Source organism: Hetaerina americana, unplaced genomic scaffold (genome assembly GCF_022747635.1).
Source record: "Hetaerina americana unplaced genomic scaffold, ioHetAmer1.1.p SCAF_7, whole genome shotgun sequence".
Taxonomy (NCBI): domain Eukaryota; kingdom Metazoa; phylum Arthropoda; class Insecta; order Odonata; family Calopterygidae; genus Hetaerina; species Hetaerina americana.
Genome location: NW_027287316.1, coordinates 1069801 through 1213979, shown reverse-complemented (window position 1 = coordinate 1213979; position 144179 = coordinate 1069801). Strand labels below are relative to the sequence as shown.

General features: G+C 40.3%; 1 protein-coding gene and 1 long non-coding RNA gene across 2 annotated transcripts; both read right to left on the bottom strand.

Moving 5' to 3' along the window:
* Positions 1-65400: 65400 nt before the first annotated feature.
* Positions 65401-66252, bottom strand: LOC139696735 (uncharacterized). The gene is made up of 3 exons (XR_011702647.1): positions 65759-66252; positions 65615-65684; positions 65401-65525 (listed from the first exon to the last, which is right to left on the bottom strand). It is a non-coding gene; the product is annotated as an uncharacterized lncRNA (long non-coding RNA).
* A 14166-nt stretch (positions 66253-80418) lies between these two features.
* Positions 80419-133766, bottom strand: LOC139696587 (cytoplasmic aconitate hydratase-like). Its single transcript, XM_071595391.1, has 19 exons — positions 133556-133766; positions 133012-133104; positions 125798-125961; positions 124769-124914; positions 119050-119119; positions 117830-118040; positions 113015-113145; positions 108747-108918; positions 108445-108545; positions 106064-106180; positions 102922-103081; positions 101625-101845; positions 99961-100117; positions 93440-93684; positions 92782-92918; positions 92410-92557; positions 91710-91832; positions 82942-83127; positions 80419-80902 (listed from the first exon to the last, which is right to left on the bottom strand). The coding sequence occupies exons 1-19, from the start codon at positions 133560-133562 to the stop codon at positions 80789-80791; spliced, it is 2703 nt and encodes a 900-aa protein (XP_071451492.1). The 5' UTR covers positions 133563-133766; the 3' UTR covers positions 80419-80788.
* Between the last annotated feature and the right edge of the window lie 10413 nt (positions 133767-144179).

Genomic DNA, 144179 nt, shown 5'->3' with positions numbered 1-144179 from the left:
TTCCCTCTCCAACTCCTCATCTGCTCGCTAACAAAACGCGCGCACGCCGTCCGCCTCCTCATTGCTTCCAGCCAGTCGCCACGGCTCGACTCGTCTCCGCACACGCGCGCACCGCTCAGAGCACTTCTTATCCATCCGGTGCAATGCCATCCAATTTTGGAACAGATAGCACGTAACGGTGAGAGGTGCCTATGCACTCTGCGGACCACAACTCAACGTGAAGCTCCACCATAAGTTGTGTTAACAATGGAACCGCACAAAGTATAAAAAATAAAATTGTGAAAAAAGTGGCACCAGAGATGAGATCAAGGACCACTTCAAACGTCAAAGAGAAGAATATGCATCTTTTGATGCGGACAGGAAAATGAGAGTCAAAACATTCCTTCGTTTAAATACGTACTATTGAATTAAAAAGTGATTTATTTTCGGACGAAATGATGTTTTCTATTCTCCCTTATCGCTACAATATGTTGGCAATAAAAACCGGTGTTTTATCGTCTCTGCCCAACTAAAACTCTTCCCCCTGCCCCCGCTGCCCCCTCCGACCCCCAATCACCTCCCTTTGCCCTCCCCGCCGCCACCGTCCTATCCCAACAGAGGGCGAGGGTAGTATGGATAGCCCCAAAATATGACCTCCATTCGCTGCCCTCCCCGTTCGCCCGCGGCTGGAGAAGATCCCGACGGAGAGAGAAGAGTGGTCACGTGCGTCCATTTGACGCGGGATGCGGGAGAAAAACGGAACGGGTTTTTTATTGCGTTGAAAGATTCACGCGGCAAAAGTCGTCCACCCCCTCCTCACCTCCGTTCCGCGAACCTAGCTCCACCCAGCCCCTCTCCTTCTCCCGACCAATTCTCCTGCTCAGCTATGGGAGGAAGTACTGCCATTCCTTAATTTCATACCCAAGTCAGTTAGATATATATATATATATATATATATATATATATATATATATATATATATTAAGGTAATCTACCGGTTAAGGTAGGTTTTTGGATGGACACAACTACCAAACAAACATTTTATTACTCCTAACAAAACGCAAATTCCATCATCCTACTCTGTATCAGGTCCCTCTTTATCTCTGAGTACTTTCTTCCTCCCTTCATCCCGTCCAACATCCCTATCCTGGTCCTTCCCTTTCCTCTCTTGCCCAACATTCTCCCCTCTATCACAGTCTTCAACATCCCACTGCCAGTCAACACCCCCTTCATCCACTTTTCCTGCCTCCATAGGATGGCTCCAAACAAACCCCTCTCTTCGCCCACCATACCAAGTACTTCCTCGTTTGTTTTCTTCTCTGTACATTTCACCTTCTCCATTCTTCTCCGCACCCACATTTCAAAAGCCTCCAATCTACGTCTATCCTCCTGCTTCAATGACCTCGTTTCCGCGCCGTACGTAGCTACGCTCCATATCAAACGTTTTTACGAGTCTTTTCTTAACATCCTTACTCAACGTCCCCGTCATCAACTCCCTCCTCCTTGTGAAAGCCTCGTTGCCTAGCGCAATTCTTCTCCTTACGTCCCTACTACTTTGACCGTATTGGTCCAAAACACTACCGAGATACGTAAACTGTTCTACCTGCTCTAGTTTTTGCCCTCCTATTCTAATGTTAAGCTTAGCCTTTTTCTTTCTGGTAAATCGCATAACCTTTGTTTTATTAATATTGATTCTCATCCCATACCTGTCGCACTGAATTTCCAATTCACTAAGCAATGCTTGCAACCCCTTGGCCGACCTCTTCTTCCTTACTGTTGCTCGGTGGCATGTATACCTGAATAATAACCAAGTTCGTCGGTTCTGCTTTTATCTCTATTAGTAATTATCTATCCGTTACCTGTTCTATGTCGACTACGCTTTTTCCTACCTCTTCATTTAATACTATGGCCACTCCGCGTTGGCTCTCGTCCCCACGGCTGTATATTATTCTATCTTCCTCATATATATGAGAAGGCATATATATATATATATATATATATATATATATATATATATATATATATATATATATATATATATAGATATATATATAGTACAATACACAGTAACACACAATATAGAAACCCAAAAGTCAGTCATTACTTCTATATCTTCAGAGGAAGACGGATTGTTTCCGTCGAAATATCAAGAAAATACGTGTGAGTGTTCTCTTTTTTTGTGTTTCTATATTGTGTGTTACTGTGTATTGTACTATTCGCACTTCCGTGTTACGTCGATGAAAATATATATATATATATATATATATATATATATATATATATATATATATATATATGTATAATATCTTCGAAATGGATCGCTCTTCGGCGTCACACAAATATATAAAAACACAGATGTAGATTTTTAGAATATAGAGACACAAAGAAAGGACACTCACAATTTGTTATTTTACGTTTCGACAGCACGGCTACGTGTGTGTATAACACTTAGCACTAGTGGACACAGACAAAAACAGACAGAAACACAAAAAAAAAGACTTACTCTCTTTCGAATTTTCGGTGGTCGTGGCCACCTTAATCAAGGAAAAGAGGATCTCTCTTCCTGTTTTTCTGTGTGTTTTTGTCTGTGTCCACTAGTGCTAACTGTTATACATTATGTATATATATATATATAATATATACATGATATATATATGTATATATATATATATTTATATAATATATATGTATATATGTATATATATATTATATTAAGTATAAGTATAGTATATTTATAGTATATATAACACTTTTGAAGTCTCACGAAAATTTAGCACTAGTGGATACAGACAAAAAAACAGAAACACAAAAAAAAAGACTCACTAAGTTTCGAATTTTCGGTGATCGCAGCCACCTTCATCAAGGAAGAGAGGGACAGAACTGCCAGTTCTGTCTCTCTCTTCCAGTTCTTTTTTCTGTGTTTCCGTTTCTTTGTCTGGGTCCACTACTGCTAAATTTTATTCTATATATATATATTAATTCGTGACTGCGATCAAAATTTTAGTAACTTGACAGCCTGCGGTGCCTCATGCCGGCCGGCCGTCGCGTCGCCGCCCTTCGCCGTCACCAAACGGGCGGCTTCCCGTGCTGAACTGGGAAGGAGGTAATCTAGGCACGGCTGGAGCGGTTAACCTCAACGATGCACTGGAGCGTGGGTGTTGAATCAGGAGTGCGCCCCCCCTGGGGCATTCGGATTGACCGTTCGGGGTGAGGAGCAAGTCACTCAGTGGATCCACTTAAATTCGGATGACATTGACCACAGTCGTTCGGTTTGTTTGCAAATGCGTTGTTCTCGCCGGCACTTATTGGAGCAAGTGGCCTGGGTAGAGATTAGCGGGTCGATCAATGGAGGTCACCTGCGAAGCAAACCAGTCGGTCGGTGCGAGGAACAAACAGCCGTCGCCAATGAACACTGGTGGACGGAGGGCAGGGAAACTCCAGGCAAGATGGTTAACAAATAACATGCTATTCTTGGAATATTCCGTGGTTCCACAAACACGCATCTGCCACCGAACAATAGGGCACGCAAACCTACGATGGCGGCGCTTTCGAATGTTGGAAGGCACTGGAGATGGAGAACACGGACGGATTGCTGCGGCCTGCTGGCTGTGTACCCCGCCGTAACCGCGGGCGTCCTGTCTGCAGGGGTCACAGTGCAGGCAGGACAAGGAGCACGCTTCTTCGGGGTTGAAGGAATTGTTTATATATACTTGAAGAATAATTAAATCATTTTGTGGCAATGAAAGAGCGCAAAGTTCATCCAAATTCCTACAACAGAGAGGCACCGGCGCGTGACATGTGACGCGGCCGGCGTCCATTGTTCCGCGTATATTCCGCCACTCCCTCGTCTGCAGCCTCCCTCCCCCCTCCTCCTCCACCCTCCTCACATCCCTCCCCTCCTCACCCACTGACACGTCAATTGGCAATCTAAGGACGAGAAAGTATTGGTTTGACGAGTCAGCGAAGACCGAAATCACGACAGCCCTCGCGAGGGAAGGTGTCAAGAGGCGAAGAGGGGAGTGGAATGCTGGAAAGGGGAGCAGGCAAGAGGGAAGCATTGGGGAGAAGATATGAAGCGCCCCATGGCACAGCCCTGCGAGAGAGGGAAGTTAAATGCAATGATAGAACTTGGACATGGCAGAAGAAATTTAAATATTAAGAAATTAAGCTATGGCTAAGTTATGGGTGTGAAATCTATGAGAAGACCTTTATGAAAAATAAGCTTTGACAATCGTGGTAAACGCAGGCCCACGAACCAAAGCTCTCCAGCTTACAATGAGGACATTTTGAATGAAGATAACCCGAAAATAGGAACAAGGTGTTCGGGACAGCTTTGCTACGACATGCAAGTACATGCTCGAAAGAGAAACTGTCTCTAAGGTTAAGAAAAGAACAGGAACAAAAACATCACTTCTAATGATAACTTCAGGAAATAAGGCTACTCTTACTTACTCATATCTTTGAAATTATTGCCAAGAACCAGAGAAGAAATCTATAGCGAATGCCTAAAAGATTTGGTTGTGAATTCTACCTAGAAGTACACGAATGTGAAAGCGACGAAAACTTAGCCCAATAAACGAATCGAACAATAATAACCCAAGAATGATTGACATTGGGGAAAATCAAAGGAGAAGCAAATAGTGGCAACAAGAAGGAGACTGGCAGAGGACACATTCTTGATCTGAGGTGCATCTTCAATAGGTGGGTACAAGCACCCAACCGAAGTTCAAGGAACAGAAGGAAGGTTTTGACGTGCACAGCATATATTGAGCGAAATTGAAATTAGCTAAAGCATCTGATTAATGAGTGCATTGAAATAAGAGCAAGGATCTAAGATCAAGTGTGGGAACCTTAAGAAAAAGAATGAAATGCCCGGCTGTATTAAGGAGGGAAGTAACGAAAGGAAATCAGATAAAGGAGAATATATATATATATATATATATATATATATATATATAGAAGTAAAAGCAATGGAATTTAAGTACGGCGGGGTTTGTAGATGACAGAGCTATTCTTTCAGAGAATTAAGAATACCTGGAAAGGAAGACTATATCTACAAGGATAGAGATGTTGGCCGGTAAGATATCCCTTCAAAATGAACAAGAGTAACATTGAAGTAAAGATATTCAACTAAAACATGGGAGATCATTTCAAAATGAAATGAGGGAGAGAGCAAAGAGGAAAGGAGTGTGCCTCTTGCGAAGCAGAGGGACCAGGCGATGCGATGAAGGCTTTTGCTGCCTTTGCCCTCCCTTGCTTCGATCCATTCACCGTAGTGCTGGTTGAAGAGTGAGTGGAAAGGGGCACCGGGGGGGGGGGAAGAAATTGCACGTGGTATATTGAGACGCAAGACGGCCTGCAGAAAACCCTAATGAAAGGCAAAGGGATGGCGGAAGAGGGGCAGGTGATGGAAGATTGCAGTCCAAAGAAAGGCGTGCGAGCGAATGCAAGGAACTCGATATGGTTGGACAATTGATGAAAACTAATCGCCAGATTAATGGTAATTGTATTTAGAGTTTTAAATACGGAATCTCATCCACCGCTGCTAGGACAACAAGATAAACGGTTTAGTTAAGTACTTACGCCCAAAGGCAGATTGTGGAGGATTAGAAAAATCGAGGGCAAACAGCCCGCACATTAATCATATATGAAATGGAAGGCAGCTAATTTCTCTTCGGCCAGATAAAACATTACAAGATAACAGGCATCCCATTCCTGAAGATTTTCTTTTTCCTTTCACTCAATATTCAAACGACGGGATGAAATTATTCGTTCGCATTCGTTTATACATATTAGAAATATTCCACAGCATATTTTTGAGACTAAATATAAATAAGTTGTGAACTAATTTTAGACATATCAGGGCAGTTTCGTGTTGAATTACACGGATTTGTTTTCAAAGGCACATAGTATGGTTGAAAAGTACATTTACCACCTGGATAATTAAGAAATAATTTCACGCACAAATTGCTCGAGGATTGTGATGATAAAATTCATTTTAAAGTTTAATTTGCTCTTTACTTTTGAAATTCCTGCAAACTTTCTACATTCAATTTCTATATAACTCGTGGATTTCCTGTCCCCAGAAAACTACAAGAGCCATTCATTCGTCTGCTGAATATGATTGCTAAATGAAATCTCGCGGCCCCACATTATTGGCTGGTTTCTATGAAACTCGAGTCTCTACAGAGCAAAGAATGTTCACATGACTATCAGAAAATATTTAATCCCAAATAATTGTACCCTATACATATTAATCATTTTGAAAGCACGCCATTATCTTTTCCATTAAAACTGAGATGGTTTAATTCGAAAAATTAGTCATCTGAAAAATGTTCTGGGTGTATCCAAGTGTCATATTCAAATATTTAATTTAATAACATTTCACGTTTCATTAATCCGTAATTTGGTTTCATTCATAAATGACAACGCTTGCGTGCCTAGAGGGATCACCCCTTGAGTGCTATCTTACAAAATAGTAAATGGAAAATCATTTTTTCCGTTCGTGATTAATGTACGATTCTGGATTGGTGGAAGTTCTTCTGGCCAGGGGAGTCGGGCGGAAGGTTTCCACGCGTAATTTATATATTTTGGCCATCAATCAGCTTCATGTATCACATAACACCATGTGTCCATTTCAATAAATCCTAGCACTGCCTCCATTTTCGAACTGCGGTAGAGGGAAAATCAGGCGGCCTTCTGATGGCCTCAGTTCAACCCTAATATGAGACTTCATTATATTACTTCCAATTTTTCATACTCCCCACTCCCTGCACGCCAATCTTCATCCACTATGATTATGCCCCTCCATTTCTTTTCCATTGGCCGCGCGGTTCCTTCTCCAATCCCATTAACTCTAATAACCCTCGCGTTCCGAAATCCGGAGGCGAAAAGGGAACCAGGCCATTAGTTTCTCTCGCGTCCCCCGTTTACCCTCCTTCGTGCTTCCCTTTGGTTTTTCGGATTGTCACCAGAAGAGAATCAAAGCCTTCTTTCAATACAAAATGATGGCCATCCATCATCGCTTCCATTTAAGGAAAGTAGCTGCGCATTAAAAATATACCGCATTTTGGACAATTTAAATAATACTATATTACCGCACAATAGAGGAACGTCAAAGTTGGGTGATAAAAATCAGCCTGTTCATTCAAAATATATCCGGAAATTTTGAGGGAGTAATGGGGCTCAATATATTCAGGCCATTCAAGTTGGAAGATTCAAATAGATCACATTACTGAGAAGAGTCTCTGAGGGAGAAGAAAGCAGCAAGTAGTTCCGTATGAGTCCCCCGCGGCCTGCGACGGTCTTCGCATCCAATTCGAGGGAGCTTCCTCTTGAGCATATTTTATCGTTAATATTTCCATTGTCATTTTTCTATTTAAATCCTATCCGCAGACTAAACAGAATTAGAATATTCCATCAAAAACAAAGTAAAACGGGCCATTTTCTCGGGATGTTAATCAACTGTGTCTTTAAACATCACGCATTATCTAAATAAACAATTAACAATGCATTTCTCTGCCTCTGGCAAGGTTTTTTTATTTTTTAAATATTTGACACTCGTCCTTGTCGAATAAAATGTCTCATTATTTTAAATTCATTTGGATATGTGTAGTCCAGGTAAAACCTTCATTATTTTTTTATATTTAAGAATTAATCCCAAGCATATGAGTTTCACGTTTGGAACACGTGTTGTGACATTTACATGTCATCTTCACCCTTATATCAGTTCAAATAATGTCTTCGTTTCACTTCCATCTGTAAACCCAAAAGGTAGGTACCTCCAAGAAAACCGTAAAAACTACACTATTTGTCTGATTCCTTTTACATTAGCATTGGAAATAATATCCACTTGAATATTGGCTCTATTTACGTATGCTAAAACCTTTTATACACTCCTTTATCAAATTAGAAGCAATAGCATAAATATTGTATGAAAATTTCAACGCTCATTCCGCTGGTACCAAAGTGGTTAATTGCTTCTTTTAACAATAATTGGTTACTAATAAGGGATAATAAATATTAAATCGGAAAATATATCATCGGAAAATTTTATCTTATTAAACATCGCTATATTAGTGCGCAATAAGCCCGTAGTAAAGGCTTTATTTATATGGCAGACACATTTCGTCAGAGGCTGCAGTTGCAATTTGAAACGCGGTCATTTCGCCAACGGCAACGATTGAGGGAACACGCAACGCTGAATTGATATTTTGTTTTTCTTCCAGAAAAATGTTTATCCGAGGTTTATTTAACACTAAGCTATCCTGTGAAGAGACTGTTCTTCCCTAAAGCACAGTTGAAGGGTTATATTTGAAAGAGGACAGTTTCAAAGGAAGCAGGGTGGACCCGTAGGGGCTCCAGTCTCGGGAGAAGCCATCAATAGCACCACTGCTATCTTTGTGAGAGGAGATCGACAGTAGGAGGAGTACCATCATGAATATCGGCAATGTCAACGCGAGCCACCCCACTCGCCGAGTGTTCGCTTCAGATCACCCCCGAGCAAGAAGTCTTTCGCGTGCCGGTTGGTTCACCGTTGAAGAGATGACACTGGTGAATTGGGAGATGCCATTGACGCGAATGAAACTTGGCTGTATCCTGAGAGCAAGCGGCAGGGCGCCGTGTGGAAATATCCGGGATCACAAGCACCGAAAAAATGTACAGTGGGAATATTATGGTCATATCGTGGGATGTTGAAGACTGTAATAGAGGGGAGAATGTTAGGCGAACGAGGAAAGGGCAGGAACATGATAGGGATGTTGGACGGGATGAAGGGAGGAAGAAAGTACTCAGAGATGAAGAGGGACCTGATGTAGAGTAGGATGTTTTGTTTTGTGTTTTGTTAGGAATCACAAAATATTTATCTGGAAGTTGTGTCCATCTAAAAACCTACCTTAACCGGTAGATTACCTAATAATAATAATCATTTGTCGCTCGATATTCAGGATACGGCGTATTAGCATATCGTACCGGCACTGAAAATATTCCAGGGCCATATCAATGGCGGAAGGCCACATTTTAATACACCATATTCCGAATGGTGCGGCACAGAGAAGCGCGGCGGCGGCACGCGGCGAATGTTGCAGCCGCTCAATGCCACGGGAAAAGCAAAGTGAAATGTGTGTTCATCATCCTCCCCTGGTCCAGCCACGAGTGACTTCTTCCTGTTCACCGATGAGAAGAAACTCCCGTGGAAAGCCTTTTTATCATAAAAATTAATAGCGAAGGCTTCCGAGGCGAATTGGAAGGGCCCACGAAAACGACTTCCACAATGTCTTCCAAGACAGGAGCAAAAGACATTGGACGGAGGTATTGCTTTCAAATAAGAACTCATTTGAGGAGGACTATAAAAGCTTGGAGAATGAGTTGCTGAAAAATATTATTCTTCTTTATTGAATAGCCCGGTTAAGTACATTGGAAACATATCCCAGCAAACCCATTAGCAAGAAGTTCTAGTCAACTACATCATTCCATTAATATTAGGCATTGGAGCTAACCATTATCAGAACTCACTAAATCGCTTCCCTGTTATATAACAGAGGTAACTCTGGAACACCAAAATCTGAAAGAGAGAAAATTTCCAGCATAACACGTACACTTACTTGTTCCTGCCACTTCACATAAATAGGCCATTTCTTTATTTTCCTTTCCTGAGGTCAAGCATAGAAGGTTGCTCCCATATTTAGAATGACATATTTTTTGCCGGATAGGCGGAAGGTTTCCCTGGTTGGGTTCGAGGGAGGGGAGTCTCCGGAAAGGCTTGAGGCAGGCGGTAGTTGGCTCCGAGCCTTTGTGGAGTGCGATCGTTCGTTTACCTAACCTCTATAACGTAAACTCGCTACACTCCGTCACGAATCGGTTTTTGGAACGGCGCTGCGGAATCAAATTTTGCGTGAACCTGGGCAAAGCCGGGAAAGGGACTCATGACATGCTCGAGGCAGCTTATGGTGATACAGCCATGAGTAGATCGGCAGGGTGTTTATGGGTGGTTATAAGATGTTGACGACGCCAAACGGACGCCCTTCGACCTCAAAAAGCGACGAAAATCTTGCGAAAGTGAAGGCTTTGTTGGACAGGAATCGCAGATCAAGTGTTTGCATGGTTTCTGACCATCCATTGGAATCCCTAAAAGTAATGTGCGACCAAAAACATGGGCATGAGAAAGCTGTGACCGAAGTTGGCACCGCGAGTGCTCTCGGACGAACAAAAGGAAACTCGCACGCGAATCTGCCAAGAACTTCTCGACCAGGCATCAGCCACCCTACATTGCTCCAACGGACTTCTTTCTCTTCCCCCGCCTCAAATCCGTGCTGAAAGGACGTCACAATCGTGGAAGTGTTACACCGGGCCATTAGCTTAGCACAACTCCGGACGTTGCCTTCCAGAAGGGGTACGAGGCGTTAAAACCCGCTGGCAGCGGAGAGTGGACCCACAAGGTTCCACACTCCGCTCCCACAAGGGTAAACACTCAATTGAAATACTATGTAATAGTAGCTAGTCTAATAGTATGTTCACGACACTGGTTTGGCTCGAGTGTGAGCAAACGCGGCACCCATCTTGCACCCAACTTTCTCATGCCCAAATTTTCAGTAAATATGCGATGTACCGCACTTTTTGAAATGTCTACCATGTCTGCTAGCTTGGGCTAGCCAGTCGACGATCATCTAGTATCGCTTTGTGGATTTTCTTCACCATTTCTGGAGTCGTCACCTCATTTGGTCGACCAATGCGATGCTCTTCTTGACAGCCCGTACGGCCTCGTCTAAACTCTGCTTCCCAATATTTTGCTGTTGCAAACGAAGGAGCAGACTCACCCAGAGTAGAATCCAGTTCAGCTTTTATATGACTTGGGCTAAGGCCTTTCAAATAAAAGTATCGTATCACATAACGATGACCAATTTTCTCCGTTTTCACAAATTCACTGAAAACGTTCACTATTGATGTTGACTACCAAACAAATACTAAACAACGTGGCGTCTTCAAACTTGAAACATATGCTTTATGAATTGCGTACTTTCTATTAAGTGATATTTTTCAAACAACTACCGCCATCTCTAGGTCAGGCCGGGTGCTTATGGGACAACCCTCATAATGAATGCAGGCAGACACAGACTGCAATATACTTTACATCTTCAACTAAAACCTCTCATTTCTAATAATCAAAGTGCCCGATGGACGAATGAAATTCGCACCCACGTTGCTTTATGAAAGTTAAATAATAAAAATACACCATTCACCTCCAATGAATGGCTAGTGCATTCAAAACCATAGTCGTAATTCACAGGGGACTAAGATGAGTGCAAGAGAACTGTTAATTCCATTATTTTCGAATCTCTGCATCATGATAGACCGCAGGAGATCAACATTCGTTTACTTTCAATCCAATCTAATATTCCTCTGTTCAATTGTTTATGCTCGAACATTGCCTGTGAGAAAAGGAGCACTTTTGGCGGGGCCCTTTGGCGGAGCAGTTTTCCCCGCTGAGTAGCACACATTCGGGCCCGTGAAGTTCACCAAATATATCACGGCTGGCTTATTAAAGACATTTTATGTCTCCTCTGGAGCTTAAATTTTTTCATCGCACCGGCAATCAACCTATCGGCGAAAACGCAGAGGAACGATTTTTTTATTATTTGTGAGTGGGGGTCGTTTGAACTACTACCTTCGGCGACAGATCGGCAGCTAAGGAAATGAGTTGCCTTGTAAATCTGAATTGCGGCCAGCCGACATCGTAACGATTATTGTGCCCCTTACATTTATATTTCTATGATGCTGCTCACTAGGAGCGTAAAATATGCACCTACTTTTTCGGAGAACAGTATTTTTATAGCTATCGGAAGAGACAACATTTAGCTTTTGCGCTCTGTGCATACGCTAAAAGACACGTCAAGTAAACTGCCTTAAGTATTTGTATCAAGCGCGAATTTTCTTGTTTCATGACACGTTACATCGCATTGTGATTTCGATTCAAATATTGCTCGCGGCCAACTCGATTAAGACTATTCGGTGACGCATTGATTAACATTAATTACAAGTCCAACCAAGTTGACGTTGTGGAGAGTGTAATATATATTTTTCAAATAAAACTCTGTGATTTACCCCTCAGTTTTTTCATGATTACCGATTTATTTTTAATACGACAACATATTTCATTATTATAGTTAACTATTTCTTCAGAAGGGTATCGTTTATACCAAAGTTGTCATATGCCTCACGTTCAAATTATATTTCTTCCGATAATAACTTTACCCAGCTAAGGATCTTCCGTCCAACAGGGAGCCTTCAAGTCATGGAAAAACCACAAGGCAAAAGTGTGTCCACGCTCAAGGGATGCACTTTGAAGATTTTTGAGGCATCTTAGCCAGCATCAATCTGGAAAAAAATTAATTTTTTTGACACATTACCCGATACTTTTTATACAAACGTTGTACATGCCACAAATCAATCATCGAGAGGGAGAGGTTGATGGAAAATACGATCAGTTAAGGGACATAATCAAGGAGATTCTGGAGGAAAAAATTGATAGTGATCGGGGATTGGAATGCGACGGTAGGCGACGAAAGGGATGGTGATGAGGTGGGGGACTACGGTTTAGGGCCGAGAAATTATCGCGGGGAGAAAGCAATTGAGTTCTGCAGGAGACAGGGGTTAGTCATGATGAACACTCGGTTAAGACAAACACAAAAGTCATAATTATAAATCGATAATGCCTGGGGGCTCAGACATATATTATTTAGACTATTATGGTTATGCACAGATTTAGAGCGAGATTTATTGCAAAATTTTCCGGGAACGGATGTTGATTCGAAACATAATTTAATTGTAAACAAATGTAAAATTAGATTCTATAGGATAAACGGGAATGACGGTTGAGGAAATGGAATTTAGAAGAGTGAACCGGAAGGATAAGAAAGAAGTATCAGCGGTTTGTGGTGAAAATGATGAGTGAAGGAAGGGAGGTGGGTACAGTTTGGGAAGAAAGGGATCATGCGAAAAAGGGGAAAACGAAAGGCGTAACAGAAAGTATAAATGGACAAGGGAAAACATGGACGCGGACGATGGAAGAAAGGGAAACAATTTAAACTCATAATTGGGAAAAAGTACAAAATTTAAACACACGAGACACTAATTCAGCAAATAATAAATGAATAGTCAGGAAAAGTATTAATTTAATCAGGGAATATACCAGAGAGAAGAAAGGAAAATATAGAAGGAATGTATGGTCAAAACATGGCCAACAAGGTTATATATAGAAGGGGAATATGACGAATTTTTGAAGATATCTGAAGCTCAGGACCACTTCATGGCGGAATAGAAAGGGCATTTGGGGAGTTAAAATCGAATGAGGCCTCTGGGGCGGGCCACATTCCCGCGGAACTACTTAAAAGTTTAGAAAAATATGGGGAGAAGAGTTTTATGGGGTGGTTGGTAGCGTTTATGATGAGGAATTTGGCCATGAAAGCAGTGCTAGTTGCCATCACAATAAGAGAAAGGCAGCCATTTGAGAGGATTATAGAACAAGAAGTTTGATATACCATGCAGAACTATGATTGTGATTTCGGATACAGCTGAAGTTACTCTCAGGAGCATAAAAAAAAGGATAGAGAGTAGGGCAAATGATTACTTAGGGGATGATCAGTTTGGGTTTAGGAAGGGGAGAGGTACCCGTGATGCCATTGCAGTAATGAGATTATTAATCGAGAGGAATATAGAGCACAACCAGGAGGTATTTGCCTGTTTCGTAGATTTCGAAAAAGCGTTTGATAGAGTGAACTGGGAAAAACTAATGAGTATATTGCAGAAAATAGGAATAGATTGGAGGGAAAGGAGGCTAATCCGCAACCTGTACATGTCTCAGACTGCTCAGGTGCGGGTGGGAAACGGGGAGTCAGGATGGGCAGTGTTAGGAAGGGGTGTAAGGCAGGGTTGCCCATTATCACCGTTGCTGTTCAACCTGTATGCAGAGGAAATGATTAAAGAGGCATGGGAAGAACTGGAGGTAGGAATGAAGGTGGGCGGGGAATTCGTAAAATCAGTTAGGTTCCCTGATGACCACGCTTTAGTTTGCCAGTCAGCCAACAGAGGGGTTGCAAGCATTCATTAGATTGGAAAAGACTCGGAGGTGAGTGGGATAGGTATGGGAAGTGAATTAATCATAATAAAATGAAGGAAAAGGATGGGTAAGATAGTCATTGAATATTGGCCACACAACCTAATTCAGGTAGAACAGCTCACGTACGAGTGTTTAGCTAACCTCTTCCACCTGTTGAAGTTTTGGAAGAAGGGGCGAGAAATATTAAAAGGGACATTAAAAAAAGAATTTCACGAAATAAAAAAGCTTTAAAGTAGAGGCGGTATTTGACTGCAGGGGATCATAAATATATATTTAAAGAAAATACGGGTGAATTCTTTAATAAGGGCTGAAGTATTGTACGGCTCAGAAGCATGGTCGCTGAATCAAGTTGACAGAGGCCGATTTGAGGTTTTTGAAATGTATTTATGGGCAAAAATGGAAAAAGTGAAATTGTCAAAAGAAAAACTAAGAAAGACGTTTAAGGTATGGCGAAGGATAAGATTCTGTCGGGAGGAATTCGTAATCAATCGAATAATAATCAAAGCATGGGAACAATCGTATTTCAATTAGCCTTCTACAAAGTAGTGCATGTATGAGCCGTCTTAGGTATATTATCTGAGAGACATTTTTTTCATTCAATTAGATTTTGTATCTGCGTGCTCATGTCCAGTCACATTCTTCATAGTGACTCCAAGTCTAAGTGCCGAGTTGGAATTATCAATGTATGCATCTTGACAATGGCTTTGAAGGAGTAATTTACCAATGCAACATGAGCTGCCTATAATAATACGAGGCATGTTCTTAAAGTAGTTTGGTCACAAGTCACAAATATATACTCATATGAAACACATTTTATTGGCTACACTTTTAGTTAGCTACAAACCTACTTCACTTCTCTACATGATTGCCGGTCACTTCTAAGCATTTTCCCTACCGCTGCACCGGCATCTTTAACCCCTCTGCATAGAAGCTCGCCGCCTGAGAGTTGAACCTATTGAAAACGCCGTTCGTGAGTTCCTCTTCGGTTTCGAAACGTTGTCCCCCGAGCCACCGTTTCAAGTGCAAGAAGAGGAAGTAGTTGCTAGGTGCTAGGTCAGGACTGTATGGTGGGAGGTCAAAGTCAAAAAACCCTCGTCCACTGGACATTCTTTGGTCTTCGTGGTGGTCGATGAGCATTTTCGGTACCCACCTCGCACACAATTTGTGGTATCCGAGGTTTTACGTGACAATATTGTAGACAAATGTGCGTCCAAGTTGAGGAAATTGTTCAGCCAGGCCATTAACAGTCAATCGACGATCACTTCGCAGTTTTTGTTCCACTTGAAAAAACAATTTCATCGGTCAGAATACTGGGCCTGCCACTTCGCTCTTCGTCATGGACATTTGTTCGTCCATTTTGAAAATCACGGCACCATTGTCTAACCTTTCCTTCCCTCATTACTGTAGGTCCATAAAATAGGCATAACTCCCGAGGAATTTCAGCAGCCGAATATCCTTTTGCATACAAGAATCGTATGACAGAACAACGCACTTCACAGCTGGCGGGATCAACGATTGTCGCGGACATTGTTGTTTGCATGCACGGACAAGCAAACGACTTCTGAAACAAAACAAATGCTGCTATAGCTTCTCAATGAATCAGTAGATGGCGCTGCAGGAGTAAAACTGTGTTCTGAAGCGCCAATATTCAAATATAAACAAACGGCCCTTACTTTATGAATATGCCTAGTATATTTCAGTTCCCCTTGCACTGAGTTATAGCCGATTTGTCGAATCAGCATTGACATAGGTACCTGGGGAAGTAAAATGAACTCCCTAGTTTTAAAGAATCACTGAAGAGAGCGTAGGTAAATTAGCTGAGTGGGAGTAATAATGTTAGTTGGGAGAGACAACACCATTTTATAGTAGTTACCATGCAGTTATCTGGTGAGTTTCGACGCTTTGTCGTAAAAACGTTCTTTATGAACAATAATAGTGCGTTAGCGACACAGAGGGCACTGCGGTCTAGCGGTAAAAGGCATTTTCATCTTGCCGGCTCAGTAAAGAAGCTCAATTTATTTTTATTAATGAGCATCTGACAACCACCTCGAACTTCACCCAAGACCTCGTCAGAGCCCCAAAGTGACAGCTTGGTGCGCTGTGTCCCCCATAGGCGTTATTGGGCCTTGCTTCTCTGAAATTCGAGGCTCAACTGTTACTGTGAACTCTGTACGCTATTGTGAGATGCTGGAGAACTTTTGACGCCCCTAAATGGAAGAGCATAGTGAGGAATATGAAAACAAAAGCCTTTTGGTGTTGACAGGATTGTGCCATGGCTCATACCGCACTTCGCCCACGCCAAGTCCTACAAGAACAATGTCCCTACCGCCCGATCTCCTGACAAGGGGGTGCTCCATGGCTCCGTGAGCGAGGTGCCATGGAACTACCCTTCGTGAACTTTTCTACCGAATGCTTTGTATACAAACATATTTATAACGCAATAATAATTTTCAAAACCTAATAACAATAAAATGGCAGTGAATTTAGTTTTCAGACATAAAAACCTTTTTTAATTATCAATGTTGTTTTTTTTACAATTTAACATTACCAATTGATTCCATTCTACTTTATCCTTTACGTGTAGCTCGGACTACCTCGCATACTCAACCTTATTTTATGTTGGTTGTAGAGCAATGAATGGAAATTTGAAAATATGTCGGCAAAGAAGTGCTAATCGTGCAGCTAGTTTTCGTTTCAGAAAAATCTTCGATATTCAAGAACATGGTCCCAGTATTAAACTTCGTGAAAGCCCCCACGAGGCGGGCAGGGACAATCCTAAGTGCTTCCGTCGTTATGCTGTAAGCTGCTTTGTTGCGATGGGGTGGGGACGATTGACGCAAACCAGCTGGGAGCGGAGTACGGGCGATTTCACTTTCTGAGGCATCTCGTGAAGCAATAAGTCGAAGCTCAGACATAGCCAACTATAAATCACATCATTGCAAATGTTTAATTCATTCGTAACCATAGAATTTGACACATTTGTACAACCAAATACATTGTGTGTATTTATTTCTGAAGTTACTCTCAGGATCACAAACAAAAGGATAGAGAGTAGGGCAAATGATTACTTAGGGGATGATCAGTTTGGGTTTAGGAAGGGGAGAGGTGCGCGTGATGTCATTGCAGTAATGACATTTTTAATCGAGAGGAATATAGAGCACAACCAGGAGGTATTTGCCTGTTTCGTAGATTTCGAAAAAGCGTTTGATAGAGTGAATTGGGAAAAACTAATGAGTATTCTGCAGAAAATAGGAATATATTGGGAGGGAAAGGAGGCTAATCCGCAACCTGTACTTGTCCCAGACTGCTCAGGTGCGGGTGGGAAACGGGGAGTCAGGATGGGCAGTGTTAGGAAGGGGTGTAAGGCAGGGTTGCCCATTATCACCGTTGCTGTTCAACCTGTATGCAGAGGAAATGATTAAAGAGGCATGGGAAGAACTGGAGGCAGGAATGGAAGTGGGGGGGGGAATCGTAAAATCAGTTAGGTTCGCGGTTGACCAAGCTTTAGTTTGTCAGTCAGCCAAAGGTTTGCAAGCATTGCTGAGTGAATTGGAAATTCAGTGCGACAGGTATGGGATGAGAATCAATATTAATAAAGCAAAGGTTATGCGATTTTCTAGAAAGAAAAAGGCCAAGCTTAACATTAAAATAGGAGGGAAAAAACTAGAGCAGGTAGAACAGTTTACGTATCTCGGTAGTGTTTTGGACCAACACGGTCAAAGTAGTAGGGACGTAAGGAGGAGAATTACGCTGGGAAAAGAGGCTTTCACAAGGAGGAGGGAGTTGATGACGGGGACGTTGAGTAATGATGTTAAGAAAAGACTCGTAAAAACTTTGATATGGAGCGTAGCTATGTACGGTGAGGAAATGTGGTCATTGAAGCAGGAGTATAGACGTAGACTGGAGGCTTTTGAAATGTGGGTTTGGAGAAGAATGGAGAAGGTGAAATGGACAGAGAAAAAAACAAATTAGCAACTACTGGGCATGGTGGGCGAAGAGAGGGTTTTTTTGGCAGAAATCCTGTGGAGGCAGGAAAAGTGGATGAAGGGGGTATTGACCGGCAGCGGGATGTAGAAGACTGTAATTGAGGGGAGAATGTTAGGCAAACGAGCTGAAGAGGGACCTGATGTAAAGTAGGATGTTGTGTTTTGCCAGGGGTCACAAGTACTTTAATTAGTAATTATGTCCATCCAAAAACCTACCTTAACCGGTAGATTACCTAATAATAATAATAATAATTATATATATATATATCGATTATATAGAAACACTCACACGAGCAGTATAATATTTGGACGGCACAATAGAACACAAATAAAAGAGTAGCACATAAAAGGACACTCACATTGTAAATTGTTTAAGCTTTCGGTCTTCTCAGAGGCCTTCTTCTAGTAAGACTGCTCAGTTACAACATTTATAACTCGAGAACGGCTGGATCGATTTAATGATGTTTGGATTTTTCGATACGATTCAGCCCAGAATAGCAGAATAACCATTAACATACCGTAAAAGTATCGCATCGAAAAATATCGTATCGTCGATTGTATATATATTTAGTTTTTTGGATTCACATCAGCCAAGAATAGAAGGATAACCGTTAAAATATCGTAGACGTATCATATTGTGATATCTCATCGTATTGTCAACTTTCATTATATTTTGTTTTTTGGATTCTTCCCAGGCCAGAATAGCTGAATAACCATTAAAATATCTTATCAGTATCGTTCGTATCGTGGAATGTAATGATATTTGGTTTCCTGGATTCTTCTAGTAGTAGCACCTTCTAGGGGAGGCGACCGACAGCTGAGGTCATTTGCGCCATAGGGGATGGACAGGAAAGGATGGCGGGAGGAGAGCATCCCGGCGTCGGCATTAGCCTACTCTTTACGAAAGGTGCCAAGGGGTCCGCAGTTTAACGTCCCATCCGACGTACGGCGTACTCACTCAAAGCGCCCTCCACAAAGCACCTCAAGTAGGGATCGAGATACCTCTGAAAAATATTCAACACCGCCGGGATTTGAACCCGCGCCCTCAGGGTGGGACGCCAGTACGTTAGCCCCCGCACCATCTCGATCCCCCCTGGATTCTTCTCTACCCAGAATAGCAGAAAAACTATTGAAATATGCTAAAAGTATCACAAATACACAACAATATCCTTCATCACAAATGTCTCCATCCATAATTCCCTTTGCTCAAATGAACGGGCGTCTGAACTCGTTGAAGGAGCACTTGCGGTGCACTTACGTTCCTTCCTTCTTTGCGGGGGTTCGCTCATGGCACACCGCGAGGCCATTTCCGTCCCAGCCAAGGGAAAGGTGGCCACCCATGGCCCCGCGACCTCCACGGGTTCGCTCGCGGCCACTCCACGCCGGTGGGCCGTGAGGAAGGACGGCCCGCGCTGCAATGGGTGCGTTTCGGTGTCTGCGAAAGAGGTGCGGTGATTGCAGGAGTGGTGCCGGCCCTTCGCCTCTCTCTAGCCAAGGTCAGCACATGCTGCTGGACGGTTCGGTGCGGCCCCCCGAGGCGCTCGGCCCACGGCGCTTACGGGATGTCCACCAGTGCGCCTCTTCCCCTCCTTTGAGGCGGAGAGATACCTAGGCCCTCTAGGCTAGGTTGAGGTGAATCCGTCGATTTACTTAGCTAACTAGTGACAATGACGAGCTGAACATCAACTCTTATAGGATAGAAATATATGTAAAAATCAATTTATAGTGAAATAGAGGGATTGTTGAGAAATTGTTTTATCTTAGTCAGTATGCATGCTTAATTTTTACATTAAGTCTTTCGCAAAAATTGCATTTTATGTTAAATTTCAAATTATAACATTTTATTCAAAAGATGCTTCATGATATGTTTTCCTTAATTTTCGATGTCGATCTGGCAAACATTTACGTATGTTATATATATATATATATATATATATATATATATATATATATATATATATATATATATATATATACTACCTTGATCAAAAATTTCCCGGAATTTATTCAGAAAATTAAAAATACAAGTTTATTCATCTAAATCTATATTGTCCCCTTCAAAGTAATCCCCATCGACTGCAACACACTTATGCCAGCGCTTGATCCAATCCTCGAAACATTTTTTATATTCGGTTTTCGGTATGTCCATCAGTGCTTCCTGCGATTTTTCCATTACTTCCTCTCGGCCGCTAAAACGCGTTCCCCGTAATGGTTTTTTAACTCGATTGAACAGAAAGAAGTCACAGGGAGCCAAATCAGGTGAATTCGGTGGCTGTTGGATGGTATTTGTTGCATTTTTCGTCAAAAAATTACGAATAATGATAGCACTGTGCGACGGTGCGTATATATATCTTCTATCTATATATATCTATATGGAAGCGAATGACAAAGAAAAAACCTTACGCCAAGTACACGGACTCGGGCGACCCAAATGCCCAGACGTCATCTTATATATATATATATATATATATATATATATATATATATATATATATATATATATATATATATATATAAGATGACGTTTGGGCATTTGGGTCGCCCGAGTAGGTGTACTTGGCGTAAGATTTTATCTTTGTCATTCGCTTCCATAAAATGCACACGATATTTTGAAAGAATTAAGATTCGTGACATGAAAGGACGAAAATCAAAATTCCTAGGCTCTGGTCTTTTCCGAGCACGCACGCAATCTCATCCGTTGTTTAAATCATCACTTGGATCCATCCAAAAATATTCACGCGAAATCCCCGTCTTCGCCATTCTCTCGCCGGCGCCATCGCTCTCCCCGCTCGCCCCTTCCGCTCTCGAGTGCTGCCCTTCTCATTTCCGCCCCTTCCTCCTCCTTCCCCCCTCTCAAATTCACTCTCCGCGTAAACAACACCATTAAACCCTCTTATAATAACCCGCCAGGCCCCTGATCGATTCGGACGCGACGCCCCGTCCTTATCCTATCCCCCTTTAACAATGCTGAGCTTGAGAGCCGAGTTATTCCTTCAGGCTTTTGCGCTCTTATCAGCAGTATTTTTTTAACTTTTTCGCTTCCAACCGCCTCTCCTGCAAACCCCTCGACGTGCTCGGACTATGTCGACGCATTAAAGATTACCATCTGTGGCGTTCTCATTGTACGCTTCCTTTATTACTTCGTTTGACTGGTCGAATAGAGATCTTAAAGCTAACGAGGACAATCGGGATACATGTCATTAAAACATTGAAAGAGGAGAATTATCTGCACACTTAAGATTATTCTCCTTTAAGTTTTGATTCCCATAGTTTAATGTCATCTTTCGGAAATGTACCAGTACTGTGTGGCGTGTAACATGAATGTTATCTTACAGGATAGATCAAGGAGTTTTAGCCCGACGAAAGGTAGTCCACGCAGCGTCTGTTCCTCGGTGAGGCGGCTGCAATGGCGTCTGACCCCAGAGGGGCGGCCAGTAAGTAATGGTGTCACGTTATAAATACTATTGAGGGAGGCAACGGGAAACCACCTCAATTATCATTCCCAAGATAAATATGATGATGGTCACTAGAGAGATTTTGTGTCCTGGCAACTACTGGGCTCGGCCCAATCGGCCGTGTGTCGTGCCCGGTGGCGGGGGAGGCAAGGCTTCCGCGGTCGTCATCCCACGAAACCCTTGCAAGGGAAAACTTACAGTAGCTGCACAGAAGACGCAGGGAGAAAAAGACCAAAATAGTTGGAATAGGAACGTGTAACGTTAAGACAATGACGAGAACAGGGAAATTAGAGGATATTATGCGAGAGATGGAAAGGAGTATTATAGATATTTTAGGTCTACGCGAGGCGAGGTGGAAGGATAGCGGGGATTACTGGAGTGAAAATTATAGAATAATATACAGCGGCGGGGACGAGAGCCAACGAGGGATTGCCATAGTATTAAATGAAGAGGTAGGAAGAAGCGTAGTCAGCATAAACCAAGTAACGGACAGAATATAACTAGTAGAGATAAAAGCAAAACCGACGAACTTGGTTATTATTCAGGTATACATGCCACCGAGCAACCATCAGGAAGAAGAGGTCGATAGGATATACGATCAGTTAGGGGACATAATCGCGTGTGTTCCTCCACGGAAACATTTGATAGTGATGGGGGATTGGAATTCGACTGTAGGCGAAGGAAGAGATGGTTATGAGGTGGGGGACTACCGTTTAGGTAAAAGGAAGGACCGCAGGGAGAAAAACATGTTATTCTGAAGGAGACAGGAGTGGGTCATCACAAATACTTGGTTTAGACACCACAAAAGGCGTAGGTATACATGGAAAATGCCAGGTGACTCAGATAGGTATTATTTAGATTTAATTATAGTTAGGGCCAGATGAAGAAATATCGTGAACCATTCGCACAGTTTTCCGGGAGTGGATTCAGATAGATAGATATAAACGTTTTTATTGTGGCGAAATTGAGCCCATAAGGTCCCTTTCTAGACATATAAGGTGTCACAGACGCTGATCACAATCTAGTGGTTAGGAAGCGTTGTATTCATTACAAAAAGATAACATAGGGGGCATCGGTTACGAAATGTAATGTGGAAGCATTGACCGGATTGAAAAATGAGTATCAGCAGGCTGTGGCGAAAATCACTCATGAGCTGAGTACTATCGAAGAAAAATGGGAAGATATCAAGATAGGGATATCGAAAGCCGCAAAGGAAACTCCAGTAACTCTTAATGGGAAAAGAACATGGAAACCATGAATCACGGATGATATGATTTCAATTAAAAAGAAAAATGTAAACAAATAGCACAAACAGTTAAATAATAAATTGAGACTGGCAACAAATAAAGCAAAAGAAGCATGGTGGAAGACGCAGCGCGAGGATATGGATAAGCTTGCAGACAAAGGGTGAAAGGGGAGTGCTGTACAAGAAAAATTAAATGCTACTGGGAGGTCAGAAGGGAATATATGTGTTAACTATTATAGATAACTCTGGGAAAATACCAATTGAAACAGGAATGATCCATGAAAAACGGAGGGAATATAAACAAGAGCTGTACGGTAAATAACATAGCCCAACAAGCTTAAGCATATAAAGAGAGTATGACGTAGAGGAAATTTGCTTAGGTCCGAGCATACTCGACGATGAGATAGAAAGCGAATTATGGCAGACGAAATCAAATAAGGCCGTGAGGGTAGGCAATATTCCTGTGGAACTACTTTAAGGTTTCGGAAAATGTAGGAGGAATAGACTACATGGACTGATTCGTAGCATCTGTGAGGAAGGAAAACTTTGTGAGATCAGTGTTAGTCCCTATTCCAAAAAAGATACAGGCTAAATCATGTGAGAACTACAGAACAATAAGTTTGATATCCCACGCAGCTTAATTTGTTCTCAGGGTCATCAACAAAAGGATAGAGAATAGGGCAAACGATTACTAAGGGGATGATCAGTTTGGGTTTAGGAAGGGGAGGGGTACGCGTGATACCATTGCAGTGATGAGATTATTAATCGAGAGGAATATAGAACACAACACGGACGTATTTGCCTGTTTCGAAGATTTCTAAAAGGCGTTTGATAGAGTGAATTGGGAAAACTAATGAGTATTCTACAGAAAATAGGAATTTATTGGAGGGACAGGAGGCTAATCCGCAACCTGTACGTGTCTCAGACCGCTCAGGTGCGAGTGGGGAACTGAGAGTCCGGATGGGCAGTGTTAAGAAGGGGTGTAAGGTAGGGTCATCAATTATCACCGTTGCTGTTCCACCTGCATGTATAGGAAATGATTAAAGAGGCATGGGCAGAACTGGAGGTAGGAATCGAATCGGGGGGGAGGGCGAAATCGTAAAATCAGTTAGGTTTGCTAATGACCAAGTTTTAGTTAGTTACCCAGGCAAGGGGTTGCAAACATAGCTGAGGTGCCCATTATCACCGGTGCTGTTCAACGAATGTATATGTCGAGGAAATGATTAAAGGGGCATGGGTACTTGAGGTACGAATGAAATTCGGAGGGGAATCCGTAAAATCAGTAATATTTGGTTCGGTTCAGTAATAATCAGTAAACTCTGGTTCGTCAGTCAGGCAAGGGGTTGCGAGCTTGCTGAGTGAATTGAAAATCAAGTGCGATAGATAAGGGATGAGAATCAATATTAATAAAACAATGGTAGTACAATTTTCCCAAAAGAGGAAGACCAAGATTAAAATTAAAATTGGGTGGCACAAACAAGGGTAGGTGGAGCATTTTTATTATCTCGGGAGTATTTCGTACCAAAATGGTCAAAGGAGAAGAAATGCGCTAGGCAAAGAGGCTTTTACAAGGAGGAAGGAGTTGATGACAGGGACGTTGAGTAAGGATATTAAGAAAAGACTCGTGAAAACTTTGATATGGAGCGTAGCTATGTACGGAAGAAGTAAGTACACAGAGATGAGGAGGCGGTTTTTTGTAGAGTAGGATGTTGAATTGTATTTTGTTAGGAGAGACAATATATTTGTTTGTTCCATCCAAACCTACCTTGACTAGTCAATTATCTATTATAATAAAATAATACCTCCCGAAAAAAACGAAAGATAAATGACGCCACTGCAAAATGACTCTCCCCTCATGATTCCCTCGCAACGTGCAGGAGATGGAGCATCCTCAGCGGGTGCTCCGAGGCGCCGCGCGACATGCACAATTTATCAAAAATTCCACAGAGCGTCCAATTCGCTGACGCCGAGCTTTTTTCGTCCGACGGAGACGCCATTGTACGGTTGGGTCCAGAGTAACGCTTGATGCACTGCGACTGTCACCGAGGTGGAAGGGGGAGGGGGCGTTTGCGTGGGTTGAAGGGGAGGCAGAGAGCTCCAAATGGATTCATAGACATGGGATGGAATTCTCTAATACCGGTCGGTCGAAACAGATGAATAACGGCTGGGTTTTTCCAGAGAAACTGGCACGGGAAGCGAATGCGGTGGTTGTCTCTGAAGTGGGGTGGGCAGAAGAATGGAAGTGCATGATGGGAGGGTACGGAGGGGAGAAGAGAGTGAGTGATGCCGAGAGGGCGGAGGTTGGAGGTGGCGTGCGACTTCGTGGGATGGCGGGGAGAGGGCGCGGCGGGCGGGCGCAGCTCAATGCGAGGCGGAGGGGAACTGGCGAAGGAAAGGAGAACCTCATCATTAGATGAGGTTCGGGATAGAGGTCAGGTATTAGGGAAGCGCAGAAGCAGGCCTCTCGAAAGACATACAACCATACATACCAAAACATTGGGGAGCAGCGTTGGCTCCATTACTGTTGGAGACGCTGATGCGCTTCTTAAGAGATGTCGCGTGGCCACGTCGCATGGAGTGATGCTCGACTTTGGAGACATCCGCCGGCCGCGAGAGAAGATGCAGAACACGCTCTTCCGATTAAAGAAAGTCATAAGTGAATAAACGTAATTGTATCTCGCACGAGCGGCCTTTCCCGAATCCGTACCGATTGTTAGTCATGAAATGTATGCTGTTGAAGTGACCCATTATCGAAGTGACGATAGTGTGCTCTAAAAGTTTGTAACTAATCGAATTGATGGGTATGTAATTACTGGCATCTTCCCAGTTACTGTTTTTTAAAATATGTGTCACACGTGCGGTTTTCCAAACCTCAGTGACCTCGCATTCCGCGAGGCATTTATTAAATATTGTGACGTTGTGCTTGGCGCAGCGTCACTTGCCAGTTCGAATACGCGCGCCCCTCTCGCGAGCCGAAGTACGGCGTGGAACTATCTGTGGGCGCCGACAACGTATGTAAGAAAAAAGAAGAAAGCCGAGCGCGCCGCGCGCTGAGAGTGCCGGCCAACACGTGGTAAGGAGAGAGTTCGTGGTGAGACGTCCGAGAGAGAAGGTCGTGTGCTATCATCGTCGAGTCACCGACAGCCTGCGAACACCGGTGGTGCGCGTGCCAGCAACCGACCTCGCCGTGTGGGCCCCCTGCAGGCCCCGACCGGAACATCGGGAGCCAGCAGCCGCCGTGCCTGCAGCGGCCCGAGATTGGACCGCGACAGCGAGGCGGCCATCTTCGGCTGCAGCCGAGCGGCCACCCAACATCGTGGCCCAGCAGGCGTCGGCGCCGAGCGTCCGGGTTGCTTGGGAGCGCCCACACCTTTTTCTTGTGATAATAAATAGTTCTTGTGAAGTTTACTCGTCGGAGTCCATTTTTATGCGCCTCCTTGCGTCCCTCGTGATTTCAGCTGAAGAGCCGCTGCCCACCCCGGGGCACATAAAAGGTGAGCGAGCCCTCCCATGGGACGAGGAGTGTGATGGGCCAGGTGACAGCCAGCTCTGACAACCAGACTCTGCGGCTAGCCATGCGGCTAGCCTGGCGCCCTCAAAACAAGTAGAGTCGCGGCCTCCCTTGTCTCGCGGTATCGGGGAAAAATTATATATAAATTAAATACCGCGTCACAATATTACTTCAAAATTCGGCGTCAAATCCAGAGCTAATTGCTTTAACGACCTAGTGGGTATACATATTTTCGAGGCATGGTATTTTTTTGGGCTTAATCTATTTCAGTGATTTGATAAATCCTAGTTTGTTCGCCATCACATTAGCGATTAGATCGGAATGCAGACTCTGAAAAATCTCATGTGACAACATCGTTAGTGAAAAAAATTTGAAGTACTTTAGCGTATTAGCTTGTACCTTGCTATCACCGTGACTAACATCGTTGGAATCCCTAGAGCATGCCACGGATTGCTCACCCCCTTATACCTCCGTGGCGCATGGCCAGAGCACCGTAGGGTCTTTCTCCAAGAACTCGCTCAGTAAATTACGTTTAAATTCGCGTAATGCTCTGTGTAATCTTCTTTGGGAATCAAATTTGGAAAACCTGTACTTTTCAAACAACTGTCTATAACATATCGAACATATATTCTCACCGGCTCCTCTCAAAGACCGTAACATTCTCTGCTTACGAAGCACTTTCCTAACATCACCTTTTTGTACTGCTTGGGGTCGAGGCTTGTCTGAGGGCATTACCCAAGGATAGCCCGTGATGCAGCCTCGTATAATACTGACAGATTGTGTACAAGCGTCTATGAAGTTTGACTTACACACGTTCATTTTGAACTTTGGTAACGATGACTTCAATATATTGCCAAAAATTTTAGGCTAGCTTTAAAGTAGACATAAATTTTACGTTTTATTTTAATGTCATTTGAATTAAAACGTAGGAGTTGATATTTACGGTTTTACGGTCGTACCTTCAACCTTCGCCAATAAAGTATTATATTTTATTCTACGCCTTAATTCGCTCTAGAGTATTTCCAAGCGATAAGTCTAATATCCTTTTTCTAAGTGTCGGGACGCCAACTGCTCGATGAAGAGAGTTGCTTTTCATTAGGTTTGAAAAAGCATTGCAAGACTCGCGACCACGGATCTGGTAGTAGTAGTTTTAGGGGAGGCGGACGACACCTGAGGTCATTTGCGCAACTAAGGATGAATGAGAAAGGAGGAAGGGTGGAGGGAAACCCGGCGTCGACACAAGCCTACCCTTGAGAAAGGTGCCAAAAGGTCCGCAGTTTAACGTCCCATCCGACGGACGGCGTACTTTCCCCAAAAAGCTCTCCACAAAACAACTCAAGTGGGAATCGGGATACCACTCCCGTCTCCAGGATTCGAACCCGAGCCCTCTAGGTGGAAAGCCAGTACTCTAGTCACCACACCAGCCCGATCCCCATTGGAACTCGGGGATCATGCCAGTAATTGAGAGATAAAGTTAGACAGGTAGATAGATAGATAGATAGTCTTTAGTTTGGGGCGAAATTGAGACTATGGAGTCTCTTCGAACCCTCGTCACACATTTACAAGATTGAACTTAAAGATGAATATCACAAATTATACATAAATAGCCATAAATTTAATTCATGCAATGTCTTAGGACTAGCATACAGCAACACAATACATTAATTGCCTAATTTCATTAATAACTATAACACAATATATTAAACATACTCACATACAATACATACGCATACAAATACATGCAAAGAACACTTGTTAAATAATATTCCTGTTTACATTTACAAACGCCAAACACAAAGTATGATTCTCCAGCGACAGAAAAAGGAAGGATCTCGAAGTAATCAGGAAGTTCTCTCGGGTTTCCCACCGGGTCAGCGTGGTGTGCACCGACGTTTCGACGGCTAACTCTGCCATCGTCTTCAGGGTGAAGTGCAGAGCAATGAATTCGCCATGTATTTATACCCTGTCGTAGGGTCAGGTGTCCTCCGATTGGTCCGATGTGTTCCCAAGTGCCGAGCCGCCCCGGTGACGTCTCGTACTTTCAATTTTTCTCAGCACAGGTCTCCACGTGCTGCTGATCTGGAAGCCAGTGTCCCTGTTGAAGGTATTCTGTCCTTCCAGTCGGATTTCCACGGCTTCCTTCGCCACTCGGTCCCAGTAGCCGTTCGTGTGACAAAGTCTTTTGGTGCTCCCCCAGTCAATCCGATGACCATGCGTGATGCTGTGTTCGGCGACTGCAGACTTCTCAGGGTAATGGAGTCTGATGCATCGCTCATGCTCCGTTAGTCGCTTTTTCAATTGTGCGGCCAGTCTCCCCGATGTATACCTGGCCGCACTCACACGGGATCCGGTATACCCCCGGCGCCTTCAAACCCCGTTCGTCTTTTGCCGTGCCAAGGAAGTTCTTCAATTTTCCTTGTGGCTTGTGGATGGTTTCCACTTTATGTTTCCTTAGTATCCTGGAGATCTTATGGGATACCGTGGAAACAAAGGGGATGCTGACCCTGGCAACGGGTTTTTCTCTTTCCTCTCTCTGACGGTCGTTTCTGGTGAAGGCCCTTTTAAGGGCCAAATTGACCTCCCGGCTTGTGTATCCATTCTGAAGGAAAGTATTTTTCAGGTGATGAACTTCTGCCTCCGAAATGCGTGTCAGACCAGGAAGGTTGTCGCTTGGCGACATATTAGACCCACGGATCTGAGGGTAAATTGACTATCCTCGATAGCTCAAGTGGTTAAGAGCATCCGCCCGGCAAGTGGAAAGATCCGGTGTTCGAGTCCCGGTTGAGGAAATATTTTTACTCTTGTGATCCGTTCGATTCCGCCTTCCCCACCTCTATTGTGTTCGTCCTTTATATGTGTTCCTATCCCTTTTCCTTATATCTGTTTCTGTATATATGAGTATTTATTCGCCGTTTGGCGGGATTTCGTGTTTGAATGTGCATTTGGCCAATGTGGCTCATCTCTTTCTTCTGGCTATGCGTGCCACGAAACGCACTGTTCCTTTCCTGTATGATGTTGTATGAATTCTAACCCACTGTCCTTTCCTTTCCTTGTGTATTGTCTATTTCTCCTTTGGTGGGTGAAACTGCCCCCTGACGCCATCTCTTGGCTGAAAGAATCGGGGCGCTTGGCGACATATTAGACCCACGGATCTGAGGGTAAATTGACTATCCTCGATAGCTCAAGTGGTTAAGAGCATCCGCCCGGCAAGTGGAAAGATCCGGTGTTCGAGTCCCGGTTGAGGAAATATTTTTACTCTTGTGATCCGTTCGATTCCGCCTTCCCCACCTCTATTGTGTTCGTCCTTTATATGTGTTCCTATCCCTTTTCCTTATATCTGTTTCTGTATATATGAGTATATATATATATATATATATAAAGGAGAGTGTTTGTTTGTATGTATGTAATTTGTTTACTTTTTTGCTGTCATAGAAACAGCATTTTTCCAACTACGCCAGCAGGATACTTTTGCAAGAACACTATTGTATTCAGAATTGCCGAGATATTATACGTGGAATACATCAAGGAAAGTCTTTTGTAGAAGAAAAATGGGCAACTTTGATCCTGAGAATAATATTTATTCACGTGACGCATTGGGCCGAGTCTAAACAGTCCATCCTAACAACGCCGAATGTTATTTTTTAAGAATGCTTCTACATACCATTAGAGGACCTCGCTCATTTGCCAAATTAATAACGGTAAACGGAGAAATATGTGAGACATTCAGAGAAGCTTGCCAGAATTTAGGGTTGCTAGAAGGAGATCAACACTGGGATGACTCACTGCGAGAGGCCAGTTTGATTTCTCTTCCAGGACAAATCCAAATTTTGTTTGCCATCATAATAACCTCCTGTAATCCATCTAACCCAAAAACATTATGGGACAAATATGAAGAATCAATGAGTGAGGATATACTGGCTAAAGTTCGAAGTGAAAATCCTACATTGGATATTACGTTTAACTCCGAATTTTTTAATAAAACTTTGATTATTTTGGAGGAAAAGTGTATCACCATGGTTAACAAGACTTTAGTGGAACTCGGTCTTTTTACACCTGTACAAGATTAACAGGGTGTATTTTATCCAGATTATGTACGTGAAACTAGCTACAATGTCTTAGACTTAGAAGCATACATCGCGGATAAAAAGCCACTTCTTAATGAAGATCAGAAATTCGCGTACGAAACAATAATGGATCAAGTAGATAAACAAGAAGGAGGTATCATTTTTCTTGATGCTGCTGGTGGCACGGGAAAAACATTTTTAATTAATTTAGTTCTCGCTGAAATCAGGGTTCATGGAGAAATCGCTCTAGCCGTTGCATCTTCAGGTATTGCAGCGACATTAATGGAAGGAGGAAGAACAGCCCACTCTGCCCTTAAGTTGCCACTTAATATTCCCCGACAAGAAAATCCCACATGTCATATAAATAAAACAAGCGGCCAGGCACAAGTTCTTATAGAATGTAAATTGATAGTATGGGATGAGTGTACGTTGGCTCATAAAAAATCTCTTGAGGCCCTCAACGCAACACTTCAAGATCTTAGAGGAAACTGCAGTTTAATGGGAGGAGCTCTGGTACTCCTGTGTGGGGACTTCCGTCAAACTCTGCCTGTCATTCCAAAATCGACTCCAGCCGATGAAATTTATGCCTGTTTAAAACATTCTGTTCTATGAAATCATGTCCAAGAAATTAGCCTTAAACAAAACATGCGAATCCTCTTAAGAGATGGGAATGCTCAAAATTTTGCAAATAAACTTTTGGAGATTGGAGAAGATAGATTAGTTATTGAAGCATCTGGTATGATAAAATTGTCATCAGATGTGTATCGGTGAAAACTGTCCGCGATATGATACAAGCAGTCTATCCCAACGTTAATCAAAATTATAAAAATTTAGAATGGTTGCGAGAAAGAGCCATTCTTGCTCCTAAGAACGATGATGTTAATGAAATTAACAAGGAGATACTAGCCATGCTGCCAGGAGACGTGATTGAATATAAATCGGTTGATACCGTAGTGGATGCTGACGAAGCCGTCAGTTATCCAACGGAATTCCTAAATTCACTTGATCCAGCTGGATTGCCACAACATCGCCTTATACTTAAAGTAGGATCTCCAACCATTTTATTGCGAAATTTAGATCCACCAAAACTCTGCAATGGGACATGATTGTGTGTGACAAAATTAATGAAAAATATAATCCAGGCAGTCATTTTAACTGGAAAAGGAAACGGTGAAATAATTTTTGTTCTACGGATACCTCTAATCCCAACTGATCTTCCCTTCAACTTTAAAAGATTACAGTTTCCAGTCCGGGTAGCTTTTTCAATTACCATTAATAAATCACAGGGACAGTCTTTAAAGTTTTGTGGTGTTGATCTAAGATCGCCATGTTTTAGCCACGGGCAACTTTATGTTGCTTGCTCCAGAGTAGGTTCGCCTAAAAATTTATATATTCTTTCTCCTGGATATGAAACAAAAAATGTAGTTTATAAACAGGTGTTAAATAAAAAAGATTCTTAAATTTGTATGAAGTAGTGTATTATTGTACTTTATAATTTGTTGTTTTTATTTATGCAGTATATTTATATTACTGTTTCTCCCTAACCCGTGCAAAGCCGGGTATTCAGCTAGTATATATATATATATATATGTATATATATATATATATATATATATATCTGTTTGTGTATATATATATATATATATGTGTGTGTGTGTGTGTGTATATATATACATACACATATGTAATGGGGCAAAGTCTCACGGGAGAGAATAATAATTTAAGCTGAGAAACAACATATTGCTAGCGAACCAAAATCCAGGGAAACTGCCAAATGAAACTCACATGTACTCCACATTTTCGATGGTTAATCCTCCAACCTCTGGGGAGAGAAGTAACTGAGAAGAGAGTTTCAATAGGAGAAGACGAGGACGCTGGATGGCGGGGAAGACGGGAAAAGGTTTGGGAGGGGAAGGGTTGGGAGGCGAAGGTTTTGAAGTGTGAGATGAATATGGAAGGTTTTGAGGGGAAATGAAAATATCTGGAGACTGGGTGATTAGCGTCTGATCATCAACCCTGGCTCAACCCAGGAGTCGAGGAACCAAATGCAAGTCTGCTCTATTGTTTCGAGTTTGGGTGGTCGTTAGGTCGGTAGTAGGGATGCTTGAATGGAGACACTATAGCATTTATCAAAAGAAGTGTTATGTTGAGAGACTTACTTTGGGATTGAGGGCATCCCAAAATTGGGAAAATCCTTGAAGCTACCTCGAAATGGTTCATCTCTTCTCTCGGTGTTACGATTATTTATTCCGAAACAGATAATTCTAAAGAAATGATATGCGGCCACTTATCCCTTTGGTTGCATCTATATATAAATGCGTTATTTTGTAGGTTTGGTTTATCAAACAGTGATCTGGAATGATGTTTCCCCCGGTTGGTACACGGATTGAGTGGTGAGCACATTAAGTGTTGCCTCGCATAGAACCCGTGTTTTTGCTGCACTGCCAATGCAGTACGCAGTCATCCCAGTTTATTTTTGAAGAAAGATCAAGGTCACCACCATTTTTACGACTTTCGTGTCCATGCGGTCGAAAGTCGATGCTTGGTTATCCAGGGCGTGCAGTTGTATCTGGAGTGCATTCGTGTCGCCCGTCAAGCGTGCAAACGCGTCACGCCTCAAATATTTTTTCATAAATCAGCCGATGCAGATGAGTCCTTCTCCAAAGACTCCTAGATCATTCAAAGTTCCAGCCATTGATTAAAGTATACCAATATGATGTAATCCCAAGAATGATGTGCAATTATTCATATATACATTCGTATCTATCACCTGCATCCACTTTCGGCTTGTTCTTAACATTATTTGGGTAAATTGCAACGGCATAGGAAATAAATAATTCGGCGTACGGAATTTTAAAACTTCACGCAACTCGATCATTGATAATGCTCTTTTTATCAGAACATAGAGAGAGGAACAGATGAAGGCTGCGAATCCGTCTCGGCGAGCGAATGAGGGAAGGCATAGAGGAGGCAGGCGAGAGACCCAGCACCAAAATAACTCCAATTGCACGGGGATGTACCAAGAATGCCGGTCGCCCCGAGCGAAGAGTGCGCCCGGCACCGCGGAACGGGAAGCGCCTTGGGGCATGCGAGTGGCGCAAGTGACGCGAGGCGCCCGCCCCATCGACTCCCAGGAGGGCCGACGAGGATTCGGTGCGAGCGTGCTTCTGCATGCTCTACTGTCGCCCCTTGTCGCGTCGGGGTCCTTGGGGGCCGAGGGGTGGATCGTGTGCGGAGGGGTCGGCCGGGGAGCGGCGGACGAGGCGAGAGGGACGGCGGCGGCTCGCGACGCCAATTAGCGCGGTGCGCTCTGACGCAATCGGGCTGATGGCTTGCGGAGCCAACTCTTCGAAACGCGTGAAAGGGGCGCACGGAATTGGGGCCGTGGCCATATTTTTTGGATACGTAAACCTCGTTTTAAAACAAAAAAATGCGACGTTTAGGCCGAGTAATTCTGAGGTTCAGATTAAGGACTTGTGGCAGAAGTACTGAGAAGCGGGGACTGGGAAGGGTGACTAACTAGTGAAATCATTTGGCCGTCGATAATTTTGCAATCCCAAGATCACTCCGCCAGTTGAACAGAAATGTATAATGAGTACATAATTACTATCTACCAACGCTTGCCTAAAACATGGAAAAGAAATCAATTAAATTTTACGGAATAATTCTATAATTTAATCGGAAATGTGACGATGAATACGAATAAGAGAGAGGAAGCATCGTTCACATTCGTCATCTCAGTGAGAGCCATAGCGATACAACGCCAGGTTCGCCAGCCTGAGAAAAAAAATTATTTACCCCACCCATACCCTACAACCTTGAAGTGCTGGAACGGCATATGCGTTCCGATGACTATGCTGGCGGGAGCAATGATAATTGCTCCTGGAAGGGTGACCCATGCCAGGTCGAAGGCTAGGAGCCAGACAAAAGGTAGTCCACGCAGCGTCTGTTCCTTAGTGAGACGGCTGCAAAGGAGTCTGACCCATGTGTGGCGGCCTTTGAGTGATGGTGTTAATTTAAAAGCACTATTTAGGAAGGCAACGGGAAACCACTTCAATTATTAATCCCTGGAATTTTATGATTAACACAATATAGGATATGAGTCCTGGCAACTACGGGGCTCAGCCCAATCAGCCGTGTGTCGTACCTGGCAGCAGGAGAGGATTCCGCGGTCGTCATCTAACGCAAACCTTGTAAAACAAAACCAAGGGTGGCAGAAGAGACGTTGAAGTAGAAGACCGCATTAGTTAGAATAGGAACTTAGGATTACTAAAAAATGTAGAGGGCAGGAAAATTAGAAAACATAAAGCGAGATGTGGCAAGAGGAAACATAGATATTTTAGGTCTATGCGAGGTGAGATTGAAGGATCGCAGGGGTTACTGGAGTGATAGTTATAGAATGATATAGAGCGGCAGGGACGAGAGCCAACGAGCGGCGACCATAATGTTAAATAAAGAGGTAGGAAGAAACGTAGTCAACATAGAACCAGCAATGGATAGAATATTACCATTAGAAATAAAAGAACCGACGAACTTCAGGTATACATGCCACCGAGTAACCATACGGAGGAAGAGGTCGATAGGATATACGATCAGTTAGATGACATAATAGCGTGTGTTCCCGCAGGGAAACATTTGATAGTGATGAGAGATTGGAATGCGACTGTGGGTAAAGGAAGGGATGGTGATGAGGTGGGGACTCTATGGTAAAGAACTTAGGCTAGCAAGCTTAGACCTAGAAAGAGAATATGGCGTGGATGAAGATTTTTAAAGTTCAGGCATACTCGGCTATATGATGGAAAGGGTATAAAGGGAGATGAAATCCAATAATTCCCCGAGGGTAGACAAAATTCCTACGGAGCTGCTTGAAGGTTAAGGATAATGAGGGAGTCAGAGTCTATCCGGACTGATTGGTAGCATCTACCTGTATGAGGATGACTTGGGGTACCATCTGGCAGGAAAACTTCGTGAGATCATATTCCGAAATAGGTAAAGGCTACATCGTGCGAGGACTTCAGAATAATAAGTTTGATTTACCGCGCAGCTGAAGTGATTCTCAGGATCATAAACAAAAGGATAGAGAGTAGGGAAAATGATTACTTAGGGGATGATCAGTTTGGGTTTAGGAAAGGGAGAGGCAGGCGTGATGCCATTGCAGTAATGAGATCACTAATCGAGAGAAATATAAAATACAATCAGGACGTATTTGCCTTTTTCGTAGATTTCGAAAAAGCGTTTGATAGAGTGAATTGGGAAAAACTAATAAACATTTTGAAGAAAATAGGAATAGATTGGAGGGAAAGGAGGCTAATCCGCAACCTGTACGTGTCTCAGTCTGTTCAGGTGTGAGTGAGAACCGGAGAGTCCGGATGGTCAGTGTTAGGAAGAGGTGTAAGGCAGGGTTGCCCAGTATCACCGTTGCTGTTTAACCTCTATGTATAGGAAATGATAAAAGAGGCATGGGAAGAACTGGAGGCAGGAATGGAAGTGGGGGGGGGAAATCGTAAAATCAGTTAGGTTCGCGGTTGACCAAGCTTTAGTTTGTCAGTCAGCCAAGGAGTTGCAGACATAGCTGAGTGAATTGAAAATTCATTGCGATAAATATGGGATGGGAATTAATATTAATAAAACGAGGAGGGGTAAAACTAGAGTAAAAGGAACAGTTTACGTTTCTCGGATGTGTTTTGGATCGAAATAGTCAAAGTAGTAGGGACCTAGGGAGAAGGATATTAAGAAAAGATTCATGAAAACTTTGATATGGAGCGTAGTAGCTATGCACGGCGCGGAAATGTGGTCACAGAAGCAGGATGATAGAAGTTATTAGAGGCTTTTGAAATGTGGGTGTGGAGAAGAATGGAGAAGGTGAAATGGATTGAAAGGAAAATGAAGCAGGAAGTAATAGGTATGATGGGTGAGGAGAGGGGATTGTTGGGAGAAATCCTATGGAGGCAGGAAAAATGGATGAAGGGCGTATTAATCAGCAATAGTAGAATGTTGAAGACTGTAATAGAGAGGAGGATGTTGGGCAAACGAGGAAAGGGCAGGAACAGGATAGGGATGTTGGGCGGGATGAAGAAGGACCTGATGTAGACTAGGTTGCTGGTTTTTGTTTTTTTAGTAGTCAAAAAATATTTATTTGGTAGTTGTGTCCATCCAAAAACCCAAATTAACCGGTAGATCACTTCAAAAATATATTATTTCAGAATGTAGTTTCATCCCATCTAGCCATGGGCACGAGGTATTAGGCTCTCAAGATTGAAAAGTTCTGCTCCGCTCCGAGCTTTCAAATTCCTGAGCAAACGTTTTCCTGGAATTTTCATTAATTGCCATTTATTCAGGTAAAATCGGAATGCCATGAATTCTCTGCTTTCAGTTTCCATTAACACGGGTTCAAGTATTGACCTGTTAAGATAATACGTTTTTCTTGAAGACTTTTCATGAGTGTGAGGCGAGAAAACTTCAATTTTAATTTAAGTAATAAAAATATCAACAGAAAAACGAATTCATGCCTTCTTTTGGCCGCTGTACGAGAGTTGCTCAATTAAGTGTGTTCGTAAAATTTTTCTAATAATAAATTAACCTACAAAAGTTGTATTTTGCGTTATGTTGTCAGTGTAGTAAAGTTAGTTTAATAAAGTTTATTTTAGAGAGGTAGCTTCGTTCAGTTAGATTAGTAAAAATTTTGAAATATATGAGATAATATACATTTTGGTGTCATTTTTAATTAAATTTATTGATAAATATTTGACGCGCTATAACTTGAAAGGTATGACGTGTAGTTTGATGTAGATCCGGATTTTAGGGGTAGGAGAAGCAAACTTCAGATTGATTTTCGCGACTTCGAGGCGCCGCCTCACTCCAACTCAGTCGTTACCTTGAGCACATGCCAACTTGTATCGCCTGCCAATGACGGAAAATCGAAACCAAATGAATTCATCTTGCATTGAATTATAATTACATAATTCGCTAAAAGTGTTACATGATAAAAATATGGGAACAATTAACCAGGCGCATTAAAGAATGATCATTGTTAATGAAGTAACGCTCGCACATGAATGAGTAAATGTTAACTCTGATTGCAAGCAAACGTTGGAAAAGAAGCGGATGAATTCTTCCGTGGCGATGTGTCCCCTCGGAGCAAGGTACCTCGGGAGGGGGTCGAGGCGAATAGCAGCATCCTTTGGCACGCCCAAGTCGCGGATTTCAACCTCGTTGGTCGGTGAACTTGGTCCAAGGCATTTCGGTGTCCAGCAGAGAGCATTGCACTGTCCGTCGGATGGCAGATTGGAACAGTGGACCCACTCAAGTCCTCGTCGTCCACTTCCGACTCCTTTACCTTATTCCCACAAGTGCAATGGCCGCACTACCTCAGAGGAACAAGTGTTCTCACGTGACCCTCAGGGGAGAAACCAATCCGCTGTAAGTGGGCAAATAATAATCTGTGGAGGACGTGCGTCGCTCTCCACAGTTTCCTCCGCTCTTCCATGACTTGAATTTCAATGGGATGTGATTGGAAAAAGAGCAGCAAGCAAGCGCATAATTACACCATCCATGGGATATGAACTATTTCACCTCGGCCGATGCTTAAACTAAGGCGGCAGTATAAAACTATTACTCAATGTCAAATGAATATTCTCCTTTGAATCCAAATCCAAAACTCAAGATCTCCGTCAACAGGCTCTACTCATCTCAGTCGAAACGTCACGTTTCTCGAACTTTCCATCTTTAAATCCACCGTGCGACGTCAGTGAATGAGGGGAGTTAATTGAGCCTCGCAACCCCATTTGCCCCTCCTCTTCCCCACGCCATCGCACCCGATCTTAGGCGCCACTCCCGCGCACCCCGAGGTAATGGCGCCAGGCCTCGGGGGATGATTTACCGAGATTCAACCTCCCCCCCCAATTGTGCGACAGGGTGCCGCCCCCCCAGTCTTCCTCCCACCCTCGCGGCGCACTCCCGTTCCCACGTGAATACCACCCCCTCCCCCTTGGTGCCAAAATAAGAGAATCCTCCTACCCCCACACCTTTCTCACTTACTTCGTAGTGTCTGCGCTTGGCAGTCCCAGCGCTGAATGCGAACCAACATGCCTTCCAGAGTCGCCGCACTTTGCCCCGACAAGGCCTTCATTTATAGAGAGTTTAAAACCATTCGAAAAAGAAATATGAATATGATATGTGATCATGAAAAACGCTCGCTTAAATTTACAAATTCTGTAATGTGCTAACTGAAATTCTCATGCATTCATGTCCACGGAATTATATACCCTCGACTTGTCATTTGTAATTTCATTTTATGAGCAAATACTTGATGAAAATATTTTTCCATAGAAGAGTAATTATTTTCGAAGAGTTGCCACTGGATGCATATTTAACTAATGAAATCGTATACGGACGATTTTACACAAGGTAACTCATAAAATAGAGTGAGCAGTTTCAGGCTTAGCATTGTGGAATATCTTCATGATGAGGGTAACAAAATAACAGACACTTTACCCTTCCACACACTTTAAATGTCCTACGACCATGGTTTCGATGCTGCGCAGCATCGAAACCACGGTCGTAGGACAGTTAAAGTGTGTGGACTCATAAAATAGAATCAAACTGCTCGAATTCCGACAATTTATTCATTTCAATGGCAGTCTTAATGGCTTCGATGGAAGCTCAATATTTCCGAACAAAACCCTTCCCTTTCTTTAAACTGAAATAGTGTCTTAATCTACTGAAATGAAACGAAGTCCTAGGGAAACGCTTGTTTGGAACTGTTTTCCGCCAGCATGCACATGGATTTGCACGTCTTTTCGGTGATTTTTCCTGAATGTTAAATCCCTTTCCTTAACCCGCTCCTTGGAGCCTCCCTCCCCCTCCTGCGCACCCCTCTTCGACCAGGCCTTCCCTCGCCAATGCCTTCCCAACGCGGGGTGACTTGACTCAAATTCTCACTCCAGAGGACGTTTCCACGCTAAAAAGTAGAAATAAACAAGGCACCACTCGTCATAAAAAAATTTTTTTAAACTCCCGCTCCTGTGAAATTCTTGAACATGTCATCGTTGGCAACGGAATGGCATTCCTCAACGCTCACAACATTCAGAACTGCAAACAACGCGAATTCAGAAATCCGAGATCATGTGAACCGGATTCGGGGTTCCTTATGTACGATTATGAAGATATGGCCAACGACACAGATCGCCAAATACCAAAACTTTCACAACGTTTAAACGTGTTAAATATCATGGCGTTTTCAATTTGATAATAAATAATGCGCGCGGTTATACCATTCTCAATAATTTGAATAAACCAGCAGACCTTTTTGAGCATACGCACTCTGGTGGCTGAGATTGCAGGCCACTCGACTGCGCTCATCGCATCCTATCTTCCACGGGGAAGCACATTATTTTAGTGTTTGCGGAGAGACTTCAGGAAGAAGCCGGCATTCATCGAAAGTGTTGTCGGGAAATGCAGCGATGAAAACGCGAAGTAGACGTGCTATTCACCGCGAGTGAGACCCCACACAGACAATGCAGCGATCAAAGGGGTCAATTTCAAACAAACACTGACTGTAGAATTACGCAAGAGACCGAGAAGCGCCGCCGGACCCGTGATAAATACGAAAGAACACACAGCGTCACAGATTTACTACAGATATGGGTAGACTGAGAGCTAGACTAATCCTATTTCTAAAATACCAATCGTATGGTTGTCATATCCAAGAGAGAAGATGTAACTCACCCCCCGAACACATCGCCAATACCGCTTTTGTCGCCAAATAAGAGAAATATGTAGACTGCCTAATGGATGGATCCACGCATTCGCTTCTCCAAGGGATCGGGATTGGTACGGTGGCTATCGTACTGGCTTCCCACCCAGAGGGCGCGGGTTCAAATCCCGGCGGTGTTGAATATTTTTCAGAGGTATCTCGATCCCTACTTGAGGTGCTTTGTGGAGGGCGCTTTGAGTGAGTACGGCGTCCGTCGGATGGGACGTTAAACTGCGGACCCCTTGGCACCTTTCGCAAAGAGTAGGCTAATGCCGACGCTGGGTTTCCCTCCACCCTTCATCCTTTCCTGTCCATCCCCTATGGCGTAAATGACCTCAGCTGTCGGTCGCCTCCCCTAAATACTACTACTCGCTTCTCCGGCGCTCTGTTCGCGGCAAGGGAGACATTTGTAAATGGGTAGGCACTGGCGGAAATAGTTGGGGACATATGGTACATTCCCCCTCAATCCACAGCAATCTAGAAACCTCCCGCCAGGCGCCCTCAGGCCGGGCGGCAAGCTGTCATGCAATTACTGTTTTAGATGTAATGCAATTGTGGCCCGTCGGTCCTGCACGTGTCGAATGCCATCTGGTGACTCCGTCCCTCCAGAGGCGGCTTCCCGCCCATCGATCACCAGTGTTGAAATATGGAGCCAAGAACATTTCTGACGAGCCCGTCACATTGCAGTCCAAGGCATATCGAAGCACAATTACGCGCTTATTTTTGAAGATTGTGCCGTTTCATCAAAGGATAGATGCATAGATTAATTCAATTTTTATTGCCACCCGTAATTATGTCTCTCGGTAATTTATTGCGTGCTCTTGGTCTAGTAAGTGTCAAATGCATATCAATGCTAATGATTTTATTGCCAGTTTCTCTTTTCTGATCACGATTAATTTGAAATGCGCTCGTCGCCCAGGGAGTAGATGTCTTCGAATTGCTCGTACAAGTTTTTCGATTCCGCAGTTAAGGGAATTCTTTGCTGCAGGCGGCATATAGGAATGCATACATGAACGCATTTATGCATTCCTATATGCAGCCTGTACATGATGCAATAAATGTTATGTTTGACTGATTTATTAAATTTCAGTACATATTTAATTCAATAAATTCTGGCGCGTAGGTTCTACTTGGCTATTCACACATTCATGTAATTGGGTATCGTGCGAGGAAAGAATGAGTTCGTACTTGGATCCGTGTGTGACAATACCTCGTTCATCTCTCTTATTCTATCTCAGCCAACAAAGCTTCAAATATGATTTGCCACCACTATCATTCCCACAGCATCGCAAGAAAGCTCAGGTGTCCTCTACTCATCTAAAAGTCTGCCCTCGTCGTGATTCAAGAGGCTCCCAGCCTAATTCCCCCAGCACACCTGTCACGCTCACTCCTTTCTCGGAGCAAGGTTTAAGCTAGTCTATTGGATTTCCACTTCAACTGGAAACAATGCCTTTTGGAAATTATTGCTTAATTGGAAACAATTCCTTGTGGATACGGGATTGAGAGAAGATAGGATTGTTCATGAGGAAGGAAGAGACCGCGGGGAGACTGCAATGCAACTCTTCATCTGCATAATACCCCGCAATACGTCGCAAGGACGTGTGGCAGGGGGTGGTAGGTCAGTGGCCATTCTACATATATTCCCTCTATTCCCTGATGCATCTGGCACCCCGCGAACCATTAAAAACCCCGTGGAAAGGGGGTGACCGAAAACCATTCATGCAACAATACTACGTATACCTCACACACCTGGAAATGAGTATTTCATGGTCAGCAGCTATTCCTATGCCTACACAAAGAGGACAAGAAAAAATTATTTAAAGAGGGCAGGCATACACGTTCAATTTAGACACCGGTTAATATTCTACACATTCCAGACGGACAATTCACGAAAACATTAGACTTTATACGTATACATTTGCCTACACCCCACCTGGCTCAGGGGCGCACGGCGGGGGTGTTAGGACGCCAGACGTGGAGAGGGTTTTTGGGAATTCAATCTTGTAATCTTGTAAATTTTCGACGGCATGTACCTATGATTTTCTTGGGTGCTCCCCCTTTTATTGTTGTCGCGAATAGTACGCGAGACAAACGAATACTTGAATCTATCACTTCGATCGTTTAACTCTCTAAATTTTGTAACAATTGTCAGTCCTGCCCATGTTATTAGGGAGCCTAATTACATCTCCAATGTCGGATGCAAAATCACACGCTTTTAATATCTTTGTAATCTGCTTAATCTACTCCTGAGTCTTCGCAAATCTCAAGGTTCCCACCCCAGACTCTGCATTAAGTGCATGACGCTTTGTGCCCTTTGGTACCAATTTTTCGCGTGCCCAGCGGCTTTTTTCTCTGTACCTTATTCAATTCCGTAATTAATGTTTTTTGAAAAGGGTCCCAAACGCTCGCCACATACTCAATGTGAGGGCTTACCAAAGATAAATAGCACGTTTCCTTCACCTTTTCGTCGCTACACCTTCCGACTATACGTTGGACGAATGCCAGCTTTTTCAGCGCCCCTCCACAAATCGTGCGTATGTTTTCCCCAAGATCCAATGCAATAGTGACCCTTGAAGTATTTTACTTCAACCACGGCGCTCATCCGAATACCTCCGAGTGCATAAGTTTGTGAAGTTTGGTTGTGTTTTTTATTGCCCAAGAAATGATAGACGGTATATTTTTTCGTATTTAAGTCAGTCCCCATTCTTCACACCATTTTTTATTGTTGTTTTAGTCAATTTTTAGTGATTCGCCGTCTGCGTAATTCTATATTTCCCTGCAGATTACGGTGTCCCCGGCAAAGAGTCTTATTCCGCCTTCTGTTTTACAGGTGATATCATTAATGCATATAAGAAATACCCACCCCATGGACTACAACCTTGACGTGGTGGAAGGGCTAGTGCACTCCGATAACCCCTAGACCTGTGCTGGCGGGAGCAATGATATATGCTCCTGGTAGGGTCACCCATGCCAGATAGGTCAAAGGTTAGGAGCCAAACGAGAGGTAGTCCACGCAGCGTCTATTCCTCAGTGAGGCGGCAGCAAAGGCGTCTGACCCCAGTGGTGTGGCCATTGAGTGGTGGTGTCACGTTAAACACACTAATGAGGAAGGCAATGAGAAACCACCTCAATTATTATAACCCCAAGATTTTAGTGATGGATACTACAGAGATTTTGAGTCCTGACAACTACCGGGCTCGGCCCAATCGGCCGTGTGTCGTGCCCGGCAGCGGGGGAGGTAAGGCTTCCGCGGTCGTCATCCCACGAAACCCTTGCAAGGGAAAACCTACAGTAGCTGGACAGAAGACGCAGGAGAAAAGGACCAAAATAGTTGGAATAGGAACGTGGAACGTTGGGACAATGATGAGGACAGGGAAATTGGAGAATGTTGAGCGAGAGATGGGAATAGGGATCACAGATTCCCGGGAGCGGATGCGGACTAGGACCACAATGTAGTTGTTACGAAGTGCAAAGGCATTTCAAAAAGATAAGGCAGGGGCGGCGGATGGGATGGAGGTGGGTTTACAGGTTAATTCCGTAAATTAAAGTCAGCACTTAGTTTCAGCAACATGGTTAATCCGGAAAACGCCCACGTGGATAACACCGGGAGAATATGAAATTGAGTTATTCTTCCACGTGGATAACACCGGGAGAATATGAAATTATATCAGTTAGACTTTATTGAGGTTAGACATAGATTTAGGAATAGCTTCATCAGCTCACACCGTTTACTTGTGAGCAGATGTGGACCAAAGTGCAGCGCTCTTGATGTAAAACGTTAAATTTAAGAGAATGAGAGGGTAATGGTGTATGTATACGAATGCGGACTGTAGAAAAAACTTAATTAGCGCTAAATGGTTGAAGAACTAGGGGTCAGTTGATAAAATTCTAAGTGAGGGAAAGGAGACGAGTCTCGTAGAAGAAAAATGTGATTACCTCAAAGAAGGAATAAAGTAAGAGGCGAATGAAACCGTGTGAAATGTAAATAGAAGAGGGGTTAGGATGAGATGGATCACAGGAAATGTGTTTAGTAAAATGACTCACAGAAGGAAATGGTAGAACGTGAATATAAAATTAAGGGAAAGAAAATAGAAAGGGTTAAATTATAAACTGACTCGGAAAACTAACAGGGCAAATACGTATCTGGTTCCCTTGAGCCACCGCTATGGGTGCGTGGCAGGAAATTATTACGCACCAGGCAAGCAGCATCAAAATTGAGTTATTCTTTACTGTTAGTAATCAATATAGGTTTAAATGATTCAAATCATATAGATCATCTCAACTAACGGTATCTAAGTTAGAACTTAGAGATCTAGGGGCCATGAGAACGCACAAACTTTCCCAAACCGTCAAGGTTGCATTAACTTGGTAATAAATATTATCACGATTATTCTTCAAAACACATTTGTTTTATTATCAACGACCTTAAGATTTCTTCAATCGAAGAAGAACTTTTAAAGTTTGACTGAGTATCAAATCAATGAAAATCAAAAGGAGATACAAAAAAGGGTAAAGATTAAGATTGTCTAGATTGTTCAAAGAATTTCCAAAACATTAGTACACAATTATACCATTGGTGTAACAGCTTCTCGGGCGTTATTTTTTCCATTGTTTGGGCTAAAAAACTATCTAGATCCTGCCTTTATGCTCGAGTGTGATTTCAATTCCAAATTACTAATTTATTTACATCATCAATCCATTTAGTTAAAAGTTTTACCATTTGTGACTACGATTCTATGTACTGGACAGAGATTGCCGGATACAATCCTCATTGTTTTAAAGACTCGTATGCAATAATTACTTTAGAAATAATATCTAAATTCCAAGGCGCAGTATTTCCGGGGATGGGCCTTTGAACTAGTGACTGGTGGGCCTGGGCTCGGTTTGATCACCTTCGACCCTCAGCTTCTATTTATTGCATGGCGAATGCCCGCCACCGCAAGGGTTGGTGACAGGACTCACTAAGCATGTGACATCACAAATTAATTCTTTTTATATATTTAGTTACAATATATTTTGTGTGAAATGTATCGTTTGGTTGAACCAATTGCGGTGCCCTAGAGCACACCATGGCCTCGCTCAACCCACCCCTTTCGCCTTGGGCTTCAACGTCGCCGTGCCGCACGGGACTTATCGACTGAAGCGCTACGCTTTGTCGTAGTCTTTTACTTCCGCCCAGGGTGTGGAGGGGATCGAGATGGTGCGGGGGCTAACGTACTGGCTTCCCACCCTGAGGGCGCGGGTTCAAATCCCGGCGGTGTTGAATATTTTTCAGAGGTATCTCGATCCCTACTTGAGGTGCTTTGTGGAGGGCTCTTTGAGTGAGTACGGCGTCCGTCGGATGGGACGTTAAGCTGCGGACCCCTTGGCGCCTTTCGTAAAGAGTAGGCTAATGCCGACGCCGGGTTTCTCTCCACCCTTCATCCTTTCCTGTCCATCCCCTATGGCGCAAATGACCTTAGCTGTCGGTCGCCTCCCCTAAAAACTACTACTACCAGGGTGTGGAAGGCACGGCGGTCGCTCTAGAGTTCGATCTGGGCCACGTCCACAATCCGGAAAGCTTGTTGAATCGCAAGAAAAGAGATAATCCATTATCTTTATGTAAAGTAACGGTCACATATTTTCTACGCTTCAATGTATTGGAGCTGATAGCATTAGCATTTTGTCGGCACCAAAATTCTTGGCAAATGTAACAATTTTCGTTACCAGCTCAAGGGTAAAGGTTTTAGATGAAACTTTTTATGCCGGCTGGAGTCTACTCACACTCCTCCTTTCCACCTAATGAAGATCAATATCAAACGTGAAAATTTTCAAAAGTGAGACCTTTTACCCAAATTTAAAATTGCCTTTTAAACTCCTAAATTCAGTTTCTGCACTCGAAAAATAACTGTGTCCCCCTGAAAAAGAATAAACAAGGCCCGTCCCAAAAGTAGCCGGACCGAATCGATCAAAAAATTTATTAAAAAAAATAGATTCACTCAGAATTCTTCGGAGTATAGCACCCTTGAGCATCCATACACCGTTGGCAGAGGGTTTTCCACGCCTCGTACGCCTTCTATAAAGCGGCGCCCGGAATGCTGCTGCCAAGCTCCCTCGTCACAACCTGTTGTTACGCTTCCACCGAGCCGTGGTGACGTCCTTTCAGTGCGCATTTGAGGCGGGGGAAGAGGAAGAAGTCTGGTGGGGCAACGTTCGGTCGTAGGGTGGTTGAGGCACGGTCGAGAAGCTCTCGGCAGATCCGCGGGCGAGTTTCCCTTTGTTCCTTCGTTTGCACTCGCGGCGCCAACGTCGCACACAACTTTCTCTTGCCCATGTTTACGATCACAAGTCGATGCACATCACCTTTAGGGATGCCAAATTCAGAAACTACGCAAACACTTAATCTGGGATCCCTGTCCAACAAAGCCCTCACTCTTGCAAGATATTCGTCTTTTTTGAGGTCGAAGGGCGTCCTGAGCGTTCGGCGTCTTCAACATATTCACTGCCCTTCCCGAAACAACCACTCAAGAACCTATTCCATCTATCCAGAGCGTTAAAAGCATAAGCTGCCTTGAGCATGTTATATGAAGTGTTTCCCGGTTTAATGCAACATTTGATGGCGTAACGCTGTCCCAATAACCTGTTCATGTTGGAGCATAGCGAGGTCACGTTATAGAGGTTTCGCAAACGAACGATCCGCACTCCACAAAGGCTGGAACCCAACTGCCACCGGCTTCCAGCCTTTCCTGAAACTCCCCTTCCTCGAACCCAGCCAGAGAAACCGTCGCCCGTCCGTCCGTCTTTCCGGGAAAAAATAAGTTCTACTGATTTTGGGACATACCTTTTACTTGTGTACCATCCGCCCTAGGGCTCGACGACAAACGACTAACTTTCAATCTTCAACTCCACCTACAGCATAACCCAGCCCTTACTACGAACAAACGGCATTCCTCTATGTGATTTTGAAAGAAATGATCGAATCATTGTCGACCCTGGAATTTTTTTAATATGCACCAATTTTCTCAAACTTTTTAAAATCAAATAAACAGGATCCGTACGATAAGTATCGTGACTGGTTCGCTGTAGCCTCAACGGAGAGGTGGATGGGGGTCCGACCGGCCGGCTCGGTAGAGGGGTCCCCCACCACTCAGGCGAACTTTAGTTCAGTTGCCTCCAGGCATGTGTTGAGTCAGGAGGTGGGTTTTTGTGACGTGTGATTGTTTGCCGTGTCGTCGCACCAGCATGGAGCGCACCGTCGAGCAACGCTACGCAGTGAAGTTTTGCGTTAAACTCGGGAAATCCGCTTCGGAGACCCTTGAACTCATTACACAGGCTTATAGGGATGATTCCTCAAGCCGCACAAGAGTTTTTAAGCGGCACAAAATGTTTAAGGAAATCCGGGAGCTCGTCGAAGACGAGCACCGCGTCGGACGCCCGACGACCGCTCGAACCGATGATCAGGTGGCCAAAGTGAAAAAGCTTTGGACTCTGACAGGCTTTTAACCATCGCCCTTATCAGTGGGGAGACCGACCTTTCAGTCGGAACCGTCCACACCATTGTAACAGAGGATCTTGCGATGAGGAAAGTGTTCGCGAAGTTGGTGCCGAAAGCCTTGAGCGAGGAACAAAAACTGTCGCGAGTGGAAATTTCGCAAGAAATTTTTGACTGCGACTACGAAGATGAAGATTTTTTCGGCAACGGTATCACCTCAAAGGATAGCTCAAAAGGAGCTCAAAGGATATCGGCTCGACTCAATCGAGGCGCTTCAAGCGGCGATGACCAAGGCTCTCAACAGTATTATCCGCAAACAGATGTCCAGTGGGCTTCTGACGAGGGGCAGACGCGCCGAACTAAGCATGTATCGATGCAGGAGGAATGAATTTTGAAGATTATTAAGTAATTGCAATAATAACTGCAATAAATTTTGATTTTAGGAACCAGTCTCGATACTTATTGAACGGATCCTGTAATTGCCTTTGATTGCACCTAAACAAAAGTTGAAACCCTGAGCTCCAGTAGCTTCAGAATGTCCCAACTCGGATCGCTTTCACTAATTCCCTTTTCACACTTCCTTCACAAACCTTGTCCCACACCGTTTCTTCTTCCGTCTCTCTCTCTCTCTCTTTCGTCCGGCATCCTCCTCCATCACTTCCACTCCCTCCCAATAAACTTAAGACTCCGTCGTATCACCAATTCTTAAACCCCCTCAATAAAAAACGTACCTAAGTGCCTCTAAAAGTTAGCTTGACAAGTTTTAGAGTGCTTTTCCTCCATCTGACATCCACCAATGGCAAACAGGAAGAGTGTATTGCCTTAAAAAAGAAATTTCTTTCAAGAAATCGAAGACTTAATGCGATGACCCAAAGCTCTCCCGAGCACAGGGGATGAATATTGAATGTAAGGAGAGTCAGCGCTCGAGAAATTCCTCATCGCGTACGATATTCGTCCAGGGCGAGCGATAGTTGTTTCTTCAAAGCTCAAATTTCCTATACTAATATTTTCAGGGAAATGCAACACATCAAAACTGACTGAAGGACTTCACAGTCTAAAAATTATGCCCCTTGTTCGAGATTCAAACACGGATCCTTCATTGCCCGACCGAATATTTTATCCAGTTAGCTTGCGGTGTTACACAGAGTATAAATGTTATAGGAGTACATATTAAAATAAATAGATCTCCCGCACATATCATGTGAAAAAAGCACAACAAAGATGGATTAACAAGAAACCAAGGTAAACATGTAAACTGCATTTCCATTTCGCTCTTTTTATACAATCTCCATGAAGCATGCCGCAATTTTTCCTGAAGGATTGGCTTCGAGTTTCCCTAATTTCGATATGGTCCCCATCTTCACTATGCTATTTGAAAAGGAGTTTAGTACTAACGAGATGACCGGAAAGTAACGAGATGACCAGATGATTACAAGACGAGATGATCAGAAAGATATACGAGATAAGAAAATAAAGGAATGTAAATGGAGAGATAGGTCAAAGGGATTATAGAGAGTTCAATAATAAAATGAGGCCGCAAACAAACAGAACGAAAGATATGCGACGCCGTGGAAGACGCAGTGCGAGGACATGTTTGCAAAGGAAGGGTGGAATTGGTGCGCTATACGGCAAAGCACTGTCAGAATGAAATGAGGGAAAATCTGTGACAACAATCAGAGATAAGCCAGGAAAAATATTAGGTGAGCCATCGAAGATGCATGAGAAATGGAAAGAATATATAAAAAAGAACTGAAAGTAAAGAGTTTGAAGAGTTAAAATCCGCATGCGTAGGCATAGAGAGAGTACCTGACGTAGATGAAGATTGCTCAGGTCCAGACCGACTCGATGGTGAGATGGAAAGGGCATTAATGGAGATGAAATCGAATAAGGCCGTTGGGGTAGACAATATTTCTGCGGAGATACTTAAAGACTTAGGAAAATGTGGGAGGAAGAGTTTTCATTAGCTAATTCGAAGGCATTTATGAGAAAGGAATTTGGCCGGAAGACTTCGTTAGAAGTCTAGTTCGTCAGTGCTAGTTTCTATTCCAAAAAAATTTCTTAAGCATCGCGTGAAGACTACAGACCAATAAATTTGACTTCCCACGCAGCTAAAGTTGTTCTCAGGATCATAAACAAAAGGATAGAGAGTAGGGCAAATGATTACTTAGGGGATGATCAGTTTGGGTTTAGGAAGGGGAGAGGTACGCGTGATGCCATTGCAGTAATGAGATTATTAATCGAGAGGAATATAGAACACAACCAGGAGGTATTTGCCTGTTTCGTAGATTTCGATAAAGTGTTTGATAGAGTGGATTGGGAAAAACTAATGAGTATATTGCAGAAAATAGGAATACATTGGAGGGATGGGAGGCTAATCCGCAAACTGTACATGTCTCAGACTGCTCAGGTGCTGGTGGGAAGCGAGGAGTCCGGTCACCGGTGCTGTTAAACGTAAATGTGGTGGAAATGATTGAAGAGGCATGGGAAGAACTGGAGATAGGAATAAAAGCCGCCGCGGAATATATGCATGTAAAATCGGTGAGGTTTACGGATGATCTGTCTTTAGTTGTCAGTCAGCCAAGGGTTCGCAAGAACTGCTGATCACATCAGAACAAACGTGTTTAAAAAATGACACGGAATAATGACTTCCCCGCATTATATGGGCAGTTTAGAACACAAGATTAGAGAAGGGAGAGAGAATCCAGTACAGATAGATACAGATATTCTTTCTATCCCAGGACGATCGGGAATCATTATGTGTAGTAAAAAAATTTAAATCAATTTTGCTCGAAGCGGGAATCAAATTAAACACTGCGTAGACATTTATTGCCTTAATAGTTGCACATATCAGTGAATATTATTTGCTTGTGGATGTATACGCAGTAGCGTGTGTTAAAATAGGTTTTGCATGAATAGATACATGTACTATATGTCTGCGTGCGTATGAATTAGCGTGTGTTGCTGGTATTGCAGTAGTTCTATTTTGTTATTCTATTTTAGCATTCCAATTTACGGGTGATGTCCTGCGACACACTCACTCAACCTAGCACGTCACTCACCCTCGCCGCGGTTTGTGATGTATCATGTAGATGCAGACGTAGAAAGGGCGACAAGCGAGGAAGTGCTATAGGGCTCGGGGGGAGTAGACGGGATTGTCGGGAGAAATCCAAAGGTTACAGGGAAAATGAAGCATTTTGATTGGCGATGTTGAAGAGTGCGATGGAGGGGAGGGTGCTGCTGTTGGGCAAGCGAAGAGTGAGGGGTGGAATGTGGCATTCGGAGTCGAGAAAAGGTTTATTGTATTGCCGGATGTCAAGTTGTGCTTTTGTTAGGAGAGGCGAGTAAATGAATCATTGAATCGTTGCATATTCTGTGTCCATTGAAAACCTACCTTAACCTTAAAGTTGACTGAAGACCCTGAAAATATCCCTCGCAAAACTGCCAAAAATATGTTCGTATGTAGACCATGGCAGTAATAGCAGTAGAGAGATCGATCGGGGAACAGATAGATTTGAGATGATATGGACGCAAGGGATGAAAGTAAGTGTAAAAGCCACCACGTCAGTGGGGTAGGAGAGTACATGTCATTAGGTTTCGCAGCTCCTCCCCTCTCCATTTCCCGCGGGCGTCTGCAGGGCCTCCTCCCTGCCACCGCCCGCGTCTCCAGACGCGATTCGCTCGGCGCCCACCCCCTCTCATCGCCGCGCTTCCCTTCGCCTACCACCCCTTTCCATCTTTCTCTCACCTCCACCCTCCGCACTAACGCCCAGGCGACACGTGCTCCTCACAATCTATTTGTGAATCTCTCGTCGACGGGAAGGAGGTCCCCAGCAGCGGCGCGAGTCGCTCTGCCCGCCTTCCTGCGCTCGAAGCGCGAAGTCGGTCCTCTGAAAGGCGCTGCCCCATTGAGCACCAACACCCATTACTCGGCATATCTCCGCCCCGGGTGCAACGAGCATCTAAACTCCCTCTTTTAACGGTTCCCTAATCGCCCTTACCTCCAGAATGGCGCCTCCCAAGCGACATCGTCTCAATGGCTGAGAGAATATCGTATCGATCAGCAAGAGTTCTTACGTCAAAGGAAGGCGTACGGTGATCCGAAAACGCAGCACGGATGATGTTCCCTTCTATACTCACGTCATTTTTCTTCGCTTTCGATTCGAAGGCGAAATCGAATCCTCCCGAGCATGGCCTCGGCAAATTACGTAAAAGGACCCCATTAGCAGGACGGTCGAGCGATGCCACACATTATCTGCGCTTAAATCGCTGTCGTAAGCAGAGTTAAAATCGTCCGCAAGAATGGTTTTCACCGCAAAACGCTGCAAAAATGTGGCCAGAACGTCCGCAAACAGTGTCCCTTTCCTTGCAATCCATAGCGCAAGGACGGCTCTTCGATAGCCACGGCGGTGACATCCCGGACAGAACAAGATAAAACCAGCCTCCCATTAAAAAGTAACTTATGGAATCTTTTATCCAACAGCGAGAACAAAATTACTATCATGGAAGGGAATGGAGTGTATAAGCTGCACTGTAAGTGCTCTGCCTCTTACAGCGGACAAACGCAATGGAAATTCCAAGATAAGAGGGAAGGAATATTACACCTATTTCGAAAACAGAAATCATTCCTCCCATTTCGCCAAGCACCGACAGCTGGACAATGACCACACAAGTGGCTCTGATCCTGAGATCGTACGTTTGGAGAAGAAGGGTTTTAGATTAGATGCCTTGGAACAATTGGGCAATTCCAGGTAACACTCATTGTAAGAGTATATTGGCTGTTGACTTTATGTATTCCTCCCACTCCCTTCCCTTTCCTTCACCTCCCCCTCCCCAACCACCTCTCTTCCCCCTCCCCATACACACACACACACCACTACATCCCCTTCTCTTTGTTTAGTACCTAAAGCAACGTGTCTTCTGTGCTGCACCTGAAGATGACTCTCCCAGTCGAAACCTACTCGTGCGGAAGAACAAAGTACTTTCTTTTCCAGTATTCCCTCGCAAGTCTCAATCGATACCTCGACGCAAGCGAAAGGCAGTGCCCACTTCTCTTCTGCCCCTCGAAGTTGGTCACTTCCGTGAAAGGAATGACAGGCATGCCAGGTTTCATCTCCCGCTTAATCAATGCGATGTCCACGGATGTACAAAAAGGATTCCGGCTCAGCATGTAACTGGGCGTCATATTCCCGCAATATTCAATGTTAACGACTCCTCGTCACAGGCATATTAGTTGAAGCCAAGAAAGAAGAAAATACTGGAGAAATGGCAGCATTTTAATTCGATAGCTCAAGGTCGCATCCCCGTATTGTACCAAAACAAGCGTCCGCAATAGACTGCAACCCTCCACCACCTTCCGCGGAGGTCGATGGCCTTCCGAGTGCCGACCCTTCCTTCCTCATCGCCCCGCCCTCGGCGCCCGCATTCGGGCGGGTCTTTTTTTTAACTTAATTGCTCTGAAAGCCACCGCTAGAGTGTGCAGGCAGGGGATGAACACACACCAGACTAATTTTGACCGAAATGTGACCCCAATGCGGTCGGAGAGTGTTATTCTGATCCCTTATTGCTCGTGAAAAAATGGCAACAATCTAATTCCAAGAACTGCGGAAGATGCCTAAACAGCAACTTTTAACTGATTCATCCGCTAATATGCATTGCAATGCAAAAATTTCAGAGTGAAAAAATCATTCACCTTGAACGGGATTCGAACCCAGATCCCTCGATGCCCCCCAAAAAGCCCCCATAATTTCGGAATTTAAGAGGACGCCTCGATAGTTGAACTGGTTAAAGCATTCGGCCGGACATCGAGGGATCCGGGTTCGACTCCCAGTCAAGGCGAATGATTTTCACACTCTGAAATCAAAATAACTACGAATACTGGCGCTAACAATACAGTATTTCTCACTAAGCCTAGTCTGTAGCCGTTCTCCTATTCAACTCAATTATTACCATTATCTTATTCAATTTTATTGTTGCCTATGTTTTTCGTCTCTCTTGACTGTGGAAGTGTTTTAAATTTAGATTCCGTAGTATTTGTAAGCATAATTCCGAAGAATTTGTTAGCCAACATAATTTACACCATTTGGATGTTATCATTTTTCCACTTACTTTTAACACTCAATGAACATCTTTTCATAGCATTTGGTGAGAAATCACCGCACAACACGTGACCATCCATTCATTGAATCGCAAAACAACATGTACATTTAGATTTATCGTTGTGTTTTTTCAAGGTTATGCGAAAATTTTCTCAAATTACGACGACTTAGCGTGTTTATCATATTACATCCTTTTATATTTAGACAGATGCTCCCATCGAGTTTAACTTTTTTCAAAATCTCTATTTTTACTTTGCCTTATCGATATCTTACACAGCAGCCCCCATGGAGGCGTGTGGCATGGGTTGGCGAATCACCATCAATTAGAGTATTTGGTGATTATTAGCGTTAGGTTACATTTTATCCTCGAGGGCTTTCAATTGCTGTTCGCCTGAGAGGTGGCTGGGTTTGAATTGCTTGAGCGGGCAGTAACGCCTCATATGGCTGAATTGATGCCACCTTTCATCCATTTTGATCAATGCATTAAATTGCCATCACCATACCCGTACTTTTTCTCATTTGGACGCTAAGGTTTTTTTTAACCATCACAAGGTAGAAGTGGTGCATTTTTCTGTTATATTTCCTCATTAAGCTAAATAAATTGTATAGCTTTCACTAACCCAGGTCTGTTTACCTAACATCTTTAGTACATAACTCCGTGACGGCTGGAAGATTACGATGTTGACGATGAATATGTTGGTTGCTTGTGTGAGTGCGTTTGTGTGAGACGCGTGCGTGTAAGTTGCAGCAAGTGTTTTATCAATGCATTCGCCTGTGTGGCTGTGCGTTGGCATGTTTTGGTTCCTTTCGCATGTACGCAGTTGCATTGTTCTGTTTTACGGGCGTTGTCCTCGCAGCCACACACCCATGCAGCGGCTCGTGGGTCATGATGTGGATGTGGGTGGACATCCTTGACTGTTATGATCACTCCTCCTCCATTCCTATTTTCTCGGTCCCTTTTATCAATTCTAAAGCCCTTAGGAAACTTCTTCTCGCCGGCGCTGTCTCGCGACAACCAGTTCTCGGTTCCTATAATAATATTGGCTTCGGAACCTTGCCTCATATGGTAGAGTAAATACGTGATGCAGATTATATTTTTAAATTCTAAGATGGCTCGGGCTCACTTAAGTACTGATGATACGTGAAATCACTTCATCACGCGCTCAGCAGTCAACGGTTTCATTCCATGTGAGTTAATTGATTAAAACATGATATATAGATGGTCAACCGCGGAAGTTTGGCAATCATTAATACGTCAGCGAGTATGTTACTCCACTAGAAGAAATACTCGGAGGATATCTGCAGCGATGAAAGGAATGGGGGGATTCATGATTACACGAGGCTAGCCTGCAGTGTTTCCGACCTGACAGATAAACGAAATAATTTTTCTTCAAATTAAGTCTTATTTTTCAACGCAGTCTCTTTTTACGTCGATGGCAATGCAATAATTTTTTTAATCCTTCCAAATAGTAGTTGACGTCCTACACCATAGAATAGGCGTTTGCGTAAGCGACAACCTCCTCGGCCGATGGAAATCTGTCCTCCAATCGAAACTTAAAGGTTAGGGAACAAGAAAAAGTCCCAGTGGGCCAGATCTGGTGAATACGGGAAGCGGTCAATCAATTCGAAGTGCAATTCGTGAATTTCAATCATTGGGACATTTTTCCATAGAAGAATAATTATTTTCGAAGCGTTTCAACTGAATGCATGTTTAACTAATAAAATTGTATACGAACGGTTTTACACAGCAAGATAACTCATAAAATAGAATCAAACTGCTCAAATTCTGACAACTTATCAATTTCAATGGCAGTCTTCATGGCTTCGATGGAAGCTCAATATTTCCGAACAAAAAACCCTTCCCTTTCTTAGAACTGAAATAGTGTCTTAATCTACTGAAATGAAACGAAGTCCTAGGGAAACGCTGGTTTGTAACTGTTTTCCGCTAGCATGTACATGGATTTGCACGTCTTTTCGGGGTTCTTATGTGAATGTTTTATCCCTTTCCTTAACCCGCTCCCAAGAGCCTCCCTCCCCCACACATCCTTGAGATGGCTTACAGGGTAGAGTGTAAATGGAGATATGTAGTTATTTTTTGGCGCCATAATAATTGCCTCTGTGCCGCAAGAAAACTCAATTGTCCTGTACTTATTTTAGCCTTGTCTCTGCTTTGAGAATCAACTGGCTCCCAGCCTGATTCCTTCAGTATACTCGACGCATATTGTTTCTCCTTGAAGCAATTTTCAACAAACCTAATGGATTTTCTGTTAACTTTATCAAACTCCTTAAATTTCTCTCTCCCATAGTTCCCAAATACCTTTCGCGAATTCCAAACGTGGCCTAACTAAATCGTATTAACCCCTCTCTCTTTTTATTACATAAGTCTACAACTCATCGCATGGAACCTAGCTTCTTCAAGGCTGACACACACATTATTCTAATTATACTATCCTAAAAACTTAGAACAATTCTTGCCATGACCATTACCCCACACACGAATGTCACAGTGCAACCCCCTCTGAAGAAAAGTGGAGCAAATACAGCAGAGAAAAATCTTTGGGCAATAGAGACTCCCTAAAAAAAACAGTGTTTTGTATGGTTTTAATGAATAGTGGATATATCTGCATCCCATCTCAGTTTGGAATTAATATGAAAATTAAACATTTTTACAGATTTGGCATCTTTTAGGCTGGTAAGTATTTATCAAGTTTCATTTCCATTCATTTAAAAAGCATTAGCTGAAAACAAATGGATGCAGTGCTTTAAATGGATGTGTTTTCAGGACATCAACCCCCTTGCTTAAATTATACGAAGTAACATCATCAGTACAAACAAAGGAGCTCCATCGACATTTTCATAAAAATCATTCATCTTGTTAAAATGAACAGTGGACCCAGGATTTATCTCTGAGGGATACCGCAGGGATTATTATAAATCTGGGAGCTATCCCCCTCAACAAATGCCACCTGTCTGCAACTACAAAGATATGAATTAAAGATATTAAACTCATTCTTCTTCCATAATAGTATTATAGTTTATAAATAGAAGTTACATGCTCAACACAAACAAATGACATTCTCAGGTCACAAAAATTCCATATCATCTCCCTTTTCAAGAGCATCTCTCTGATAATGCTAGAGATGAAAACTCTTGTAATTGTCCGGTTAATAACAAAAACCTCTTAATAAAGTGAAAAATCGCAAGTGTTTTCATCTCTCTAATTATGGAACAGTTCTGCCACATCACACCTGAAACTGTAACTTACAACATCTCTCTGGACCAAGCACAAGTACTTTTTTTTTAAATGAAAGTGAGTCAGTCACAAGTGCTAGGTGGGGGGTCCATTATTAAGTGTTTTCAATGTACGCACGTATGCATGGATAAAATTGTATGAGAATCATAGGAGAGGCTGAAGGAAGGACACTGATGGGGTACTGACTAATTAAGACTTTTATATGTCCAAGCTATAGTTAGCCAATCAGCCAAGGGACTGTAATGGTCACTGAGTGCATTACAGAATTATTGTGATGGTTTGGAAAGAGAATAAATAAGTTAATGAAGCCCCCAAGGACTAGGAAGGCTGAAATGCGACACTGAAGTGAGGGAGTAAAAACTGGAGTCGTGAAGAGGAGTTGACCTATTCAAAAAGTGTCTTGGAAAAAGGTGGGTAAAGCAGTAAAGCCATTTAAAGAAGAATTTGGTTGGGAAAAGAAACTCTGACAAAAAGGGGAGAGTTGATGACAGGCAATTAAAGTAAAGATTTCAACAAAAGAGCAGTGAACATTAATATGGAGAATAGTACTTACTGTATGGCTCATATACTTGGTCACTGAGGGAAGAAGATAACCTCTAATAGGAGGCTCTTCAGGAGTGGATGTCAAAAAAGGAAGGCATTTGATGCACAAAAAGTAAAGCAAATAATCTCTAGTACACGTTGATGAGAAGAGATGGTCCCTGGGAGAAACGCAAGGAAAGTGGGCAAAATGAATGCAGGAGCGACAGTGGAATGTACGCCCAAGAGTGGAGGAGAAGGAGGCGCGCGGGGCATGGAGGGCCGGACGAGGCATGTCTGGTGGAATGAAGGGAGGCCGGAAAGTATTTAAGGCAGAAGAATGACCCACCATAACACAAGCAATGAAGTATTTATTTATTGTCATGTTGGGTGGGAAAAAGCAAATAAAGCAGTGCTAAGGTAGTGGATCTATCAAATAAACTGACTAGAATGTCCAAAAATCTTAATAGTACTGAAAAGATGAACCTCATTGGTGGATTCATCCCTCAAAGATATCGGAAATTTCAACACTGTAGAAGGCCATGCAATAAGAATATATGAAAATCACCTCTCTCTTTGGGTTTCCACCACTTAAAACGTGCATCATCTGATATTCTGATCTCTTCCAAGTGATATGGACCAGCACACCACAGAAAAGGATGAGGATAAAATGGAAAGTATTTAAGTATACACATTGGTAACGGCATATTCAATGCAACAAAAAAATCCATTCCAATAATTTATGGTGGGTGATATGGTTTAAGTAGAAGGGGAAATTTTATTTTAGTATAAAATCCCATGCCTCACATAATGATAATCAGAAACATGGGAGAGAAGACCTTAGAATTAGAGCACATATTCCATAATATCACACTTGCGCCTTTGAAGAATGTTTAATGATGAAGTGCAGCAATCCCACTAGCAGGCAGGAAGGGGATTAGCATGGGAACAGAAGAAATTAGGGGAAAAGAAGTGAGAGAATGTCATAATATACACGAGTCTTTATTGGCATGATAGTTTATCCACAGTGAAGGGGTTGGCAACAATGCAATCCTATGCCACTGGTCAATAAGGTTAATAATTGGTTAGTAAGGACTACTTAATTAATGCCAACTATGCATTCTTTCACTCACATATTACTTATGGCATTAGACTTTGAGGGCATGCATCTGATATTAAGCTAATCTTTGTGATGCGGAAAAAGGCAGTCCGTACCTGATCTAATTCATGTCCACTTGAACACTGTAGACCTCTCTTTTTAAATTTAAAAATTATGACTGTCTACAATTTATATATATTCTATTCATTAGTTCATGTAAAAGAAAATACGAGTACGTACTCCACTAGGGCTGACGTTCACAGCCATAACACCAGAGCAAAGTCTAATATGGATTTTCCATACTGTTGGCTAGATAGGACTTACAAAGTTGAAGGTCTACCTATCAAATTGTTTAATATGCTTCCAAAATCTGTAAAGTCAGCCCGCAATGTAGTGTTCCGCAGGGTGCTGCGTGATTGGCTTACCTCCAATCCTTTATACTCAATACAGGAGTATTATGAGCTCGACTTTAGTAGCCTAAAATTATAAGGTCTAGCGTGAGTAGAATACTAAGTGTATGTATGCAAATATTTTCAAATAAGTATTTTATGTGATTGTATATTGTGCTGTATACTATATTATCTATGAACAACTGTAAGTTCCTAAATGACTACATCTACCATATGTGAACATGATTATAAGATGAATACAGTATATTATTATTATTATTAATAGCATCATTTTAATCTTATAATGACTCAAGGTTCACCAATATCTATTGAAACAGGCCACGCGATATTTTCCCCAAGCACTAAATGCATCACTGTCGCTGCAATTGTGAAACGCAATGCTATTTGGTGGCAATATTGAAAAAGGTTTATGAAATTCCTTCTATTTTAATAATTGTCTAATAATTTGATGTTTCCCAGTTCCACACCCCCAATTATATACCTAGTTACTTCATTCAAAGTATTTTGACTTGAAACTACATTCATGAAAAATGAAAGGGGACAAAGTCATTGGTTACATTTTTAGGGGAAAAAGGAGACAAATAGTAGCATATACCTTACAATGTGTTAGTTGAGACTCCAGTCATTTGTACAAAAAAGATGCCATAAATTTACCACCCATAGTCGTTTAAGGTAATGAGAGCCATCCAAAAGTGACCGAACCCGAATATCTCTCTGATGAATCAATCTGTTTTAGCACAATATTATTCCAAGCATTATCATTGCTGTGTGGTGACGCATGGGTCTACAATAGAAACTTTGTCAGGCATAACATGCACATTAATGCTATTCCAGTTGGGAGTATCATTGCAATGAATTAAGCCCTAGCCACATGCATTTATTAATGCCATAATTCTTAAGAGTAAGTCACATTCAACTCATTGAAACGATCCACACATTCCTAATACTTAGAGTACATTTAACAACAGAATAAATGATTGAATTATCCTCCCTGTGGAGAACATACGTATATGATAAAACTAAGGTAACATGAATAACACAGAAAATGGAGAGATGAATGGCCCAGATGAAATTCCTGGTAAAGTTGTCCATGATTGTTTTGAAGCCATAAAAGCAACACTTTTATTTTTAATTAATGAATCTTTGATACAAGGGATTTTCCCATCCCAATTAAAAGAATCAAAAGTAGCGCCCATTTATGAAAACCATGGCTGTGTCAATGATTTGAACAACTACAGACCAATAGCCATCCAAAATACATTTACTAAAATATTCGAAAAAGCCATGTTTATGCAAATAGCATCTTATCTCGAAAAAAAAAACTTCCTACTTTCAAATTCTCAGCATGGATTTAGATCTGAAAGGTCTACCACAACTGCCATATGTCAGGCAATCGACAGCATACTTAATTCATTAGATGCTAAACGCAAAACTCTTGGAATGTTTTTTAACTTGTCAAAGGCTTTTGATAATGTGAACCACAATAGACTACTAATTAAACTCAATAGAATAGGAATTAGAGGAATTCCTCTGAACTGGATGAAGTCCTATATTCATAATCACACTCAAAAATTGGTGTAATCAGTTGACGGGTCAAAATATTCATCTGAAGCATACCAAGTTAACAAAGGTGTTCCACAAGGCTCAACCCTTGGGCCACTCCTCTTTCTGATATACATCAATGACCTACCCAACTGCTTACCAAATAATGATGGAATAATATCAGTGTTGTATGCTGACGACACTAATGTAATAATATCAACACAAACATATCCCAGCCTTGAGGAAAAATCTAAGTCTGTCATACTTGCAATAAACAAGTGGTGTACAGACAACCTTCTAAACTTAAATGTAAATAAAAGTAAAATAGTATACTTCACATACAATAAGAACGTGCCAGATGATCTGCTGGTAAAAATCAATGACCAATCAATTGAGCATACGACAGAATGCAAATTTCTAGGTATTTCTCTATGTGCAAATATTTCTTGGGATACTCATGTAAAAGCCCTTCAACACAAGCTCAGTTCAACTTGCTACTTATTTAGACACCTGTATGAAACTAATTTATTTTAAATATCTTTAATTTGTTCAAATATAACCTACAGTATAATATTATGGGGATCAGCTGCTAATTCTCAAACCATCTTTAAAATGCAAAAGAAAGCTATTACAAGCATCACCAGGAAACCTCACAATGCTCTATCGAGGCCTATTTTCCATGAATTAAATTTGCTACCACTCCCGAGCATCTAAACTGTTTTTAATTCTATATATAAAAAATAACACTGGCAACTATTCTCTTAACTCTGCCTATCATCATCATTACACCAGAGGCAGGAATGACATCCATTATGGGAATATAAGAAGTAAAGCATTGAAATTAGGACCCAATGAAATGGGCATCAGATTATATAACAAACCACCCAAAGGTATCAAGGATACAAAGGGAACTGCTGCATTCAGGCATACATTAAAAAGATATCTACAGCGCAATATGTTCTACTTGGTTGACGAATATCTCAACAATATTCCCGACCAGTAAGTTCATACTTTTAGTTTCTAGCACTGGTCATGGTCTGATTCATGTTAATGATCGATGATTTTTCTGAATTTGATATTGGATGTGCATGTTACAGCCAATGTTCATGGGTTTGTAACAAACATTTATGTAACTATGAGCATCATTTCCTTGTATGTATCTTAACTGAGCCTGTGTCTTTGCTCCTCTTTGACGTGCCTTGTATCATGTACATACACCACCCACCTGGTATCTTTGTATTATGATCTCTGGGAAAATAAAAAGTAATAATAATAATAATGAAATAGTGACCATAAGCAGCCAGTTATTCTGGTAAGTAATTCAACCAAGGTTGTAAATTTGAGTTCAGCTTTGGTTGTTTGGCCCACTCTGCTGGTTAAGCTCTTAGCCTTGAGTTGCACAAGGCAACCCTAGGGGCAGACCGGATGTATCCAGAGAAGCAAATAAGTTTACAGGTGAGAAATTAGACTAATACAGAAAGAAAGGGCATTTTGGACAGTGCATAAGAGGAATTAAATAAGATATGAAGATAACAAAAGTACAATGAAAAGATTCCTTGGGTTCTCTGGAGCACTCAAAATACACCATTTCCTAGCATTTGAGGGCCATCCAAAACAAACTCTCCCACATTAGCAGTTACCCCAACAACGATAGTCAGAAATGCAGGGTGCTTCAAAATGAACATCAGGGTTTCAAAACTTTGTTGTGTCTATTACTTGAAATTACTTATTTGATGAGCTAGAACTCTGGCTCTTTCCTCATCTAGAGGCTGAACCAGAGGACTTCATTTGGCAGCAAGATGTCGTGACGCCTCTGTGGCAGAACTCTGTATGCAATTGGTTTTACGATGTGCGCCTGACCTCTGGATTGGGCGCAAGGTCAGGTGGCAGAGCGTGTTTTGCATGGCTTCCACGTTCACCAGATCCCTCATGGCATGTGATTTCTACTTCTGGAGGTTCATGACGGCTCGTAAGTATATGTGCCTCCAGGTGACCTACCCAACTTAAGAAACACAATTGATGCAGTAATTACTCCTGATTTCACACTGATCAAGGCTTGGAAATAACTTGCCCATCAAGTCACTGTGTGCCACGAAACAACCGGCCATATTTAGTACTTTCAGGTAAAACTGTTTGAGTTGCTCTTTCATTTCATGCAAAATTTATAATTGTGAAGGATCTCAGTTTTTCCCGGCGTATTGTATTCAGGAAGTTCTCTCGGGTTTCCCACCGGGTCAGCGTGGTGTGCACCGACGTTTCGACGGCTAACTCTGCCATCGTCTTCAGGGTGAAGTGCAGAGCAATGAATTTGCCATGTATTTATACCCTGTCGTAGGGTCAGGTGTAGAAAGGCTAGGGAACTGAGGAGTTTGGCTCTCAGTTCCCTAGCCTTTCTACACCTGACCCTACGACAGGGTATAAATACATGGCAAATTCATTGCTCTGCACTTCACCCTGAAGACGATGGCAGAGTTAGCCGTTGAAACGTCGGTGCACACCACGCTGACCCGGTGGGAAACCCGAGAGAACTTCCTGAATTTATAATTGTGAGTTAAATTTAATAAACACTACAAAGTTTTAAAACCCTGATACTCATTTTGAAACACTCTGTACTAAAAGATAATGCCTCATACTTCTAAATAACAATTCTTATAAGAGTTCATCATTATATTACAACAAGTGGATTAATCCCAGCAGTATTTAATTAGGACGAAAGAGCTCTCTGAAAGCTTATCATTCCTCAAGGATTCATTATTGCATATTATTAAAAATGTAACCAATTGAAAAACAACAGAAACATAATATACTGGTTTCCTTCAAAATGGGATGTGATTGTGAACCAGAAGAATCAGTCATTATCAGTATTTATACTGAGATAAAACATTTAATGTATTAACTTCAGCTAACTGACTATCCAAATGAGGTAATATATCGCAATGAGGTAAGATATTGCACTTAAAGAATTTTGGGGTGATGACAATGAAACTCACATGAAGGGACAAGCTAAATGTTAAAATTGGAGGGCAAAAACTAGAGCAGGTTGAACAGTTCACGCAGCTTGGTAGTGTTTTGGACTAAAATGGTCAAAGTAGGAGGGATGTAAGGAGAAGAATTGCACTAAGAAAGAGGCTTTGACAAGGAGGAGGGAATAGATGACATGGGACTTTGAGCAAGGATGGTAAGAAAAGGCTTGTGGCATGGAGTTGGTATGGAGCATGGCTTCCTATGGCACGGAAACATGGTCATTGAAGCAGGAAGACTGACGTAGATAGGAGGCTTTTGAAATGTGAGTGTGGAGAAGGTGAAGTGGATAGAAAGTAAAATAAACGAGGAAGTGCTAGGTATGGTGGAAATCCAAAGGAGACAGAAAAAATGGATGCAAAGCTAATTGATTTGCAGGGGGATTTTAAAGATTGCTATAGAGTGGAGAATTTTAGGCAAATGAGGAAGTGGCAGGGTTAGGATTGGGGGGTTGGCCGGGAGGAAGGAAGTACACAGAGATGAAGAGGGGCTGGTTGCTGAGTAGGATGTAGGGTTTTGTTTGCTAGGAGATTATCGTTGTATTGTTTGGTAGCTTGTGTCTATCCAAAAACCTACATTAACCAGTAGATTACCTATGATCAAAATAATTGTGAAAAATTCGGCACATTCTTGCAATTCTCAAGGAAAATATTCCCAGTCCATCCAACAACTAAAATATATATCTAACAGTATCAGCCATTAAGTTACGAAGAAAATTTGTTGAAGGGAACACACACACACTCTTCAATGAGGGAAGAGCTACGACGAGGCATGCTCTTTTTCAAGTTTGGGGAAGACGCCCGTCCACCCCAATTGTGACCATGTTCTTCGTTACTAACAGCCTAAAATACTGAACGATATAGAGGCTTGGCCTTTTCCAGAAAGGAAACTCGGTTGTCAATCAATGTACTTATTTTGCCCAAGGATTTGTCGTAGAAATAGAGGGCACGTCAAAGAAAAGTATAGTTGCAGATTGAACTGGAATCATGCCTAACTATTTTTTGAATAAAAATGAGTTACATGCACTTTTAGAATAGACGGGCTGAGTAGCAACACCAGCACGACGATATATTCCTACCAACAGTTGAAGTTCTTAAACACCACCTTGTCGGTCTTAATTCATATTGCTACGTTGCTCTGGCACATTCACACCTTTTAAACTCCTCGCGGAGTACCTTTTAAAACAAAGCTCCTATTTGTAAAAACCACAATAATATGGAGTGCGCACAATCTGAAGCTGTGCACAAGTTGCTGAGACTGAACATGCATTTCCGAAAAAGTTGTGCGTATCTGTAATAATGCAGTAAACTCAAATCAGGACATTGAATTTGAAACTTTTCTGAGGGTGAAAAACGTGTCAATATGGCCTAATAAAGCATAATTAATCTACTGTTCAAACTCCGATTGTCCCATGGGTCACAACAGAGAACTCGGGATCCTTCTTCGACCTAAGTTGTTGGAAGGGTTTACGTTCCTCTTTTAAAAAACGCCCGCTTCCAAATACTACTAAATACTTGATCGGTGCCCAGGTCAATCACATCTGCATTTCACTAAACACTAAAGATTTAATTATAATTTTTACACTAAATATTAATGTAACACAAATTTAATAGGCTTAGCGCCGAATGAAACTAACGCACACAAATATTACACCATTGATAACTGAGCATTACCGCCCGTAAGTGGACGCTTCATCTTCACGCGACTGTTTCCTTGACGATAAATTAGGCGCCTCCGCCTTAAAATAATAGCTCTAAGCTATTCCAACAGGATCTAAGTGCTGAGAATATTTATTTTCAAAGGAATGAGACAATAAAGAACATGAAACGATCTATTACCATAATCATTACGCTTGTGGACGTACACAGTACATTTATTTTCAATAGGAAAATGTTACAACAAAAATTTACAATGAACAATTAAAATTCGATCAGTACTATATCATTTCTCTTCCGGATAATCACTGCCGCCAAATGCAAAGCTTAGCCCCTCAAATGACTTCGTTGCCTATATTAGAAAGGAAATTTCGAAGAAAATAAAAAAGTCATTACGTGCAGAAAATATCACAAACATAATTATACATCCGTTTACTCAACACTATTTCCAGCCACAGCCAAAGCACTGCCCAAGTCTGTCTCACGCTGTAAGTCACACATTAAGCCATCTCTGGAAATAGGAAAATCGTAAAATAAATTTGCCAAATAACTCCACAGAATAATACTGTCATTTACTGCACTTACACGCTGGATAATATCGCATTGATATCCGTGAGTACTTGCAGAATTTCCTTTTTCAGCGAATCTTTCCTATTCTCTTTCTCCATTTCTGGTATATTTTTACCCCCCAGAAACTTATCACTTTGAACAACGGACAATTCCGAGCTCTGATCGAATTAAATCTTTCCCGCAATTAAAAAAACTGCAGTCATATGACAATATGGGGAAGTCGAAAAAATTCCACTCATAAATAGTGCCATCCACTGATTCACTCAGGGTAATGATGATTCAATTTAGGTTAGTCTTCTATTACAGACTAAAATTTCGGCGAGATATCAACCATTCACTCGTGTCACACCATGTTCATAAGTGCTAACGGTCGAGCAGAGACAGCCAAGTGAGTCGAACGCTGCGAACATGTAGAGTACACCAGAAAATTAGGAACTTCCATGAAAACCCATCCTCTACCAGCCCTTGGTACACCTGGCACCAGCAATGAAATACAATCGCAAAAATTTCTTTGGTACTAGTTAATAAACTTACTTTTCGGTTTCTTTTGTGCCACTAGCGCTTATCCCTGTGAGCTGGCAGCGTTTGGAACTTCATACCCTAGTAATAAATTCCGTTCAAACGACATTTTCGCGCGTACGTTTGGCGGTCAACTGGCCAGTACTTCAAACGGGGTAAATTTTACAAACACATTCCAGGTGAGATAGGTTGGTAAAATCTTTTTATTGTAAATTTGTGAATCTTTCGGCATCGTTTGAAATATTATGGATTTAGTTACGTTTCTCCGTAGCTACCCTTGAAAGATATCTCTGAATGCTTCGCATAAACATTTTGTATCCTACCCTGCAAGTTTCATGACATCATTTCTGCGCTGAAAAAAAATCCCAGCCTCGAGGATAATTCCAAGAGAAGGGAACGTTTTGCTTTCTTGTTAATCTCGTAAAAAGCAGTGGTGACTGCGAGCTCGGAAACAACATAATCAAGGGGAGGAAATATATTTAACGTAATTTCACTGTTCTGGTACGATGGTTTCCCGTTTTAATTGTTTCTTTAGTTACATTAATGCATTGAAACACGCCGAAAAAACCAACACACATTAACTTACATCTCCACGACATTGGATTCCACTTCTTCTAATGCCTCGTCAATATTTTAATTTCACCAGCTAGTAAATGCGATCTTTGCATCTTTTGCTTTCTATGTGACAGATACTTTAATAGTTGAGCGTCATTGTACTTATCATAATACTTCTAGCAAGAGGGATCTTTTTACTTTGAAATTCTTAAAGATTGCTTATTATTTCATTACTTCAACCTATCTTTCCATTACAGATCAAAATCTCTGGATCATCGTAATTCCTCTTTAAAGGTAAAAATACAGTCATTGAGCAGCCTGCTACATGGTTCCTAGTTATTTGGAATTTCTTTTAAGTTTTATTTGGACATTTAATCAGAATAACGCAATGCTCAACTATGAATATTCTCAGATGTGCTTTGTCATCAGGATTTTAAGAATATTTGTCAGGAAACCGACCAGTATTATTCGTCAGTGAACTGTGACTTTTCATTCCTAACAGTTTTGTTTGCAAAAATAGAATTTGAATTTTCAGGGTTTAGAAAATTCATATTCTAGGATTTCTGTTGAGTGCCTCTATGATTACTTTTGAGTATATACTGAAGAACTCGCTCATTTTGCCAAAACTAAAAATTCTGCTTTCTTCATATTCAGAGTTTTCATTTATTGTTTGATTTGGTGCATAGTTGCTCCTATAGTTATATATGGGTCATTATCAAAGGCCAGCTAGCATTATTTTCTTATTACCAGATAAGTGAACATTCTAGTTCATGCATTTTGATTCTTAAAATTGCACTGAATTATTATCGTGGGGCAGCAAAGGAAATTAGCTTGCATTTGGGGTAACTGACCTTATTAAATCTTGCATTATGATTTGTATGTGACCATGCCTTGCATAACATGTATTGCTCTTTTACAGAATGCTCAAATTCTGGTTAGTGTTATGATCTAAATTACACAATTGTGAAGATTTCATGTGAAACAATAAAGCATGACCTATGGATATATTTAAAAAAAACCATAAATGCAGTAATCAACCCGAAGTCCGGTTTAGTAGGTGATGGTAGAGTTCACCCAGTACTAAGCCCTATACGGCGTGTGAAATTCACACATCAGGGTAGGGGGGCCAGTTCCTTTCCCTGTGCCGGTTATGGTTCCCAAGGAAGATCTGGTACCCGAAAAATCACATAGCTTGGGTGGAGCTGCAGGTGCCATGAGTGCCTTGCCCGGGAATCAACCCGAGACCCTCCAGTCAGCAGTCCAACGCTCTACCCACTGGACTACCATGACCCACATATGTGTATGTATATATATATATATATACATATATATATATATATATATATACATATATATGTATATATATATATATATATATGTATATTTATGTATGTATATCTATAGACATACATATATATATATGTCTATATCCCTCCCCGGACTACAACCTTGACGTGGTCGAAGGGCTTGTGCGTTCCGCTGACCCCTAGAGCTGTCCTGGCGGGAGTAATAATAATTGCTCCTGGTAGGGTCACCCATGCAAGAAAGGCTGAAGGTTAGGAGTCAGATAAAAGGTAGTCCACGCAGCGTCTGTTCCTCAGTGAGGCGGCTGCAATGGCATCTAACCACAGGGGGGCGGCCAGTAAGTAATGGTGTTACGTTAAAAACACTATTGAGGAAGGCAACGGGAAACCACCTCAATTATCATTCCCAAGTGCTGTGTTGTGCCCAGCAGCGGGGGAGGCAAGGCTTCTGCGGTCGTCACCCCACAAAACCCTTGCAAGGGAAAACCGACAGCAGCAGGACAGAAGATGCAAGAGGTGAAAAAGAAAAATTCAGTTATAATAGGAACTTGGAATGTTAAGACAATATTGGGGACAGAAAATTAGAGGATATTATGCGAGAGATGGAAAGGAGTATTATAGATATTTTAGGTCTGTGCAAGGTGAGGTGGAAGGATAGCGGGGATTACTGGAGTGAAAATTATAGAATAATATACAGCGGCGGAGACGAGAGCCAATGAGGGGTTGCCATAGTATTAAATGAAGAGGTAGGAAGAGGCGTAATCAATATAGAGCAGGTAACGGACAGAATATAACTAGTAGAGATAAAAGCAGAACCGATGAACTTGGTTATCATTCAGGTATACATGCCGCCGAGCAGCCACAAGGACGAAGAGGTCAATAGGATATACAATCAGTTAGAGGACATAATCGCGTGTGTTTCCGCGGGGAGACATTTGATAGTGATGGGGGATTGGAATGCGACGGTAGGCAAAGAAAGATGGTGATGAGGTGGGGGACTATGGTTTAGGCCCAAGGAATGACCGCGGGGAGAAAGCAGTTCAGTTCTGTAGGAGACAGGGGTTAGTCATCACCAACACTTAGTTTAGACACCACAAAAGACGCAGGTATACATGGAAAATGCCAGGTGACTCAGAAAGGTATCAGCTAGATTATATCCTGGTTAGACGCAGGTTTAGGAACATTGTGATAAATTCGCACAGCTTCCTGGGAGCAGATGCGGACCCAGACCACAATTTAGTAGTTATGAAATGTAGCGTACGTTTCAAAAAGATAAGGCAGTGGTGGCGAGTTAGAAAATGGAATATAAAAGCATTAAATGGTTTTAAAAGGAAGAAATACAAACAGGCGGTAGAGATAATCATGAAGGATGGTAAAGAGCCAAGTACTATCGAAGAAAAATGGGAAAGTATTAAGAAAGGGTTATCGAAAGCCCCAAAAGACACCATTGGAACCATTAATGCAAAAAGGACTAGGAAACCATGAATCACGGATGAGATGATTACAAAGATGGATGAGCGGAGGAAATGGAAAAATGTAAACACAGAGTTAGGCAAAATGAAGTACAAAGAATTAAAGAATAAAATGAGGCAGGCAACTACAGGCGAGATTGAGGCAGGCTACAAATAAGGCAAAAGAAGCATGGTGGAAGACGCAGTGCGAGGATATGGAAAGTTTGCAGAGGAAGGGTGAAATTGGTGCGCTGTACAGCAAAGTTTAATCTTTATCGGGAAGTAAGAATAGGAGATCAACTAGAGCAGTTAGAGATAAGGCAGGTAAGAAAATAGTCGACGCAGGAAAGATCCAAGAGAGATGGAAGGAATATATAGAAGATCTGTATAGTAAAGAACTTAGACCAATAAAGTTAGACATAGAAAAGGAATAAGACGTAGAGGAAGATAGCTTAGGTCCAGGCATACTCGACGATGAGATAGAAAGGGGATTAACAGAGATGAAGCTAAATAAAGCCGTGGGGGTGGATGATATTCCCGCGGAACTATTCAAATGTTCAGGAAAATTTGGGAGGAAGAGGCTGTATGGGCTGATTCGTAGTATTAATGAGGAAGGAATCTGGCCAAAAGACTTTGTGAGATCAGTTTTAGTTCCTATTCCAAAAAAGGTAAAGGCCACGTCATGTGAGGACTACAGGACAATTAGTTTGATATCTCACGCAGCTAAAGTTGTTCTCAGGAGCATAAACAAAAGGATAGAGAGTAGGGCAAATGATTACTTAGGGGATGATCAGTTTGGGTTAAGGAAGGGGAGAGGTACGCATGATGGCATTGCAGTAATGAGATTATTAATCGAGAGGAATATAGAATACAACCAGGGGGTATTTGCCTTTTTGTTGATTTCGAAAAATCGTTTTGATAGAGTGAATTGGGAAAAACTAATGGGTATATTGCAGAAAATAGGAATAGATTGGAGGGAAAGGAGGCTAATCTGCAACCTGTACATGTCTCAGACTGCTCATGTGCGGGTGGGAAGTGTTAGGAAGAGGTGTAAGGCAGGGTTGCCCATTATCACCGTTGTTTGTCAACCTGTATGTGGAGGAAATGATCAAAGAGGCATGGGAAGAACTGGAGGTAGGAATGAAGGTGGGCGGGGAATTTGTCAAATCAGTTAGGTTTGCTGATGACCAAGCTTTAGTTTGCAAAGGAAACACTTGGTTTTTCCACATAAAATATTTATTCACGACCTAGGTTTCGACGCTCAGCGTCATCTTCAGGTGAAATACAGGCCAAAATCTTTCTTTATATAACAGAAGGAATGGGGAGGTGGGGGGGGGTGTGTATGGATGTAAGAAAGGAAGAGGAGATGGTGGGGGAGGGAAAGGAGCGGGATTGGGGTATTACTGAGAAGGAGGAGTCAAGGTTAGTCTCCGGGGGGGGGGGGGAGGTTAAGGAAGCATGGTAGGGAAAGGGTTGCCTGGCGGGGGTCCGCCTTGGGGTTAGTGGAGATAGGACAAAGAGTTTGGGAGTTTAAGGTTGAGGAGGGGTGACCGGGAGTTACATAGCACGTCGTTCACTATATTCCAGGAAGAATTTGCTCTTTCCAATATCTCCATATTTTCCAAAATGTCCAACCGGGGGCCTTTTCTTTCGAAATGGAGAAACTCCACGCTGAAATCACTCTTATGGTTCTGGTCAATCAAATGCTTGGCAAATTGAGATTTTCCATTACCGTTCTTCAGGCAGGCCTGGTGCTCCTTCACACGTTCTCGGAACTTCCTTCCCGTCTGGCCTACGTAGACGGCGGAGCATTCACAGGTTAGCTTGTACACTCCGCTCCTTTCCGATTTTGGGATTTCGTCTTTGTTATTTGCGAGGATGTTTCGCAAGTTGCGTCTATTGTAAAAGGCTGGCTTTATCCGTTTTTTTGGTAACACTTTAGCGACCGAGAGAGACAACTGTCCTAGGAAGGGAAGCCTGCGCCACTTGGCTTCTGAAAAAACATTATGATTGAAACCATATATTAACAGCGTGCTTAGTTTTTTTCTTTTACACTGGTATAAACGGTCAATTAATTGGGGCGTGTAACCATTGCTGTGCGCTATCTGTTTAATAATAGACAGTTCTTTCGCAATATTGCGCGAAGACATGGGCACGTTAATTACTCTATTAATCATTGCATGAAAAGAAGACAGTTTTTGAGAAAAGTGGTGCCTGGATGTGGCATGGATTACTTGATCTGTGTAAGATTTTTTTCTGTAGATTGCAAATTCCAATTTCTGATTGACTCTAGTTACTACTAAGTCTAGAAAATTAAGAGAGCCATTGCTCTCCTTTTCTAAAGTGAATTTAATGGATTTGTTGATTGAGTTAATGAACATTAAAAAATTGTCAAGTTGTCTCTCCGATCCTGACCATATACAAAAAACGTCGTCGACATAACGGAACCAGCGATAGACGTTATTCACTAAGGAGTTGTGGTGAGCAAAAATGTCTCTTTCCACCTGACACATAAAGATATCGGCTAATAATGGAGATAGGGGTGACCCCATCGCCAGCCCTTTTGGTTGTTCATATATTCTCCCATTGAATTTAAAATAATTTTGCGCAACGCATGTTTTTAGACCTGAGCACACTTCACTTATAATGGGGAACGGAACCGCCTTCTGTATGAGGAGGTCTTTGGCGAGCTGAACGGCTTCTTTCACAGGAACACTGGGAAACAGATTCACCACGTCAAAGGAAACCAGGATGCATTTAGGAGGGAGGACCACTGAGGATAAACGGTTGGCTAAATCTGAGGAGTTGACTACCCCATGTTTGGGGGAGAATTTGGAGTGCTGCCTAAAGATGTCATTGAGTTTCCTAGCTAGGAGATGGTTCGGGGCTGTAACGTTTGAAACTACTGGCCTTATGGGCACATCAGGTTTATGCACTTTAGGTAGTCCGAAGAACCGGGGAACAGAGGGATTCATTTGCACTAATTTATATACATCACTCGGTTTAAACAAAAGCTGGCAGGATTTGATGGTGTCCCTACAATACCTTTGGAATTGGGTAGTTGGATCCTTAGGTAATTCTATGATATTATTTTCCTTGATGAACTCTTCGCACTTCCTGTTGTAGCTATTCTGCTCCATCACCACTACTGCGTTGCCCTTATCCGCTTTTTGGACAATCAGATTATTCGTAGCTAAACTACGTCTGATTGATTTTAGTGCCGTTAAATCGGAAGGGAAATTTTTTCCTTTCCTAGACCGGGATTTTTGCAAACATTTTTCTATTTCACGCGCCACCAGTTGTTTCTCACCCAGGTTTTCTTTACTGAGAGCTACTTCACAGTCCACTGCAAGGCTCTTCACCTCGTTGACCGTAATAGGGAGGTTGGGGACGTATTTCAACCCTTTCTCCAACATGGCTGTTTCGTCTGGTTTAAATTGGTGCTCTGATAAGTTCACTAATCTCTCCCCGAATTGGTGATCACCAAGAATTGGTAAGGTACTATATTTACTGTTAAAGGCCGACTTCTTATTTTGCACCAAGGATTTGAGTTTCTGAGAGATATTACCTCTTTTTTTATGGGCGATTTCACTGGCTTTTTGCCTGACCATGTCGTCAAAGCAGAGCCATTCGGTCCATTCCAGCTCATGGGTTAATTCAAGGTATAGCAGGAGTAGATAATGTGATATGGCGTCCCTTTTTACATACCACTCGTGGAGTTCCCTTTTAAGCCAGGCCCGTCTTCCAACTCCCACCGCGTAGCTTCCAGCGGAAGACCAACTCTCCTTCCCTTTCAGGCTGATGTACTTCGGGAGGACACCGAGGACGATACACTGGCTATTGAAGAATATATTCAACGATGCTATTCTGTATTTGATTGATAATTTCCTGTAGAGAAATGCCTTTTTCGCGTTACAAGCGCACTTGATAAAGGAGATAGCTTCAGGCGTCACTTTGTGGAAACGATACATATTGCAAAGGAAACACTTGGTTTTTCCACATAAAATATTTATTCACGACCTAGGTTTCGACGCTCAGCGTCATCTTCAGGTGAAATACAGGCCAAAATCTTTCTTCTGGCCAAAATCTTAGAAGCAGAATAGCTACAACAGGAAGTGCGAAGAGTTCATCAAGGAAAATAATATCATAGAATTACCTAAGGATCCAACTACCCAATTCCAAAGGTATTGTAGGGACACCATCAAATCCTGCCAGCTTTTGTTTAAACCGAGTGATGTATATAAATTAGTGCAAATGAATCCCTCTGTTCCCCGGTTCTTCGGACTACCTAAAGTGCATAAACCTGATGTGCCCATAAGGCCAGTAGTTTCAAACGTTACAGCCCCGAACCATCTCCTAGCTAGGAAACTCAATGACATCTTTAGGCAGCACTCCAAATTCTCCCCCAAACATGGGGTAGTCAACTCCTCAGATTTAGCCAACCGTTTATCCTCAGTGGTCCTCCCTCCTAAATGCATCCTGGTTTCCTTTGACGTGGTGAATCTGTTTCCCAGTGTTCCTGTGAAAGAAGCCGTTCAGCTCGCCAAAGACCTCCTCATACAGAAGGCGGTTCCGTTCCCCATTATAAGTGAAGTGTGCTCAGGTCTAAAAACATGCGTTGCGCAAAATTATTTTAAATTCAATGGGAGAATATATGAACAACCAAAAGGGCTGGCGATGGGGTCACCCCTATCTCCATTATTAGCCGATATCTTTATGTGTCAGGTGGAAAGAGACATTTTTGCTCACCACAACTCCTTAGTGAATAACGTCTATCGCTGGTTCCGTTATGTCGACGACGTTTTTTGTATATGGTCAGGATCGGAGAGACAACTTGACAATTTTTTAATGTTCATTAACTCAATCAACAAATCCATTAAATTCACTTTAGAAAAGGAGAGCAATGGCTCTCTTAATTTTCTAGACTTAGTAGTAACTAGAGTCAATCAGAAATTGGAATTTGCAATCTACAGAAAAAAATCTTACACAGATCAAGTAATCCATGCCACATCCAGGCACCACTTTTCTCAAAAACTGTCTTCTTTTCATGCAATGATTAATAGAGTAATTAACGTGCCCATGTCTTCGCGCAATATTGCGAAAGAACTGTCTATTATTAAACAGATAGCGCACAGCAATGGTTACACGCCCCAATTAATTGACCGTTTATACCAGTGTAAAAGAAAAAAACTAAGCACGCTGTTAATATATGGTTTCAATCATAATGTTTTTTCAGAAGCCAAGTGGCGCAGGCTTCCCTTCCTAGGACAGTTGTCTCTCTCGGTCGCTAAAGTGTTACCAAAAAAACGGATAAAGCCAGCCTTTTACAATAGACGCAACTTGCGAAACATCCTCGCAAATAACAAAGACGAAATCCCAAAATCGGAAAGGAGCGGAGTGTACAAGCTAACCTGTGAATGCTCCGCCGTCTACGTAGGCCAGACGGGAAGGAAGTTCCGAGAACGTGTGAAGGAGCACCAGGCCTGCCTGAAGAACGGTAATGGAAAATCTCAATTTGCCAAGCATTTGATTGACCAGAACCATAAGAGTGATTTCAGCGTGGAGTTTCTCCATTTCGAAAGAAAAGGCCCCCGGTTGGACATTTTGGAAAATATGGAGATATTGGAAAGAGCAAATTCTTCCTGGAATATAGTGAACGACGTGCTATGTAACTCCCGGTCACCCCTCCTCAACCTTAAACTCCCAAACTCTTTGTCCTATCTCCACTAACCCCAAGGCGGACCCCCGCCAGGCAACCCTTTCCCTACCATGCTTCCTTAACCTCCCCCCCCCCCCGGAGACTAACCTTGACTCCTCCTTCTCAGTAATACCCCAATCCCGCTCCTTTCCCTCCCCCACCATCTCCTCTTCCTTTCTTACATCCATACACACCCCCCCCCCACCTCCCCATTCCTTCTGTTATATAAAGAAAGATTTTGGCCTGTATTTCACCTGAAGATGACGCTGAGCGTCGAAACCTAGGTCGTGAATAAATATTTTATGTGGAAAAACCAAGTGTTTCCTTTGCAATATGTATCGTTTCCACAAAGTGACGCCTGAAGCTATCTCCTTTAAGCTTTAGTTTGTCAGTCAGCCAAGGGGTTGCAAGCATTGCTGAGTGGATTGGAAATTCAGTGCGACAGGTATGGGATGAGAATCAATATTAACAAAACAAAGGTTATGCGATTTTCTAGAAAGAAAAAGGCTAAGCTAAACATAAAAATAGGAGGGCAAAAACTAGAGCAAGTAGAACAGTTTACGTAACTCAGTAGTGTTTTGGACCAACATGGTCAAAGTAGTAGGGACGTAAGGAGAAGAATTGCACTAGGCAAAGACGCTTTTACAAGGAGGAGGAAGTTGATGAGAGGGACGTTGAGTAAGGATGTTAAGAAAAGACTCGTAAATACTTTGATATGGAGCGTAGCTATGTACGGGACCGATAGACGTAGACTGGAGGTTTTTGAAGTGTGGGTGTGGAGAAGAATGGAGAAGGTGAAATGGACTGAGAAGAAAACAAATTAGGAAGTACTTGGTATGGTGGGCGAAGAGAGGGGTTTGTTGGCAGAAATCCTGTGGAGGCAGGAAAAGTGGATGAAGGGGGTATTGACCGGCAGTGGGATGTTGAAGACTGTAATTAAGGGGAGAATGTTAGGCAAACGAGGAAAGGGAAGGAACAGGATAGGGATGCTGGACGGGATGAAGGGAGGAAGAAAGTACTCAGAGATGAAGAGGAACCTGATTTCGAGTTGGATGCTGGATTTTGTTTTTTGCTATGAGTCACAAAATGTTTTATTTAGTAGCTGTGTCCATCGAAAAACCTACCTTAACCGGTAGATTACATAATAATAATATATATATATATATATATATATATATATATATATATATACAATCCTTATCCTAAAGATCCATGACACATGCAAAATTCATAAGAGGAAGGGGGGAGCGTGTTCGGTAGGGGGAGGGAGCCCATAAGAGTTGAAGAGGTTGGGGGTGGCCCTCACTTTGCCAGCAAAAATGACCAAAAGGACTGATATGACTAAAATTGAGAAAAGGAAAGCATTTCAGTCTTAGGATAATACAATACATCCAATTTTGTATGATATCTTCATGCATCACTACATAAGCATATTGCTTTAGTGATATACTTAGTTACCTAACAATTTTTGAAGATACAATTATCCACAAGAAGTATGGTTTGATTGGGCAGTTCAGGCTCAGCTGGCATATACCATGGATTGCACTCATTCAAAGGTCTGCTCCCTTTCCCAAGGCCCTCCCTCCCAAAGAGTTAATTACTCTTGCAATGTTCATCACCGAATGCCCATGCTCAGTGTGGCGTGGCCTGTGAGTGCCATCCTCAACATCATTCCAGACGCTTCTGAAAGTTATGATGAAGGAAGGGAAGGTTCCTCATTGACTTAATGAAAATAAAATACCAATTGTCCAACAATCAATAAGTACGTGTATTTATTAATTTTTCCCTTTTCCAACAATTCTTATAAAATAACAATAATGATTATTTTAAAAATACATCTTTTCCATGATTAAATAAAACCCTAATCATGGGTTAACAGTTTACCTAAGTAAAAGGCTGATTTTCTATTCTACTTGCACCTAAACATAGTCCCTCCCATTAAAAAACAAATGAATACAAAACAATGGTTTTAGGAGAACTCATCAAATGCTATTATTTTAGAAACATTCTGAAGTTTCAACAGGTACTGATCACAAATTCACTAATATGCAACAAATAGTGAACAGAAATTGTATGTATTTCATCCCACCTTAAAGCCCTAACCCTTAATTTTCTTAATAACTCATTAACATTAAGTCAGACCTCTCCCTTTGGCAGAAATATCATTAGCAAATTATGACAAGAATAACCTGATAAAATCTCACCATTTACTTTCAGTCTACTCTCCTCTGAATAAACTTCAGTCATGTCCGCCTGCGACAGAGGCAGCAGTCGAAATGACCCCTGCACACATCAGGGAAAGTCCAAGTGCTCAAGACATTGGTGATGATTGAAGACATGCCTAATCTTCGCCCTTCAGGAGGTCACCGAATGTCACAGTCAAAAAACAAAATGAAAGCATGCCATCAACCCAAAACATACTACGAGATATTGCTCTGAGATTATGAAAACACCGTGACCTTGAATGTTCAGGCTGCTTGCTGTCCCTTGAGATCATCAGGCAACACCGAAGTGCATGCCACAGACTACTTAGCACTGGACAAATTAAAATAAGCATAGCACCAGGTAGTCACCCCCTATTAGACATTAAATCAATACCCACTGCTTTTTTTTAAATATTAAAAAAAGAGTCTTTCCCCAGCAGCACCATTCAAACCTTGAACGTAAAATGCCAATGATAAAGTATCTTCACGTAATATCATACAAAGCTGGTTTGTGTACGTTGTAAATGTATACCATCAATAAAAATGCTCATCTTAATAATATTTACTTTGTCTAAAATGCACGACTACTTCATGGTAAAGGTGCTCCAAGTATCACATTCCCTCAAAACCATACTTTCACGTGAACATTTAGTTTGTCAGTCTGCAGGTACCAACGATAATAAGGTAGGCATAGTGTTCTTCACGTATCAACCAGAGTATTTCACAGAAAAGCAAAGTGTAAGCAACCTCTAACTTCATTCCACTTCTTGCTCCCCAATGACACCTCACAGGCTAGAAGGCCCCACAGTGAGAGCTTTACACATGTCGGGAGAAATTAGGGCCTTGGCCCAAAATGTGGGCCCGAGGCAATGTGGATACATGTTTCAATCAATTTCAATTGAGAAAGTAGTTTCAACAGAATACCAGGACCCCATCACAATCAACGCCGAACGAGACAAAAACCTCAATTTTCAACCAAACAGACAGAATACAAAGACTCTAATAAATAGAGCCAACAACCAGAGGAAAGGTAAGGTTAGCGCAAGGGAAGTATTTCCTGGAGAGGCTGCGCAACAGATCACCGAGTAGTGAGCGTGGATGTCCTATCAGTTGCATTTTCAACACTCATCACTTTCGTTGCACTATCCAAATTCAACAAATGAAAACCTTTTCACAGACAGCAAATGCCAACATTAAGTAGAACAGTTCCCTCACCTGAATGGCGACCTGGCTTCAGGCAACTAAAGCAGGTAATTTTATAGTGCAATTAAAAAAGTTCTGAACATCAAAACAGTCAAAAGAATGCGGCACACCCCGTACCATCTACACCAAGGAAATAAGAATTGATGTAGCAGTGTGGCATAATGCAGATTGCCTGAGAGTAAAAGGGGGTCGGGATGGTGTGGAGGCTCATGTACAGGCTTCCCAAACTGAGGGCCTGGGTTTGAATCTCAGAGGTGGCAGGATTTTTCAGCGATATCCTGATCCCCACTAGGGGTGCCATGAGGAGAGCACTTCAATGCATTTAGAATAGGCCCCCAATGGCGACACCAGGTTTCTCTCCAACCTTCCTCCATCCCCCCTGGATATCCCACCCCTACCAAATTACCCACCCACCCCCAGTGTCACAAATGACCACAGCTATCTGTCACCTCCCCTAATAACTGCTGCTACAGCTGGAGATAAAATGTCTCAGGTAAATACGGACGCTGTTCTGGTGGGAGCTGGTGCTTTAAAATGAGAACAAAGGTAAACCACAATGCCCCCCTCCCAACCGGCAACATACCATATAAAAAATAAGAGAGGCTCAAATACGCCAAAGACCTCAGAGGTTCATTGATAGTGACACCATTTGTAAATGTGTTGGAAATGATAAAATACAATCATGTACCCAACCACAAAACAGTAAAACTGGGAATTAGTTTAAATTGATTATTTACAAAATGGGTAAAATTTTAAGGGAAATCTGAAGAAAATGTCCAACTTACAGGCATTATGTACTTGGAAAAGGTTTGTTGGAGAGCGCATTTCAAACCACACCTTCCCTTGGAGTCAGGAACCACAGCAACTACAACCATTGAACCGCAGTCACCAAAATTGCTCACTACATTTGATATGATAGCCAGTAAGTAGTACAAGTATCTTTTGCATACGTACAGAAATGAGGTAAATTACAACATATTATGGAACATCAAAGAATATTCTAAGACAATTTTAATAACAGTATGCAACCAAAAACTTAACAAAACAGACTGTGTGGTGTGGACAGCGCAGGACTGAAAAATGACACATGAAACATATTGAATAATGAAATCTATTTTAAACTTTTACCATACCACAGGATCCACGTCCACGGTTTATTTATTTCCCATGGATAAATATTCATCCAAAATCATTTGACTGTTGGGGAGAGATGACTGGGCAGGCAATGGACCCTTTAACAACTCTTCCTTAAACTTCGGCTTAAAATACTATGCACCAAATCTGTTTCCTGACAAACACCAAGCCGAACCAAAACACAGAGCAACATGGAATTGATCACATTTCTCCATTCACCAGAAAGAAAATGGGTTTACCTCTTGAGCTCGTTCCAGGTAAGCGTCAAGGGCAAAGTTTGAAAGTGGCCACAAGTGGTCATACTTGGTACAAATGGCCCAATTACGGCCTCGGTGATCCAATATCCTCATCTTAGTTTGGAATAATGGAAGGGAACAGCTACAATTCATTCTCTACCCTCAACTCTAGTGAATCACTCGGAAAACGTGGACAAACTAACAAAAGTGGATGATTTCCACATTTTTCGGGCTGCGTCCGCGTATGTCGTTTAAATGTACAACAGTTTCGCCAGCTATCCTGCTGGCGTCCTCAGGTCAAGGATGAAAAGAAGCTTGTTGTCCCGTCTTATATAAGACGAAGGGACAACAAGCTTCTTTTCATCCTTGACCTGAGGACGCCAGCAGGATAGCTGGCGAAACTGTTGTACATTTAAACGACATACGCGGACGCAGCCCGAAAAATGTGGAAATCACCTACTCATCGCCGCGGAAACCTTCGAACGAACACTAACAAAAGTGGAGTTTGAGGTCGAACCACCATTTTTAAATTAAACACAAGAAACATTGCCGCAATCTCAAAATCCAGACACACACTCCCCAAATGAATTCAGTTGCTTTGGCCTAAAAAGTCCTCAATAAAATTTTCCCTTTCTTTAGTAAAGTCAAACACATCAGAATGCAATGGAGAAGACAATCGGTGTATGCTGAAGATAACCCAAGCCGTGCGTCGGGGATAAATCAATCGCATGGTGGGGAGGCTTAGTCAATCATTTTGCGAACCATGTAGTTGAGGATACCGCCATTTCGGAAATACGTTATATCCACCTCCGTGTCAAACCGCACCAGCACATCAAAGCTCTTGCCATCGTCCACCTGAAACCAGAAAAAGTTCCAATGCTTTAGTTTGTTACATCACACTGCAAATTCAGGATTATGATCAGATGATAAAACAAATTGTGAAGATACAGGCATTCATACTCATAGTGAGTGTGGAAATGAAAATTGCTGAGGGTCACTAAAAAGCAATTTCCACAAGTTAAATATTTACTACGGCATGCTGTTAATCATGGATAACACCGACAAGAGTTAACTCTCGATTACCCAAGGGCAGATTGCCCTTGTTTGTGGATTATCCATGCTATTCTCTCTCTCCCTTCCCAGCTCCTTTAAACTTTGATAAAATTACAATCGTAAAAATTATTAAATGCTTCTAAGCTTCGATATACTTTTGGAACATACAAGTTTGAAAATACCTCAGCCTTCTACTAAGTTTTAAATTTTGATGACAAAGTCAAAAGTTGTCAATCATATCAAATGTTTTAATTTACACATTTCTGTACACAATGTAATTTTTCCCTCCTTTTCCCTTCCATTATTCCCTCCCAATCAATAGCCCTGAGAATTCCATTTTCTCGAAACATAGTTTTAGCATGCAGAAAATAAGTGATGTCTCTCTATGCATTGCATTTATTTGATATAATATGACAAATATGACTCCATATCAGCGATCCTGTTTTCAATTTTCATCCTTTGCCAAGCATTTGTTTTTTTCTGGCCACATGAATGGTTGTCACTTGATATCAGGTGAAATATCTGTGTTCTTCTAGTAAAACTATAAAAATTCCACCATTTTAGAAAACTGGCAGAGAAATGGAAAAATCCACTTCCCTTTGCCAAAATATACGAATTAATCTCAAAGAATGAAATAAGAGCATCTCCATGCATTTCCATTTATTCCATGACCATATTTTACACATATTTTGGTAATCCGAGTTTTTCAATTATCAGTGCTTCATCATAGATCCATTAGCACACGGATAATATCAAGAGTTAACTCTTTACTATTGATAAAGATCTGGTGGCACAAGATGTTTCACATACTAAAATGTGATATTTGGCAACAAAAACTTAAACTGCAGCTGAGAAAGTCATATCAGTCAAGTTAAGGTAAAGGATACAAAAAACTGTTTTCAAGGGCAATTTCTAAGAGGTCTCTTTCTGTAACTCCATAATTAGATTCAGTGTTAAAACCAAAATAAGGACGAAGAGAAAAAATAGATTGCTGGTGTTTGTTTAACCGCAGCAAATAATTAATTATACAGGTTGCAGATAAGCCTCCTTTCCCTCCAATCATCTCCTCTATTTTCTGCAATCCATTCATCAATTCTACCCTATTCACTCTAAAAAATGCTTTCTAAAAATCTACAGAACAGACAAATAGATCCTTCCTTATTCTACTCGAGGCAATACAACAGCCCTTGGTGTATTTGATGGTTGCAGGCTCAACTTTGTGGAATTTCATCTTCATTTAATGAAGAACACAATGTATTACTTTTTATTAGCCATCTCATTACCACAAGGGCATCACTCGTGCCTCTCCCCTTCCTTAACCATAACTGATGATGTCCCCTCGGTAAGGATTCGCTCTCCCTCCACCTTCTCATTGATGATCTTCAGAGACACTTTGGCAGCACACAAAATCAAACTTAATGCTCCACAGTCTTCACAGTATGAAGCCTCTCCAATTTTGGAACAGAAACTATTATTAATAATGGATCAGCTCACTGCGTTTGAAGATTCTCCAAGATTTGGGTGATCACAACATGGGTATGGGAAGTAAAATCAATGCTGAAAAATGTAATTAAATTATTACAGCAGATTAACCCTCTCGACCTTCATAAAATTTTGATGCATAAGGCATTCTGTGTCCCTCATGTACTCCCAGAACAATTCAACATTAGTAGTTTAAAAGTAAGATATCAAAAATTCTTGGTGGCCAGCTTCCATTTGGGCAGAGGGGGTAACTGCCTCAAACAAGAGCTTCACCACTACAACACGCCACCATCATCCCTGCATCCCATGCCCTCATTTTAAGACGGCTTTTATAATGGAGACAAGCACGATAGCCTTACGTCAATGGTGATGTGCTGCTGGGGCTTTAGCGTTGGAGGCAGTGGGATGGAGAACTGTTCATTGCCCTGGAGTCCAAGCGAAGATGCCGACTGTCCCTCCAGGAACTGAAGCGGCACAATCCCCATGCCAACCAGGTTGGAGCGGTGTATGCGCTCAAATGACTCTGCAATGACTGCCCTCACACCCTGCGTCAAGGCATAACAACACCACAATAGATTAGGGCAGTTGACCTTTTACCATTTCACAGCCCGGCAGGAATGCAAACATGCACTCCAGTTCACTGTATTTACCAGAATTCACATTAATAATATCCACTCCTTCTACATCAAAGGCACATGTCTGAGATAAATGTCATCAAAATATTCTATGGTTCCTGGCTCAACTTAGTGGAAGTTCATGGAATGAAGACCACAGTGTATTTCTCCACTGTTCTTTATTTTGATAGTACTGGTTTCAATGGTTAGGCATCAGGTACAAATTAATCAAGTTGTGGTCCATTCATATACCATTCTTGTAGATGGGAAGGGGTGGGTGGGAGAGGGGGAAGGGGGTGGAATGGGGGGAGGGGGGTTAGTAATACCAAAATAAAGGGTATCCATCATGCAGACAAAATGAGAAACACTGCATTCCACGAATTAACTGATGGAATGATGGTGTTTTCATTTTCTCTGAATTAGTGCAACATATCATAAAATTTTCAACTCATTAACTCGGATGAATATTTACAAATGAGCCTAAAGTGAGGAACATTCAAACAGTTTTTATTCCTTGGGCTGTGACTATGTGGGTCATTCAAAAAGGGAAAAATTACTTTGGGGACACTTTTTTTGTTTCACAGCATAATTCCCCTTTTAGTGCTAAAAACTTTTCACAGCATTTCTTTAACTTTTAGAAGCTATCCACCTCCGGTGAATATAGTGGCTGTTGGAATCATTCGAAATTCCATTCCATAATCTTTGCCATTGAAACTGCACAGATGTGCATGGATGCATTGTCTTGATGGAAGAGAATTTTCACTTTGCAAAATGAGGATGCTTTTCTTGATTTATTCACCCAACTGGTGCAATAACAATATATATTACTTTCCATTTATTAGCATTCCTGTTTGCTAGTAATCAATGTCAAAAAGCTAAAGTGCATTCTAAAGAACCAAGGGAATCACTGCGTTGGCCAATGTCACCGTCTTTGCCTAGTTCCGAGCCAGATAACCCACTGTTTCAACCATTCCTTTATCTCTGGAGCATAGTAATAATAATAATAATAATAATAAACAATTTTTATTGCTCTGGGAGTTCCTTGGAGCAGAATACATGATACATGAGGTTTTGAACCCTATGGAGTGAAACAGGTTTACATAATCCATAGAATAAGGTAATTAAACCAGTCACAAAACATAATTTAACATCAGTCGAACGAAACAATACAGTACAATACATACATACAAATACAAAGAACAATAGTTAAATATTTAGCCTGATAGAACAGTAATAAGGTCATTTTGGTAGTGTGGTAGACAGATATTCAAACATGTTCCTGTTGAATTAGGATGTGTTCCTTGATACTTTTACTTTATTAGGCAAAGAGTTCCATAGTTTATAGGATGAAATACTGAATTAGTTTTCATATATAGCCGTGCGGTATTTGGGAAGATTGAATGTTTTTGTAATGCGGGTTGATCTCTTTGTAGTAAGTGAATTGAATATAAAATTTTCATATAAATATGAAGGGGTTTTGAATTCAGAACTTTAAATAATTGTGAGGCCTTTTGAAGCATTCTCCTCTGTTCGAGTTTTAGCCAATTCAACATTTTATAGTAAGGAGTTACACGTTCATTAAAACGCATATTAAAGATGAATCGTAGACAAGAATTTTGGAGCCTTTGTAATTTTGTACTTAGCTCCTTGTTCACATCAGCGTAGACAACTGAGCAATAGTCGAGATGTGGTAATACTAGCGTTTGAACAAGCTTCTGGCGTAATGTTATAGGGATTAGGTGTCTGAAATGCTTCATTTTGTAAAGAGTTTTGTGAACTTTATTCGAAATGGCATTTACTTGCTCGCGCCAGGTTAAGGTGCTGCTTAGATAAACTCCTAGGCTTTTCACTGTATTCGAGTAGTCAATTTGAATATTTAAAACACTTATTTTAGGGAAATCACTTGCGAGCAGCATATGTACATTGGCGGTGCTTCCAAAGATTATCGACTTGGTCTTTTTGGGATTTAGATTTAGCCGATTTTCAGTCAGCCATTCACAGATGAGTTGGATATCCTTGTTGACCAAGTCAATGGCATGGTTAAATTCAGAGGGGTAGGACTCAAGGTATATCTGTAGATCGTCAGCATAAAAGTCATGTTTACAATGAGTTATTATGGTAGCTAGTTCTTTTATAAAAATAGTAAATAATAAAGATCCGAGAATTGACTCCTGTGCAACTCCACATAGACCGGTTGGAAAACAGATACATTCCCATCTTCATCCTTAACAGCTTGCTGACGATTAGATAGGTAGGAGCGAAACCAGCGAAGGATGGAGTAAGAGAACTTGAGTTTGCTCATACGTTCCAGTAGTATGCCGTGGTCTACTGAATCAAAAGCCTTGCTCAAATCGAATTGGACTAAAACTGTTACCTTTTTTGCGTCTATGGATCTACGTATATCATCAGTTACCTTTATCAAAGCCGACTGAGTGCTATAGAGCTCACGAAAGGCCGACTGATACTCATCGAAGAAATTGTGCCGCGTTAGATGCTCCACTGTAACCGTATGAACGATTCGCTCGAGAGGTTTGGAAATAGAGCAAAGAAGTGCAATTGGTCGGAAGTCAGACATTTCTTTCGGAGTTGTTATTTTCATTATCGGTCGAACTAGGGCAGATTTCCACAAGGTAGGAAATATAGAGTAACTGAGAGAACAGTTATAGATGTCTAGTATCATTGGCATTACTACTGGGAGAATAACGTTTAGCATTCTTGCACTGATTCCATCGACGCCTGTTGAATTTGATTTTAAACTGTTCACTTGTGTTATGAGCATTTCGGGTGTGTAGTGGGGGAAATAAAGCCTTCCATCGTCAAAGTCGGAGAATAATGCATGATCTAATGAAGTGAGATTATTTTGGGTTTGAGTAGAATGGTTACCACCCTCGACATCATTTTCATCCTTGAAAGCAGACGTGAGAAAGTAGCCATTTAAATCATCCAAGGGGAAGTTAATTTTGAATGGGGGACGTCTAGGCTTTCCAAGTCCGAGGCGCCTCAGCTCCTGCCAAGTGGACTTTATGTCCCATTTAACGGAAAAGCACAAAACATAGTATTTTTGTTTAGCGGTACGGATTCGGCGCTGCACTTGATTGCGAGCCACTTTGTATTGTTCGTGGAGGTTCGGGAGTTGAGTTCTTCTTAAATTACGGCGAAGACGATCCCTAACCGCCATGAAGTTCCTAATTGCGGAGGTTAACCATGGAGCTGGATGACGTTTTGGCTGAATAACTTTTTTTGGCGCATGTGAATCAAAGAATTGCATGAGTATTGTATTGAAGATATTAATTTTTTCATCCACCAGATTAGTGTAGAAAAGTTCACTTAGGTTAGTTTCAAGTGAGTCTACTGCAAATTTGGACAAATCAAAATTCTTGAAATCACGAAAACACATATAATTAGGTTTATAAGTTTGCAGTTTAAATCTATATTTAATGAAAACTAGGTCGTGTTCAGACAAAAAAGAGACAGGGAGCTGTCCATACTCTTCAACCTTGGACATGTCGTCGACAATGAAGAGGTCTAGGAGGGTACTGCTATTCACAAGATTATGGGTGGGCTGGTAGGGAATGAGGAATAGGTTACAACTAAATAGTAGGTCACTGAGATAGGTGCTATTGTGCGTTTTCTTCATGATGTCAATGTTAAAGTCACCACACAGAATCACGCCTTTGTAGCTAGGAAGAAGACGGATCAGAGAAGGCTCAAAGTCTTCAGACATTAGTAAGCGGGTATTCTGAAACATTTCCAACATAACAAATTAACAACACATTTTTCTTCAAAGTTATTTTTCATTGTTAACTTACTCTCCTTTTAAGTTGATAAACTTTTAACGAAGATTTCATTTTCAGCATGCTTCCATTTCATGTAACATTTTTAACACTTTCTAATTGTACTTGACGTCATTCTCTGCAAAATAGGCATTTACTTATGTGATGACCTCCTCGTCCAATGAAAATCTCTATCCTCCAAGCTAAGCATTAAGTGATGGTTTCTGGCGTAACTTTATGGAACCGATTCATTATAAATAAATGAAAGGACTAACTTTGTAGTTCCACACGAACGATTTATTCACACGACCCGGGTTTCGAAGTAAAACCTGATAATGAAGTTTTACTTCGAAACCCGGGTCGTGTGAATCAATCGTTCGTGTGGAACTACAAAGTTAGTCCTTTCATTTATTTATTCTAAGCATTAAGGTTAGGAAACGGGAGTAAGTCACTGGGGGCCAGATCTGGCGAATACGGCAAGTGGTCTCAATCAATTCGAAGTGCAGTTCATGAATTTTGGCCATGGTGACCACCGAAGTGTCAGCAGGTGCTTTGACCTGATGGGAAAGCACTTTCTTCTTCTTAAAATGCCATAGTTTCTGTAATTTCTGCCTTCAGCTTTTCAAGTGATGATGCATAATACTCTCCCATTATTGTTTTACCTTTTTGAAGATAATCCATGGACAGAATTCTGAGACTATCCCAAAATATCAGTCAGCATCACCTTCCCAGCCGATGGAACAGCCTCTGCCCTTTTCGGAGCAGGTTCACCGTTTTGACTCTTCTTTCATCTTAGGAGTGTAGTGGTGGATCCAAGTTACGTCTAAAGTTATGAATCAACATGAAAAATCTACTTGCTTCGCATGAATCACTCCAATAGGGCCTTGACGAGTTCATTTGAATGAATTTTTGGCCTCAAGTGAGCAAACACGGCGAAAACCAACGATCAGATTGCTTACACATGTCCAATTCTTCAGTTTACATGTAACAAGTACTTCCATCGATACGCCCATAGGCTCTCCAACCTTAATAAAATGGTTGTCCAGTACAATTTGGTGAATTTTTTCAATGTTTTTGGTGGCTGTCACAGTTTTTGGCCGTCCCGAAAGCCCATCATCAGCCAAGCTGGTACGGCCAAGTTTAAAATGAGCTGCCATAAATTTCATGGCCATGATTGATGCTGCATAGTCCCCACACACAGCATCCATCTAATCTTTGATTTGCATAGGCATATTGACTTTCAAAAACAATTATTTAATGACAGCTCGATACTCAATTTATTCCATTTTCACGAAAAACTCGCACCACATCTCGCTCAAACGATTATCAAACAACAACTGAGAGTCCAAAATGGCTGAAAGTTTGGTGAGTACCTTTCAACGCATGTGCAAACAAATTCCCCAACTTTTATTGGTGAGTGCTGCCATCTTCATGTTGGGGTTGGAATTTTTTCAGATCACCTGGTACAAGCACTAGAGACTCTCACGAGGTTGGGATGATTGCTGAATTAGATCGATTGCAGCTTAGAAGAGGTAGATTTGTTAAACGTTGTTACGATAAACTGAGTAGCGTATCAAAATTATCAGTGGAGCTAGGTTGGGAATCACTCTGGAGAAAGGGTTAACCTTTTGCCATCGGATATTGAGTGTGACTTGACACGGTTAGCAACGGCAGCAGTTCGTATGCCGAGCCACACTCGACACGGAGTTTCACCACGGGGGAATTGGGATTTTTGTCTATTTTTCCAATAGCTTTTCTTGCAATCATCTGCATGAAAGGAAAAGGAAAGTAAAGCTTAATTAAAAGTATGGCTTGTTTTATAAATGAATAGTATCAACCCATTATGTCGTCGTCGACATAAATGCCGTCTCCAAAGGATGCCAACACCAATGCTGATGTTTTTTGTTATCTATTTACTGTGTTGTAAGTTCCTTTTCATTTGCTTTGTTTGCCCTTCATTACTTGGAAGTCAGCTAAAGGTACAGCAATGCCTTTGAGAGATTGTCGGTGTCTGAAAAAAGATCGCCAGAATGCAGAGTTACCTCAGTCAGCTGTTCCTTAGTTCATTGCTTTCTAGTTTGGATTCTTTCATTTCCTTTTCTTCCTAGTGTCCGCTGTCTCATCAAACATTCTGCCTGCTCTTTTCCTATCCATTGCATAGTCAGGAATCTTGAGTAGGAGTGTCCAAGACATGAGTCATTGATTCATAGTAAAACACGAACCTTAGGCCTCTTCCTGGAGTCGTGCTTTTTTGAGGTTGCATCATCCTCCTGTGGTGAAAAAACCTTCCTTATCTTAGTCTCCGAGGTTTACTTACATTTCTAGAAGCATAACACAGGTGTTTTCCCTAATGACAGAGGGTTCTCTTACAACAGATGCTTTCCCTTTGGACGAATGCTTTGCCAGCTAGTAGTTGCTCATTCTGAGTGATTTTCCCTCCTCATGATGGATAAGTATTCCAAAGAATTAGAAAGCAGCTGTTTCATGAGGAAAACTCTAAAATGGTGGCGTAAATTGTTTTTTTGGGGGCTTCAGGTCAGTGTTGTACATTCATTTACATTGTATAAAGAATGCCAACAAAGAAAAAATGAAAAACCGATCTCGCATGTGAAATTTGTTAGGAAACTAGTACACGATCTCTTTGGAGAATTCCGAGATGGTACACAAACGTCCAGGGTTAGATTACCATCCACAAACATAGAGCAACGTTTAGATGGCAAACTCCATATATTCACACCTGGTCCTAGCAAAAAACATAAAGATTGTGCGGTTTGCTCTAACCAAAAAATCAAAGGAGGAAGAAGAGAGACGATATATATCTGTGAGATGTGTGAATGTAAACCAGGTCTTCATGTTGGTGTATACTTCCAAAAATATCATACCATGAAGATTTATAGAGTATAAATTATGGTTTTTCAATAAAGTTATCAATAATTAAGTCAAAAAATCCAAATAAATAAGTTTGTATGAAAAGAAACTCCAGTTTTTCATTCTAGTGCCACGCTTAGCTAATTTGGGGTATTTAAAAAAATGAATCCCGAGTAGACTGAGGCAATCGAGAAAAAAGCACCCGAGTGCAAAGGGTTAAAGGGACAGATTAAATCTCTTGCATTAAGTGGAGTGGGGTCTCTATAGTAATGACGATGAAAATGTATTATTAGCCCCGTCATACCATGGTTGGAGAGATCAAGGCATTAAAATTATAGAGATCAAGTGCAAAACAGATGTATTGAAGACGAAATTTTTTCCACGAACAATAAGGGATCAGAATAACATTGTCTGACCACACTATTGGGGGGGGGGGGGGAAGTACTTTGGATCAATTGTAGGCTGGTGCATAAAAACCTCTGAAACACCCTAGTGACGGTTTGCAGGGTAATATGTAAAAATAAATCATTTCAGAGGAAGTCATTTGACTTTTAGTGGACGTTCCGAATGATGTTCATCGTTTGTGGATGGATGGGCATGTCTAAACTCATTTACCCAATTGTAAATGGTCACAGAAACAAGTACAGATGGGCCATGAACTTCATCCAACTTGGCTTTTATCTTTCTCAGTATTAAGCCTTTCAAAGGGAAAAGTTTACACACCACATGAAATTCATTCGTTTCCATTCTTCTAAATAAACAAAAGTGTTCTACTTCAATCAGCTATGGAGATGAAATCATAATCGATATTGCCGAAATTTTAACAGCAGTCTAATGAGAGATGATGCTTACTTATAGCATATCTTTTCTGATACTATGAGCACAATCTCTTGGATTTTATAAGCAATTATTGAATGACCCAGGTATATCAATAACATTTGTGGTTCAAATGACACTACAACTTATGTTTCTGAAATCCTCTTTGCTGATGACATTTCCCCATTGCCCCTAAGAGACGACAAATAACATATGACTTGCCAGATGTGACAAACAAAATATTTTAATGGCTAAAATCAAATATCTCCATTTGAACTTTCAACGAACAACATTTCCTACATTTCCACCCACACAGCTACAACCTGTAATAACTACATGTTAATAATTTTCCAGCACCCCAATCATCGCCTGATGACCCCATATTATAGTTCAAGCTAACTATATTGCAATTTCCCCCATCAATATAAAGACAAATACTAAATGCATTTAAAAAAAGAACCCAAGAAATAACCTACAGATCAAGCCATTCAATTCAAGAATATCTCGGAAACATTATTACAATATAAGATTGTAATGAAGACTGACCACCGAATTGTAATACTAATTGCACTACAATTGTAAAGCTAATTCCTAGCCTATTGCATTCTTAATGTGGCATGCTCTACGTTAACATGTAGCTAAATAAAGTATTATAATTGTTACAAGTCAAAGATGCTGATCAGAGCTTCTACAATAAGTCCCATGAGAACAACAACATGATATTACCAGATAATTTCAAATGGTGGCAATCTAAGGTCATGCTGGCAATATCCACATTTTCATCGTTGAGGGGGCATGTCCATTACCTGGCACCACCAAGTTAAGCCACCCTTCTGCACCATCTCCAAATTGAATAACTATCACGAGACAATGGCCGAGATCACTGCATCAAAAAGTAATCCAAGTAAAGCAGCTAATTATGTGAGCCTGCAGAATACCCATCATGAACTCTGTTTGATGCTTTTTATCAATGAGGCAAGGCAAAATCAGAAAGTCTGCGAGTTTCTACTCAAGATTAAGAGACAAATTCAGGAGGAGAAGAGGAGAGAGACTCACCAGCAGGAAAGGTCCCTTGGCTGCCCAATCTCTGGAAGAGCCAGACCCATAGTCTTTGCCAGCTATCACAATCAATGGCGTGCCTTCATTTGAGTAGCGCTCAGCAGCGTCAAACACGTCCAACTGAAATGGAGGGAAATGAGCAGTAGTGCCCATCAAGCTGCCTACCGAGGAAATCGAGTAGAATAAGGAAAGACTTGGACTTTGACGACTGCTTCCAGGGAAACATTAAAAACTCGAGGTCGGAGCTAATCAGATCTCACATGCACAAGCTATTTTGACGATTATCTCCAAATCTTAAGACTCACTGATTGAATAAAATTTACTGTTAAAGCATGGTTAAGTAGCAAAGCTCTCTGAACCAGAGCAGCATACTGCATATTTAATGTTAAGGGTGTTGCCTCTCCCTTGACCAGCAAGGAGAGTACAATTTGTGCAATTGCAAAATAACATTCGGCAAACTCGCACTAAATTAGGCTTGACTGCATGCGAGTGTGATTTGTATTTTCAGGTATTTCCGACGGTGGCAACGATGGACGCCATGCCACTGCTCACTCTCGTGGGCTCAGCCCAATGCATCTGCATCCGTGCTTCACGACTCATACAAATTGGAGAGACCGTCCCAGCCAATGTTTCAGGTGACTGGAATCACTAAAGGGGTCAAGTTATGCAAGATTGTCGCTTCCGTGGCAACACCCACCTCCTCGCCTGTGGGGATGTGGATGGTGCGTGGTCCTGGTTTGCCCACCATTTTGTTCAGCAATCGGATGTTGGCAAATGTGCCCCTGGCCATCACTTCATCATTACCCCTCCTCGATCCGTATGAGTTGAAGTCCCTGGGTGTGAGCCTGCAACAGAGAAGCACTGAGTAGGCCATTTCTGAAAATTACACCAGCACATTTTCGTTAAGTATATGATAGCCATCCAGAGAGCATATTACATTTTTTTAAACCCAGTGCAATCATTACAATGGTTGGCATTTGGGCCAACCAACAAGCATGACACAGGTTCAAATTCCAGCATTCCCACAGATGATGCCCAATAGTCACACGATAGCAATAAGCTGACATACCCATGTTTTGCAAGGTATCTGGCCGCAGGACTGTTTCGAGCAATACTTCCTGCCGGCGAAATATGGTCGGTGGTAACCGAGTCCCCAAGTAGTAACAGTGCCCTGGCATTTACTATTGGGGAGATCTTTGGCAGTTCCTAAAGAGATTGAAAAGTAGGCAGTATTACAATATAAAATGGTAAATGAAAATGGTGCCATTTGAGAGCACGGTATCTACTCATTGAGTGCTTCTCATCTCTTGGGCAGAGTCTCATCATCACATTATGCCACATAACTCCTGCACTGCAGATTTCTCATTCCCAGTCAATGGATGAAATCCAATCAATAGCCATACAAGTTTGCAAAAGTACTACATAGAAAGCAAAAATTATGCATATGAAAGCAATATTACAAGAAAATATTACTTTTCCTTTGCCAAAAATTGACAAGAAGAGTTCTCTTGCAACAATTAAAACATGCTAAATAGGTTAAGAGGCCCTATCATAAGAAAGTCTTAAAATACATACTGTCATGCTATATAAGTTGTTTAATTAGAAGCTCTCACCAACACACAGGACAAAAATAGCACAAGTGTAAAGAATTTCAATTTTAATCGCTCTAGGGCAGCCAAATTAATGTATCTTTTCAGCAGTGCTGCACTCTAAAGCATATCAGTTACCATGGTCATGCCCTTGAAGAACGGTGGCTTGCGCACATAGGTGGACTTGAGGTCCCATGGGTAGAGGGCATCAGAGGGGGCGTTGAGGGACAGCCATGCAGAAGAGCCCCCCTTATTGCCCGTCAGCTTTGAGTAAGCCTCTTCAAACATGGCCGGGATCACAAAGCGACTCTCCACTTCCTGGATCTCCTTCCTCAGGGGCCAGATGTCCTTCAGGAACACACTGCGGCCATCCTTGCCCACTCCTGGTTGTGAGAAACATGGGGATTGAGTGAGATGGAGCAGGGATGAATGCCATTCACTTTCCTCTTGGCCCTCTTCAACTCCAAATCTATGAATGCAGCAATACCCTGCCAGCTGCCACATGCAGAGGGTGCCCAATGGAACACACATCAAGGAAAATGTGGAGTTGACCACAACATTTACACAAGGGTAGTCAGGAAACAATTTAATAAATTACTGTCTTTGTAGAATTATGCCTTATCTAACTTTGTCACATAGAAATTTTAGATTGATTTTTTATTATTACGAAAACATCAAGTTAGGCATGAGACCTGATCAATTAAAATCTTATGAGCCTATGTTGTTACTTTGCTCACATGGGCTCATCAGTTCTTAGGTAATCAATAAATCTTTTCCACAATATAAATACAGTTAACTTGCAATTATTTATGCGTGCAGCACCCAGACTGCAGATTATCGCCAATACGATAGAGGGGAGGTCAATGGGATGGGTTGTTTACCCGTTGGGAGAATGGCCGAACATATTAGGATGCTCAAGGGAAGGGATACCAAGTTGCTGGCATTGTTTCTGTTCCTTGATGGGGATGATGTGAGCTCTCCTGGTTGGACTTAGTCACTCAGGAGAGGGGATTATCAGACAGAATTAGTTAACTGTGTAATATCAATGTCCCTGTTGATCAAGTCAGGGAAAATAGCTTAATAGTTTCCTATTACCATCTAGTTTCAGAAGACCGATAGATGGGTACTACATAAATTGAACGACCGGCATACGGAGATATGTGAAATTTTGTTCACATGACACAAAAGGAAGTTTTTGCATCCTATTGTTTCTGGAGATGAAAAGTGGATTTATTTTGAGAATCCCAATCTCAAAAAATCAAGGGTAGATCTAGTGACACCATCCACATAGACAGCAAAACTGAATCACTTTGGCAGAAAGATGATGCTCTGTGTTTGGTGGGACCAGAAGGGCGTGGTCTCTTGTGAGATGTTAACACCTGGTGAAACGGTTAATACTGAACGCTACTAACATCAATTGTTCAATTTGAACCATTTGCTGCTTGAAAAAAGACAAGAATACCAAAAGAGGCAACACAGGGAGATTTTTCTTCATGATAATACTCCATCACATACAGTAAAAACCCATTTACGTTAGGAGCACTCAGACGGGATGTTCTGCCCCTTGCAAATTCCTCACCAAACTTGGCTCCTCCTGATTACCACTTGTTTGCATCTATGCATCACGCACTTGCTGAGCAGTGCTTGGGTTCATACGAAGATGTGCAAAAATGGCTCGATGAATGGTTTATGGCAATGAGGAAAGATTTTTGCTGACGCGGTATCCACAAAATGCCCGAAAGAAGAAAAAAAATGTATAATTAGCAATGGAGCACTCTTTAAATGAAGCTCTTTGTATCATTACTTTTGGTATCTTATTTTTGAGTACAAAATTTGCAACACCTGGTGAGTGGCTGCAGAAAAAACTCCTCTAAATAAATTTGAAATTGAGGAAAATCATCTGCATATTGACATAATCTCAACCTTTGAGATGAGCCGCCATAGAAAAACCACTGTGGAGGCCAGAGCTTGAGAGACTTTGAAGAAGAAAACTCCACGGGGAGGCCAAAAGGACAGGAATAACAAAGCAGCCAGATGTAGTTATAAAACAGCAATTAATGCTTTAAAAGGGAGTTCTCGAGGAACCACTGCAACAGCGTCGAGAGACTTCCAGAGAGAGTAAGACTCCATGAAACATTATCTGAGGGACCAGATGCAGAAGGGGGGAGGGGGGCTCCTTTTGCTTCCTTTGGGACACTAAACGTCTTCCAATGAAGCAGAGACACACTTTCCGGGTTGCACTGGAAAGATCAGATACAACAGATGAGGTCTCCCCTCTTTCCTCCAGGAATGGAATGGCAATAGTCCTCCAGCATTCAAAATTGCACAATGGGCAACCAATAGTGCGAGCCCATCCAAACCTGATGGAGGTGGGATGTTTCAAGCACTCCTTAGGGGGAGACAATTGCGACTGTCTTTGGTGAGAGTATTTCTTGCTCTTGTCTAGCATTCAGGTAGGTATATTTCCAATGCCTAGAGGATTATGAAGATGGTATTCATACCTAAACCAGGGAAGACAGACTAAACTAGAGCCACCTCATTGGGAGGAATTAGTTTGATGCCATTTCAGATAAAGACCCTTGGAAACGGTGCATGTGATAGACATCCCCATGAAAGAACATTCCTTACATTTAAATCATTATGCGTACCTGATAGAAAAGAGGGTGGAAACAGCCCCCCACTACCTGGTCAGCAGAGTGGAAGGAGTGCTGGACCAAGGACTGAGCAGGCGAGAGCATTCTTGATATTGAGGGCGCCTTTATCATCACAACCTTGGATCAAATATGCTTTACAGCACAGAGGCATTTGTAAAATGGGTGAGAGGTCTGTTAGAACACTAATGGTCAATCTGGGGAATGATACAATGAAGGTTTTGCTGTGATAGAGGTTGTCTACGAGAGGATTGCTATTGCCACACCTTTGGAACTTAGTCAATGATTTGAATTCTACACTAAAGTAGACTGGTGCAATTGCTCAAGGGTAATTATATGCCATTGCAATACCTGCCACCAGCAGGTACAATCAGCAGGTAAGCTGCAATCAATCTCATTCAGCAATCATCCCAACCTCGTGAGAGTCTCTAGTGCTTGTACCAGGTGATCTGAAAAAATTCCAACCCCAACATGAAGATGGCAGCACTCACCAATAAAAGTTGGGGAATTTGTTTGCACATGCGTTGAAAGGTACTCACCAAACTTTCAGCCATTTTGGACTCTCAGTTGTTGTTTGATAATCGTTTGAGCGAGATGTGGTGCGAGTTTTTCGTGAAAATGGAATAAATTGAGTATCGAGCTGTCATTAAATAATTGTTTTTGAAAGTCAATATGCCTATGCAAATCAAAGATTAGATGGATGCTGTGTGTGGGGACTATGCAGCATCAATCATGGCCATGAAATTTATGGCAGCTCATTTTAAACTTGGCCGTACCAGCTTGGCTGATGATGGGCTTTCGGGACGGCCAAAAACTGTGACAGCCACCAAAAACATTGAAAAAATTCACCAAATTGTACTGGACAACCATTTTATTAAGGTTGGAGAGCCTATGGGCGTATCGATGGAAGTACTTGTTACATGTAAACTGAAGAATTGGACATGTGTAAGCAATCTGATCGTTGGTTTTCGCCGTGTTTGCTCACTTGAGGCCAAAAATTCATTCAAATGAACTCGTCAAGGCCCTATTGGAGTGATTCATGCGAAGCAAGTAGATTTTTCATGTTGATTCATAACTTTAGACGTAACTTGGATCCACCACTACACTCCTAAGATGAAAGAAGAGTCAAAACGGTGAACCTGCTCCGAAAAGGGCAGAGGCTGTTCCATCGGCTGGGAAGGTGATGCTGACTGATATTTTGGGATAGTCTCAGAATTCTGTCCATGGATTATCTTCAAAAAGGTAAAACAATAATGGGAGAGTATTATGCATCATCACTTGAAAAGCTGAAGGCAGAAATTACAGAAACTATGGCATTTTAAGAAGAAGAAAGTGCTTTCCCATCAGGTCAAAGCACCTGCTGACACTTCGGTGGTCACCATGGCCAAAATTCATGAACTGCACTTCGAATTGATTGAGACCACTTGCCGTATTCGCCAGATCTGGCCCCCAGTGACTTACTCCCGTTTCCTAACCTTAATGCTTAGAATAAATAAATGAAAGGACTAACTTTATAGTTCCACACGAACGATTGATTCACACGACCCGGGTTTCGAAGTAAAACTTCATTATCAGGTTTTACTTCGAAACCCGGGTCGTGTGAATAAATCGTTCGTGTGGAACTACAAAGTTAGTCCTTTCATTTATTTATAATGAATCGGTTCCATAAAGTTACGCCAGAAACCATCACTTAATGCTTAGCTTGGAGGATAGAGATTTTCATTGGACGAGGAGGTCATCACATAAGTAAATGCCTATTTTGCAGAGAGTGGAATCTAAGACGTCTACCATCCATAAAGGTTAAAAAAATTAGAAAATTGTTGGAAAAAGTGCATGGACGTTAAAGGAAACTATGTTGAATAATATATATAAATTTGAAGAAAAACTTATATAGTGTTCTTTTATTTGTTAGGTCTGAAACTTTTCAGACTACCCATGCAGTTGGGATCGATAGATAACTTGTTCGATCATCATTTTCAAAACTTATGCATAAGCCTGAACAAACAACGTACAAGGAAAAACTAACTTCAACGAACCAATATACAAAATATAGTAGAACATCATGATACAAACAGTTCATTCCACCATCTTTCTCGTAAAGCGAAATATTTGTTTCTTGAAACAACTTTTTGCAATGATAGCCATGACATATAAATTAATGTAAAATATGAACTTTTTGCAAATAAATTAATGTAAAATATGATAATGCATTCCATGCTAAATAAATAAATTGTGAGCAACATTTATTCAATGAAAATTATTTACATATTGTTCAGTATCTTGGATCACGTTTACCTTTTCATCCACCCTGGAATGAAGCAACTGGGAATGCAAACTCCATTTGTAAAAGAAAAAAAAGGATAAAAATAAATTGTTAATTATTTATGATATGTACGTAATTCCTTTTCACTAGAAAGCTGTCTAGAGATATTTGTTTTTGCTGATGCTTCAATATTTGGTAAAAGCGAATCAGAATGATCGTTCAATAAGTATATGTCACGCGTCGCCACTGCCATACTAGCGCCATGCCTCATAGGCATGGGGCCATGCCACACTTTCCCATCAACTCCACATCTCATTCAGCCTGTTGTTTTGACTAGACACCTCTTGCAGGCTTGTTGAGTTTCCGAATGGTAAACAAGCAGGAGTTTGATTTTCAAACCACCACTCGCATTTGTGTGAAATGGCAGCGTGAAATGGCAGCGTGAAATGGCCTTTAATTGCCTCATAGTCGGGCAATCCATTCTCTTTCACTGCTCTGCGCACAAACACAGCTTTGCTTCACAGAACCTTCCTCCAGAAGATATCCCTCTCGTCACAATCAAGAACACATCACGGCAATTAACCCTCACAATCTATGAGCTTTTTGAAGTCACTGGTCAAGTCCTTGGCTGCCTCTGCGCTTGCCTCACAATGCCGCAGATAACAGTTCTTCTCATTAACTTCTCAGACCATGCATGGCTAGCCTAAAACACTTCTTCAGCCATTGACATCTTATTAACAAGGTCGGCAAAAACTTCCCATTCTCATAAATTATGTTCTCATTAATAGCATCACATTGCAATAGCTTTCCATTTATGCATTTGAGAAGCAGCGTTCCAACATAAGTCAGAATATGTTATTGTTGCGTAGATACTCCTCCCACTCTCTCTGAAGCATCTTATCCCCTTAGTCTTGTCCATGTTCTTGAAGAAAAAGCCAATCGTGGATGTTGAGAAATTGTTGTGTGCACTAGATCAGCCACACCAACACCTTGCTCCCAGACTTTACATCACTACTGTTATTTTTATTTGTTTGCAGCTTTCTTCTCACATTTTTCTTCAAGGCCGATTTTAAAACATTTTGCACAAAATATTATTCAACTTTCCACAAAAATATTACAAATAATATGCCAGAACACAAGTTTGAAAAAACGCATGATCACTAACGATGCTAAGATGCAAGTGAAACGAAAGCTTGAGACAAACTGCAGCGGCTGGCTCGTGATTAATCCACGAATTCCTCTCTCCACGTCACTCGCTATGCGATAAGTTACTCGTTAAGAGAGTCATTTTTGGGACCAAAACTTTTGCTCGTTATGCAAATTATTAAGTGTGAGAGGTGCTCGCTAAGCGAGGGTCCACTGTATAAGTATAAAAAATAAATGTCATGAATAAAACCTGGGGAAATAAGACAATCATCAGCAAACACCTTCAAGGGATGGTAATATTTTACATAAATTCAATGAACAGATGCATAAATTTGAGGTTAAAATGTCTTCATCAAAAACATGTAACATTCAAATTAATACATAATACTTATTCTTTAGAAAATTGCTGGTAAAAATTAGCCATTAGCATTATTAAAACTGCATCCTGTATTAAAAGAGGTGAAATAAAAAATGAATAGTGGTTAGTTGAAGCAAAGAAAAAATTTTCAGATGACACAAGAGAATAAAATATATGACCAAGTAGAGAAATTTTCCATTCAATCAGCAGTGAATCAAAGTGGCCCCGAGTTGTCACCTACCCAATGGCTCATGCTCAAAGTCGATGTCCACCCGTCCGGCAATGGCGTACGCGATGACAAGGAGTGGCGAGGCAAGGTAGTTGGCCCTCGTGTTAGGGTGGATGCGACCCTCAAAATTCCGATTACCACTCAGCACACCACACACCACCAGTTCATTCTGCAACAAGAGGTTCACTTTTAGCACAAATCGCCGACTGGCGGCCAAGTTGAACCAAGCCGACACCACAACCCAAGGATTCACAACCACCACTTTTCAAACTATACCACATGCCAATACACAACATGTGCCGATCCTTCCATTTTCACCACTTTCACCCGCTCTTGTTTCTACCCCTTGTTTTTCTTTGCTGTTTTTGTCATATTGCTCACATATATTAGCCATTTGTCTCAAGTGCAATGTAATATTTACTTGTTCAAATGTCCCAAAGCAAATTAAATTAAAATGTATTCCACTCTTCCATCCTCCTTCCTCATTTCTTTTGCTTATAAATAACTTCTAAAATGTACTTCATTACATTAATGCTCCCCATAAATGTTTCAGCATCTAACAAAACCACTACTTCTATGAACACATCAATTACTATCCATTCATTGTAATTCAATGTATTTAACGCCTTAAGCTAGGAATGTCAACTTTATGAATAGAATGGTTTGAGGCGTCACTTTGTGGAAGCGATTCATGTCAGAAAAGAAAATACTTGGTTCTTCAACGTATATTTAATTAAACACGACCTAGGTTTTGACTTACAAAGTCATCATCATCTCATGCATTTTCTTTTCCTGTCAACTTTACACAGGTTTTGCTGATCTTGGATAAGAGCACTTCCTCACTAGTGCATTTCAAGATATATATCAAGTGATTGGTTAATGGAGGGCCTCCCTTGCTTTTAACCACTTAAATGACAAACAACCAGTATGGAAACGCACACAATCTTGGGCCATCGGCTGAGCACATTGTAAACCAGGCGGATTCACCCGGCTCAACTAGCAGTACTCATTGAAGTCTTAAAACTAACTTGAAGGTTAGGGTTACACCTTATTGCAAATTGGCGATGCCGTTTGCCCTTCATCCACCTCAAAGATCAAGGAGCATAGAAATGAATATAAGAAATTTTTATACAAAAGTGACAGCTTTCTTTTTCAAGAAGCTTCAGTTACCAATGTTAACAGAAAAACCTTGCATGCTAGCATGCGGTAGATGAGTCCTCCTGCCAATTGACTACATTAGGAACCTCTCAGAGCACCTCAAAAACAAGAACAGTACACTTGAGCATTTGGAATGCAGATGGGGGAAGAGAATAATGATGTTGCAATCCATGGCCCTGGAATGTTGACTGGGCTCATTTCCCTTGCAAAATAATTACTCTCAGCTGTAGCAACATTTCCACAATGAAGGGAATTGCAAGTCTTATTTGGATTGGAGAAGTGTACCTCTCCATTAGCATTCTAAAAGTGGTCACTCTGTGATAAAAGTAATGCTTTACTGATAATTTCCAAAGGAAAAAAATTTTGATTTCTTTTGCATTTTCTCGAGAGGTCTTTTGCAAATTCGTACTTTGTGAAAACCTTACATCCTTGTTTAAAAATTAGTAGCATTTTCTCTTCTCTTTGCATGTACATAAATAAATCTAATTGCAACGTATATGCCTCATTGGTATTATTACCTTTTCTATGGTGCTAACCATGGCATCGGGAAGAGGCCCTGAGTTTCCAATGCAAGTCATGCAGCCATAACCCACAACACCAAAGCCCAGCTGCTCAAGGGAGGGGATGACTCCTGATTCTCTGAGGTAGTAGGTGACCACTCCGGACCCTGGAGACAGGCTCGTCTTCACATAGGGTGCCACTCCTAGGCCAGCCTCCACTGCCTTCTTGGCCAGAAGCCCTGAGAGAGTCAAGGGAGATGATACACTAGCTTACAAACAGGCTTAAATACTAAACAGAGGAATAAATTTCCAAATACAGTTGTTAGCAGCCATAAGGCCATAGGTACATTTCTTTTGAACAGCATCAGGGCACCTGGTCTTCCAATTCCACAAAGATTCAAGCAGGGAATAGAGTTTCTCAGGGTACCATCCCAAACATTCAAGTCTCCTCTTCACTGCTGTCACTCAGCCCATCTCCAAGACCCATTCTCCATTTGTTCCCATTCATAATTGCACCGCAAAGATAGGCAAGGAGGTTGCCCATTGCACTCCTCAATAGTGCTTTTATTGCAGCACTTTCATATAAATGACCACCTCACCGGGAGCCTTTGCAGCTGCCTCTCTGTGACATACTTGGGTGCGTGAACTCCAGAACAGGAGTGATTTTCATTTCCCCCACCATTAGGAGGAGTTAACAGGATTCTTAAGACCTCCCACCAGATTAAGGCCATCGTCCACAAGGGTACACATTCCAACATGAATGAAATTGTCATGAGTTTGACTTTAGGAAATTCTTTCATGGCAGCAACTAACATTGGCAGACCAAAACTCCCCAACAGATATCACTCAGCTAAAAATGACTGTCACGGCATTGGAGCGACCAACCCAGAGACACCTTCTTCTATGGTAACCAGCAATAAACATTTAAATATTTATTAGATCTGCTATACATGCATATGTGCTCTTGGTTACTGTAAAATGTCTTGTATTAAATCCATTTCCCACATGTGGGCACTAATGACAAGAGTTTTCTGCATGGAAATTCCAAAACAAAATACATGAAGACTAATAAAAATTCACAGTACAGTAGCAATGTTAAATAGAAAAGTACAAAGTAAAACATTGAAATTCATGCAATACATTTTTTCTCTGAGCTTGTATGTTTGGCTTCGGAAAATATTTTGAAAACTTAACTTGAAAAATAATAGCCAGCATTCAGAGAAGCGACTGCTGAGTTAACATATGGAAGGGGCAAGTCAGCAGAGGTGTATTCCCAACGAGAGTGCATGCATTCAAAACAATGACTCGGGCCCACCTGCACCCAGCATGACAGATGGATTTGAGGTGTTGGTGCACGAAGTGATGGCTGCAATGACCACGGAACCATGCCTTAGAATGTACTGCTGGCCCTCCTGCTCAAACACACCCTCCGCAGACAACCTGTCCTCTGGGATTCCAAAACCCTTGAAACTAACCTGTGAAAGGAAACTGAAAATAAAAACTTGACCTTAACCCTAAGTGAGCAGGGTCAATTACAAAGCAGCGCATGCTCAGTTAGAAAGGATGAACAGCTGGCCTATTAGGCGGACACTTCAGAACTCGTGGGTTGAAATCTAGATGAAGTCAGTGAAGATGCTGTCAGATGATACTATTTAACTGTCAGAGAACCCTCAAGTAGCAAAGTAACTGACACACTTAAACAACCATTTTTCATTTCTTATGTCAGCCTTACCCTCACCTGTTAAAAAAACTTTAGGATAAATACCAATAGAAATGAAAAGCAGGATCCAATGAATTGAATTATATGGGATCGTAGATTTTCACGGCGTTCAGGTGAAAGACTCTCCATTCTCGGGATGTCACCGCGTAGGTTGTTTTTCTGACAACAGTTTCGCCCGTGTTTCAACGAGCGTCTTCAGGTCGAAGTGCTGGGACGTTGTTCCTGAAATGGTGGAATATTGCCTCCAGAATTCGTACTTCCTCTGGAACGAAGGCTTCTGCGAGCAACGAGAAGGAGCAGCAATGGGATCAACGCTCACACTGGTTATCGCCAACTTATACATGGAGAAATTCGAGAAATCAGCGACAGAGACGAAGAAAACAATACTGCGGCTCAGGTACATGGATGACACATTCGTTATCTGGCAGCACGGCACACAAGAGCTGAGTGATTTCCTGAGGCATTTGAACAATCAGCATCGGGCAATAAAATTCACGATGGAGTTGGAGAAGAACAAACAGATACCCTTCCTTGACGTTTTGGTCAAGAGGAAGGAAGACGGTAGCCTAGGCCACGCAGTGTACAGGAAAGCGACTCATACCGATCGCAATTTAAATTCATTATCGCACCACCATCCAGCGCAAAAGGCTTCTCTTGTAGCAACTCTAGTACACCGTGCCTACGAACTTTCTGATGCCGAGTTGTTATCTGCAGAGAAGAAACATACAATGACAGCCTTGCAGAAAAACGGGTACAAGAGGTCCGTGGTCCTAAAAAGGACCGCCAAGGAAGAGAAACGCCGCCTCAACCATAGTGAAATACGGAGCGACGCGGAAACGACCAAGATCTACGCCACGATACCCTTTATCGCCGGCACAAGTGAGAAGATATCTTGGGTACTAAGAAAGCACAACATTTCCACGAGATACAACTGCCTTACTAAGGTATCCCATCTACTTCCACAGCCAAAAGATAGAATTCCCAAGGAATTGCACGAGGTAGTCTATCAGGTGCCGTGCTCACGTAGAAGTTCATACATAGGCGAGACATGCCGAGCAGTGAAAACACTCCTAAAAGAGCACGCAAGGGCTAATAGGAACAAGCAGTTCAGTTTATCAGCCATTGCTGAACATGCTTGGAGCGGACCTGGCCATGAAATCAAATTTAAAGAGCATGCCTAATCAAATTTGATGAGACCAAGATAATATCCAAAGAGAGAAAATATTATCCCAGGCTGATAAGAGAATTGGTCGAGATACTCAAGGAAAAAGATAACTTTAACAGAGAAGATGGCTACCGCCTATCAGGAGCCTGGAAAAGGATTTGGCGGGAAACCCCCAACCAATCACAGAGCAGGCAGGGAGAGGCGAAACATATATAAACACGGCCAAAACAACGTCCCAGCACTTTGACCTGAAGACGCTCGTTGAAACACGGGCAAAACTGTTGTCAGAAAAACAACCTACGCGGTGACATCCCGAGAATGGAGAGTATTTCATTTGAATTGAATTATAATCAATTCTTGACTAAATATTTATTAATTAATGAACCCAGTCATTTTTTCCTATCAAGGTGCATTCTTAAATATCTGATAACTCCCATTGTGTTATAACATAAAATTCAAGGAAAGACTAATTCTGTGAGTAATTATTTGATTTAAAACATAATCAACAATAAATAACTATCCCTTCCCCTACATTTTCACAAAATCAAAATTATACAGATAGGTGTAGAATTACATATGACATAGATTTTGTTACTAATGGAATCACACAGTAATTCATTGGAATACAACAATTTGAAGCCTGCTCTCATAGCATACAATACCTACATGTTTCCTCTTGCAATCTATTACATAATGATGCCTCTACTAATCAGATTTTCACCATTTTATTTAAACCAAATAATTACAAGAAATAAAAGAAATAATTACAGGGTGTGAAGATCTAGTACACTGCTAAGCTTTAATTGTCAATTCAAATGGAGGATGTAAGAGCTGAAAAATTGAAACTAATGTCCAAGGAACTATTTAGTATACTCCAAGAGAGAGACAGTGAGACAAGTGGTGATGACGCTTTGTCTGGAAAATGTGTTCGCAGGTTGAACCGCAGGTTCGCAGTGTTGGTGTGCAAAAGAAACAAAAGCTTCATTGCTGCATGCAGGGACAGAGACAAACTAATTACTACTATTTTCCAAATACAGTCCAACCATCACCCTTATTTCTGGAATCTAAGTTTTGGGAAAATGTTTTAAATCTTAAAACAGACCTTACATTTCACATTCTAAAATGGTCACCAGTTTTTAAATAAAAAGGAAAAACTTTAACCACTACTATTTCTTTTAGGGTGCAATGTTTATAAATTAACTACTGAAATTTTATCTGCTTGCATGAAAAAAAATATCTGACTGGAGCAATTGATTTTGGAAAGTGTTACTTTAATTTTTTTAATATTTGACTGCCCATTTGACTGTAGCTAAGAGTTAATTTCCAGTTCAAGTGGACTGGTTCAGAGAAGAAATAATCACAAATTATAATAAAGATCACAATTTCATTTATGCAGAATTTAGGATGAACCGAGTTAAATTTGACAACATTTAGTGCTCAACCCTTGCCCACAAAATTCAAATTCAAAAATGAGGGCCCATGAATATAAGCATTAATCATGTTTCACAAAACCTCATATATACAGTATACATTGAGCCGCCAAGTGGATTACAGCTACATATACGTACACACCTTGTTGGAGAGGCACTGAAGAAAGTCATCTTTCATGGAAGAGACTGAAACACGATCATGGGGTCTTTTTGGTCCAGAAACAGATGACACAACAGTCGACAAATCCAAAGTGAACTCCTGTGAAAGTTGAAATACTTTTTATGGGAGTCAAATGGAGTAGAAAGACAAAAAACTGAGAAAAATGCAGAGCAATGGATATCCATTACTCAATTATGCACTCTGCAAGAAAATGATATTTGCATTTGGAACATTTTTTTGTGAGATGAGAACGCTTGAATAAATACTTGATTTTATTAGTGACCCTTTAATGATCTTTATCGCCTTCCAAATGCAACCAGCCATCGTCTGCCAATACAAGGCTCCCAACATTTTTCCAGATTTCGACTGGAATGCAACTTTTGGGATAGCCTTTGAGTCTGCAGTACACTTTTGTTGAATGTCTTCAATAGTTTCAAATCGGATCCTTTCAAGGCAGATTTCAACTTGGGATATAGGAAAAGGTTCGCTCGAGCAAGAACCGGAGAGTAGGGTGGCTGGGGAACACCAGTGTGCTGCTTCTGGCCAAAAACTCAAGAACGATCAATTGTGTGTACACCGGTGCGTTGTTGTGATGAAAATACTTGTTTTTCCACATTTGTAGTCCCTTCTGCAACATGCCATGTCTTAATCTTCTCATAACCTCCATAAAGGGCTGCCCATTCACTGCATGCAACTTGGGCAAAGAGAGATGCCTCCACTCACGAGACAGCTGTCTGGTCCGAGGTGAGAGGGGAACACCTGGGTTCCATCATCCGTAAAAATGGAATCCAAAAGGTTGTCATTTTCATCTTCATGCTGCCGAAGAACGTCACGGGAAGAGTTAAAGTGCTGCCATTAGTGGTCAGATGTGAGCATTCGCGGGACAGGTCTAGCACACACCATCCCAACTTATCAGGCAAAATCCTATAAATGGTGCTTAGAGAAACCTAAGGAATCAAAATGCAGAGATCGTCAAGGGTGGTCTTCCGATCTAGACGCTTGATTTGCTCAACTTTCGAGACTGTTTTGTCGGAAGTTGAGATGGTCTCCTCTTCTCCTGCCCCTTCCCCTGCCATGAATGCGAGTGTGGCCAGGTGTAACCTCCCAACACCACTTGCAGACTTTTTTGACATCCATGCACGACTTCCCGTACACTCCTATCAATTAACGATGAATTTAAACAGGTTTAACTCCTTTTGGATTAAGAAACTGATTGATGAAGGCACCAACTTCATACCTGACGGTAGCAGCAAGTGGGATCTCCTCGGCAAATGGCTGCCAACCGATGACTGAGCATCCCAGTGGGCTGAGATGACTAGTAGAAGAGGGAGGGAAGCAACGAACACGGCAATGCAGCCAACAGCCAAGCCAACAGTTTTCCCGATGTCACTTTGGAGGCCTTGCTCTTGGGATTACTCTCACTCACAACATGATGCTATACATGTTTTGTTGGTTGGACTCTAGCATTTCATCAGTTGGAAGGTACAAACAATGCTGCATATAAACATTGCTTCCACATGAACAAATCATCAGCTGAGGTCCATGTCATGCCACTGGAGGCTCTTGGAGAGTCTTTTCTTCCTTATGCCACAGAGAGACGACGTTATGTAAAGTTTAGAGGGTGGACGCATTTGGAATGAACATTTCTCACAAAGTTGTTTCTTCACATTTAAGAACAGGAAAGAGTCACATGGAGCACTTTTTTTGCTGACAGCGTATGTTGGTACCACTTTAATTTTCCATATCATATATTTTTTCAGTTCCACTGAAATTAGAGTACTGCTGACATGATGGCCAGACATAGTAATGCACAGGGCAGTCTTTTAAAATTTGTTTTCCTAAATGAAAAATTCAGAGAACAGTAAAATGAAAATAAATTTTAATGGACACCAGAAATATTGTCTGACGTCATTTGGTCATCAAACACTGCAAGAGTGCTGCTGTTGTAGCATTCAAAAAAATTAAAAAATTGAGGTTAACTCAATTGAGCTAATGCTCACAGAATCTCTAATTTGCTTTTTTTGTACTTCATGGCATTGTTCCATTTGTCTTGAAACATTAATGTGCACAATCCCTCCACACTTAATGCCCACACACTCTAATCAACCACACAATTTCAATCTTCTATCAACAAGATAGAATACAAAGTTTCTGATTTGAATTGCATGACTCATGCATATGATATATTTTGAAGTAAGTAATTTTGTTGGGTCATGTACTATCATTAACTGTTTGCAATCAAATTTATTTAAATTTCATGAGGGTAAGACATTATTCATTATCAGTTTGGAATGGGACCATCTGCTAAGTACTTTGTTTCAAAGGTGTGAACTCAGTGAGAAGTTTAACTTTTCCTTACGAACCTGAGAGTAAACAGGATCCTGTGAAGAATCTGAATAATCTCTGAGGAGTTTCACGGATTTCAGGTAAGCCTCAGTGAGAGCAATTTGATGCTCATCTCTGTCTGAAATGTTGAAAAAGACAGCATAGATGAGACTTAACGCCCTTTTCCAGCACACACACAGCTCTTCTTGGCATCCATTGAGCAACAATACAGCATTTAACCTGGAGTGGATACCAAGAAGAACTCACCACATGGACCTGCTCTCAACGAGAACTGGGACCTGACACCTCATCTTGGGAGAGGTGAACAAAGGGGACTTACTCGTCAGCCTGAGGTAGTGCAGACTGCCAGCATCGACAGGGAAGAAGCCAACAGTGGCACCATACTCGGGGCACATGTTGCTCACCGTGGCCCGGTCCGCTATCGACAATTCAGCCACGCCATCTCCAAAGAACTCGACAAAGCAGCCCACAACTCCAATTTGGCGAAGATGCTAAGTAGAAGATGGATGCAAAATATCATGGAAATTGGTTCCCACATTTCTCCCTTGCACATTAGTCTCTTGGCCGTATCAATTTGTCAGGGGGCAGCAAAGGAACATCCATGGGTGTTGTGTCACGCACCCTTCCCTTCATTCACTTTGAAGCGTTGCTCACACAACAAGTCAAATAAAAAGGGTGAATAACCCGAATGAAAATATTAGGCGTGGGATATCAGAAATATGGAGAACATAAAATAATGCAAGGTCCTCTTTACATTCAATGACACCAGGCTTGAAATTCATTTATGAATGAAAGAAGGACACTAGGTATTTTCCACAAAACTCACATTAGTGGTATATAGTACCACTAACACTTATACTAAGGGTACTAAACTAGATTGAATAACATTGTTTCTAATGTATATCTTAGGCACTTGGGGAGTGAATTTTACAAGATGCTTTTCAATCAATCATACTTAACCTCTTCTGATACCAAAATTCAGTGATGTATAATTAACAATTCAGCATTGAATTGTGATTTTAATTCATTTATTTTACATTCATCTATTTTATCTACGAGGGTCATCCGGAAAGTAGTACCCGTTCGTGCCGCATGAAGTGCTGACGACGCGAGTAGCCGCTGGACGAGGTCAGATAGCTTCAGTGGCTTGTCTGCCTTCTCTGAGCCAAGTTGCGTGACGCTAGCATTGCCTGTGTTGTTTCTGTGATTGTTTACAATGTTTAAAAAAATTGAGAACGCCGCCAGTTGTGAAGTGAGGGCAGTGATTAAATTCCTCAATGCAAGAAACGTTCGCCCATGTGATATTCATCGCCAATTAAAGGAGGTGTATGGAGACAATGTAATGGACGAGTCGTCTGTTCGGCGGTGGTGTCGCAACTTCAACATGGGGAGGGGGAACACACACGACGATGAGCGTTCGGGGAGACCGTCTGTCATTACAGACCAACTGGTGAGCTCAGTTGACGAATTCGTGAGGAACGATCGGCGCGTCACAATTGATGACATCTGTGAGCATTTTCCCAATGTTTCTCGAACAATTGTTCATGAAATTGTTAAACACCATCTGCATTATGCAAAAATTTGTGCAAGATGGGTCCCTCGCGTATCTCAATGAGCTGGCGGCGAAGGACTATGCAGCAGGAATACAGAAACTTGTCACACGTTATGACAAATGCCTTAATTTGCTTGGAGATTATGTTGAGAAGTAGTTTAAAGTATCCTCTTTCAAATAAAATTTTTTATGTTTGTTAATATTTACTTTTGTGTCTTTATTTCACGAACGGGTACTACTTTCCGGATGACCCTCGTACATCCAACACCACCTAGAATTGGCGCACATCCTAGGGATTTGAGGGGATTCCTATATCTCTCTGTCACGACTCCACCTGGGCAATATCTCAACCAGACACTCTCAGCAAGACCTACGCAATGGGAATCACGGCATCAAGTATTCAAGGGCAAAAATGGATCGACACCATTTCTCTCCTCTCACATTCACATTGAGAAGGGATTTATGTGGGTCGCTCCATAACTCCTCCGAAAATCCAAAAGGTGGTGCAAGCGCTGTCAGAAAAGTCACGCTTTTAGCAAGCCTCATCTCTCATTAAATTGCTGTTGAAGTTTCAGTTACATCCAACATCTGGTTACATATTCATGGCCGATTGAAGCAACAAACTTTTGTTAATTTAGAGAAATGGTAAAAATGAGTTTCGTGCTGCATTTAAACACTTCCACTTAAAAAGCTGAAAGACTGAAAGAGATCAAAGCCGAGTAGGATGAAGTTCATGGTGCATCTGCTCCTGTGCTTGCGACTGGGGTCAATGATTTTAAATGCTGCACATTCAAAAATGACGAGCATCATTCAGAATGTCCCGAGAGTGAACCTTCTCCCGAAATGATTGACAAAATCCACGGCATGGTTTTGAATGGTTGACATATCAAAGTTGATAATTACTTTTTCTCTCTCTTTTTTTAGAGAATCAGCCCACATTTAACGCTGGATGAATCCGATTGCATGCGAATATGACTGCCATAACTGCATCGTTTATCCATAGAACTATGACCATATTATACCTTGCACATTTTTAGCTTCAGAAGTTTCACATTTCACCTTTTTATTTCTCTGGTTTTCAGATTTCAAGGGACAGTCTTTAGGGAATCTATTTTCTCTAACTGTGCCTGTTGCATACAGAGGGTCTGTCTAAAAAATAAGTAGAATAATTTTTTTCCTGGGGACGATGACAACTGGAGTGGTGAGATTTGTGGTGGGAAAAGTTGGTTGGAAGTCTTGGGAAAAGAATGCAAACCGAGTCCATCACAGGGTGCAAAGTCTACACCAGACTGGACCCCTGCCCGAGGGGTGTGTCATGAATTCATGATGCCATGTCCCATGAAGCAACAATCCATGATAAAAATCTTAGAACTGCTCAGAAGAGCGGGTTAAGAGGCCATGATCATATTTAAGGATGGTTACGGAGACGAGGCAATGTCCCAAGGAATGAATGGTTTCCCACCGGCACCAGAAGCTCCAGGAGGGCAGAGAGGAGGCTGGTGATGAGGAACACCCATCAATGACAGAACGATAGAAATTTGCAAAAAGTGAGAGAGACAATCAATTCCGATCGACCCCTGAGGGCCAGAATGTCAGTAGAAGAGTGAAACATGTTGAAAACCCCAGTGCATCTCATTCTTAGATTTAGCCTTGAGTAAGGAAAGCATTAAGATGGTCCCCAAGGTGCTTTCCAAAGATCAGAAGGCTGCTTCTGAGACAGTGTCGCGGGATCTCTTGGATGTTTTAGATAACGTGGTTACTAGTAATGAGACATGGATCTTAGAGTACGACCCCAAGTCATTAAGACGAAGTGCAGAGTGACACACAAAGGCTTCCTTGTACACAAAAAAGGCAAGGTTGAGCAAGTCTCGGGTGAAAGTGATACCCATTGTCTTTTTCAACTCAAAATGTATTATCCACTGAGAATTTGGGCATCAAGGACAGACGAGGAACATTAAAATTTACGCGGAAGTCCTCAAAAGGTTGCATCAGGGAGGAGATCTTTACCAACTCACGGCTGCGTCACCACGACAACAAGCTCTAGTCCCATCAAGTCTTCCTGGTGAAGTACCAAGCACCCGGCCAAGCACAAGGTGGCAACGCTGCCCTAGCTGCCTTAGGGCCCCGATGTGGCACCGCTGGGCTTATTTGTGTTCCCAACAATAAAAAAGAGCTTGATGATAGGCAACCGTTTTGGAACACTGGATAACGTCAAAGGGGTCATGAAGAGGTGCCTGAGCAAAGTCCCTGGCGACAGCTTCCAGGAATTGTACCTCTACTGGCAGAAGTGCTGTCATTGCACAAGGGTGCTATTATGAAGAATTTCAATAATTTGTAATTTGATCTGCAATAAATTTTTTCACTGAATTTATTCTACTTATTTTTAGGACAAACCCTGTATTTTCTCCATGCACATAATTGACTAAACAATAACAGGTGAATAAATATCAAAATAAAATTGAAAAGGTGGTTCCATTCTCACTAGTCAACCAACCCAATTAGAGATGCCACGGCCTTTCCACACTCCTTCCCAAGATATCCATTTCTCAATGGATTATTTCCCAGATATATATATAAATTTACTTTTTATCCATTTAGAGTATTTAGATACCAAATTTTATATTTGATTTCAGCTGATTTCCCTCACGTGATATTTGCACCCATGTTCTCCAAATTGCGAGATCATTGACTCATCAAAACTGAGCCATTGCTGCTCCTAGAAATTCTTTGCATGTGTCAATAAGATTATCAAGGTTTCTACAGTTTGGCACTATCCTATCCATTTAAGTTGCAAATAAACAGTCATACTACAAATTTCTGGCAATTTTTTAAAATAGTGCCATCTGATTTTGAGGCATCTTTGAGAGGCCAATAAGCCGGTATAAGCACAATGTATTCCTTAGAATCCACAATACTAATTCTGGTCTAAAACTAAAACATATCCATCCATTTGATGACTGACCTAAACAAATGCAAGGCAAACAATTTAACCAGAGGCTAAGGAATAAATTAAAACTATAAATTCTCACACTTACCTTAGTAATTGTTAACACAAGATCTGTGGATGTTGCATACTGATTAAGTTTCCCAGTGATTTTGTAGCCAATAACCTTAGGCAACAACATAGAAATAGATTGGCCGAGCATCACTGCTTCTGCTTCAATCCCTGCAAAAATTTCAAACAATTCAATAATTTTATTTCAGTTCAACAACTACGCCACTAATATTTCATGCCAACACATGCATGAGTTTGACAGTGTCTGTGCTCCCAAGGGTCATTCCCATAAACCTGCACCACCCTCAATTATTTGACGAGAAATAATCAAATCATCATCTTGAGTCATCCAGCTTTTGCCACATCACAGCTGTCAGGATTGGGAAAAAGGCAATATACCATTGTCCATCAAGGATTGTGACTTCAGGATACAACCTAATGACTCATTTTCTGAAAGCATTCACCATTTCAGCCAATATCATTTATGAATTGCTCAATTAATGCGAGTGATATATTATTATTTATTTAGACATGGGCTCAACACTCTTCCCTTTACTTATGGAAATATTCCTAGATAATTTGGAGAACAATGTCTTTAATTCAGGTAATCATTTCATTAGCTTTTCTTTGTATTGGTATGCATATATGATGACATCATAGCAATATGGAATGGCACATATCACTACTCAGACAATTTCACCAAATTTCTCAATGGCATACACCCAGATATTAGAATTTAGAAGGAATCTACAACTACTTAGAGGAATAGAGGATTCAATGTTGATCTTGATGAAGAAACTCCAGTTGAAGTTACATGTGATGATAATGATGATGATATTATAGAGGACTGCAACCTTCTTCAGGCAAATTGTACATTCTCGGAATTAGTCAAATTAGATTCTTGTGTTGACAACAGAAGCACAGTGTCAGTGGTATTTGGATAAACACCTGGAAGAACGAGATGATAAAGAGGACACAAAGGAAGAAGAGGTTCCTTCAACTTCATACCAAGACAGTGAGTGCTATTCACACCATAAGAACTTATTCATCAAGAGATAACTGCAGCAAGCAAATGCTCTGTGAACTGCAAAACATTGAAAATAACGTGAATGATATCAATAGGCAGAAGAAGTTGAAAATATGTATCATGTATTTCTGTAAAAAGAGGGTTAATCAATAGCCAGGTAAATTAGACTGAAATGTGTCAGCACTCTTCATTCTTTCTTATGCTTACAATATCTTCCATCAGTGTATCTGAACTTGATACATTCTATTATTTATTTCTAGGGTCCACACACACACAGGAGAGCTTTGCTCAGCTTTCACGAGGTTTTCCCTTTTACCGATATGAATTTTTTCTGGATTTTGTGCAATATGATGAAGCCATCACGTTTTTTTGTACTCCAATAGGGGTGAAGAAAATAATTTATTTTTACATATATTATGCATCCAAAATAGATGTTCGCTGTACTTTAGTTAGTTTCATTTATTATACTCTGTAAATAAATGTGGAGAATTCTAGTTATGAGATATATTACAATCCCGCTCTTTTTCAGTATGCCTATCTGTTTCTTATTTACCTTTATTCCAGTAATTGCATGTAAAAGTGAAAATTCACCTTTCCTCGCAATTTGGATTTTCCCACCAAATACATATTTTTTCCGGGATCCCTAGAAAAGTATAAATAAGGGGTTTTAAATATGGAGATGAGTGTGGGCAGAGTGGTGGGGACATTAAGAGGAGAGGCTGCATCAGGTAAAAAAGCATTTACAAAGAGGTGTGAGTGGACGGAAGGCACACTAAGTACAGATGTAAAGACATGATTACTTTAATAAGGAGTGCAGTTCTATACAGTTTGGAAAATTGTGTATGGTTCAGATAGAGGTGGAGATTGGATGCCTTTGAGATCTGAATCTGAAGAACGGAAATGAAAAATGAAGTCCTCTTCATGGTAGGGGAAGTAGGAAGGTTGTTGGGAGAAATCTGAATGAGGCAGGGCAAGTGGATGTGGGAGATGGAGAGAGGAGGGGGCAACGGGATGCTGAGGATGGCAACAGATGGGAGAATGCTGGGAGAGTGAGGTGAAGGGCAGAGTGAAACAGGCAATTGAATCCAGGGAGGAAGAAAGCATACACATCTTAAGTGTGAGTTATTGTCATATTTCTTATGCAGTATGGGGTCTAAGAATATTTTGTACCATGCTAGTTAGGGCTAGGGCTTAGAAGTGCAATAGTGTGTAATGGTATGGTCCATCAAAAACCTCATGTTATCAAACTTCTGCATATTATATCAAGAATTTAGAATCTGGTATTTTCCCTACTCCTCTCAATCACATGGCAGTCACTCCCATGTGATTCAGCAAATGTGTTAAGGACCCCAGTTTACCATAAAATTTTTGATTGGTTAATTCAGCTTGCTCTGTGCCTATTCATGGAAAATGACAAAATATTACGTTCTTCTCAATTTGGTTTCCACAAAGGAAAAACTATTGGTTTCAAAACTACCGGTACTCTTCAAATTGCGATTGAATCCACTGAAGGAGCAATCTAGAGTTAAATAAACCCTCAAAAACCTTACCAAGTCTTATTTTGACAGAGTCCTTCACCTAAAATAATTTAAATTTAATATTATGGCATCACTGGTGTGAAATTAACTAACTCTCTTCCAGTCATGTCTCATTGGGTGTCCACAAGGAGTGGAATCAGGTAAGTCTGCCGTCTGGTGCTTTGCCCATCCAATAAGGTGCCATACAAGGTTTGATTATGGCACCTTTTTCATTTTTAATAATGACCTATGACCTTCTTCATGACATCCCTTCCAAGCCCATCTTGTACGCAGATAGTGCACCTTTCATTCATCAACATACCCGCATGACTGCGGCGGTTGATTTTGTCATCAACAGTTCAACATTGATTGGTTCATTAAGAATTCCGAGTTGGCATTAAATACATATTACTAGAATGCAACGATTCCAGAGTGTACAAATCATTCGCCTTGCCCAAGGGGCTGATGATTTTTACACTGCAATTGTTGCACTGAAATGCATATTAGCAGATGACTCTGTTAATGGTTACTGTTGTAGCATCTCCCTAAGTTTCTGGGAATCTGTTAATAGAAATCAGCAATTAATTTAATGCCTAAAAGTTCCATCTCATGAAGCCAAGCTGGCAAACTCCTAGGGTTTAATCTCACTCACGACTGAGCTGGAGTTCCCTCGTCTCCAAGGTAGGCAAGAAATTATCTGAAACTGTCTTCATCTTAAGAAAGCTAAGCATGCTAACACTTTAGGAGCATCTGCAATTCACACACTATGCTCTCTTCAGAGCCACCTTGATTATGTCCCGGAAATATTGGGCCATACCCCAGCCATGAAATGGCTTTTTACCCAATGAAATATGACTACCAGGATAGTAACCCTATTGTTCACCTCATAACCACAGCAGCCCTCTGCTTATTAAAGCTAAAATCTTGACTATATAATTTGTTGTATTTTTACAAAATACTCATCTCTATAAAAAATAATCTCAATTAATTCTCTGCCAGGTGTGAATTGCACAACTAACACACAATAAAATATACTAACTAATGCATTTACACAGCAAAATAGCCTACCTTTTAAGCAATGGAGATTCTGACAATTCAATACTAATATTGACATCAAGTTACACACAAACCTTTCAGTGTCAGCGAGGCTTGCTAGCATTGCTTACCATATAATGGGATATGCACCAATGCTAACATCTAGTGCACCATACTCAGTTGATGAATATTTATCTCACACTGATACTGATCTTATATTTCACTTTTTATTCTTGCCCTGCTTCATGACGACATCCATTGTATGAGTACACTCAACGGCCAACAAAATATTATTACCATTAGAGTCTTTTTCTAATTTGATTGTAAATTCCTCATTTTATTTGCAGTACACCTACTATTTTCTTTACTGCAATTATAACAATTATTATTATTGTCATAGTGGCTTATTTTTCTGCTATGCTGTGACAAATGGCTTTCATCCAAGGTTCTCTTTGTTTCGGGTGCAAAGGAACATGAATAACAATTTTACTTAGAGTACTTATGGCAGTATTTCATAAGAATGGATCATTTGCAACATTTTCATTTAGCACTAATTGCTTTCAAATAGATGACGGCTTTCCAAAAAAGAGTTTTTAGAAATGCAGGCAACTCATGCAATTTTTACAGTACCACTGCAACTTTTTTCTAAGCATTTAACCACATTTAAATTTTCAAGGTGTCTTCCTACATTCGCTGCTAAGATATTTTATAATTCCCCATATCGGCTACCTAAACATCCGGTTGTTTTATGTAAAAGGTAAGAAATGCTAATGTTTCTTAAGTACTTTTGACAAAGCTGTTATTGTATATCTGACTCTCTGCCTCAATGAACTAAATAAAAGGAGGGAGCGATATATCAAACCATTGGAAATGAGTTAGCAAATTAAAAATGGAGGAATCAATCGTTTGATCACTTTCAACTACTCCAATTTTTTTCCCTTATTTCTCTCATTTCTAGCAACCCATCTATGCTTTCTTTCTTTTTTTTTGGGGCCCCAATTTTTCTATTTGAAGTGTTACCTCTCATGAGATAAAAGAACATCATCAATTATCGTTTATGTGGAGAAAAACATTCAGAATGGAGGCGACCTACTTCATTATGAAATCTTCCTCCTAATTGTCAACACTTGCTTTCAAATTAATGTTCAAGCTGACTCCAAAAAGAAGCATAAAAAATAATGACGTGATCTTCAGACCACACCCTTTTCCCACACTCCTTCCTTGCAGGGCACAAATAGACCGAGGGGAGGGGGTGCCCCTGCGAGTGCTCACTCACCTCCGACACCCCAGCCCAGCACCCCCAGGCCATTGATCATGGTCGTGTGAGAATCGGTGCCAACCACCGAGTCAGGATAGAGGATGGGTGGGCGGTCCTGGTGGGCTTTCACGGCAAATACCACACGGGCCAGGTGCTCCAGGTTCACCTGGTGGACAATGCCCGACCCAGGTGGCACTATCAGCATGTTCTTCAGGGCATTCGCTCCCCACTGGAAAGGGGCAAGAAATACTAAAAGTGCTGACCTACTTACATATGACACTTACTTGTCTTGCAATCACAGTGCTTAGCAACTGTGATGTAAAGCAAATAAAATATAATTCAAAAGCAAGGATTTGCTATCTTACTATTTCTTGCCTCTCTTTCATGGTCACAAACCTATTCCCTTTGCACGCATTTCATTTCCTCAAGGAAATATTTCTGAGCAAGAACTGGAGTGAGAATTTATTTAAAAAGCAACACTGTAAAACTTTTTCATTCATACATTATTTCTGTGGGTGTTGATGCTTCCCCCACCCTGCGCTCAATGGGCATGGTTGCACTTCGCCCCTGCGCACACTAACAATTGCCCATTCAACTCCTTCCACTAGCATCTCGTCGAAATTATATGCCCAGTATTCAGACGGAGCAACGAGTTAACTCAAGTTTCTTTTGAAAAATGGGAAAAATGCTACAGAAGCTCATGCCATGTTGAAGGAAGTGCACAGAAGTGATTGATTGACCCTCAGCATCAAAAATGGACTAAAACGTGCCGAAAATTGGTCCGCAAAAATTGTCGTCAGAGTGTCCAAGCTCTTCCTGAAATCCCAGGACTTAACAAGGAAAGTTTCTGTCAGGTTTTGCATGTCCCATTCGACATGCATTAAGTTTGCGCAAAAATGGTGCCAAAATTTCTCACTTCAATACAAAAGGAATCGAGAATGGAAATTTACGCTGACCTTTCAAACAACATTGATAATAATCCAGAATTGTTAAACAGAGAAATTACTTGCCAATAATTGTGATTTTTTACCAATAATCCTGAAACAAAGCTCCAATCGACACATTGGAAGAGCCCGACCTCATTACAGCAAAAAAAAAAAATGAAAATCAGCATACCAAAATTCAAAGCCATGACTTTTGTTTTCTTTCAAGTTATGAAAATGTATGATAATACAATCCCTGAAGGAGGCAGTAGAAAACAAGACTTACAAAAAATCCTCAAGAATATTTGCACACACCTTGAGAAACTTGAACCTCTCCTGATTCCTGCTGAATTCCAAATCTTGATTCTTCTCAGCAGCATCAGGACTGTAATGATTTGAAACAATTGTAACCTTTGACCAAGGGCAGAAATTGACATGAAAAGCCAACTTATAGACAAAAACAAAACTAATAAAAATATACTGAACAAAGAGTGCATACATAACCACCTATATTTGTGACATGCTGCCAGCCCTAGTGATAAATGATGTTTATTGATTCCCAAAAGACATGTCTGTACATGTATGTAACATGCTACATTAATTGAAAATATTCCAGTGCACACAGCATAATTGCAATTAGGGTTTGCATAAAGACAATAGTCACAAATGAAAAAGAAAACTAAACCGGAGCTATAACAGCATACATGATAACATGAATTAATCCACGGTATAGAATTGATATTCCCAGAGGAAATGATAAAGTTAAGATTTAAATGACAACAAATTTTCAATTTCCCTTGGCTTTCAGGAATTTAACACCAGCATAACAAACGTTCCTAGCAAACATAGCAATGTGTTATAGGCAGTCATCCAAGTCCTCAAATCCTCTTGCGATGAGTCTAGGTACATCAGCATTGGTTATCAAATTGAATATGGCTTTGTTTTGCTCTGCACAATAATTATAGCATTGAAAATATACATGCAGGGAATAGTTAAAATTTAAAATTTTTCAAAGTAAGGTCCACAGCTCCATGCCCTTGGCCATAACTACTGAAGTCTGCCCGTTTAGACATTTGGGCATCCATATTTGAATGCAAACTCACTATGCATCCCTATTTAACCCTCTTGGTGTGGCGCTCGGCCAGCGTCACTAGCAAAACATGCACAGGGTAATTTGATCAAATTTATCATCTGAGGGAAAAAAATATTTTGAAGTCATTTTTAAAAGATGTCCAGTTTTCTTTATTTCTATATTAACTGAATTTAGTAATATTTATAAATGAATTTTGCATCGTCTAACAAAATAACTTCAATTGCTTTGGCCTACAAATCATGAGCGATAGCTTACATTTGAGCCAATGTGTTGGCCTGCCACACTTTTCCCCTCAAATAAAAAAGCTGATATATGTCAGCTGGGTGTACTAAAAGGGTTAAGGGGATTTTTCGCAGAACACAGCAGGTCCTGTCCATCGAATATGAGCTGCAATTATTTCACTACTGGAATTCATAAATAGAAGGCTCTTTACTCTCCATCATTGCCACAAAATATATAGGTTTATACTATGGGCATTCATCTCCACAATTTGCAGTGAATAGTCTGGCTAAAAAGTATTATCTAGTGAAAGGGGAATTAAAATTTGAAACATCAATTTGTTAAATCAGCAACGTATGCAGTTAAATGGATTCACAGTGGAATCACAATGTCAAGTTCTCCCATTTAACACTGAAGGACTATTTTCTATGGGCCTCAACAGAGCTCCACATTTGTAATGTACTTTATTACCAGATTTAGTGTTTCTCAATTTTATCAATTACCTGCATTCAAAGAATAAATTTCCAGGACCAAACTTTTTTCTAAATAAGATACAAAGAATGACCTTACCAGATAAAATGCCCAGTAGGATAGTATGTGGTCTCTGCTGCTCATATAAAAACAATGCAATTGAAAACAAGGAGTGGCAAATAAATAATAATTTTAGCATGATTTCTTTCCCCTGCGACCAAAGAAGGTACATAGTAAACAAAAAAGTAAGCCATGGGTAACAAATGAAATTAGTATTCATCAAATCTAGCTTTATCCAAAAAAAACTATATGGTGGTGATGAGCCCTGTGCTTTACACGGAGAAAAAACCAGTTCATTGTCAGTCGAATAGTTCATCACTAAAAAAGAGGGCTTATAATTATAAAAAATATCTGCTGCCGGTAATAAATCAAATGCCACTTGGGAAACCATTAATAGCATAGAAGTCAATAAAATCCATTCAACTCTTCCAAAACTTGCGGATCCAAAAAGCAACTCCCTTATCAGTCACCCATCCCTTGCCGATCTTTTTATCCCACATTTCACTGCATTCCCCTATTTGTTCGGTACCTGTGCCATGCCATCAGCTGTCTAATGACTCTCTCTCTACTTTTATTTTTCACTGGTCATCGCACAGAACTTGAACTAAATACACTTGCCACAAAACTTAGCCATCAACTAAGTGTTGGTGTCAATAACATACCTGGCAAAATTATACTTTCCCACTCCGATAAAAATCCCCGTTATGCCTTATTTTATGATACTGACACATGGTGCTTTCCCACCAATAATGAAAATATCTTAAGTAGATGGGGCCTATTAATAAAAATAATGGATTTACCCATGAAATAAATAAGTGCACAACCAGACCAACAGCTGGACAAAACACCTTTTTTTTAAATTTAAAAAAATTGAGCTCAAAGCTTCATGCAGTTAGAAATAATCTACTTCTCTCCAGTCAACACCGCTTCAGACATGGAGAATCCACCATGATTGCAATACATCAAGCCATTAATTCAACCTTAGATTTCCTGAGCAACAATTCATCAGGATTATTCTTGGATCTAATGAAGGACTTTTACAACATAATAACTGAAATAATAATGGCTAAATGTGATAGGATGGGAATTTGAGGGGTAGAAAAAGACAGGCTATAAGACACTACCTTCATAGCTATACACAAGTTGTTTCTTAAACTTTTACTAGTGAGAAATAATTTCTAACTACCACCATACTTCATACTACCCAAGATTTCGCATAGGGATCCACCTTAATACCTTTATTGTCTTTAATGCACATTAATGATTTCCCATTGGCCCTGATTGGGAAGGACAGCATTAAACCACTGGCGACTATCCCCTGGTAATACTATTGTCATAATATTATCATCCTAAAAAGAAAAGTATTAATGCAAAATTCCAAGCTAATTACTAAAAATATCAAAAAAAGGTGTCAAGGTCTGTCTGACCCTTAATGTAAAGTAAAACCAAAATGATCTGCTTTTTATATTTATAATAAACACACCAAATGGAAAGTCCATTGATACAAATTAATAATAAATCACTTCAGTCAATACCTAATTGTAAGTTAATAGGAGTTCACCTATTCATACATGATATATGACACCTATTCTATATGATAAAACATACCTAAGGCGGTCTCTTACTCATGGAAATATGCAGCATTTTCTGCTCCTTCTACAGTCCCAAAACTGAAACAACGTCTATGACCTTAAGTCAGTAGACGAAGGTTTCAATTACTTTTATTCAATTTTCAAACATAATTTTGAATTGATGGCTAACTGACGAGATCCGTCACTACTCAACTATCCTTAAAAAACTTGCCATCTCCAGTAAAAGTTCAAACAATCATGAACAAAAGTTACATTATAAGGAATTCCAAAAGTATTACCGTAAAGTGATTTCTACCAGGAAAAGAACTTATAATGATAATAAGTTACTTAATTCCAATAGCAAGTCCAAGGGAGATAATTAATGACTGCAGAGGTAAGAAAAATCCACATCTCACTCTCCCAAAACTTTGTAACTCTGAAAACAACACTGCCATTAGCTATTCATCTTTAGCTAATAAATTTGACAAATACTACGTATCAGCTGCCTGCTCAACTATTTCTCCAGCTGATGTGCTTTTTGCAAATGCACCATTGTCAATGTTTGCCAAGCCCTGTTCTGCAACCAATCTAAAAACTATTGTCTCCTCACTCAGAAACAAATCCAGTACTGGCCCAGATGAAATTCCTGGTAAAGTTGTCCATGATTGTTTTGAAGCCATAAAAGCAACACTTTTATTTTTAATTAATGAATCTTTGATACAAGGGATTTTCCCATCCCAATTAAAAGAATCAAAAGTAGCGCCCATTTATGAAAACCATGGCTGTGTCAATGATTTGAACAACTACAGACCAATAGCCATCCAAAATACATTTACTAAAATATTCGAAAAAGCCATGTTTATGCAAATAGCATCTTATCTCGAAAAAAAAAACTTCCTACTTTCAAATTCTCAGCATGGATTTAGATCTGAAAGGTCTACCACAACTGCCATATGTCAGGCAATCGACAGCATACTTAATTCATTAGATGCTAAACGCAAAACTCTTGGAATGTTTTTTAACTTGTCAAAGGCTTTTGATAATGTGAACCACAATAGACTACTAATTAAACTCAATAGAATAGGAATTAGAGGAATTCCTCTGAACTGGATGAAGTCCTATATTCATAATCACACTCAAAAATTGGTGTAATCAGTTGACGGGTCAAAATATTCATCTGAAGCATACCAAGTTAACAAAGGTGTTCCACAAGGCTCAACCCTTGGGCCACTCCTCTTTCTGATATACATCAATGACCTACCCAACTGCTTACCAAATAATGATGGAATAATATCAGTGTTGTATGCTGACGACACTAATGTAATAATATCAACACAAACATATCCCAGCCTTGTGGAAAAATCTAAGTCTGTCACGCTTGCAATAAACAAGTGGTGTACAGACAACCTTCTAGACTTAAATGTAAATAAAAGTAAAATAGCACACTTCACACGCAATAAGAACGTGCCAGATGATCTGCGGGTAAAAATCAATGACCAATCAATTGAGCATACGACAGAATGCAAATTTCTAGGTATTTCTCTATGCGCAAATATTTCTTGGGATACTCATGTAAAAGCCCTTCAACACAAGCTCAGTTCAACTTGCTACTTATTAAGACACCTGTATGAAAATACATGTAAAACTGTACTACTCAATTTGTACTATGGGGAAATTTATTCAAATATAACCTACAGTATAATATTACGGGGATCAGCTGCTATTTCTCAAACCATCTTTAAAATGCAAAAGAAAGCTATTAGAAGCATCACCAGGAAACCTCACAATGCTCCATCAAGGCCTATTTTCCGTGAATTAAATTTGCTACCACTCCCGAGCATCTAAACTGTTTTTAATTCTATATATAAAAAATAACATTGGCAACTATTCTCTTAACTCTGCCTATCATCATGATTATACCAGAGGCAGGAATGACATCCATTATGGGAATATAAGAAGTAAAGCATTGAAATTAGGACCCAATGAAATGGGCATCAGATTATATAACAGACTACCCTAAAGTATCAAGGATACAAAGGGAACTGCTGCATTCAGGCATAAATTAAAAAGATATCTACAGCGTAATATGTTCTACTCGGCTGACTAATATCTCAACAACATTCCCGACCAGTAAGTTCATACTTTTAGTTTCTAGCAATGGTCATGGTCTGATTCATGTTAATGATCAATGATTTTTCTGAATTTGATATTGGATGTGCATGTTAAAGCCAATGTTCTTGGGTTTGTGCCAAACATTTATGTAACTATGGTATTTTTGTATCGTGATCTCTGGGCAAATAAATAGTAATCATAATAATAATTCATGAATCTATCAATCTCTCTCATGGGAACAGCAAGTCAATGCTTTACATCACAAACTTAATGGCAGCACATGTTCATACATTTACTTCTACATTATTTGCCTCAGATCGTAGATGACACAAAACCTTAATTTTTCACACTCAGCTCTCTACCCATTTTAGGTTGCCTGAGAGAGATACCTATGTATAATCTACCCATATACCAAAGCATTTCACATCCACTAAGCCTCTGCCAGTTCACATTCACTTGGTAATCGGGAAATGGATGCTTTATGAGCAATGGGTGGAAAGTAATATACCTTCTGGAAAAATCCACTTGCACTGAATGGTCAATGACAAGGTCAGAGGGGCAGATGGGGTTGATTCGCTGAGGATCACCTCCAAGGTCATTTACAGCATCACGCATGGCTGCAAAATCCACCACAGCAGGAACACCAGTGAAATCCTAGAGGAGCAGCAGCAATGGATGTAGCCATCAGCAAATAAACAAGAGCTGAATGCATGCATTTGTAATTCCACCAGAATTTTATTAAAATGCAAACTAGGTTTTAATATGTTGTGTGAGGAATTACAAAGTCACTTCTTTCATTTCAATGTTGTTTAAATTCCATAATTTACGCTGGAGGCAACGAAGACTGAATCGATTCCTCTTCACCAGTGATGGAATGGAAAAAATATTCGTCTCCCTTGCAATTGAAACTGTGAAAATGCCACGGTCCTGGTGAGCACTTGCCAACATTTGCGGCTGCCATCTAGCTCACAATTTATGTCACCCTCAAGAGCCATTCATTATTCTGAACAAGTTTGCCATTGAAACTTTTGGATATTATTGCAAATGGAAAGATTGGCAACCATTGAGTAATAATTTCTTCTCTTTTGCATTCCACATGCTAGGCAAGACTGTCAGTTTAAACACTAGGTATGCCATCCCTTTGTTCGTCATGAACATTTAAAAAGCCTCCATAAACTCAAACCACCTTAGCCTCACTTTCCTATCACACTGTGGGAGGCCCATATTTCATGCAATTGACAAAGAATTTCAGCAGCATCAGGACTCTTCCATTTAGGGCTCTAATAACTGATCAGACTTCAAAATCTGGTCACATGTTAAAATCCAGGTGAGAGGGGAGGGGAGATAGGCCAGGGGGGACCTCCCCTGAGGGCATGCAAAGTCACCACAATGGTTCTTTTCCATAAAAATGCACTCTCAACATTTAAATTTGAGTCAGCAAAAGTAGGACGAAAGATCACACACAATGGCATTCACTGACGTCATGCTGAAATAGAAAAAAATGCTCAGGTAGTCTAGATATTTAAGAAGATAATACCTGGAGGAGAACGCGAGCAGGTTTAAATGCAATTTCTGTGTCCCCATCTTTTGAGTTTGTAGTCCAATTAATCACTTTGGCTACATCCTTCTCGGTCACCTGGAAATTGTCACAATTGCGAACTGCAGACTCCAAGAGGACCCTTATGGAATATGGCAGTTTTTCTGATCAAGGAAAAGAAAAATAAAGCAGTAGTTAATTGCATTTGACGAGCCCCAGGCACCACAAGAGAGGATTAAGATTCATAACTGGAAATAGCTGTTGCAACAAACATTTCTGCTCCATTTGGGATCAGTTGATATTACCAATCAATAACTCTATGCCCACAATGTTTAATGTTCAATTATCAGGATGCCATCTTTGTTTAAGTCTAGGACAGGAGGGCAACGCAAGGACCTGAACATTTAGTTTGTTTCAAAAGTTAAACTGGGGAAAATGGGTGACAAGGAAAGTTAAGAGCTCCAACCCACTTGAGAGCAATAGTCAAAAAAGCTGCACCAATGTAGGAGAGTCGGTTAGGATGAGCTGAAAGCAAATCATGTAGAATGGGAAATGCTTATTAAAAGCACAAGTGTGCATGATGGTTTCAAGATCTTGAATTATATGAATGCTGAATGTGCCGACATTGTACATGGAATAGGTGTAATCAGGAGAATGTAAGGTCATATGACAAATGGCAAGTAGAAATTAGATTCGGTGAGTGACAAGAAGAAGGTCCACAACAACAATTTCAGCTTAAAGTGAAGGAGTTTAGAATGATGATAATGATGAAAAAAATTAGTTGTAATTTTCCACATAAGTTAAGACATTCCAGAATTCTGTAGAAAATTATTTAAGAAACTTGTATTATCCCAATGACATGTTTACACACACTGGAGTTGGCCTCAATTACTTATGGTGTACAATGTTTACAGGGAAGGCATTTTGAGGATTTCTATTGCAGAGGTTTTGAGTTCAACAGAGATCCAATTGCATTAAGCTGTGGCAATGCATGTAGGGAAGTTGAAATGAAAACTAGGTGCTCAGAATTTTGAAGAAAAAGGCGACAGGTGTAGATGGACTACACATTTAGCGAGCAAGTCTAGTGTGGGGGTTAAGTTACTCATCACTCGTGATGCTTGTCTTTAACTTAAGTTAGCAAACTATAGTTGCATTAGATAACAATAATAATATTTACTATGCCCAATTTACTATACAATCGTCACATTTTTCACACTAACCTATTAAAACACATTTGTGAAGAATTAAGTTGACTACAACACAAATCAATTTATTCACGAGGGTAATCCCAAAAATAAGGTCTCTTTTTTATTTAGAACTACAAAACTCCATTTATTTTCCATAACATCAACACCATTCGAAAATTAAGAACATTGATCTAATTTTCAACATAATTGCAATTTAGGTCAACGCATTCTCGTTGGTACAGTGACAGTTTTTGTACTCTCTTGTCATAGCAGCCCACTGTCACATCCTTAAAAAAGTGTTGAATCTCACCTTTCACCTCATCATCAAAATTGAATCACCTTCCGGCTGAATGCTCTTTTGACTCGGGGAGAAAACAGTCACTGGGTGCCAGGTCCGGACTACACGGTGGATGGGTGAGGATGCCCCAACCACTAACTGTAGGATAACAGAGACAGTTTGATGGGTGGCAGGTCAGCTGCACCCTTGCTCAACAATCCTCTTCTTCGGTTCTGGATTTCCCATCAGAGTTTTGCAGGTGTTTCACAGCACCTCCGAGCTTTTATTGTGGTCCCAGTAGGCATTAAGTCTACCGGTATATTTCCTTTCAATCATAATACAGAGTTGCCATGACTTTACCGGCAGACTAAGTTTGTTTAAACTTTCACGGCATGGGCGAAGACAAATGCCGCCACTCACATAAATTTTGTCTGGTCTCGGGTGTCAAGTGGAACGCCAAGGTTTTGCCACCCAATCAAGTCCAAAGAGTTGCCTTTTTCCAGGAAACCTCACAAACCAAAACCCAAAGATTATCCTTCTGCCAATCTTAAGCATGGTTCCCTCACCTTTGCAACTGTTGCGCCAGAAATTGATGGCCTACTCCTTCCTTGCTGGTCGTGAATATCAGTACAATCACCTATAAACTTCCTAAACAACTTGCAATGTTTTTGACACCCATGTACCACTCCCCATGCACTTCCATCAATCGGTGATGATGTCAAATCAGTTCGATGCCTTTTGCATTCAAAAATCAAATAACTGCACCAACTTTGCACTTGGCGGTAATGCCCAACAGGATCTCCAATCTCATTGGTTGCCAAACCAAGACTGAGTCTCTCAGCAAGGCACGCAACATGCTTGTTTGGGGGTGGGGAAGCAACAATCACTGCAATATGGCCGACTGCCGCACAACAGTTGCTCTCCATCAAAATGCTTTGGAGAGATCACTTCAAGGATTACCCTTTGCACTGATGCCATATCACACTAACCGTTGAATTTATCAAAAGATTCACAATAGAATGAATGAAAATAAAAATTCAATTATTTTACAGTTGGAAGGAGAGAATCTAATAATTGATCACATATTCCAATACAAGGTTTCCGATTGTGGCCATTGCATGGAAATTAATTTAAGATGGTTTAGTATAAATTTTCAAAAACATTTATAAGAATTTCTTTCTAAAGTTATGAGAAGTGTCTTAGTATAAGTCAAGAATAGAAGGTAGAGATTATATGAGCAAATCATCTTTGTAATCATGGAACAGAATGAAAAGTCTCTGCTGCAGTTTTTTATGTAGAATAATTTAGTACTTCAGGTATATAGAAATGTTGACTCCAAAGGTATTAGGGTAAGCATTTTATCCAATTATAATATAAATGATGCAGTAAAAGTAACTCAGACAGCAAAGAACACGATGCTGTTTTACAATTAATGCTTCCATTGTTTCATAATACTGAACATTATTCATGAAAAATTGGTCATTGTTCAGGTATACATGCGACCAAATAACCATTGGGAGGAAGCAGTCAACAGGGCTCATGATCAGTTATAGTTCTAGGAGGAAAACAACTGATAGGGATAGGGGATTGGAACACGGAAACCAGTGAGCAACGGAAGGGATTGTGTAGAAATGGGGGATTACTGTTAAGGTATGAGGAATGACTGCGGAGGAAAGCAATTGAGTTCTGCAGGAGAGAGGGGTTAGCATCAACAACACTTGGTTTAGACACCACAAAAGGCATAGGTATACATGGAAAATGCCAGGTGACTCAGAAAGGTACCAGTTAGATTATATTATCAATAGGCACAGATTTAGGAAAAGCGTGACCATTTTTGCAATTTATCACATTTTACACAATTTAGTACTCATTAGGTGAAGCGTCTGATTCAAAAAGATAAGGCAGAGGCAGCGGGCTAGGAAGTGGAATGTAGAAGCATTACCTGGATTGACAAGGAAGGAGTGTGTGGTTTTCAAGAAAGGGGAAGGCTAAGTTTAATGTTAAAATAGGAGTTCATCAACTAGAGCAAGTGCAACAGCTTACTTATCTTAGAAGTTTTCCAGACCAAAATGGTCTAAGTAGTTGGAATAAAAGGGGACAAATTGCATTAGACAAAGAAGCTTTCGCAAGTAAGATGGAATTGATGACAGGAAAGCTGCGTAAGGAGGTTAGGAAACAGACCATCAAAACATTAATATAGCATGTTGTTTTGTATGGTGCAGAAACATAGTCAACGAACCAAGATGATGAGCACAGATTAAAGGCTTTCATAATGTCTGGAGAATAATGGAAAATGTGAAATGGACAGAAAGGTAAACATATGAGGAAGAGCTGGGTATGGTCGGGGAGGAAAGAGAATTGTAGGGAGAAATTGTAAGGATACAGGAAAGCTGGATGAAGGGCATATTTATCAGAAAAGGGATGTTGAAGACTGTGATAGAGGGTAAACTGTTAGGCAAACAAGGAAAGGGCAGGAATAGGATAGGGATATTGGACGGAATGAAGGGTGGAAAGACTTATGCATAAATGAAGTGGAAAAAAACACATGAAATTAGAAAGTCCTTGTCAAAAACATTTATTTGGTCAACATAATTATATGGATAGGAAACTTGGGCATTGGAGAAAAGGGAAAAAACTCGGTTGGAAGCAACGGAAATGTGGATTTGGAGAAGAATAACAAGAACAAGATGGACGGACAGGAAAAGGAACGCTGAAGTATTGAGAGACATTAAAGAGGAAAGGACTTTGACAAAAGAGATGGAGAGAAGGAAATTTAAATAATAATTGTACCAAATTTTGAAGTATCAGAAAAATCTAATCAGCTTTTAAGTAAAAAGGAATTGGGAATGTATCATAAATAATGAAATAATTATGAACTGATTCTTTTCGGTTTTCTACGAATCGAATTCTCATTCATGTTGGTTGACTCTGCAACAGAAGAAAATATAAATATGATTCACAATCCTAAAAAATGCCTATACCATTTTCTTTGAATAAAACTTTCACAAAAGTTATTTTTTTCGGCATGGATCGCATTATCATATTTTACATTAATTTATAGGGGAAAAATTTTGTTCACTTAACAGTAATCTGCTTTTTGAGTAAGATTCCAGTTATGCTCATTGCCCGTGGTTCCACTGTAATTGAGAAGTGCAAGCCAGCATAAAAGAAAGTTTATTGTGAATTTGTAGACTTAAACGTCTGCATATAAAAGAAACTGAGGAAAGCTGCCCAAGGCTATGAGAGAATATGAATTCAATCAGCAGTTTTTACTCGCTTCATATAGAAATAATACATGAAAATAATAAAGCAAATTTCAGAGTGAATGGACTTTCAGAGACAGGTTTGAATAAAAGCATGATGCGAAACAAGATATACAGTTGTATACCACTATAATATCTCCATGCCTTTTAATGTCTTTATGGATGTTTGTGTGAAAGCTGAGTATGTGGATAAGGAAGGTGTAATAATTGGTGGGACTGCTACGCCTACCCTTCAAAACTCAGATGATGCAGCATTGCCAACTGAAAGTCAAATGGATTAACATGGGACACCACAGCTTTGATGAGATAACATAGAATGAAATTGAGGGTAAATGAATCTTAAAACCGGAGCCCTGGTGTTTGATGAGGAGAATAGGAACTTGTGTATTGAGTGCAAGCACAAAAACAATGGAACAAGAGAATGCTCTAGCATACTTTGGCAGAATGTAGGTGAAATATTGTACGAAAAATGAAGAGAAAAGTCATGAGAATGTTTGGCAAAAAAACTTGTCCACAATACATATGTGGAGTATTTAAAGGCAAGGTGCAAGTGTAAGTAACTATTTTAACCAAGCAGAGTGGGTAAAGGTGCTTTGGGATATGTGTTGGCAGTAAAAATAAAGAGATATAGGGTGAGGAATGATTGAGTCCACACCAGTAATAGATGGCCTCGAAAGATATGAGTTGAGCTGGCTTGTTCATGTTGATAGAATGGAAGAGATTCAAACCTTTAAAAGGTACATGAAAAAAAAGTACAAATGTTCGAGCAACAGGGATTGATTGAGACTGTCATGGATGAGTGGAGTAATGAAAGAGACTTAAGAGAAAAATAATTATCTTCAAGACAAAAAGATTCATAAAGAAAAGTGATGAAGAAGAAGAGACATTAAAGAAACAATGTAAGATTAATTGAGGTAAAATGAATATTAAAGAAATTAAGTGCCCAGAAATACCTTAAAACAAGGTTTTCTGTAACCTAAAAGGAAGCGGTTTGGACAATAAATTTATGCAGTCAGAACATGCAGGATGATTAGTATTATTTTGTTTTTGACCAAGGTTTTCGCATTATTCAGATGAATTACACAGGCTTTCCGGTCTCCCTTGTGTTGGCGTCATGCCGATAGCTGTATGGATAGTACAGAGAGTAGTACTCTGCTTGAGCACAAGCTAACAGATGAAATTACCTTATGGCTGCCAATGACTGAACTAACATTTAATGCCTCCTGGTATAACTTCACGTGGTACAAAGTTAATTCATTTGATGATTTTGATTTTCAATAAAATGATACAGTAAAATTATGAGAAGGCTGGCAAAAGCACTGTTTCAAAAAGTCAACCTCATTTCAAAATCTGCATGCTAGCTGACGAGTTAGAATAATTAGTAGTTACATCAATTTTATCGTGATGTTTTTCAGTGCTCCAAAAGTATCAGACAATGAAAAGGAAATTAAGAGCTCAAAATCATCGGGTGCAATTATTTCACCATGGCTGAACATGAGCCATGGCTCTGATGGTTCCTCCAGAGGTGCTTTTGTGGTCCTTAAGGGAGCTACAAGCAATCCCCCCCCCTGTTCTACGTCTCTAAGAAACAACAGGGAGCAAAGCAAGAAAGGTTTTGCTCCCTTTTGTTCAGCCCTTCGGTGTAGTACAGCCTTAAAGAAAAGGAAAACAAAAGCAACAGAATAATTTTATGAAAACCTTTAGAAAGGGTCCATTAGATATATAAAAAGTAGTATTAATAACGTGATGAACTTAAAATATGGTGAGAAAATTTAGCAATGACATCTAATTGTTTTGGACCGAAAATTTTGCAATTGTGGTATCTTATTAAGTAAAACCAGAAGTTCGTGTAATGGGTGGATAAATATTAGACAGGGTTCTTTACAATAATCAAGACTACATAAGCATCGTTCAAATTTATAAACGTAATAAAAAGTCAGAAATAAACATATTATCAGTAAGAAAAATTGATGTGAATCCAGGCGGCACCAGTAAACTTTGTAAGAGACCTTTCTGATGGAATTAGTGAGTACGCGCACTCAAAATCCAAACTAAATGACCCTCACTTCAATACGATGAAGAATTCCTAAAAACACCATTCACACACAGTCTTGAAAAATGACTAGGAACTCGGGTGATTAAGTACTTTCTCCAGAAAATCTGTCAATTTGGAAGATATTTTTATTGTCTGTGGATACAACTGCATTTCTTATGATTAATACCAAATAATAAGATCAATATTTCAATATACTTATGTCATAAAATTTTGACTTTTATTTTTAATAAATATTTATCCAATGATTGATTTCTTTTATCAATACTTATTGTAATTAATTTACAGATTGACTGTTTATACCTACCTAATACCATAGAGCGTTACAAGCCAAATTTGGAGATTCGACAACATTTGTGACTGTGCACAGCAACAATTTGGTTCAAAAACTGATTGCCTATCCATTAGCGAAACACTAAGGTCCGTTAACTTACCATAGTTATCACTTAACGTTGTCAGGTCATAGAAAGAATAGGTTTTCCCGTCAACGTCAACTGTCCGAAGCAAATGGTTATAAGGATTATTAGCTGTAAAGAAACCAATCACATAATGACAAAAATTTGGAGACATATTAAATGGTATTTATATCAACGTTTGTCGACCAATATGATAAAAGAAGGAGCTAACTTAGAAAAGGTGCTTATAGCTCGAGGTGGAATCTTGTTTATCCGTGTACATTAGGTGGCACCAATAAATGTTACGGAAAGTGTATTGGTCTTTGAAGAAAACTGTCGGCATAATAACAGAAATAGCAACACTCATCTTGAGTAAAATGCCTACGCAATCGCAAACACCCATGATAATTTCATGGCGACCCCCAAACACCGCTACTGTTATTGGAAAATTTAAGGTCGTACAATAGAGAGAAGCTTTCAAGATCAATCAGATGCAATCGAGAAACCTTCACTACAAGCACCTCAAGTAGAATAAGTGAGAGCTAATATTAACATATTCATTTACTTATTCTACAATTCATACCAGCCATTAGTGACACAAGTTCCGCTCACGTACGCAACACGATTTCCACTACTCCCTTACTTGTCAATGAGGAAATACTCTGAATTTAAAAAATATAAGTTTCTTGGGTAGCGAACCGATTCCTCAGTACATAGTTTCCAGCACATACAGCATTGAGCAATAGTTCATAAGACCTATCTCAAATACAGTAATCACGAATTCGCATGATCATTTCGACATGCTGCTGTTAGATTGGAGTCACGTTGAGACCACTCTGAGAAGGGTTGTTCTAAGTTAACACAAATTCTCAATGGTGGCGCCATTATTAGTCCGGCTCAGGGCAGACATAAAAAAGATTATTCTAATTGGAATGAAATGCATTGATTATACTCCGCAGACTATAATATTAATCGCACAAATATTAAAAGAAAAACGCATAACTTAGCCTATTTTTTATCCTTAAAGGTTTCTCCCTTGAACTTCACCAGGGTGTAGGTGATAATGGAAGGAAGAGCCATTGATGACTTTTGCAGACACTTGCAAGAAAATTATGCCCCAAACTGAGCGAAGCAGAAAATATGAGGCCTATATTACCAAATACCTTCCTATCCAAATTTTTGCCAGTGTTATTATTTTAAAGGGCATTGAAGCTGAACTAATAGGATCGTTATACAAACTTCTTATCTTACATGCTCTATTATAATATTAGATTATATCTACACCCTTTTTATAAAAAATAGGGCTTATCAGGAGAGTAATAGGGACCTTTGTTGAAAAGCTTAAAGAGAAATGTTATCTTTCGCTCATGTAGAATATGATGCTAGTTTGTGGGATTCTCATCAAGTAGGATTAATTGCCGAGCTGGATCACGTGCAGTAGTGAGGAAATAGATTTGTAAAACACTTATAAAAACTGATGTGCAAATCAAAATTGTTAGAGAATCTACGCTGGGAATCACTCATGGAGCGAAGGTTAAATGACATATTAAATATCATATATAAATTGGAGGGATGTCTCTTTAGTTAGGATGTTGAAAATTTGTTGTTTCCTCCGTCGTATCCGGCAAAATTATGTCAATCAAAACAGGGATTTGGTTATTTAATTCTTACATGTCCAACCCGTGGGGGGTATTTCATTTTTAAGAGAGCCTAAATTTGTATTTTTGTTGTAGGGTGATGGCACACCAACATTTAGTTATTTTTTCAGTATAAAAAAATAATTTTAGTAGTCGTTTGTAATTATGAAGATTTTTGGTTTAAATTTTTATATTAATGTTAAACCTTGATTTTGTAACAAAGTTAAAAACGATTACAATTCACTAATTCGTACAATCCATGGAAACATAAGCGCAGAATGAATGTTATTCAAGATATATGGTTTAATCAACAGAATGTTTCGAAAAATGGGATACATGTAAATTACAATGTTTTATGAAATTTTATAAAATTAAGGGAACATAGGCAACAATACGTCCCAATGATTTTTTTACTCTTAACTCTTATTCAGTAAAAAAGTTTTAAATGATAACAAGACCTCGGTGCTAAACACTTCATTTATTATACAACCATCAAATATAAAAATACTAGATAAAATAAAATTATTAGAAAGAAAAATGAAGAGAAGTGAAATTCTAAAAACAATGTCCGGTAAATCATGACCATCATTTTAAATTTGCTGTACATCTATTAGTTTTACTTACAAATAAACGATTAATTGTTACATTCAATAAATATCTATTTATAGAATTTTTTGAGAACGGTACACTCTGGAACATGGAGCAGGACACAAACCAACACAACAATCAGGACACCGATATTTTATTTCCTTTCATTTCCCCGCTTCACAGCACCCAATACATCTTTTTCCGGGGCACTTTTTAGTTGTTACGGAAACAGTATAAGGAAAATGTCTCTTGGTAAGGCGAAATGGCTTAGGGGATTTAAATGGCCTTCCATTAACTACTTGGGAATCTTTTTCATACTTAGCTATCGATTTTCAGCAAGCAAGATTAGAAATTATTTTGGAGTATGTTTCCCCTTATCCTTTTTATAAATAGCATAAGAGTAGGGGGGAAATGTTTGTCCTGGCACAGGTTTGACCTTGAAACTCAAACCCGGATGCATCAAGAAGTATCGGCCGCAGAGAAAAACGAATGGCGTCACGTGAAAGAGGGAACATTTGTCCTTCATATGCAATCTAATTGCATCACGTCAACCCAACCCACGCAGAAAAAATCATGACCCAAGGCCATCGCCTCTTATATCTCCAGAACTATGCGTTGTAGAGAAAAACAAATGGTACCACGTTAAAGAGGAGGCAATTTTACTTCAGAAAGATGCCTTTTAGTGTCCCCTTTATATAGTGGCAATGTATAGATTTCATCAATTATCTCGTTTAATAATAACGATAATAACAATCTAATGGCATTAATCGAAAGACAACGTAATTTTACGTAAAAAAAGAGTTTTCACTTTTTTGATAGCACTTTATATAAGCCCGCAAATATTAATTAAAGTTCTCAACACCTAATTTTTGAACATCCCGCTAATTCTCTTAAGTTCCGCTTCACTATTCTCTCATTCCATCCCGATTATTCACAGTCTCCTTATTCTATTCGGATAATTGACATTTAAAGCGGGGGTCATGAAGAGAGATACGGAAGTAGTATTGAGTTAACCTAGAAACGCCCATCTTCACACCACACTTCATCCCCTCCATCGACCCTCCACCGGTAGAAAAGCCCGACTGAAATCAGAGCTCCTTACCAGTCTGAGGCTATCTCAGACTACCGGATCGACTTTTCAACGTGTAGGGTTCAGGATAAGATCTTCCTCCGTGGAGCTAGCACCAGAAGCTGTGGGGTGAGTATGACCCGTTAGCCGAATTGGCTTTTCGGATTTTTTTCATTTTTTCTATAAGCTCTAGAAGAGAGCAAATATAGATGGGTCACTCTCGATGCCCGCCTTCGAATCCCGGCGAGAAAACCGGAGACCCTTTTCAGGGTATCCAAGGGTTTTCAGGGTACGGCAATATCATTTTCGTCAGGAAACCCCCAATGTACCCCTTAGGGGGTTGAGCAGGGTGGGAACTTTCAGACCGATTGGACCAGCGGTTTTTATCCCAGGGCAAAAATTTCCAAAATTTTCGGGGATTATACTCAACAATTTCCTTATTTGAAGGGATAAAAAAAGTTTACATTTGAAAGGTCATCCGGGAACAATTAGTTATCGATTCCGCATGGAATTACCCGTAAAATTATAAGGGTTTACCCTAGGAAAATAAGGGTGTGGAAAAATTCCGAATTGAGGTACCCTTTTAAAAATTTTATATGATACCGGGCATAAGTGTATACCATTCCCAATTTCTAAAATTTTGATTTACCAAGTAGGTGAGCCAATATATAATGTTTTCTAAAAGGAATAGGGATACAAAATTGTTGACATTCATGTATATTAAAACGAACATTTGCTTTCAAACAATTTTTTTTGGCTCTTCTTCTCTTTAAAAAAGAAAAACTTCTCCTCGCCATAATTATAAGCCATCACCTCCCCCACTGTCATTGTAAACATTCGGGGGATAAAAATTTTCTTCTCCCTCCTCCAAACAAAATTGTTGCCACCAGCCCCTCCCCGTATCGGGTTGTCATCCTCTCAACCTTCTCCACCCAGTAGCGTGTTTCCTCCTCCAAGTCCTTCAGAAATGATCCCTCCTCCTGCAGCCGGAGGAATATTTCCCGGATGCTAGCCTGTCAGAATAAAAATATATACCGTCAGTAGATATTAATTACACATTGAGCATTATTAACATGTGATATAACCAGTTAAAAAAAGCTACCACGGAAGTTGAGGGAGAGGTCAACGCATCGGGTGACGTTGAGGTGGAGGTGGTGACGCTGACAGTGGGGGTGCTGATCATCGTCGTAGTTGAGATGGTGGATTCCATCCTATAAAGGTAAAAACGACAACTTTATACATAAAAAATCATATGAATATATATATACATATATATATATATATATATATATATATATATATATATATATATATATATATATATATATATATATATATTAATCGTTACTTGCATCAATAAACCGGAGGGTGATTAGAGCTTCCAAAACCACCCTCTCCTCGGCTACTATTAGTGGTAACGTCATCAGACACTACAAATGAAACATCTGTAGCGATTCTCTCGAGGATGATTTGACAAATTCTAGCTCCTCTTCTCACCAAAAAATCCTCATCACCATGGTTACAGAGGAGAAACTTAAATTCCCCCCTATAATGAGGATCAATTACACCCGCCCCAACTCTATTTTCCCGCCCCAATTCCATCCCATACCTCATTGAAAGACTAGAGCGGGATGCGAGTCTCCCGTAAATTCCTTTGGGAATTTATATGGAGAATCCGCAAGGTATTAAAGCCCGCCCTCGCTTAGGAATTATATCCCACTGGACAGCACTAATATCATATCCAGTAGGGAATTCATGGCAAGGTGTGGGGACAATTGCAAACGGTTGTAATTTCCTCATGATGATGGAAATTCTGAAAATTTTAATATGATAAATATATATTTAAGACCCCTACTCAACCATATTAAAATGACATTTAAAAATAATAATTATTATCTCTAAGTCATAATTACCCAGAAGCAGAAGGAGAAAACTCCATAGTTGGATTTTAATGCAGACCATAGAGTGGTGATGTTCAGACCGTGGAAGATGGTGCTATTGATGCTGCAATGAGCGGCGATGATCAAAGTTGATGATTGGAGAGCGAAGAAGATGAAGACGAAAGTGCAGTGGTGTTGAGCGGAGAAAAATGTTGAGATAACGGAGCTAGAGCTGTATAGGATGATAACGACGGAAGTAGACTATCTCTCTGCTAGGTGTTGAATGATGGAGACTCTCAAAGCTGAGGGTTTATATACAGGAGCAATTCTGTAGAGATTTATGCTACGTGCGAAAACTAGGAAGTTAGAGGAGGAGGTTGTATTAAGCAAGATTCCTAGGAGAGTGGAGTGGGTTTTTTCACTCCGCTGACATCACCCAGTTTCTGTCGCAGCGCACTCGTTAGACATCTCCCAACATCCTTGAGAAATTGCTCATTCCCTTAACCTCTTTCCATTACAATTCTTTCCACTCAACATTCATGAGCCATTGCATCAGCTTTCACTTATTCACAGAGGACTCCACCCAAGCTTTGAATCGAAAAAAAGTTGGAATGCTCCTTGAGGTTTTTGTATTGGCTTCGAGCCATTATATCAGCCTCGGTGCCAAGGAAGAGAATCTAGTTGAAAACAGCTCCACCCAAGAGTTGAAATTAAAAGCATCTAAAGTATCCATCATCCTTATTCAGCCCCCCTCAACCTACTCAACCAACAGAAACCGAAGACAAACATTAATTGCAATCTTGTCAATTGATCTGAGAACTTCCACCTGGAAACCAACCCGTGCTTTCTTCAAAGACGATAATCATCATTATCTAGATCTTGGTAAGTCGAACTAATATTCTCAGCCATGTTTTAAGCACCAACCTTAAAATATTTAACTTTAACAGCACTATTGACTATTTATCAGCCATACTATGCTCCTGTGAATACTTGGATAATTTTACGGAAAAATAAAAAATCAGGTATAAATGATCTCCTAAAGTTTCTCTCGCGACTTGGGATAAGCAAACGAACTTTTTACAGTAAGCTTAATTCATCCTAATAATAAATGCACTGAATATAAAGCCATTACTACTTTTCAGCCATTTATTAACCGTAATGATAGATTTATTACTATGGATGAGTATACATTTGTCTTGTTAATGACTTGTGGACTGGAGGATTTTGTTCATAAGAGTGATTGGTTTGATTTAGAAATCATGACGCCTTTTACTGTCAAGAAATAGTGTTGGGTTGTGTCAAGTCATAATAGTGCTCCGTTTATCTAATGTTTCGAATGTTTTAGCTCAACTGTAACATCAATTAAGGATATTGAGGATTATGAAAGGATAGTATCTAATTAGAATTTTACCATAGAATATCATACATATTTCGTAACTTGTACAGATTATCTCATTAAAAACTTTATACAAAATTACAATAGTTGGTGCTCAAGATACCGCATGGGCGGTTTGTGGGTGATTCGCTTAGTCGATGCATACGCATCTTGAATACTAAAATTGGTGAATATTAAAAATTCAATCCGATATATTATTTCCTCTTTGAGAAGAACCATATCGAAAGCATCGAAAGCCTACTGAGTGATAAACTCGGTGAGCCCATATCTTTTCGTAGTGGTGAGCAAAGCTCTATAATAGTGTTACAATTTATAAAAAAAGAACTAATCTACGTTAGTTTATAATTCAGCGTCGAGATGGCATCGTTGGATGACCGACATTACAGGTATTATACGGAGCAGGTGAGGGGAGAGATTTGATCGTTGTATAGAGCCTCGTACAGGGTACAAAAGGGACGAGGTATTGGAAGTTTTCTCGCAGGTCTGTGGCGTTTTGTCAAGCCGTTACTATTCAGCGGACTGAAAAGTGTGGGTAAGGAAGCAGCGAGTGCGGGAGCGGCTGCTCTCGCAGACTTTGGGACTTAACCGGTAAAGGATATACTGCGTTGTAGAATAAACGAGGCGGGGCGGAACTTGAAACGCAAGGCCGAGGATAAGTTGATAGGTTTGACTGGTGGACGATTGAGGTTCTTGGAACGTCCAAGGCTAAATAAAATAAAATCCGTTGGTGGTAAGAAAAAATAGCATTCGACTAGAAGGCGGAAACGAGGAAAGGTCCCGCCGAGTGATATTTTTTTCATAATGAGTGAGCACGAGCTGAGTTCGATGGAAATATTCCAACCCAATACTCCGATACAGACTAACATTCTCTCGAAGCGACTTGTATCATATAAAACCATCTCTTCGTTGGATAATAGATCCGTTATCGAATTTCTAATCAAAAATTCTGGAGATACGTACAAGGACTTGAATAGCGTTTATCTGAGACTTAAAGTTAAACTAAAAAGAATTTAACTGACTTTACCGAGAGTGATACCAATCAGCCGGGAGTCGTCAACAATCTTTTTCATTATCTATTTGAACAGTGTAATGTATATTTCAATGGAACTCTTGTCACACCCTCTGAGGATAATTACTACTACAGGAGCAATATCTAAAACGTGTTAAACTATGGGGTCGATGCGAGCAGAACGCACCTGCGTAATGTAGGCTGGGAATTGGATACGGGAAATGATATCGATAAGACGGATTCTTCCAATGCAGGGTAGACGAAACGAAAATCATGGTTCAAGAATAGCACCGAGGTGGAACTATTCGGTGAATTGCACGTGGACGTGTTCAATCAGTCGCAACTAATGCTGGATTGAGTCGATATGGGGATTAGGCCGATGCTTGCATCTCCCTCCTTCTAACTCATGGAGGGAGAAGGAGTTTAAAAAATTCTCGACGCTACTCTTTCCATTAAACATTCTGAAATTAATCCGCCCATATTGGTGGTATATAGTAAAATATTACAAAGTAAAAAAACTGCGAAATATCATTACAAAAGAACTGAACTAAACACTTATACTATACCTGCTGGAGGTCGCACTCTAAATATCGATAATGTTATGTTTGGACGATACCTAACACAATCGTTTTTGCAATGGTATATAATGAATCATATGAGGGCAGTGTGACGAGTAATCCTTTTGCCTTATCTCACTATTCATTAGATAATTTTTCAATGTTTGTTATCGGTGTTCAGATTCCTTTGGAAGGTTTGGAGTGTAATTTCTGCGGAGAAAAATATTGGGCACGTGCGTAAGATACATTTATTTATTTATTTATTTATTTATTTATTTATTTATTTATTTATTTATTTATTTATTTATTTATTTATTTATTTATTTATTTATTTATTTATTTATTTATTTATTTATTTATTTATTTATTTATTTATTTATTTATTTATTTATTTATTTATTTATTTATTTATTTATTTATTTATTTATTTATTTATTTATTTATTTATTTATTTATTTATTTATTTATTTATTTATTTATTTATTTATTTATTTATTTATTTATTTATTTATTTATTTATTTATTTATTTATTTATTTATTTATTTATTTATTTATTTATTTATTTATTTATTTATTTATTTATTTATTTATTTATTTATTTATTTATTTATTTATTTATTTATTTATTTATTTATTTATTTATTTATTTATTTATTTATTTATTTATTTATTTATTTATTTATTTATTTATTTATTTATTTATTTATTTATTTATTTATTTATTTATTTATTTATTTATTTATTTATTTATTTATTTATTTATTTATTTATTTATTTATTTATTTATTTATTTATTTATTTATTTATTTATTTATTTATTTATTTATTTATTTATTTATTTATTTATTTATTTATTTATTTATTTATTTATTTATTTATTTATTTATTTATTTATTTATTTATTTATTTATTTATTTATTTATTTATTTATTTATTTATTTATTTATTTATTTATTTATTTATTTATTTATTTATTTATTTATTTATTTATTTATTTATTTATTTATTTATTTATTTATTTATTTATTTATTTATTTATTTATTTATTTATTTATTTATTTATTTATTTATTTATTTATTTATTTATTTATTTATTTATTTATTTATTTATTTATTTATTTATTTATTTATTTATTTATTTATTTATTTATTTATTTATTTATTTATTTATTTATTTATTTATTTATTTATTTATTTATTTATTTATTTATTTATTTATTTATTTATTTATTTATTTATTTATTTATTTATTTATTTATTTATTTATTTATTTATTTATTTATTTATTTATTTATTTATTTATTTATTTATTTATTTATTTATTTATTTATTTATTTATTTATTTATTTATTTATTTATTTATTTATTTATTTATTTATTTATTTATTTATTTATTTATTTATTTATTTATTTATTTATTTATTTATTTATTTATTTATTTATTTATTTATTTATTTATTTATTTATTTATTTATTTATTTATTTATTTATTTATTTATTTATTTATTTATTTATTTATTTATTTATTTATTTATTTATTTATTTATTTATTTATTTATTTATTTATTTATTTATTTATTTATTTATTTATTTATTTATTTATTTATTTATTTATTTATTTATTTATTTATTTATTTATTTATTTATTTATTTATTTATTTATTTATTTATTTATTTATTTATTTATTTATTTATTTATTTATTTATTTATTTATTTATTTATTTATTTATTTATTTATTTATTTATTTATTTATTTATTTATTTATTTATTTATTTATTTATTTATTTATTTATTTATTTATTTATTTATTTATTTATTTATTTATTTATTTATTTATTTATTTATTTATTTATTTATTTATTTATTTATTTATTTATTTATTTATTTATTTATTTATTTATTTATTTATTTATTTATTTATTTATTTATTTATTTATTTATTTATTTATTTATTTATTTATTTATTTATTTATTTATTTATTTATTTATTTATTTATTTATTTATTTATTTATTTATTTATTTATTTATTTATTCGACATGGAGCTCAGAGGGGTGCATTGCACATTTGTCTTAGTGTCCTCTTTTGGATTTTAAAAAGAACATGAGCACAGGGTAATGGATACTAAAAAGAATACTAAAAATTACATGGGCATAAATCTCACCATAATATATAGACATAAGAATTTCATTATTTACAGTTTTCCTGATAGATCGTACCACATAGCACGCTGAACAGAGTTTTCTGTGGAAGCTAGAAATACGATCCCAGTTTAGGCTACTATCCAGGGTAGCACCCAGGAAGGAGGCATTATCACTCCTTGGAATAATTACATTGGTAAAAAACCCTGAAATATGTGTTAGAGGCTTATTTTTATTCACAAAGTATATTACATTTGTTTTATCCTTATTATTATTAAGAAAATGACGATCACACCACTCTTGCAAAAGGTGGGCAATATTGTTAACACTTGATACCAGGCCGTTTATTGAAGAGGCTGACAGTAAGACATTTGTGTCATCAGCATATAGTATGGGAAGTGTATTATGTACAGATATAAGCATTATAGGGAGGTCATTTATGTATATGAGTAAAAAAAATCTGGGCCAAGAACAGATCCCTGGGGCACCCTGCAGGATATTGTTTTTGCAGGCGATACATGAGATATTCCGTCTTTCGTAACACTTACACTGTCTTCTGTTGTTCAGAAAATATGTAACCCAATTATATGGAGTACCTCTTATGCCAGATTCTTGAAGTTTCAGCATAACATATGGTGATTGACACAATCAAAGGCCTTGGAGAAATCAAATAATAAAACAAGAGATTCCAGTTTATTGTCTAGGTTAGACAATATTTTGTTTATACAATGGTAGGTAGCAGTGGTAGTGGAAATGGAATTTCTAAATCCATGCTGGGAGGTTGATAAAAAATTGTGCGATTCCAGGTATGATATTAAATGAGAGTAAAACACTAATTCAAAAATTTTACCGTATTGATTAAGTATAGATATTGGACGATAAGAGCTTATGTGCTGTTTATTTCCTTTACCTTTATAAAGGAGGATTA

What these genes read in the sequence shown, in the direction of transcription:
- LOC139696587 (XM_071595391.1), bottom strand. An exon ending in GCACTACCTCAGGCTGACGA is followed by an intron (nt 108,546 to 108,746) that starts GTAAGTCCCCTT and finishes TCAACATTTCAG; the next exon opens with ACAGAGATGAGCATCAAATT. An exon ending in CCAAGGGACCTTTCCTGCTG is followed by an intron (nt 83,128 to 91,709) that starts GTGAGTCTCTCT and finishes GCCTTGACGCAG; the next exon opens with GGTGTGAGGGCAGTCATTGC.